The sequence below is a fragment of the Lupinus angustifolius genome, chromosome LG14 (assembly GCF_001865875.1).
Source record: "Lupinus angustifolius cultivar Tanjil chromosome LG14, LupAngTanjil_v1.0, whole genome shotgun sequence".
NCBI classification, from domain to species: domain Eukaryota; kingdom Viridiplantae; phylum Streptophyta; class Magnoliopsida; order Fabales; family Fabaceae; genus Lupinus; species Lupinus angustifolius.
Genome location: NC_032022.1, coordinates 1,268,990 through 1,412,989, shown reverse-complemented (window position 1 = coordinate 1,412,989; position 144,000 = coordinate 1,268,990). Strand labels below are relative to the sequence as shown.

The 144,000-nt window shown below is 31.5% G+C and overlaps 14 protein-coding genes and 2 long non-coding RNA genes across 28 annotated transcripts; 9 read left to right on the top strand and 7 right to left on the bottom strand.

Moving 5' to 3' along the window:
• On the top strand, positions 2,014-7,477 carry LOC109327060 (protein trichome birefringence-like 16). Its single transcript, XM_019560054.1, has 6 exons — positions 2,014-2,209; positions 3,384-3,535; positions 4,140-4,322; positions 4,615-4,794; positions 5,745-5,940; positions 6,442-7,477. Exons 2-6 carry the CDS (start codon positions 3,385-3,387, stop codon positions 7,268-7,270), a joined length of 1,539 nt encoding a protein of 512 aa, XP_019415599.1. The 5' UTR covers positions 2,014-2,209; position 3,384; the 3' UTR covers positions 7,271-7,477.
• On the bottom strand, positions 8,074-13,282 carry LOC109327061 (protein LAZ1 homolog 2). Of its 5 annotated transcripts, none has more exons than XM_019560058.1 (9): positions 12,090-12,620; positions 11,739-11,795; positions 10,993-11,101; positions 10,516-10,588; positions 10,404-10,441; positions 10,235-10,334; positions 9,697-9,946; positions 8,877-9,113; positions 8,074-8,481 (listed from the first exon to the last, which is right to left on the bottom strand). In XM_019560058.1, the coding sequence occupies exons 1-9, from the start codon at positions 12,237-12,239 to the stop codon at positions 8,293-8,295; spliced, it is 1,203 nt and encodes a 400-aa protein (XP_019415603.1). In that variant the 5' UTR covers positions 12,240-12,620; the 3' UTR covers positions 8,074-8,292. The 5 variants fall into 5 exon arrangements, with proteins under 5 accessions (XP_019415603.1, XP_019415604.1, XP_019415601.1 ...); XM_019560059.1 differs by having other exon boundaries at positions 10,235-10,328; XM_019560056.1 differs by adding an exon at positions 13,208-13,282 and having other exon boundaries at positions 8,077-8,481; positions 10,235-10,323; positions 10,404-10,588; positions 12,090-12,307.
• On the top strand, positions 16,441-20,067 carry LOC109326995 (sm-like protein LSM1B). Of its 2 annotated transcripts, XM_019559955.1 has the most exons (6): positions 16,441-16,552; positions 16,702-16,784; positions 17,838-17,906; positions 18,001-18,116; positions 18,208-18,270; positions 19,678-20,067. In XM_019559955.1, the coding sequence occupies exons 2-6, from the start codon at positions 16,715-16,717 to the stop codon at positions 19,753-19,755; spliced, it is 396 nt and encodes a 131-aa protein (XP_019415500.1). In that variant the 5' UTR covers positions 16,441-16,552; positions 16,702-16,714; the 3' UTR covers positions 19,756-20,067. The 2 variants fall into 2 exon arrangements, with proteins under 2 accessions (XP_019415500.1, XP_019415499.1); XM_019559954.1 differs by lacking the exon at positions 16,441-16,552 and having other exon boundaries at positions 16,582-16,784.
• On the top strand, positions 22,438-26,278 carry LOC109326992 (probable polygalacturonase). Of its 2 annotated transcripts, none has more exons than XM_019559951.1 (5): positions 22,438-23,037; positions 23,518-23,608; positions 24,318-24,566; positions 24,651-24,804; positions 25,691-26,278. In XM_019559951.1, the coding sequence occupies exons 1-5, from the start codon at positions 22,630-22,632 to the stop codon at positions 26,214-26,216; spliced, it is 1,428 nt and encodes a 475-aa protein (XP_019415496.1). In that variant the 5' UTR covers positions 22,438-22,629; the 3' UTR covers positions 26,217-26,278. The 2 variants fall into 2 exon arrangements, with proteins under 2 accessions (XP_019415496.1, XP_019415495.1); XM_019559950.1 differs by having other exon boundaries at positions 22,439-23,037; positions 23,518-23,638.
• Positions 27,383-30,752, top strand: LOC109326996. The gene is made up of 4 exons (XR_002105303.1): positions 27,383-27,524; positions 29,187-29,282; positions 29,601-29,661; positions 30,437-30,752. It is a non-coding gene; the product is annotated as an uncharacterized LOC109326996 (long non-coding RNA).
• Positions 29,179-29,594, bottom strand: LOC109326997. Its single transcript, XR_002105304.1, has 2 exons — positions 29,406-29,594; positions 29,179-29,330 (listed from the first exon to the last, which is right to left on the bottom strand). It is a non-coding gene; the product is annotated as an uncharacterized LOC109326997 (long non-coding RNA).
• On the top strand, positions 33,834-36,247 carry LOC109326993 (protein TIFY 10A-like). The gene is made up of 5 exons (XM_019559952.1): positions 33,834-34,029; positions 34,501-34,591; positions 35,113-35,402; positions 35,486-35,543; positions 35,922-36,247. Exons 1-5 carry the CDS (start codon positions 33,864-33,866, stop codon positions 36,028-36,030), a joined length of 714 nt encoding a protein of 237 aa, XP_019415497.1. The 5' UTR covers positions 33,834-33,863; the 3' UTR covers positions 36,031-36,247.
• On the bottom strand, positions 39,048-40,195 carry LOC109326994. The gene is made up of 2 exons (XM_019559953.1): positions 39,559-40,195; positions 39,048-39,295 (listed from the first exon to the last, which is right to left on the bottom strand). The coding sequence occupies exons 1-2, from the start codon at positions 40,113-40,115 to the stop codon at positions 39,148-39,150; spliced, it is 705 nt and encodes a 234-aa protein (XP_019415498.1). The 5' UTR covers positions 40,116-40,195; the 3' UTR covers positions 39,048-39,147.
• On the top strand, positions 57,926-60,693 carry LOC109327135 (20 kDa chaperonin, chloroplastic-like). Of its 2 annotated transcripts, none has more exons than XM_019560182.1 (6): positions 57,926-58,042; positions 58,191-58,381; positions 59,099-59,278; positions 59,400-59,555; positions 59,788-59,865; positions 60,353-60,693. In XM_019560182.1, the coding sequence occupies exons 2-6, from the start codon at positions 58,205-58,207 to the stop codon at positions 60,524-60,526; spliced, it is 765 nt and encodes a 254-aa protein (XP_019415727.1). In that variant the 5' UTR covers positions 57,926-58,042; positions 58,191-58,204; the 3' UTR covers positions 60,527-60,693. The 2 variants fall into 2 exon arrangements, with proteins under 2 accessions (XP_019415727.1, XP_019415728.1); XM_019560183.1 differs by having other exon boundaries at positions 57,931-58,042; positions 58,203-58,381.
• Positions 61,624-72,266, bottom strand: LOC109326855 (auxin response factor 19-like). Its single transcript, XM_019559731.1, has 15 exons — positions 71,987-72,266; positions 71,456-71,841; positions 70,495-70,607; positions 70,311-70,406; positions 69,787-69,843; positions 69,500-69,655; positions 69,317-69,401; positions 68,914-69,004; positions 68,668-68,832; positions 66,633-66,828; positions 66,085-66,223; positions 64,132-65,945; positions 63,375-63,565; positions 62,165-62,361; positions 61,624-62,121 (listed from the first exon to the last, which is right to left on the bottom strand). The coding sequence occupies exons 2-14, from the start codon at positions 71,496-71,498 to the stop codon at positions 62,187-62,189; spliced, it is 3,321 nt and encodes a 1,106-aa protein (XP_019415276.1). The 5' UTR covers positions 71,499-71,841; positions 71,987-72,266; the 3' UTR covers positions 61,624-62,121; positions 62,165-62,186.
• LOC109327077 (DEAD-box ATP-dependent RNA helicase 17) lies at positions 84,750-91,395 on the bottom strand. Of its 2 annotated transcripts, XR_002105315.1 has the most exons (11): positions 91,232-91,395; positions 91,063-91,135; positions 90,418-90,527; positions 89,164-89,307; positions 88,461-88,569; positions 87,981-88,318; positions 87,821-87,894; positions 87,135-87,439; positions 86,395-86,638; positions 85,011-85,374; positions 84,750-84,943 (listed from the first exon to the last, which is right to left on the bottom strand). XR_002105315.1 is itself a non-coding variant. In XM_019560085.1 (10 exons), the coding sequence occupies exons 1-10, from the start codon at positions 91,386-91,388 to the stop codon at positions 85,126-85,128; spliced, it is 1,803 nt and encodes a 600-aa protein (XP_019415630.1). In that variant the 5' UTR covers positions 91,389-91,395; the 3' UTR covers positions 84,750-85,125. The 2 variants fall into 2 exon arrangements, 1 of the variants encoding a protein (XP_019415630.1); XM_019560085.1 differs by having other exon boundaries at positions 84,750-85,374.
• Positions 92,552-96,640, top strand: LOC109326132. 3 transcript variants are annotated; one of them, XM_019558798.1, is made up of 7 exons: positions 92,552-92,887; positions 93,968-94,061; positions 94,152-94,270; positions 94,426-94,509; positions 94,717-94,809; positions 95,014-95,071; positions 96,418-96,640. In XM_019558798.1, the coding sequence occupies exons 1-6, from the start codon at positions 92,594-92,596 to the stop codon at positions 95,068-95,070; spliced, it is 741 nt and encodes a 246-aa protein (XP_019414343.1). In that variant the 5' UTR covers positions 92,552-92,593; the 3' UTR covers position 95,071; positions 96,418-96,640. The 3 variants fall into 3 exon arrangements, with proteins under 3 accessions (XP_019414343.1, XP_019414344.1, XP_019414345.1); XM_019558799.1 differs by lacking the exon at positions 96,418-96,640 and adding an exon at positions 95,148-95,361; XM_019558800.1 differs by lacking the exon at positions 96,418-96,640 and adding an exon at positions 95,139-95,361.
• LOC109326477 lies at positions 98,290-98,953 on the top strand. The gene is made up of 2 exons (XM_019559177.1): positions 98,290-98,500; positions 98,579-98,953. The coding sequence occupies exons 1-2, from the start codon at positions 98,334-98,336 to the stop codon at positions 98,712-98,714; spliced, it is 303 nt and encodes a 100-aa protein (XP_019414722.1). The 5' UTR covers positions 98,290-98,333; the 3' UTR covers positions 98,715-98,953.
• LOC109327212 (respiratory burst oxidase homolog protein E) lies at positions 99,871-109,225 on the bottom strand. Its single transcript, XM_019560285.1, has 14 exons — positions 108,366-109,225; positions 107,214-107,373; positions 106,890-106,938; positions 105,671-105,784; positions 105,161-105,583; positions 104,425-104,808; positions 103,928-104,023; positions 102,810-102,925; positions 102,555-102,722; positions 102,316-102,475; positions 102,041-102,229; positions 101,792-101,920; positions 101,608-101,686; positions 99,871-100,293 (listed from the first exon to the last, which is right to left on the bottom strand). The coding sequence occupies exons 1-14, from the start codon at positions 108,955-108,957 to the stop codon at positions 100,184-100,186; spliced, it is 2,769 nt and encodes a 922-aa protein (XP_019415830.1). The 5' UTR covers positions 108,958-109,225; the 3' UTR covers positions 99,871-100,183.
• Positions 125,584-126,066, bottom strand: LOC109326305 (uncharacterized mitochondrial protein AtMg00810-like). Its single transcript, XM_019559003.1, has one exon. The coding sequence runs from the start codon at positions 126,064-126,066 to the stop codon at positions 125,584-125,586; it is 483 nt and encodes a 160-aa protein (XP_019414548.1).
• LOC109326238 lies at positions 131,809-135,020 on the top strand. Of its 3 annotated transcripts, none has more exons than XM_019558939.1 (3): positions 131,809-132,035; positions 133,396-133,869; positions 134,733-135,020. In XM_019558939.1, the coding sequence occupies exons 2-3, from the start codon at positions 133,398-133,400 to the stop codon at positions 134,759-134,761; spliced, it is 501 nt and encodes a 166-aa protein (XP_019414484.1). In that variant the 5' UTR covers positions 131,809-132,035; positions 133,396-133,397; the 3' UTR covers positions 134,762-135,020. The 3 variants fall into 3 exon arrangements, with proteins under 3 accessions (XP_019414484.1, XP_019414483.1, XP_019414485.1); XM_019558938.1 differs by having other exon boundaries at positions 133,391-133,869; XM_019558940.1 differs by lacking the exon at positions 131,809-132,035 and adding an exon at positions 132,845-132,864 and having other exon boundaries at positions 133,391-133,869.

The following is a 144,000-nucleotide window of genomic DNA, read 5'->3' as shown; positions in this document are numbered from 1 at the left end:
TATATATATATATATATGTGTGTGTGTGTGTGAGAGCTTGAAGCATGTTTGGGGTTATGGAAATTCAAAACCTAATAGGTCATAGATGAGGTTCACTTTGTCAAGTATGGAACTTTGGATTCTAGGTTGAGGATAGAAAAATGAAACATTATTAATAATGTTTATATACCCTATATTAACATTATTACTATTCATTATTATTTATTAATGTTTGTACGTTTCCCGTTGAACACATTTTAAAGGTGATAGAATAATGGAAGATTATGATAATAAATAATATTTGTTGTGATGTCCTCCAAATTAATGTCCATAAAGGAAACCAACTGAGGTTTATGAATAAATATATCATATAGCATTGTATTTAAATTATTTTTTTTGTTTAACCAATGATATCTTATAGTTTTATAGGTATGAAATTAATTCATTTTTGTGTTGTGTGATTGTCCCCGACAAATTTTTCTTACAAAAATCAAACTTTTAACATTTTGGTCTATCTAAAAATCCAATGATGAAGCCTTACACTATTATATAAACATCATGTATTAAGGAATGATTATTGAAGAAACCAGAAGGAAAACATGTATATTTTTTTTATTTGAGTTTAAAATCTATGCACCGACAGTATACAAGTTTTTACACTGTTAATATATCATCCTTATTGATTTGTATTATTTTTTGTGTTTGAGAGTCAATGATAATTAACAAATCAATAGTTGATGATTGCTAAGAGTGTAATAAATCCTCACACTATCGGTGTATACATATTAACTTCTTTTTATTTTGGGTTTAAAATCATGTGTGTACTTTAAATGGATAACTAGTAAAAGACTATTGTGAGGAAAGGTTGTTTGTAAACAACTTAGTTCATTATATAAATACCCAACTTTACTTACTAATGATGATATTAACTTTAATTTAATTTTAGCATGAACTCATTTATATTAATACCCATCACATTACATTGAAGTGATATAATGATACAATGATGATTATTAAATATAATAAGCCTTACAAGTTACAACTTTAAAAATGAGAAGTAAATGAGGAGGTAGATGGTTATAATCTAGGTGGTCGGAGGGGACTTTTTTTTGTTGGTATATTTTTCTAACGAACTAATCATTTTCGGGGTTCGTAACTGCTCCTCCCAATACATGTTGTTTTCAAGAATTGAACCTTCGACTTTGGAGGTTCATTGGAACTTTACACAATTAGACCAACGTCTTATTTTGTTGTGGAATGATATTGATAATTAAGCTTTTTTTTCTTACACTCTCAATATTCCTGTTAATATTTTCTTCTTAAAAAATTAACCTAATCTCTTAAAAGTAACTCTTATTAAAGTATAAGTATTGCTAATTATAGTGCTTAATATTTTAGCCTATAAAAATATTCTACTTCAAGACAGAAATATTAATCATAATTTATAAATTTCCTAATATATAAATTATCTTAATTAATCATAAATCATACCAGCTCCAAATTTGTTTGATACCTTTGGTTGTAATTAGACTAATGTTTTTTTTATGGAATGTGTATCCTTTTAAAACAAAAGTACATAAATATAATTAAGTATCTTTATAAAAAGATATAAATGTAATTAAGTAATTATCATGATACTTAAGTATAATCTTCTCCTTCTCCCATTAATATTGACATGTGTTATATTTAATTATTTTTTTTAAAATATTTCTAAAGTTAAGTAAAACAATACATGTATCATATTTTTACTGGCCAGATGAGATAAGTTATCCCATACTACAAGGATATACTTTATTTTCATGTCCTATATAGGAAGTGTGAAATAGTCGTTATTACAATTAATATAGACTATTAGATCTTATTTAAATGATTAAAATTAAACAAATAAATTGATCAGATAATTAATAACTGACTTTTAATCATAATGATATGATTTAACATCCATATTTATTGTTCTTGTTTTTTATTTTTCATATGAGAGCCTCATTTGATTCTCATGCACCCTCTTTACATAGCTCCTTGAAGCTTCTCCTTCTCCCATTATTTATACAATCAACATTTTCTGCATTTTGTTCTCTCCAAATTTCAATTACCCATTTAAAATTATACTATAAAGTTTTCTTCTTTTTGTAACTGTTCAATAGTTCCAACATTTTTCTCATTTAGCAACCATTCATTTCAGTATATCATTTTTTTTCTTGGAGTTCAAAGTTCCCTTTTTTGGACTCAGGTAAGTTCATGCAGATCCATTGTTATTTTCAATTTTCAATTTTTTTGTGTTGTTATTTTTGGTTGCTTGTGTATATGTACTTAATTTGATCCAAAAAAATGTGGAATTCAACAATGTTTATATACCCTTTTAGTTGTTTAGTAAATAGTGAATCTCTTTGTACTTGGAAAGATTATGTAAGAGCAGAATTGAGATGGTTAATGGTATTTATATATTGTATAATATTGTGCTCCATAGAAATTAATAAAGGGTATGTTTTAGTGAAGAAATCCATTTTTTTCAGCTGAAATTGTTCATTTTCATTGAAGATTTAGTGTAAAAAATGTTGTGGCTGAAGCAAATTTATCTGCACAAGGATGGTTAAGCTGAATAAAAACATACGATTAAGCTTATCTTGTTTTGAACAACAATATTATAATCGTAATATTGTGGTTTTGGTTATCTATGCGACTGCATCTCAACCACAATTACAATTGTAGATGCATCCGTCACATTTTCCTATAATTGTCTACAATTGTAGTAAACGTAAGTATGCAACTAACTACGACCACAACCGCAATTTAAGACTGAAATAAAAAAACCAAGGTTGTTACCGATTCGATTTCTGATTTTGCTTTACTGCTTTGGAGTTGAGTAATTATTAGTTTGTGAGGATCTGTTTTCCTATGTAATGTGAAAGTACTATTTTCAGTTCTCTTTGTGGATATGTTAGTTGAAAGTTTTTGTTTTGTAATTTTACATGGCCAGAACTTTTTAGCAGAGTTTTGGATAGATGAGTAGTCTCTACCACTTTATTTCGAACAAAGACATGTTGTCTCAGGTTCTGACTTGGGCCAATGATAATGAAACAAAAATAGCAATAATAATGAATGTTTAAAATTTTTAATCGACATGATATGTTTTCATTGACTCGGGACAACATAGGAACAAATCTATGTTCCTTTATTTCTTCCAACAACCACAACTGAATTCGATCAAAATCCTGGAAATTTTCACGACTTCAACAATTAACATTGCTCATTATATTCTTATCCATTTCTTGTTAGAACATTGTTTATTCTTATTTGCATAGATTCTCTCAGCCAATTAGAGCTTAATATTCAACACATTTCAAAAGGAAAGAGCTTGCTCCTATTCTTTTCTTTCTTATGTTTGTAAATTTATGTTTATATAGGATGAAGGTTGTGGCTTATGGATTAAAGGGTAAAGAAGTTTCCCTTATTTCCATTTTTCTCTTGTGCATAACTATCATTATATGGTCATGGGAGAAAACACCTGATCTTAGTGTATCAATTACCTCTCAAACACCGATGCAGCTACCTTCAGGTTAACTTTCATTTCTATAAATTTTCTTTGATCAGAACTGATATGATATTATGCCGATAAGCAAATATTGTTTTATTTTCTTCTAAGAAGGCAGAAGCATGCATGTTGTAAAGGTTTCTTAGAAATTTACCAGGTGAAGTCTTCATAGACTGTGGTTGACTGACATAAATTTTTCTACTGTACTCCACATTTTAGCCTCACGGTGCAAAGTTAAGGTTGCTTACCTTATTGCCCGGAGGTCATGAGCTTAAATCCTGGAAACAAATCTCTTTGCTTGTGAGGGTAAGATTGCTTATATCTACCCTCCCCAGACACCACTAGGTAGGCTTATATATTGGTCGACTTTTTTACTCTGCATTTTAGCTTAGAATTCGAGGCCTCCCTAGCTCATTTTGTTCGGAAAGTAGTGAAGCAGGACACAAATATCTAGTTTCCTGATAAGGATAATCCCAATTTTCATCCCAAATATGAGGATGTCCTTTCCGTAGTTATCATTGACATCAAATAATGGAATGTCTTCTTTTTATAACCAAGTTTTGGGAGTTCATATTGGATAGTGAGCTTGTATTTATTCTCAGTAGTTTCTTTTTGGTTGTTTTCACAGAGAATTTATTAAGCAGTTCTATAGTAAGTGTGCTAGCACCAGAACCACCAATACATGTGGATGAAGATGACTCGTCATCGGCAAATAAAAAAACCACAATTGAGCCGGAAGAACTACATTTTAATGTAGCGTCTCAGACAGTTCCTGCCCAAAGTTCTTCTGGAAGGGAAGAAGGCACTACCGGTAATCCTTCATATACAGAACATAATATATTGATTTCTATCCTCTCTTGTTTAAAGGGCTTAGTAGCTTAACATGCCTCATGCACTTTTGGTACCTTATCCTGCATCAAGTGTACATATATGTTGGCCAAGATATATCATTGCCTTTCTCATTTGTTTACTTGCTCATCTGTTCTTTGAAAGTGTTCAGATCACTGTGTTTACCCGTGCATTAACGAAGTTGATTGGGTTAAGCTAAACATTAATCTCATGTTATCTTGGGGCTTGAACTTGGTCTTTCATTACATGTGTAGAAATTCTCTCAAGTGCGTCAGATGAAGAAGCAATAACTGAGGTGAAAAGGAATGAAGACGGGGAGAAAACTTCTATTCGAGAAGAAAATAGACCAGATTTTGCCATTGACTCTCCACAAAGGAGCTCTTTAATCAGTGAAAAAGGCGACGATAGTTGGAATAATGCTACAGAAAATAAAGGTACTAGAGTTTATTTTCTTGTCATGTCATATCATTATGTAATATATTGCAATAATTATCACATTAATTGAATGTTCAACCTGATCCAAGATTCTCTAGAACTCTATTGGGAAGCATAATCTGTCTACAAGGATTTGAAGGGAAATTGATGCACAGAACTTGTTTTTTGATGATGAGCTTCCTTTTAAATAAAATGTCTGAATTTTCTAAGAAACCCATTTTTGAATCATTTCGAAAAGAAAGCTTGCAACCTTTTAGTTGAAAGAAAACTTATGCATGCCTTCATATTGCTTTCTAATAGTAGGCTTACCTTTTAAAGGTTAACTCTGAATTTTCCTAAGAAACTATACTGTAATTGTTTCTAGAGAAGGTTGGAAGTTAGAAAATTTACCATGTCATTTTCCCCTTCCATTTTTTAAGGGATGGCATTGGCTTACTATCCAGGAAGCATACAACCATTATTTTCAGTTGTATAGTCAGCATAGAGATAATATATTTCTATGGACAGATTCGAGATAATGAAATCCTAATACTTCACAAGATAGTCTATTCACCGATAGTTTAAGAGTTTTTTACATTGTCAGCGCATCATTCATCATAATACACATGAACGGTCGATGATGTACTGACCGTGTAAAAACTTTTCACTGGCAGTGCACAAATATTAGACTCAACTTGATTAATTTAATTACAATGGGTTCTTCATATTTGTACCCTAGCTGGTCTCATCATCATACATGAAGGGCCCGCTTGTTTCAAGCTTTGAAGAGTTAGTCCCAAGAATAAAGACTTGGAAGTGAAGCATTTTTTTGAGAGTGGGAATGAAGCATTCTTATGTTTGTTTTAAGTTTAGAAAGAATGTTCCTGGGTATGTTTGTTGGACTGATCAACTATATTTGTAAGTACCACTAAGTAATGACTATATTTCCCTTTGTTGACCCTTTCTCCAGTCTGTAATTATGCAAGAGGAAAGTGGGTTCCGGACAATCATCGCCCTCTGTATTCAGGATTCGGTTGCAAGAAATGGCTCTCAGAAATGTGGGCTTGCCGTTTGACTCAACGAACTGATTTTGCATATGAGAAGTTTAGGTGGCAGCCTAAAGATTGTCAAATGGAGGAATTTGAAAGATCTAAATTTTTAAGAAGGTAATTCACTCGTTAAATTCATGTATTTCAACTGTTGTATAATTGTTTTAGGTTCATTTCAATGATTTGATATTTGAAAGACTGGGACATTGATTTTTTAGTCATAGGGTGCTCATTAATAATATGATTTAAGATAGAGTATTATGGCGTCGTTCGATCCATGTGGCTGACCTCACCTAGTGAGATAAAGACTTGATTATTGTTGTTGTTGTCGTCGTAGGCTGCTCATTTATAAACTTGGAAGAGGTCAATTTTAGTAGGCATCTTTTAGGACTTTAGCACGCTAGTGATGCTATTTTTCCCCAGGCCATATGACTAATCTTTGTTGATGCCTTAGCATTTGTCAATTTCCTCTGATTTAGAGAACAAGTTTCACAAGATTTGACATCATGGATTGGCATGCATATGCTTTCTTTTATATTTAAATTAGCCTAAAATTTTGTACTCGAGAAAAGAAAGCCATAAATGTCTGACAAATGATAATAATCTTGGTGCATTCAGGATGCAGCACAAAACTCTAGCACTTGTTGGAGACTCATTGGGTAGGCAACAGTTCCAGTCTTTGATGTGCATGCTCACTGGTGGCGAGGAGACACATGATGTGAAAGATGTAGGGAAGGAGTATGGATTGGCTCTAGGCAAGGGCGCCCTCCGCCCTAACGGGTGGGCTTACCGGTTTTTAAGCACCAATACTACCATTCTGTACTACTGGTCAGCAAGTCTCTGTGATGTCGAACCTATTGATGGCAACAATCCAGGCACAGATTATGCAATGCACCTTGATCGGCCACCGGTATTCTTGCGTCAATATCTCCACAAGTTAGATGTGCTGGTTCTCAACACAGGTCACCACTGGAATCGAGGAAAGTTCAAGGCTAATAGGTGGGTGATGCATGTTGGAGGTGTGCCAAATACTGATAAGAAGATAGCATCAATGGGTTCAGCCAAGAATCTCACTATTCACAGTGTCGTTAGCTGGGTGAACTCACAGCTTCCAAAATATCCAGGTTTGAAGGTATTCTTTCGAACCATCTCACCAAGACACTTTTTCGGAGGAGAGTGGAACACGGGAGGCAGCTGTGACAACACTACACCGATGTCAGTAGGAAAGGAAATACCGGGGGATGAATCTACGGATCAGGTTGCAGCACATGCAGTGAAAGGAACAAGAATCAAGCTCTTGGACATAACAGCAATTTCTCATCTTAGGGACGAGGGTCATATATCGCGATTCAGCATTTCAGCTAAGCCTGGTGTGCAAGATTGCCTGCACTGGTGTTTGCCAGGTATTCCTGATACATGGAATGAAATACTCTTTGCACAAATCTAGTTTGTGCATGATGTTGAATGAAGATATGTAGTTGGCCTTGTAAAGTTCAATGTTACAACCATTTATTGGCTAAGCAAAGTAAAGGTTAGTCACACTTTCAATGAGGGATACAAGATTTCCCAACAAGAACTTTTGAGCTGAAATATTAGTAAAACAAGGATGATTTTATAGGGAAAATTTTCCATTATACACATTTCTTGGTAATGTTTTCTGCACATTTAATGAGATGGTTGAAGTAAACTGTATAGGACAGATGCATTTATATCAGTGTAAACCAACTTTCTTTTGCATCCATTTTTAGTCATTGATAAATTCTTATTAGTTATGGTGTGATATTGGACCAATGTTTTTATTTGAAAGCATTCATCAACTTCATTGAAGTTTATACTATATTTTTTTAGAGTAATTACCCATTCTAGTCCCTCATGTTTTTTGACCTTACCAGTTTGGTCCTTCAAAAATTGAAAAACCCAAAATGGTTCCAAAAAATTTCAAATGTGAGTCAAATTAATCATTTTTGGGGTCAAATTAGTTCATACCAAGTGTTTTAAAACATGCTAAAAAGAACTAATTTGACCCACATTCGAAATTTTTGTAGATCATTTTGAGTTTTTCAATTTTTGAGAGACCAATCTGGTAAGGTCAAAAAACATAAGAGACTAAAATGAGTGTATATAAGTTTCATTATCATTATCATTAGACTTTAGCCCTTAGATTTAGGTTGTCTTAACATCATTCCTTTGAGATTTATATTGTTAAAGCACATTTATATCCCTTACAATATAAATTTCAATGAACATCAAATATAATTTCTAAAATCAAACCAGTGTTCAAATATAATCAAGTCAAACTTCAAAAATGGTTTTAACTCTATCAGCTGCATTAGCCTTTGTTCAAAATTTTCAATGTAAGTAGCCAACCATTGCCATTTAATCTGTAGAAAATCTTAATTTCTTTTAAAGGCAGTTCTTAGAGTCAAAATCATTCTCATAATTACATCATGCAATTTCATTCCCTTGACATCATGCATTTTCATCCCCTTTAACTGTAACATTTTCTGTGACTTCTTTCTCAACTTTTATATCTGATTCTTCTTCCTCATCATCTGATGAAACCACTGTTTTGTGATGGAAGGTTTGCTGAATTCTTGTCACTCCCTTTTCCACAGGCCCTATGGCTTGATTTATGGTCAGTGCAACATCTTTGACAACCTGTTTTTTTCATTTACATATTAAAATTATAACATTCCGACAATGTAATGTTATGAAAACCGAACCGTACTGACTGGTTCAACTGGAAACCTGGTGAACCGGCCTCCATACTGGTACGGTACAACAATTATGTCAGTCATGCAGTCATACTAGTCAAAATTGGCCAAAACTGATCATACTGACCAGTTTTCAATTGAACTGTACAGATCATTCTGATCAACTTTAATTTAAAATTAATTTTGTAATGAACCTGACTTAATTTTTACCACACACCAATACCTGACCGGTTGAACCACTATAACACCATACCAGTCCGATACTAATATCACTGCAACAATGGATACTATTTGGTCAAGAGTAACACAACCTATGCTATTGTTAAGCAATGAACTTACTCTTTGGCCACCTTCAACAACAATGTCTTGGACACTCTCTTTGACACTTGTTCTTGGAGCCTCAACTTGAGTTGTTGTTTCTTTAACCACAGCTGATTTCTCCTCGCCGTCGCCTTCATCTATCTTCACGTCCGCTTCTATTTTTTCTTCTGTAACTTTCCCATATGCAGAAGCCGGAAGAAAATGATAAGGTTCAGCTGAAAATACATAAACATGAGCAACAGCTGCAATGGCCATCTGCATAAACATGGACATGAGTTAAGTAGTCTTGGATGAAAAGGAAATGAAAATATTCAGTTTGGAATATTTTTTCCTGAAAATAAGAAAGAAATTTGGTTATGATGTTTAACAGAATTCAGTAACACAGCTATCACTGCTATCCACTGAACTTCATTAGAAGGTGGTTCATTTTTTTTTGGTATAAACAAGGGTATCCCCTCACTATATGGGTAAGGAACTAATCCTATTCGGTGTGTGGCTGCCCCCTCCCAACAAGTGTCATTCCCAGGAGTCGAACGTTTGACTTTTTAGTCTATCTGGGATTTCAGTGAATCCTTACACTACTAGACCAACACCTTGTTGGTAAGCGATTCATTTCATACACCTAAAAACTAACAAAATGAAAAGAATCACCCTTGATGTTTCATTCAATCAGATCTAGTTTCGCGAAGTTTGCATGCAAAATATAGAGATAAAGCTATTAGAGTTGAAAGAGGCAGATATACTTTACCACGTTCCTTTATATTTCTGTATTATATCTTATAGAGTAAAAGTGGCTAAGACTAAAGATATCAATACTACAGCATAAAGAGGGAACTACCTCTATACAAATCAAGAAATCCTGCAATCCAGTTTGTAGTTTTCCCTCCTTCGGTAGCACTCCGATTGTATACAATAGTGCAATGCCTACACCTTGCCACCAAGTAGCGAACACGATAGCCTTAAAGCTGATGAACTTTGCAAGTGGCTTTATCGGTTGAAGTCTCTCATGAGTTACATTATAGAACTGAACAAGGCAGTATAATGCCCACATCTGGCTGAAGTTCAAAACTACTGCTATATATGGATACCTGCAAAGTGTGGAGACCATGATTACCATCGGCGTTGACGTTGACCGAAGTTCAACATGCATTAGCCTAAAACTAATCACCAAGTACAATTCATAGAAAAGAAAAATGCATGGTTCAAGGTTGATTTTTTTTCTGTTTTTTATTAATGATTGCAACCTTGTCTTCATTCAGTTTTATGATTTCACGCGTTTGTATGAGAAACAGTGACAACAACAAAAAACAGAAAATGTTTTCTCTAACACAGATTATAAGGTGAACTTTGGTTCTACTTTTGTATGAGAAACATACCCGTAGTACCACTTGAATTCGCCATCACCATAAACACCACATAGTTCCAATATAAGTGCTAAGAATGCACAAACAGTCTTCAGGATCATCTGCACTATATCTGAATGACATTACAGTTGCTTTTATAACTACAATGAGCTCATATTTAAGGAAAACTTCAGCTACTTACATATTGTACTAAACCGAATTTTTCTATTGTGAGAAGATCTTTTCCGAGCATGCACGGATGGCAAAAGAAGTTGCAAAATGAGCTGTGTTGTATGCCATGATTCTCATCTGATCCACCCAACAAGGGTTTTCTATGGCTTTCTTCAGATTCTTCTTCAAGTAGTTCTATAACCCTTCGCTCGCCACCTATAAATTCATCGGAAGAATAGAATTAACTGAGACATTTTTGGAGTTCTGACATTCAGCATCATGTTATGCAGTCTTTCCTAAAACAGTAAGTGGGGTCGTTACATGGATGAAACAACGTCAATAGTGCTCTATCATAAATACTAAGTTAGAGTAAATATGAGCGAAAAACTGCTACAACAAATTGGCGTATATATAATTATTTATTTATATTATCAATTTCACAGCCTTCTGAATTCAGTTGCATATGCAACATGCATTTTTTATTTTTACTTCCCGGATTTCTCTAATGGCTAAAAATTATTCCAGTTTATCCGAGAGGAAGAATAGATATGCAAAATATCAAAGCACCCTTAGCAATGTTCTTACGAGTTGGGATACTGAAGTTGCATCAACTAACTTACCAAGGCAAGAAATCAGATATCTTCCGAAAGAATACAGGGCAAAGGCTTCATAGTAGTTTCTTAAAATGTCACAAGCAAGAGATAGTCTTGGATTCCATAAAGATAAAATCTGTAAGGGCAGGGAGAGAGAAAACAAAAGCTCAGAGTTATTATAGATGTCGCTATCTAACTCGGCAGACGACAGCGTGACTATCCAGATTTCCCCGACATTTAACAAGAACGTGCACCATTGTGTTTTACGATGGAATTTCTATGCAACATATTTGGCTTCTAGATTTACTACCGCCTCCTCTTTGGAGTGAAAAATTCCCATGCTTCATGAAGAATAGTTGCATTATTTTTCAGCTAATGCTCTTTTACACAGAAACCGGTTAGTAAATTTGCCATGCAGGTTTCTCATTAGACTGACTAGTTTTTATGGGACTAATCTGCCATGCCTATATTCTTAGGGGCAAATTTGAGGGGTTATTAAAAAAGAAAAGGAACTCAAAAACAAGCCTATACCTATAGCATCCATAAACCTTCCAAGACTAGATGTTGTTGTTCTCCGATTCACTTAGTGTTCATTTGCGAGTTAAGTTTTGGAGGGAAACGAAAGGCTTCTAAGCCATCTCACAAGTGGATTTCATGGCCTGAAGCCTTCTATTTCTCTTCCTTCCCCTCTAAAACCCAATTCACAAACGAACCGTAACTCAATGGTGCCAAAAGGAAATCAGGAATGTTTTTTCAGAGTATTAGAACCTTACTGATTCAGTCGCGTAAATTGGAACCATAGAAATAACAGCAACAATCCACTTCTGTTCCTGAATACAAATCAGATTCAGATTAGCAGAACTTGTTCCTAAATGCTTATAAAAAAACCATTAAAGTTAAAAGGTTGCAAGTAGAAATATATGAAAGCATAAAGCATGTGTTCATTATGTTTCTTTCTATACTCGGCATGTAACAATGATAATTGAAGGCACTACATTACATATTCTGACATTGAAATACTATAATTGTAATTGTAAGTAAATAAATTTAGAAATATTTAACTGCAATGAATACAATTTTAACTAACAAGATTGTTCAAACAGAAATGAGAAAAAATAACTCACTGCAGGATTGGTATACGATCGAAGATGTCGAAAGATGAGAAAAATGGAGAGCACTAGAGCTATCAGCACACAACACCCACCAATAACGAGAGCGGGTTCGCGAAGATTGTCATACATTCCTTCATAGTTTGAAAAACTATTTGATGCCATTCCTCAATCCTCAAGCATTTTCCTCTCCAGGCACTTCATGCATGCATTTTTGGCAACTTTTCCTATTGCTGTGATTCATGATTACAGCATAAGCATATCAATACTACAATTCGAGGAACATTTCCAATTTCCACTCTATAGAAGATAGACGAGTATTTTTGGTACTACCAAGTGTGTCCCCTAATCCCTTTCGGGATGTGTGACTGTCCCTCCCAACAAGTATCGCTCACAGGAAACGAACCCTGAATGAGTATGAATCAAGCTCTTTAGCAACAACCATTTGAAATACTAGTCAATGTCTCAAAACATGACACTCTATTTCATGACAAAACACCTTATTGAGTATAATAATTGATATTAAGGTAACATTTAGGACAAGGACAAAACATGTTGAAATGTGATGTTCTATTATGTTTTCTTTGATTCTATCCCTTTTGGTCCTGTTCTATTCTATTCTATTTATAAAGTTGAGTAAACATAGAATAGAACTCATGCTTTTTTTCACCATATTCTGAAATCTGAAGCTACTACCAAACACTACCTAAGGTTTCAAAGGCTTTATGTGTGTATGAATTTTCCAACTACTTGTTACATTCTCACAAGAAAAAAATAATCTAAAATCTAAATTAAGAAATCCAAAATCATGCTTTCAAATTTTCAATGTAATAACTGGAATCCAATCTGTGCTATACAAAATACAATCAAATAAATAATCAGTTGCAACATATAGTGTGCATTTGATTTAGTGAGAACTGAGGGATAACACAACAATAATCAAGTCTTTATCCTACTAAGTGGAGTCGACTATATGGATCGAACGACGTCATAGGGATAACACAACACAATATGTAATTGTCTTCAGGAGAGGAAGTCACGATTCAAATCCTGGAAATAAACTCGGGGAGAACCCCAATATAACATAAACATAAAGTACAAGTTATAGAAGTAATATTAACATAGTAAGTAACCTTTTGAGAATGAAAATGTGATATAGAAGAAAAGTTGTGTGTCTCCCCAAACCAAACTCCGAACCTGTTTACAACAAAGTTGCAAGTGTAACAACCTTTGCATGCATCTTCACAACTTTGTGTAACTCATGACACGTTTTGCACTAACTCAAATGTCACATTCCATAAAATGACACGTGTACTTTTATCTTATTTTACCAAGTTTTATATAGTGTTATTGCCTCGTACATCATTCACGTGTCATTTACTCTTCAATATAAATAAATGATGAATAATATAGTCACTATATATAAATCTTTATATTAAAAGTATAAAAATTATGTATTGTTGTTGAGATGAAATTTAATTCAGTTATATTTTTTTACAATGTTGAAACTCTTATACACAATCATTTTGTATTTTTTGCTGGTCAGTGGTGAAATTGCAATAAGGCAAGTTAGATAAAAAATGTGTATCTTTGTTCCTTATATATTCACACTATTATTAATTAATAGTTAATAATGTTAATAAGGAGAATTTGTTGTTTAAAGGCTTAAATTAGTTTTATTTCGATTTAAGATTACTAATAATTTATATTACTTATATGATATTATCTATGGTATAAAATCTATACACTGACAGTGTAAAGATTTGTACATAGTCAATGCATCATACACCATCCATTTGTATTACTTACTTTTATTTAAAAGTCAATAATAATTAGAAATGAATTGTAGATAATATAGTAACTATGTAAAAATCTCATTATTGTCAGTGTATAAATCTTTTACTTATTATCTATTTAAAGTTAAATATATTATTCATAATCATTGTACATTTTGTATCTTCTATTTTTTTAGTTTATACCTGCTCAACAATTATTTTATGTTAATGACATTTTTTTGTAATCTACATATTATTCTTACTTTTCACAACAATAATGGACTTTTTGTGAAATTATCCTTCTCTTTTTAAAATAAGCATTACAAATCTAGTAGCTTAGCATAATGGATAAGTTTTTTTTCTTTCTGAATTTTAGGAATCTAGTTCTGAAGTCATGTTTTTAACCTGAGAAAAGATTATTAGTAGCTTGACTTTTTTTCTTGAATGCCATTGGTAATTTGGAACAAGTAGGTAATGCATGTTGGACATGTGACAGGGGAGTCTCCAACTATTAGGGAGCTCAATTGTTACATGAGTATGGGAAAAGTGAAGAGTCATAAGTAAGATACTATGTCTTGAACCAAAACCTTAAAACATTAGTTTCATGAGTCTTTCATTCTTATAAACTCTTTCACTCCTCTCCATGTATCAAATGTTGAGACTTCACATTTGAACAAACTCAACTATGCAAATAACTTAAATGCTTGAACTACATAGTAGCTTTATAGCCCAATAGTTATGTTATATCCATAATCATGTTTTTGTTGATTGATAAACTTTTTTAAAAAATAAAATCATTTGCATGTGGTGAGAGGTATGATAAAATATTTAGAATCTCTTTACCTTCTTTAACTTCAAATCACATTTTTTCTTATCGGTGCGTAAAGAGAGCTAAAAATACTACAGGTCTATAAATTTTCATTGTCGATACCTTGGTTTAGGATATGCAAATCAAGCCAAGATTTCTCCATTATATTTAAAAGGGCATTCATTTTACACATTTGCATCATCCTATATATGTAAGAGGTTGATGAGGGAGAATCGAACCTAAAGTTTAATATTCAAGACTTGTAGATTGTGCATTACCTTTATTGTTTTCTTCTTCTTTGATGTAAGCCAAACCCTAAATTCCAAATATTTGAGTTACTTCACATCATTAGATTTTAAAGGTTTGAAGGTGAAAACCTCCATTATCGGCAAAAGAAAATACACCTCCTTCTTACAATATTGAATGTGATGTACCTATCGGTAAGGGTGGAAAAATGCCAGGTCAGGTTAGGCTTTGCCTTAAACAGGCCGAGCCTGTATAGCATATAGGAGTCTGGGTCTCGCCTGTTAGCTTGTTTAAAAATTTTTCCAAAGCCTAGGCCTGACCTAGCCTGTTTAAAAGCCTGGTCTGACATGTTAGCCTGTTTAAAGGCCTATTATACAATATTATATTGAAATAGGCGATCATGTCTATATTTAAATAACTAATGTGCATATTTTTAAATAGATTTTTATAATACTAACAATTAAATTATATTTTTGTATACATTTTTATATTAAAATTACATATATAATAACATTACTTATATATTAAAATTATAAAATATGAACATTATTACATAATATAACTAAATAGGCTGGCTGTTAGGCTTAATAGGCCATTTGGATGACCTAAAGTCTGACCTGTTAAACTAAATAGGCTTTTCAAAAAGCCTGATCCTAACCTGTTTACGAAAAAAGTCTAGCCAGACCTAGCATGTTATAGGCCAGGTAATAAACATCCGGTAGGCGGCCTGACCTGTTTCCACCCCTACTTGCTGATAATGTAACATTTTAGCCTTGACATGTGATTCCTCTTAGTTCATAAATTTACTAAGTATGTCACTTTTTAAACTTAAATAACCCTAAAATATTTTATTGTCCCTAAAGGAATTTCCTCTTAATTCATAGACTTATAGTCACATACCCCATTTGTTTCTAATTTTAAAAATGTAAAAGTAACAACAAAACTAAAAACAAACTTAAGAATAAAACCTCTAGATGTTCCAAACCCATTAAACAAATGTTATGATTCAACCAATCATTTATTAATTAAATATATATCAACTATATTATATATTATAATAAACATAGATATTATTATTTGTAACATATAATTACTTAACTATATTATCTAGTTATATTCAACTAATTTTTTTGTATTATCAAATATATCTCTCATCATATAAGTAAGAGAATAATCCATTTTAGATGCATGACTGCCTCCAACAAGTATCAATTATATGGATCAAACTTTTAATCTTTTAGCTTTTCGAAAATCTTCCGAGACCTTACACTAATAAACTCATTATCCGTGATCAACCATTTTAGTTGCGTCTCAAATATGATAGAGTACATAAACAATTTTCTGGTGGAACCTTCTTGTACGCTAGTGATAGCCATGCTATGAATTAAACTCAAAATGTCAAATACATCATGCATTGATCTAGTGATGTAAGATTTCATTGAATTTCAATAGTGATACTTGTTTAGAGGCGAAGACCCGTAGTTACTTACCAAAAAGAAAGTGAAAGATATCTCCCAAAAAAAACTCAAAGGTCAAGGAGAGTTGAAGTTTGTTTTCACACACTCTCTCTTCTTACTCTTATCTCAATATACCAACCTGATAACTTTCACATACTACATCCAATAACCATTCTATCTTTCACCAAAAAGGTTCAACCTAACTCCTTTTAACTCTGAATTGCTCTTTCATTTAACCTCACTTTTTCATAAATTTGCAATTTTTTTGTGTTTCAGATTGTGGGTTTGGGGTATAATTGAATTTGAGTGAGGTTTTAGATCAAAGTTTGTTGCTTTTTCAGGTTTCACTCAAGAATGAATCCAATGTCTTGGGCTACCCCAGATGATGAATTACTCTCTACCTCTCTAGCCACATACCTTGACAGTATAATCTCTCTCTCTCTCTCTCTCTCTCTCTCTCTGCCTTTATTTTATGATATGATACTCTTTTTATTTTTGTGTTTTTTATTTATTTTAAATTCATGATTTTGAAATTTTGATGTTAAAATATCATATGCAAATCTTTTATGATGAGAGCAACTTCACTAACTTGGTCACCAATTTTTTCTTTTAATTTTTTTGGGTAATGCTGTTTCATTCTGGGGTTTGTATGTTATTTTCTTGGATTGTTGCAATATGAATTGTTGGATGAAAAGAAGGGTTGAATAAAGGAAAGTTTTCATCAAAGGGGAAAGTATATTCTTATGTATGCCATAAGAACAAGTGACATAGGAAGGATGACCTTTGCCGCCTACGGCAGTAAAGGTCGTTGGGGTTGGTGGAGATTTGGGTGAAAGCTATCGGTTTAAGTCGTAGTAATGGTTTCTTAATGTACCAAAAATAGAAATGGTGACTTTTCTTTGATGTTTTATAACTCCCCGCGTTTGAAAAGTTGTTCAGTAAGTACTTTTCGCGATCCCTTGATCAATGAAGAACTTTGAGTTTAAAAACTCTCGAGGAACGACTTGCTGAGACTACACTTAAGAAATAAATAAATAAAGACTTTCTGAGAGTATTGCGTTCTCATCATTGGGGAGGCGGTGTTTTAAGGAGGACATCAATTAAGTCTAGTTTAGTGTATGACATTCATTGAGTTGAAGTACTGAACCCGTATAAAACAGTGTTATAAGTTGAAAAGAAAGCAAATGTGAATATTTAGTGGGTCGAAAGTCCTACACAGTGCTATAAATGAATGCATTTGGGGTTAAAGTAACGGGCTTTCACTCTGCTTCTGTCACACAAAAACGTTGGAATTAATTGCCGTCCTGTGTTTCTGTTACAGTTTGCATAACTTTTTCTTGGTTTTTGTTGTTGTTATTTGTTATTATATATTTAATTTTGTCCTCTTCAGTTAAAGTGGAGATTTAATCATTGAACTGAATGACAAGATATGTCAACATAGCAAAGATTTGTTCTTAATAGTTTGTATTGTTCACAGAAAAACTTCTTGTCCTGTTGCGAGATGGTCGAAAACTTCTGGGGTTATTACGCTCTTTTGATCAATTTGGTAACGTATCTATCCTACATGCATTCTCGTTATTATTAATATTACTATTTGTTTCTAATATTAACTAACAATTCGATGTGATGATCACATGCAGCTAACGTAGTTCTTGAAGGTGCATGTGAACGAGTAATTGTTGGTGATCTTTATTGTGATGTACCTTTAGGCCTATATGTAATTCGTGGGGAAAACGTTGTCTTAATTGGAGAGCTGGTATGATATGTTATTCATCATTACGTTTCATGTTATTTGATTACTATATATTGCTTCTCAAAGACGTCTAATCAACTTCACGATGTTTTAGGAATTGGGCAAGGAGGAGCTTCCACCACATATGGCTTGTGTGTCAGAGGCCGAGATAAGAAAGGTAAGCCCATCACCTACTTGATAATCAAACAGCTGGAATTTGTTTATCATGTTTTAGCATAATAATCATATAAGGGCCCATGGATCAATTAGTTCTTGTATGCAAATGCCTATTTGGCATATAAGTACCTCTTGATTCATCTATAGTATTGTTTAGTGATGGTGCATATGAAGCTTTTCAATATTGCGGGGTGGGGTGGGGTGAGGCGGACATGACTAGTTAAACAAAGTAATGTAATTACTGCAGTTTTGGCTCGTTTTCGACTATTGGTCTCTGGCCTTCTCTTTTCCTTTTTTTCCATCGGGAAACTGTCAAGTGAATTGGCTAAGTGGCTATGCAAGTTTCCGGTAGCACTAGGCAGCTTTTAATTTTCTTTCCCTGCCACTTTTTTCTAATCTTTAAAGGGTACATACCAAATCTTCCAAATTTACCAACTCCACCTAGTGAGAGGATCTGGTCGTATTTCGGGTCTATTGATCTACCTATCGCATTAAACAAATATTTTATGCAAACCATTTCTGCATCTTGGTGGGAAGGAAATGGCAAATGACAGAAATTTGCTCCTATACACGGACTTGGCAAAACAAATGCAATCACTGTTTTCACCCCCAAACCAAAATCATAGGTAATGATATGCTTATCTTGGGCAAGTGATGATGCTCTTACCGTAAACAAGAAACCATGTAACAATAAGGAGGGGAACAAGTAAAAATGACCAACAAAATTATTAAAAACCGGAAGGTCTGTAAGATTATTTTTTTGGATTTACATTGTATTGAAATTTGAAACTACGACTTCTGCCCCCACACCGTCCCACCCGTACCCAGGGGCGGAACGAGGCAGTACCAAAAGTGGCAGTCACCTCCTCCTAAAAAACATTTTCTTAATATATTATATGATTTAGAGTAAAAGTTGATTATTGTTGTTTTTGCTTAACGTGTGGTAAACTTTCGTCCCCTCAGCCCATTTTTTGGTTCCAATCCCTGCCCATTCCCAAATGTACCAGGTTTGTTCAATGTTCAGTGTACAGACTGGAACCAATTCCGGTGTTCCGATAAATGGTACTTACAATTTAAAGGTCTTAAGCATCGATAACTTTGTAAATATTATCACTTTTTTCGTCTAAAAATAGAGGTTGGAACTTGAAAGCAATTTGATTTTCTGTTAACAATATCATATATATGACAACAATGTGAGCTTCCATATATGATCGAGAATTCTTGCTCCAACATTTTCATATTTTTCTGGAAACATCAATCAGATTTCTGTTTTTTTGTCAGAGTTTTGATGGCATGTAACCCTGCATGTGAGAAAGGACCCTTTGCTCAAACTCAAACAATATTATGATAATTCATTGTTCTTATATCTCACATTAATTACTTATATTTTATTCGGTTCGCGCTTCAGGCTCAAAGGGCTGACAGAGAATCCAGTGATCTAAAGGGCACCATGAGGAAAAGGATGGAGTTCCTTGATTTTGATTAAAACATGATACCATCTTCATAATCAAACTAGCCCAATCTGCAAATATTAATGCAGCTGTGAGTAATGATTGGATAGAAGGTGGAATAATAAGTGTGGAAGATCCACATTTGTCTCCATGGTACTAGCAACAAGATTGAAAATTGAGTACTTGACACTCAAGAAAAGAAGTTAACTTTTTGGCTTTTTTAGAGTGCAACTGTGTCACGCCCTTCTGTTTGTGCTGATGCATGTTGGTGCATGTTATTGAACTCTTGAACTTCTAGTTTGGTTTTAGAAAATGTGATATAGTGAAGATAATTTTATTTGGTTGTTCATTCTCTTCAACAATACCTTTTTCAGAATATTGTTTTTGTTTTTCAGTTTTTGCTCTCTGCAACAGAGTGAACCATGAATTACACCACCATTACTCCTTAATGAGACCTTAACCAAATCACAAACATACTTCAAAGGTGTGTTATTGTATTTAGCTTAGGACAGAAAGATAAGGAAGCCATTCCCTCCTAGACTGAACTTTCATACCCTTAACTATCATGTGCTGTGCTGCAATTCTTACCATGGAAGAAAGATCCGATGTTCCAAATTCTGTTCCGTACCAATGAAAATATTCCATGTTAATTAAAAAATTAAACGTTCATTTTTGCTTTAACGTCATTGATGTGGGACATGGTTTGCTTTAAATTAAATGTTCATTACTTGTTAATATGCAATAAATTTAAAGGTTAAAATTATGAAGTGCACTATGTAGGGGTGAGCAGGATCTGATTCTACCTACTCACCCGGTATGGCCGATCATGATTGTGTCCGAATAGGGTTGGACCTCATCGAGTCTAGGGTCAGTTCAAGTTAAAAAAATTAGACCCGATCAATATTTAGGGTCGAGTAGGGACCAATCATGATTCGGTCTGATTTATCTTATGGCCAATCATTCATCATGTTTGTATATGTCTCTATTTTTTAGTTGAAAGTATTATTGATTTTCTATTTTTATTTGAAAGTATTAGTTGAAAGTATTATTGATTTTCTATTTTTTATCATGTATATATGATTAATAATATACATATATATCATTTTATTTACCAAATTATATATTCATAATAGTAAATAATATTGAGAAAACTTTATTTGAAATGAATATGCATTATATTTAATTAGGTCTAGGTTCAGGTTAGCTTCGAGTCCAGGGCTAGGTCCAAATTCAAAAAATGACTCGGCAAACATTTAGGGTCGGGTAAGGGATAAATCTTAATCCGTTCCAACTCGACCGATGCTCACCCTAGCACTATGGACCCAAGTACTTCACTTATTTTGGTGTATTTGGCTTAGTGTATTTTATATTCGAAATAATCTACCATCAAAAGGTTTCTTTGAGACAACCTTAGAGGAAAAAAGATTATAATTTCCTTATAAAATAATCAAAACCAACAATGATGTAGATTATTTAATGATAATATACTTATAATTAATTACTTTATAAACAAGTTCACGTAGGGAAATTGTAAGAGGAAACGTGGGAAAATCCTTGGGATAGAAACTTTTCACCACTAAAATTTATATCCTTGCAAATTTGAGTCCAAAAATGTTCTTAATTATTCACATGAAATGTTTTTAATAAATGTATGTTTATTTTTCATAGTAGTGTTGGTGAACTAATATTTGTATCATGATGTAGAGGCTAAAAAAATATTGGTATATGTTGCTTATATTTATAAATGGTTTTGTTGATAAGTTTAGAATTATTAGTGGATCAATATTAATGTATTGGTTGAGATTTCATAGTAACCTTAGACTTTTGAGATAAATTAATATGTATGTTTTGATAGAACTCATAATAGTTCACCAAATCCATAATCCATATAGTGGGAGATGATATAATTAATACTTTATAACATAGCAATAATATAACAGAAACGTAGAAATATATAATAGTTAGGATCAATAATAATAATAATATTAGGATAATGCATATTTTTGTAAATATTATTCATTGATTAATTATTATAATTTATTACTTAGCCTCTGATATTGAAATCTCAACAACCTGTGCCCACTTATAACATAAATTCATGTTTGTATAATAACTTTATTTTGTAACTTTATGTTTTAGTTATTGAACTACCAAAAAATTTAAAGAAGGAAGTTTATTATCGAATTTTTATATTTTTAAACGGGAAATAACCCTTTTGATTTATAAATAAATAAAAGTGTTTAGCACACAGAAAGAGTGCAGTGCTACCAGCTGGTGGTTAGAATTGATTTTATATGAAAGTGATACAAAGCCTCATTCAACAAATAGTGTAATATCTATGTACGATCGGTGTAAAGATTTATATACAGTCATTATATTATCCATTATTCTTTAAATCATTCTTTCGCGATTTAAACTGAAATTGCTTACCCTGAAACAAACAAAGTTGCGAAATTTTCGAAATGTTTGGATGAATTATCAGTCTCACTACATGAAATTGAGAGTTTATAATGTTCAAGAAAACAAAATGTTGACAAAATAATACATAGTCAAAACAAATGGTAAAAAAAAAATGATACCTAATAACCATTTTTTAATATAAAGTCTTCAATTATAACTCTACCAACTATTTTATACAAACTTTTATATATATAGTTCACCAAACAATATGAATCAACAAGATACATGAACATGTGTTCATATATCATTATCAACTTCTAAATGTTCTTATTTTTAGTTCTAGTTTCAACTTCAATATCTCTAAGTACTTCCCTTTGAATCCACTCCATTCTTTATTTTCCAAACCAATTTGCCTCACCCACCAAAAGTTACAACCTTTCAAACAAATCCACTTAAAGGGTACTTGTTGTTTTTGTTCTTGTTCTTGTTGTTGTTGAGGATTTTGAGAAATGGTAGAATACACAACAATACATAAAAAAGTGCATGATTTGAAGCATTTGTTTCCATCATCATTTACACTCTTTACTTTTCTATGGATTGCTGTGTTTGCTTCAGTTTTCTTATGGCAAAGAAATGCAATTGGTGGGTACTTTGTGGTAATGGATGGTAATCCTATAAGGACATTACCCTTGCTAAGGCCAGTGGATTTTAATTTAATAGATTTTGGAGGGGTTGGTGATGGTGTTACTATAAACACAATGGCTTTTGAAAAAGCTGTTTTTGAAATATCAAAGTTAAGAGAGAAAGGTGGTGGCCAGCTTAATGTGCCATCTGGTTTTTGGCTTACAGCACCCTTTAATCTTACTAGTCATATGACTCTTTTTCTGGCTCAAGATGCTGTTATACTTGGAATTCAGGTCAGTTTTCACTTTTTCTGGCTCAAGAAAACTGATATTAACTTTTCACAGAAAACATAATTCCTATATAAATAGTATAATGAGTCACATAAGTGCTCCAACATAGTAGGTGAAATATTCCCAACAACCATATTAACTTTTTACTGCCTAATGAATACAAACATAACAGATTCTGAGTCATATTAGTCAATACCAACCCGTACACAAATATTTTCGTCGGCCTATAAAATGTTAGGACCGACACTACACAAATCATGTTACTATGTTTCTTAATATCTTTGTTCTTATAACTTTTGTATCTATAATTCTATCATTCTCACTGGGAAATCATTTGGTTGCATTACATTGATATAAATGTGATGTATGCTATCTCTCTTTTACTCTTTCTTATCTAAAACTTTGATTTACATTATGTTTGTTAATTATCTTTAAAAAAAATATTATTACATATTAATTGTTATTTTATGTGATGAATATTAGGATGAAAAGTATTGGCCATTGATGCCTCCATTACCTTCATATGGGTATGGGAGAGAGCACCTAGGACCTAGATATAGCAGTTTGATTCATGGTCAAAATCTTAGAGATGTTGTCATAACAGGTGAATATTTATAATTTATTTATTTTTCATTAGATTATATCAAATAGCATGCAAGATGAAAACAAGTATTTGATATCCCAAAACATGTTACGGACTATTTCACGCATCAATGAAAACATATTATGTTAATTAAAAAATTAAAGTGTTAGAGATGTTTGAAATATGTTATTATATGAAATTTTACATTGCTTAATATTAAAATAGACTAGAGTATCAATGTTATATATTGGACTCAACTCCCTTGCTATTATCTGCACCAGATATAAGCAAGCACCAAACTGAAACATATACACTCTATGAGCACTTGTACCCATGAGTGTAATAGAGCTTATAATCTTTATTTTTTAATAATATCTTGGTAGCCGCTCAACGCTCGATATATGCACAATTGGCTGAACTATGTTACCAAATTCTCTTGTTTATTCTCTTCTACTTATACTATACACTTTATTTGATTGCTTGTGGTCAACGATCGCTTCCACTGCGCCGACAATTAACATTCATTGTTTTTATTATTTTTAGTTCAATATCATTAATACAAGATATGTTTCGAGACATGTTTGAAACAACAAAATATTGTGAAGTCATTGGTAGTGGAATTTTACTTTTGTTTTTCTTTTGTTTGTGATTGCTTAATTTCTAAGTATCTCTTACACACTCAATTTTTGATAAATGATAGGACATAATGGTAGCATAAATGGACAAGGACAAATGTGGTGGACTAAATATCTTCATAAGGTTCTAAATCACACAAGGGGCCCACTTGTTCAGCTTATGTGGTCTAGTAACATTATAATCTCTAATATTACTTTGCTTGATTCACCTTTTTGGACACTTCATCCCTATGATTGCAAAAATGTTACAATAAAAAATGTTACCATATTGGCTCCTATATATAAAGCTCCAAATACTGATGGCATAGATCCTGGTAAGTATATTTATATTATGCAAAGTACTATAGTTTATTTCATATCTTAATATGAAATAATCAACTAGATTGATCTATGAACAGATTCATGTGAAGATATGTTGATAGAGGATTGTTACATAAGTGTGGGGGATGATGCTATTGCAATAAAAAGTGGTTGGGATCAGTATGGAATTGCTTATGGAAAGCCTTCCAGAAACATAGTAATCCGAAACCTTGTTGTTCGATCTAATGTCAGGTCAGTCCATAACTCAAAATACTTAGGCCTACAGCATTTGCCTGGATGTAGGAGTGAGCATGAGTCGGGTTGGGACGGGTTAAGGTTTGTCCTTACCCAACCCTAAATGTTGACTGAGTCATTTTTGAACCTAGACCAGGCCCTAGAACCGAAGTTAACCTGATTATAAATATCGATCGGGTCAGCCTTTAAACCCGACCCTAGAACCAATTAAATATAATACATGCTCATTTTAGATAAAGTCTTCTCAGTATTATTTATTATTATGAATATGTAATTTGACATATAAAATAATAAGAATAAAATATTTCCTGGTATGAAGAAATATTTTATTCTCTAAAATAACTTATGTATATATATTTTTAATATGTATGTATGATGAAAAAATTAGAGAATCAATGATACTTTCGACCAAAAAGTGTGATCACGGTATACACATTTGAATAAAGACATATACAACCAAGATGAGTCACTAACCATAGGTCGGGTCGGGTCATGCTTAGTCCCTCCCGGACCCTAAAATTTAAATGGGTCTAATTTTTGAACTCGAAATGTAGACCCGACCAGCCCTATTCGAACCCGAACATGGTTGGGCCATATCAAATGAACGGGTAGAGTTAGGTCTTACTCACCCCTACAATATGGTTGCTGCTTAGCGACCAAGATGCTACAAGTTTAATGCTAATTAGTACTGGTTAAGAGGCCACAAGTTCATTAGTATCTCATCTATGTTTTAACATGGCAAATGCTAATAAGTACTCTAAAGTAATAAACAAGTTTTATCAAAGGTTGCTATATTTAATAAAACTTTCATTTGATAATAATTAGCAATACCCTTGTAACAATTGAACTTTGATAACAAAAATTTCTGTGTGAAATGCAACAGTGCTGGCATCTCAATTGGTAGTGAAATGTCTGGTGGAGTATCCAATATCACAATAGAAAACATTCTTGTATGGAACTCAAGGCGTGCTATAAGGATCAAAACCGCTCCGGGAAGAGGTGGATATGTATCCCAAATAACATACAAGAATCTAACTTTCAACAATGTTCGAGTCGGAATTGTTATAAAAACTGATTACAATCAACACCCTGATACTAAATATGACTCGAATGCGCTTCCCATACTTAAAGACATAAGTTTCACCAATATTCGCGGAAAAGGAGTTAAAGTAGCAGTAAGAATTCAAGGTAGTAAAGAGATTCCAATTAGAAATGTAACATTTAATGATATGTTAGTTGGGATAACAAAAAAGAAGAAGCATATATTTCAATGTGCATTTGTTGAAGGTAGGGTAATAGGTACAATATTTCCTGCTCCTTGTGGTAACTTTGATCAGTACAATGAGCAAGGGAAGTTGATTAAGCATTCAAGTTTTTACAATGTAACAGATATAGATTATGAAATTTGAGGTTTTCATGTTTTGTGCACTCCAACTTTATGTTGCAATAATCATGTCTCATTTTTTATGTTTTTTTGGTACTACCAACGATATTCCCTTATAGTAAATGTTGTTTACCCTTTGATCTTTTGGTGTTTATGGAATCTAGTAGGATCTTATATTACTCGATCAACGGCTTGTTCGTTCTTATTTTTATGTCTGTATATGTGAAAAGGGTAATCGTTATTTAATATGGTCTTTGTGGAAATGAATGGAGAAGAGTTTAGGAAGATAATAAGATATTTTATAAGTTTATTATCATATAAACTTTTCTCATAAATTGAGACAAATTATTTTCCTATTTTATTATTCTTCCAAACACACTCTCCAAATACTGAATAATATGATTTAACATACCTAGATTAAATTTTATCTAACTAGTAACTTGGCTCATTAATAAGGCGTAATTTTAAATCTTTTGCAGTATGTGATAACATTTTAAACTGTTAGAAGCATATTTATTTACTTTTTCTTTGAAAAATGAAGTTGATCATAATTATAGTCATCTAATAACCGAAAGTTTCTTATTCATAATGTCAATGATAATACTATTTGATTATACCAAAAAAAAAATTGTATTTTATGTACATAATCTTTTTGCTAGACTCAGAAGAGTGTAATATATATAATGTTAGTTTAAAGATTTATATATAATCAGTATATCATCTATCATTTATTTGTATTAATTTTATTAAAGATTTAACAATAATTAAAAAATAGTGATATATATTTGACTAATATTATATAAAACTCTTATATACATATGTTTTTTTTTCTAATTCAAATAGACATGACCTAATTGGAATATAAAGCACCTCTTCATATAGATGAGATGTGGTATTATACAGTAAAAAATCAAACTTTTAATATATAAAAAGTTAACAATAATACTAAAATCACTGTTTTCTTTGTTTATGTAACTGAAATTATTATTTTTATGAGCAACAAAATCAATATTAGATATACTAAAAGAGAAAATTATATATACACTAATATTATAAGAGTTTTGTATATTATCATTGTATTATTCACAATTCTCTAATTAAATAAAAGTAATATAAATGAACGGTGATAATATAGTGACCATGTATGAATCTTTACGCCCTATTTTTAACTCATACTAAAAATAATTTCTTATAGACAAAATATGGAAAATGTTCCTTTAAACACTTGTTTTGGACAATGTTATAGACATCCATTATTAACTTTGCAAAAATAGCGCAATCCCAAACACAACACACTGTAAAGTTCGTGTCTTGATCCATAATCCGAAAATTGGTACCTTTCTCTCTCTCTCTCTCTCTCTCTCCCTTTTATGATTCATTATTGCTTGAAATGTGGGATGTTTGATTTGTGTTTCTTCTTCTCTTGTGCTTAATTTTGAATATGATTTTCATTTGTTCTAATTTATGCATAGGTTCTTCATTATTTGATTTGAATTTTTTTGCTTTATGGGTTGAAATAGTCTCTGACTATTAGGGTGCTTTTGGGTCAGATCAAAATCTGAAAAAAAAAGTTTTTTTTTGAGAAAAATATAACATGTTTGGATTATGGGTAAAAAAATGGATAAGACTTTATGGGTGTTATGCTTTCCCTTAATTTTTAGGTAAAGTTCACCACATACCCTTGATTTCAAAGTTTCTGCTTAACTAGGTGCTTCCATTTCATGCTTGAGTCTCTTGTTTTGATGTGCCATTTTTATGAATTTGATACATTTTTTAGCATAGACTTTGGGAGGATTTACATCTTTGTTTGCTTTTCTTGTATGTTTGTGTTCTTAGTTTTCTGTTTGTTAACTGTTGAATGCAATTTGTTTTGCTATGGAATTTTGAGCTTGGTTACTTTACTAGGTGTTTGATTGATAACTTTGTAACAATGGGTTTGTTTTGTTTTAGCCATGCTTGGGGTGGTTCTGCATCAATTTTGTTGTGTTTTGTGTGATTTGGTAATTGTAGAATTTCTTCTAGTTTACGGTTTACCTTTGCTTTGGGATATTGTATATAGATGTAAAAAAAGTATATTTTCATCGGAGAAACTTGGCTAATTGCTAAAAAAAGCCGGCGTAGTAAACGTGGCTCCCATCTAGTTGAGTCTGGAGATGGTAGATGTATGCAGTTTTACATTGCTAGCAGAGAGGTTGGTTCTAGGATTTAAATGTGACCAAAATGCAGCATGCTCACCAAAACACTTGCATAATTGCTATTGAGAAATAATCTTTGACAAAGTTCTGCTAATCGGATACAAAACCATTTCTGATCACAACAACTGGAACTTAACTCTCGTCTACTGAGATGGAAAGGAAATCACTTTGTGTTCGGTTCAAAGGAGGGGAAGGAATGGGAAGGATTTCAACAAAAGGAAAGGAAGAGAAGGGAAAATAATTTTCCGAATGTTTGGTTAGAGAGGGAAGAGGAGGGAAAGTTTAAAAGTTCTTTAGTAATTTCCCGCCCCTCCAAAAATTCTCACTTTTAGGGGAAGCAAAAAGGAGATAGGAACCAACAAGACGTTGGTCTAGTCGTATAAGGCTCTGCTAGATTCCCAGAAAGACCAAAAGGAACGACACTTGTTGGGAGGGACAGTCATGCACTCCGAAAGGGATTAGTTCCTTACCTAAGAGTTGAAAGGTTACCCTTGGTAGTACAAAAAATAAAGGAGATGGGAGGGATTTTGGCTCCATTATTTTCCTTTCCATCCCCTCTATATTTCTGAACCAATGAAGGGAATGGAGGTTTCATTTTTACAATTCCATTAGTAGTGCACTACTTGAGCATAAACATGAAATCGGGAATGCGTGCAAATATTTAAAGATTATGTCTTTCTATTCTATAGTCTGATGGATACTACTTGAAAGAAGTTTTTTTGTTGGTGGTGCAATTTGAGCTGTTCAATGGTTAAAGCATATATATGTTGATTCTGACAAAAGAAATTTATTTTTTTCAGCTATGGGAGAAATGAATTGGGTTCAGCGCAAAATCTACCTTTACAATGTTACTTTTGGGCTTTATATGTTAGATTCGTGGGAGCGATATTTCTTCAGTATCCTTTATGTTACTGAGTTATTCTCTTTTACATGGTTCTTAACCCCTTCGTACATTCCTTTACAATTTCCCCAAAAAGAAAACTTTCGACCATTTGTAGATATTTATCGGGGAATCAGACATATCAGATGCTAGAAAGTTACTTGTCATATATACTTCTTAGGTAGTCTAACAATAGTGGTTTAGGTGTCTTTTGCAGGTAAGACAAATAAAACCATGTCAGAGATTTTTGACAAAAATGTTGAGGAATTTCTTCGATTTGTACTATATCATGTCTATGGTAATACTGCTTCTTTGAGTTCCTAAACTTTTACAGATACTTTGGTGATTGTATTGATATGGTTCGTACTACGATACTTTGCCGAGTTCTTCAAGAGGTAGTGCAATTTATCCCTCCCTCCCTTCTCATCCATCTTTTTAATTAATGCCATAAATGGTACTTCTCAACCTTGCATATAGTTTCCTGAATTCTGATGATGGATGTAGTTATTAAGTCTATGCTAACTTCGATTTCAATTTCTTCACCTATACCTTCATCAACATATTAATTTAAAACTCATAACTTTATATTGACCTTACAATGCCTATATGTAGATTTTGAAAAAAGTCATGATTATATAGTATTTGACATCTTTACAAACTTCTGCGATGATACGACAATTGATCGAAAACTCAAAACGTAAGACTTTTCCGTCAATTATTTCCTTCACTACATAACCACAGCAACATACAATCCTAGTGGCAATTATATTCTTGGCATCTAACTTAGTTACCATTGCCAATTACTACATGATCTTGGCTTTGAATGTAAATCTTTTGTAGTACATCACCATACTATTCTTAGCGCCCGATATATCTTATCTTACGATTTAACTCTTGTTTCCAATTGTGATTCTTTCAATAATCTTTTGCTGAGTTTACATAGATTGTTTCCAGTAAACCACAGTCCTAGTACTTAGCATCCTTTCGCGAGTTTCTTCGGCTTCGTGTCGGAGCATGTTCTAAAATTGGATTCGACCTGCATGGAAATAGGACCTTCTTCCTTTTATAATTTGTTACCCTGCAATTTCAAGAGATTATCTGTTCATACTGCAACTAAAATTACTTTATGAGTTTGACCCTTTCCAATTTTGAAACTGCATATGTTTTTAGTGCCAGGTATGTATGGTGAGAAGCAGAATCATTCTCACAAGAAGACTCCAATGTGGATCATTGGATTTAAATTAGCTTGTGAATTTGGTAAAGCTGGTTTGGAATATCTTGTACAAGTTTCATTTTCCGGATTTGAATCTTCGATCTCATGATTACTAAACAACAACTTTATTGTAGTAGGATGTTCATCCTCTAATTTGGTTAAAATGTATTATAATAAGAAGTAGAGGGAGCATAACCTTATAAGCTAGGGCTTGTTTCATTTTACATTTATATGTTAACTTAACAATTAATGTTCTAAAATGTTCTAATTCAATCAACCAGTTTATTAATGTATACCAACAAGGTGTTAATCTAATAGTGTAAGGTCTTGTTAGATTCTTAGAATAACCAAAAAGTTAAATGTTCGATTCTTGAGAGTAATACTTGTTGGGAAGAGCAAACACTTCAAAATAAATTAGTTTCTTACGCAATAGGGTGAAGGGATATCCTTGTACTACAAAAAAAAAAAGGACTAATATCAAAGCAATTCTTTTTATATACTTAAATTTATTTTTAATTGAATAATATAATATTCATGTACTGAAAACGTAAAAGTTTATATACATAGACAATATATTATTCACCCTTTATTTATATTAATTTTATTCAGATTCGACGATGATTAAATATAAATGATGGATGATACAATAATAATGTAAAAAACTTTTATATTATTAGTGTATATATTTTTTTCTTGTTAATTGAATTGATTGTTAATATAAAATGTTGGTCATAATAGGAAAGAAATAAAGAAGGTCATAACCTAACATGTGCAAAATGTCAACAAAGGATAATAAACATGTGATGAGTAATAACCTTTGACTTGGCATAATTTTCATGCCAACCAAACTTGACTAACTCCAACTTTCTCCATTATTTTTTTATCCAAAGTTTAGACTCTGCAGTCTGCACATCATCAAATATTATAATCATGTACGAACTAAAATAAATAAAAACATGTAATTTCCCAAGGCTTAAAAAATAAGTTAAACTCATTAAATAACAATATTCTTATCGCTTTTTTCTTCTATACTTTGTTCTACACTTTATGTTTCTTTATGTCTTTCTCTTCTTTTATAATAATTCCCATGTCCTTGTTTCTTCTATTATTTTCCTCCATAAGGTAGACAGGTTGGTGTATTCAGAGCTCGGGTATATATCTGCTGTTTCAAAACAATATATCATTTCATGTGTTACATGATTGGTTAGAAAAATAATTAATTATTAAAATTTTAATTTAAACACATTTTTCAACTAATTATAATTACTGACAGATAAAGTAACACATTTGGGACGGACGTGTACTCGCTTAGAGCCCACTATTTATTTGTGTTGAGTTGTGGGCAAATACAACTCATGATAATTTTTGTATACTACAAAAAATAAAAATAAAAAAGCTATCATATTTGCTTATATAATAATAATAATAATAATAATAATAATAATAATAATAATAATAATAATAATAATAATAATAATAATAATAATAATAATAATAATAATAATAATAATAATAATAATAATAATAATAATAATAATAATAATAATAATAATAATAATAATAATAATAATAATAATAATAATAATAATAATAATAATAATAATAATAATAATAATAGTAAAAAAGGGTAACAAAGAATCTCTAGAAGTTGTACTGCTCTTAGGATGAAAACTGCTTCTATAATAAAATATAAGAATATAATTTATATATGATAGTATAAGAATTATTTTACACAATTAATGTATTATTCAATTTATTTTGATAATGCAAAATATTAAATTGTTTAGTATTAGATTAATCAATTTGTTGTTGCTATTTATATAGAAGTCACATCAAAACTTAGTCTTGTTCCACATGGCTCAACCAGAACTTATGTAAGTCAAATTAAAATTGTTTAATAAGATTAGTCGATAAACTAAGTTATAAATATAAATGACGTCTAAAATATATATAAATAAAAGATATTAATAATTCAAGATATATAGTAGGTGCCATAAAACAATACTAAGTATGAAAATAATAAAACATGAAAAATAATGATTAGAAATAAAATACTATAATTTTGAAAACTTATAAAGGTAGAAAAGGGGAAATTTGTGCAACACCTAGCTTATGAGTTTGTATAAGCAAGCAACTAATTCAAATAAGATTTTTTTTAATCAAAACCCCATAAAATAGCTCGCTTTCAGTCAAATAAATTATTTATTATCATGATCAAAATTATTGGATTCATTATATAATTTTTTCCTAATCTAGACTTAAGTTACTTTTTGTTTTTGAAATAATCGTTTAGGTTACTTTAATGATATGGATTCGTAAAAATAAAACTGTTTTATAGATATTTTTATTTCATAGTCAATTATATCAAAGTTGTGAATATTGATTGAGAATTGCAGGAGTATAATATGTTGGTGCCATCAAAATAAAATTATAAGAAGTAGAGGAAAATAAAAATAAGTTAGAAGATAATTTAATAGATTTAATATTGTATACTGACAGTATAACTACTTTTTATACTGTCAACACATCAACCACCATCATATATTAATCATCATTTAGTGTCAAATAAAAGTAATATAAATCGACAATAAATATGTAATTGCGATAATAATCGGTTGGCACATTAACGACACTCACAAACGCAGGCTTCAATATGAATAAAAAAAGAAAATACATTCTTTACAATAGTAGATGATGACAGTATAATTTTTTTTTACCCTATTAATATATATATCTTTTTCTCATTAATAAAGCCAAGTCAAGTATGAAATTTGAGCGAACAAAAAGCATGACAGAAAATTAAAGTAAGAATAATCAGAACTAACCATGCAACAACATTAATAAACATAGTAAAAGACAGCATTAAGAAAAGAAAACAAAAGTGAAGTACAACTTACACACCCACCCCAACTTTAAAAACACCCATATACTCCTCGTGCTTCAATTAATCAATTTCACCCACTTCCACACATAGAGAGAGTTTAATATTATATTAAACATTAACAATCAAATATATTATTCATCACATATTAATTAACATATCATCAATAATGCACATTTATATATCTTATTTAGTATGGTTTGGACTAGACCGAACAATTCAGCCTATCAAGTATCAACCGAGTCAGTCCACTTTAAAATGTAGTAATATATATTTAATTATATAAAATATATGATATCTTCTAATTTGATTAGACGGTTAAACCAGTTAGAACTCGGAAATTTTGAAATTTGATTTGTGGGTATGTTAACATTCATTTTATTCATCCCTATATATACATAGGATACTCTAAAGCCTAGGAAACAAAGATCATCATTACAATAGTTGTAACTCCTTCTTTCATATAGCTACAAAAGCATCATAATCAAAACGTGCTCTTTCATATGTCTACCTCATCGGAATACTCAGATTTTTCCGGCCAAAAACCGGTGAGGTTGCCGGAGAAAACAAGTTTCTCTCAGACTTGTAGTTTATTGAGTCAATACATAAAGGAAAAGGGTAGTTTTGGAGATCTTAATCTTGGGATGACATGCAACATAGAACCAATTGGTATGAATTGTTAAATTATACATTTTTTTTAAATTTATTATTTTTCCTTTGAAAGTTTTTTATCCTAGAATTTACCAATTTTCATTTTTTTTAATTTAATATTTTTCCTAGATAGGGGAAATTGGAAATATTGATGGGTATTTATTCCTTACCTCTTGGTTTGTTTGAAATAAATTATAGTAATGAAAAGCATTTTATGGGTTTTTCAATTATAGGCTTGGACCTATAAAGTTTCACCTTTTCAATTTCATTAATTGTTCAGTTTCTAAGATCTAACATATGGCTTCAATTTTGAGATAGAGAAAGTTCAATTCAGTATGTTAATATGAATTTTGGAAGTTCAATTTTTTTCTCCTTATCAAGCTGAGAAATTTGATTCCTTAATTTGAAAATTGATTTAAGCTTTAAGATATTTTTGGTGCTTTCTCTTTCAAGATTATGTTGTTGTTCCTGAATCTTAAAGTTTTTCAGGGTCACCTGAGACATCTTGTCAATCTGCAACAACCATGAACTTGTTTCCTACCAATGAAAATAACATGCCACCAAAGAACCTTACACCTAGGTGAGTTGTTTTGCTTCTTTAATTTGTTGTCAAGTTAATTAAGAATTTGGAAGTTTTTCACACTTAGTGTTTTAAATTGTGGTTGCATTCGTGATTGCTGACACGGTTGCAGTTAATACGATTGCGGTCATTGTGGCCGCTGCAATACGGATTGCAGCTGTTGTAGTGTGAATTATTGTGATTAAAATATATTTTTGAATTCGATGCGGAGTGATGCGGTCCAATACAGTTACGTTCTGACCATATCATTATGATTCAGTGTCGTACTCAATTGCGGTGTAATACGGTTATGGTGGTCAATGTAACCATAATATTGCTGTTGCATTACATGATGCTGTTTCACACCAATTTGATGCTGAAGAAAATTGATTTGCGATGAATACTATTCAACAACTTGTAGTATTTACTGAATCCTGATTCAGTTTCAAAGAAGTGAAAAAAAAACTGCAACTTCTTTTATGGCTAGATCAAAACAATTACCTTGAGACTAATTTGTGATCATTTATTCATATGATTTTCAGTGCAATTAAGCCTATGAACAAGGGATCTAAGGCTGCACAATTAACAATCTTCTATGCTGGACAAGTTATTATATTTGATGATGTTTCGGCTGATAAAGCCAATGAGCTCATGTCCTTTGTCAGCAAAGGAATATCCGAAACCCAGAGCCAGCCATCATTTCCTCATAATTTGATCAGAACTTCGGCTGATTCGGTTACTCCGGTTGTTCCTAATGTGACTACCATCCCTGGTTCTGGCATCGACTCGATTCAAGAACGCTCTCAACCATCATCCAGACCTGTTGTTTGTGGTAATTTCTGTTGATAACTAATATCCGAAATCTGTATATTATGAATCATTATTTTTCTGATGACAAAATTTCTTTCTATACAGATTTACCAATTGCTCGGAAAGCTTCACTTCATCGGTTCCTGGCGAAGAGAAAGGATAGGTAAGACACACTCAACCAAATATAGAAAATTTTGAAAGATGAAATATTCTTTGGTGTTCATGTTTGTGTATATGTTTATGATCTTAAGAGGTGTAAGCCTAAAATCAAATAAATGGATTCAAATGTTAGGTCCTTCTTGTTTCTCTTGTTCCCTTTTCCATAACAAAGTCTTCTTTTTTAGTCTTTGATTGAAATAAACCTTATGTAAAATATTTATAGATCTGGTTTCCATTGTTGTATGTTCGGAAATGCGAAATTGATTCAGACATCAGTGCAAATTGATTCATGTAACCGACTTCACCTAATGGGATACATGTTTGATTGTTGTTGTTGGCGAGTTGATTAATATTGTTATTATCTTATGATGTGTTTTTACAGAATTGCTGCCAAAGCACCATATCAAATAACAAGTCACATGGAAGCTGCTAATAAGGGGGTTGAATCCATGTCTTGGCTTGGCTTAGGTGCTAAATCACCTCAAATCTGAGAGAAGCTACAACAACCATACCTTAATATTACTAGGTTACATCAGTTGGTTGAACGATACCATAATGTTCGAGATATATGCCTTATATGTCATCTTAGAGCATTTTTTGTGACATGCTCATGATTAAGATCTTTTATGGGCTTCTGAGCTGTTCTTTCTAGTTGTCATTCTAAGTTTTAGCTAGGCTCTATTGGGGTGCACATGTCCTCTCTCAAAATAAATATCATTCCATGTGCCATGAACTTAAGATTGATTAAAAAATATATATTTAAATTAAAATTTAATTACTAAATATTTTTCTAACTAACTATTGCTTATAGTATATGAAGTGACATATATTATAAGATAGATGTGCTCGTTATCATATATCTAACTATTGGTTAGTCTGAATAGCTGCTTCTCTAATTATTGTTATATTGATGAGTTGATATTTCACTATTAAATTTTCAAAAAACAAATTTATTTATAAAAATATATTTTAATTAAAAGAGAATTAATAACAAAAGAGATTACATTAATCATGAACCGACTTTCCAATTCATAATATAACAAAGACTCTACTAATTATTATAATTATTTCTCAACATGAAATATAAAATAAGATATAACATGAGTTATAACTTTACTTAAATTCTTAAATTAATTTATTATTAAAAAAAATTAAAGTTAAAAGGGAAGAGACAATATTGATATTCTTGATGTGTTAGGACTAATATGGTTATTGGTTGAGTATAGGATTTTTGGCTAAATCTAAACTTATTATGATCCTCTCCTCTATATATGTCTAGGTTCTGATGTAGAGGAAGAGAAAATGGTGCTCCATTTTTAGTTTATTTTCCATTTTTCATGAATGATGTATTGATTTGATGAGAATGTAAAAAGAAATCTAAGACTACTTTCTAATTGGAGGGCCCTTTATTTATTCTTTTTATGTAATGTAATATATTCAAATAGAAATAAAAGATACTATATTTAACTAAAGTAAAAATATACTATATTTAACTAAATTAAAGATATACTATATTTAACTAAAGTAAAGATATATTGTATTTAACTGCTTAATAAATCTGATTTGACTTTTTATTTTTTTATGAATAGTTGAATGAAATAAAAGATGATTATCCTAAGAATATTCCATTGGCTTTCATTATTTATTTATTATAAATTCGAAATTAATTATAAAATAAAAAATGGACTTCATTTATTTAAAAATATAACTTCGAAAAAATAAATTTTTAAATAAAAATGTCACTTCATTAATTATTTTTTATAGAAAAAAACCTATCCTTATTCTTATTTGTTTTTTTATTTCTAATTTTTGTTGTTGAAGAAAATGACATAGGTTTCTTGAAACCTATCCCTTTTATTATTTATTTATTTAATTTTCAAAAATATATATATATTTATTTTTATAAAAATCGTTTTGATAGTACAAAAAGGATTTTGACTTTTTATAGGCCAGATAAAAATAAATATTGAATAACTTAATGTTGGGTTGAAAGATAAATTCCAAATTTGATACACTTTTTACTCCACTTTCACTCCCCTCAATTCCTCTAACGAGTGTGGAATGATATATTTATTTCATAGATTTAGTTTAAAAACTATTTAGTTAATAAAAAGTTGTGCCATCATGCATTTGTTTAAGGTACTACTTGTGTGCATGGATTGCTACACTTGTACTATTTTAGTACAATTGGTATATTATTAATAAATTTCTTTCTTTTGCCAATAAAAATGATAAGAACTTATTTTTCATATACAATACTTGAATCAAAATGTTACCTAAAGAACCACTAATTATTTTGATAAATTTTGTTGCCACTTATTTTTTTATAACACATAATACATGTAAGACTAAAAAGTTATTTAAGGTTGAAAAGCCATGATAGACTAACATGTTTAGTAAAACTAATTAAGTTAAAAAATGTTAGAAATTATGTGAAAGAATTTGTAAATCTATGCATTATAAGACATAAATAACTTTAAGGAGATCTCAGAATCCATTTTAATTCCCATTGATTAACTTTTAAAAGGTGTTTGGACTAGCTTATATTTAACATATTTAAACTTATATAATCTTATAAACACTTATATACATGTTTTTGGAAAACTTATAATAGGTAACTTATATTTTTAATAAGCTATTTTTGTCTCATTTCCGTAATCTAATTACCTTCTTCATTATTGTTTTGTTATTTTCTCTCTTAACTTTTTTCCAGCTATTTCCAGAACAACATCAATCCAAATTCTTTAATTGATGATGTAAAAAAGTGTAACAAGACAGCACCCTTTTACAAAGGCTATATTATTTCCTTATCAATAATTAGCAAAAGTTTTCTATATTCTATGAGTATTTTTAATTATTTTCTAAATATGTAAAAAGTAAAAGAAAGTATTCCAAAAGAAAAGTGAATATCATAAATTAATAATTTGTATACCTGATTTAAATACACATTTTTTGGTAAGCAAATATATGCTTTAAATAAAAAAGTACCAAGGTACAAGAATACACTTTATAGTATATATTAAAAGAGAAAATATCTAGAAGCATATACATAATACATATACATATTTTAAATTCACAAATCATGATTTGTGTTGTAGGTGTAAAGTAATTTTATTGCTACATTTTTAATCACATTTCATGATATATTAAACAAATTCTAACTTTATATTTTCATAATATATATTCTAATTTTCAATTTTAAATTCATGATACACACAGTAGATTTAAATTTTTAATAATTCTTAAATTTTCCAATTTTTAGGAATCATAATAAGTGCTTCTGCAGTATTGGTGATATATCCAAACACTAAACTTGTATAAGTGCTTTTTAAAATGTACACCAAAACACAAATAGCTTATATTTAACTCAAGCTGTTACAAATATGCTCTCATTTGATAAGCACTTATACCACATGCACTTGATTAAACTCTCTACCCAAATACAACCATAATCTCATTCTATGCTTAAAATGCTTAAGAAATAAGAACTGAGTTTTCGGAAAAAAAATTTATAGTACTCAAGCACTAAAATATGAGTCTATCAATTTTCCTATCAAAATTTGTTCTCTAGCTTATAATTTTTCATTACAAGATACAGAAATTAAATTCTAAAAGGCAACAATTCCAGTTGAAAACATTTGGTCCTTTGTGTATGGTGAATTTGACAAGTTCATAGACATTGAAGAATCTGATCCACACACATCCATCATTATCTCCCTTGAACGACACTCCATGCTACAAAATGCTTTCTCTCCTCTATATACCCATAAAAAAGAAGAACAAAAAATCATGAATCCGGGTCCAATAACAAAATCGATCTTTATCTGTTATTCATATATTAAAAATTATTAACCGTAAATATTATATTATATAAATGAATCGTAGTATTGGGAATGATGTATTGACAATATAATTTATTTTATACAACCAATACATGTTAATAAAACTCAAAAAATTTGACCAAGTAAAGGTTAAATTTTGAGGAAGAAGGATTTTGGGTTGGTTTATTTGGATAGTACCTGTACATGTATATGTCCTTGCCATGGAGTTTCTTTCTACAAAGGTGACATGAGCTGAGAAAATCTGAGGTAGGAAATGATGGTTCAGGTTCAACTATAATTGTTGTTGGTAGGGTTCTTGTGAAAACACCAACGTTGTTATGTCTCACAATTCCACCTTCACCACCATTATCATAGTAAACCCTAGTTATGGTTTTGTTAGCAACATGTTTTGTCACATACGTGTAATCTTCGGAGCTTCCAACATCAATTTCATTCACACCCTTTTGATGAAAACCATGTTGGTTTTTTATGTTATGAACTGGAATTGGTCTAGATCGGTTCGATTTTGTGGTACAAACCGCGTGTTTGGGCAAAACTTCATGTCCAATTTCACTCGATTTTTCATCAAGAGCCACCACAATTCCTAGACCAACACCACCAAGGTCATAGCTCTTTAGACCCTTTGACGATTGCATCTTCAAGTTTATGTCAAAGGGGGTTCTTGAGCTTCCTATGGTGGCCCATGCGGCGGCACGACTGCCGAAGACTAATATTTGCGACAACTTTCCGATCATTGGCTTGGTTCTCTTACCTATTTTGACTTGAATTTTGTGCTAGGGTTATGCATTATGCGTTATGAATTATGAAATATGGATGTAGAGAATATAGGTATTTGTGACAAAGAATTATGTGGGGTGGTCCTTTATAAAACAAGGTAGAAAAGCTATGATAAGGGTTAAAAATATTATTTGTTGGAGTAGTTGGATTAAGCCCGTGGTTTTGTTTGGAATTGTGGGTGATGATTACTAGAGAAATTACCAAAAATAAGTATTTAATTGATTTAGTAAATAATCAAATATATGGTTTTGTTTAGTCATTAGTGATTTAATTATTGTAGCGTTGAACGGAGGCCTATGTGGTGATTATTTTAAAATTAACATTATGTTATGGTTATTTTTAGGACAAAAATGTGCATGGAGACACATCTATGTAGATTATAGTCAATAAAATTGTAACAGCACATTAAAAATTTATTTTTTATTAAAATTTAGTCCTAAATAATAACATTAAAAAAAATAAATGCATTTTTTTCCAAATATAACATGTTGGATATGTCTCTATACAATACTTTTCTCCATTTTCAGCATGCTAATTTCTTGAAAATGTCATTTAAATGATTGTGAGGTCACCATACCATATTAAAAATTTATACCTAAATTATATTGACAATCTCTACGATTTAGTAAAATATACAAATCATTTTTGTGCACTTATATAAATTATCTATAATTTATATATATATATATATATATATATATATATATATATAATAAATCAGTTATTCCTATAAGAGGTGGATGTAATCTTTTAAATAAAAATGGATTATGATTATAATTGAACTAAACTCCAACAAATGTCAATATAATTTACTCTTAATCAATTAATTATACATTAGCTAGCATAACTTAATACTTTGTAATTTCAAAATATATTTGGTTATGAATATATTGCTCTTTGTTGTACTTAAACAAATCAATACCTTCTTAGAGTTATTGCTACATTTTATAGTGAACCAAACACTATGCCAGAATTCACATTTAACAATGATTTTTAACACAAGGCTGTTAAATATAATACAGAAGATAATTAACAGTGTTTTTTTAAACAAGTGTTGTTAAATGTGATAGGTGGATATAACTTTAACATCACTTTCTTCAATAAGTGTTGTTGTATGTTTGCCTAAGATATCTAAAGCACTTTTTTAAGCAAGCTCTCTTGATTTGAATCTATTTAACAATGTTTTATTAAATAAGTGCGGTTAAATGTGACATATCAACAACACTTTTTCTTAAAATAGTGGAGTGATTAGTTGAGTGTTGTTAAATGCTTCTAGTGGGACATGATCTTAACATTAATAGAGGAAAACCTCATCTCCACTATGAACCATTGTGGAATCACCCTGGACGGCTTAATGGCTAAGCCTCTTACGGTCAGACGATCTCGCTATGTGGGAAAAACATAACCTTTCGGGCCTCGCCCTTAACAATGAAATTGTTAGCACTTATTACTTTGGTTATGATGAATTTCTTGTATAAACTCTCAAGAATCTAATATGATTGTTCTTTCTTACGAAACTTACATCTTTGGGGTCCATTATCCCAAATGAAGGAGTTTTATAGGTTTTATTGAAGAAGAATGAATTTGAGAAACTAGAACTTGAAGAAAAATGAAACCTTGGTAGAAAGATTATTGTTGGACTCTCTCCCAAGTGAGAGTTGGCGCTCAAACGATAAAAAATATCCAATCTTCTTGGAGACCTCTCGCACAAGCGAGAGCTGTCGCTCAAGCGACACAAGTAAGCAAAAATTATTGGAGACTTCTCGCCCAAGCGAGAGTTGGCGCTCAATCGAGGGCTCTGATAATCGTTTATATCTAAACGTTAATCGATTATCTCAGTTACAAGATAAAATCATTGGGACCTCTCGCTCAAGTGAGAGCATGGCGCTCAAGCGACAAAAACAAGTAAAAAATTATTGTAACCTCTCGCCCAAGCGAGAGCATGGCGCTCAAGCAACGAAAACAAGTCAAAAATTACTAGGACATCATCACCCAAGAGAGAGTTGTCGCTCAAGCGGCAAAACCACGCCCAACTTTCTAGAGACTTCTCGCCCAAGCGAGAGCTGGTGCTCAAGCGAGGGCTCTGATAATCGATTATACCTAAACGTTAATTGATTATCACCGTTACAGATATTCGAGTAATGTTCATCCATGGATAACCATAATATTATTCTACACATAGACATAATTTAAACAATATGGCTTAAGAAACCACACGTACTTAATCCAAACAAACAGACAATTGATTAAGTACAATATTTCTTAATACTAAAACAACTCCAAACTTTTGAAGTAGTTTAGGAGGTACGAATGTCATATTTTGACACCACTATGTCACAATATATTTTCTCTTACCTTAGTTTGTTGAGTGAGTGGTTCCCTTTAAGTGTGAACGTGTAGGTGGCCCAACTTTGGAAGCTTCAAAAGTAAAGATCATCATCTTAAAGTAAGATTATTAAATTAAACTTACCATTTTAAAGTACGCCAATAAAAATCAACATTTTAATTAAGACTTTTTAAGTCATACTTATCACTTTTAAAGTAAGCTAACTTAGCCAATGTCAACACTTTTAAATCAAGATCTCTTAAGCTAAACTTACCACTTTAAAGTAAGCTAACTCAAGTGGATTCAATAAAAACCTATGGTCATCTCAACACATTTCATTCTATAGTAACCACAAGGGTTGATAGTGTTGATCACCTAACCAAGAACAATATATCAAAAGTTAACATTTTAAATCAAGATTGTTTAAGTTAAACTCACCAGTTTAAAGTAAGCTTATCTTAACAATGTCTGCGCTATAACTAGTCTACCATCCAAGACTTCATAACACTTTAAGTTATAAAGACAAGATTTTTATAAGTCATCTGTTATCTCAAATCATTACTTGAACTTCGAAATCAAAGGATAATATTTACTAAGTAAATCCTTAACACATAATACTTTAAAACAACACTCTTTCAACAATAACTCATCATTTTCCTCAATATGGTTCACAACTTCACTAATGTGCCCAAGGGGTATCATCCAACAACATTTCATTCTATATAATCACATGGCTTTTTAGTGTTGATAACACAACCATTAAGAACACTAGCAACACTACTTTAACACTTTCAAATACACTTAAACTCATAAACATTTTGGATTTCAAAAATAGAAAATAAACTTTTCCTAGACACATATAGACCACCATTTTTAGGCCAAATGGCAAGAAAAAAGTTTTGGTTTTTCAAAAACACATTAAAAGTTCCTTTGATGTACAAATCATCACATTTAAACACCTTCAAACACCAACATTAAATTTTCTAGCGTTAAAATAGAAAAATAAAATATTCTAAACTTGTCCAAGGCTATGGTTTTTCAAGCCAAAAACAAGTGGAGAAATCCAAACTTTACATGGTTTAAAAACTCCCTAAAGGTTTCGTTGATGTACAAATCACCACCTTTAAATACCTTCAAACACCATCATTATATTTTCTAGCATTAAATAGAAAAACAAACTATTTTACACTTGTTCAAGGCTATGGTTTTTAAGCCAAAAACAAGTGGAAAAATTCAAGCTTTACATGGTTTAACAACAAAATACTTGGATCTAACACATTAGAAAGAAAACAGGTTCATGAACAACATAAAAAAAATGATAATTATCTATGAACACCGAATTTTGTCCGGGCTAAAAGACATTTTCAAAAATAACAAATAAAAAAATTAATATTTTTGGCTACTTTCTAATAAAAATGGTATTCTTAAGTAAATAGGTAAAATTAAATTTGAATTTCAAAAATTGTGTCATAATCATATTTTTAATGGTGAATTAAACATAATTTTATTTTATCGTAACTCTCTCTACTCCATTAATTTGGAGATCCTCTCCATTTTAACACATGTGTAAATTCAAAGGCTATAAATAGGAGATTGGTCACATGGAAAAAGGGGGCAATTCATCATATACTCTCATCATCTACAATAACCAAAATAATTCATCATATATTCCAAGAATCCTCAACAATTCTCTCAATCAAAATTTTTATGTTTCAATCATTTTCTTCCTTCTCTAAACATTATCTTTCACACATAATCATCCAACAAAAACCTAAGAGATCCACAATCTCAAAAATATCTCATACACAATGAATTCATATCATCCACAACAACCTCAAAATCTCTCATTCACAACAACATCAAAATCTTCTATACACAATAACAAAAAAAATCATTCAATAAAGTTTCATTCAAACGCTCAACATCTAAAAGTACTCATACCAACCACAATAATCCAAAAATATTCCACACAACAAATAAAAGAGAACACCAGCAAAAAACCATAAAAATACATAATCTCCAACACTTTCAAAGCTTCTTTGTTTTCTATCTCGCTCAAACAGTTTTGATTGCAAACATGTTTTGAAATTTGGTTTCAACATAGAAGACATTATGTCAACATAATTTGTTGAAATCCAAGTTGACATCGACCCTTAGAGTCACTACGGGTACACAATTTCACCCCTTCAATTTTGCTTCTATCTATTTACGTCTTTCCATTAATAATTATTGTAACAATAATTTTAATGCATTCACCGTAAAAATAAATAAAGTATGCGGTTGGATTATTTGTTAATTTATTTCGAAATTTCATTTTTCTTATAATTACATAAAAATAAAAATTGTTTAATACAAGACTGTGTGAAATATGTTAATCCTAATTTTAAGGTATGTTGTGGTGTTGGATGTAAGAGCTACACTTCACTTTTTTAAAATTAATAGGATTAATTATATTTCTACATTCAAAAAAGATTTTTTTTAAATAAAAAAAATTGGGAATTTGCTAATCAAGTTTTAATATGAGATGCGGTATCGGACGTAAGGGCTATGCTTCACTCATATGTTTTTTTCAAGAATAATTTGAACGTTAATTATTTAAAGAAATAAAATCAACCTAACAAACAAATTTTTTCTACCCAAAGAACTACGTAGTCTTGATTCCCATCAAGGGGATACATAGGCCCAAGATTACTCTTGTCAGACATAATAATAAAATAAAGTTTTTTTATAAAAATATAATAATAACACAATTAATAATCATTGCAATATAGTAGGATACCGTTCAAACAAATAACTGGGATGCTAATACCTTCTCTAGCGTGCAATCGACTCTCGAACCTGTATATCAAAGTCCAAGGCTCAATGTGATTGGGCTAAAATATTTTTCTACATTTTTTACTTGAAAAAATGTAGTGGCGACTCTAATAAAGTCGTGCAACCGAAAGTTGGGGCGCAACACCTAGCGACTCTTGACGACCTCAAATTTGTGCCTTCGAGAACCCTGTGCTTGACGACCTCGAAGTCGACCTTTCCAAGCTTCATGCTTGACCTTTTAAAAATTGAGGGGCCCATGCTTGACGACCTCAAAGTCAACCTTTTCAGGCCCCGTGCCTGACCTTTTAAAATTTGAGGGTCCTGTGCTTGACGACCTCAAATTTGTGCCTTCGAGGATCCCGTGCTTAACGACCTCGAAGTCAACCTTTCCAGGCTCAGTGCCTGACCTTTTAAAATTTGAGAGCCTCGTGCTTGACGACCTCAAATTTGTGTCTTCGAGGACCCCATGCTTGACGACCTCAAATTGCACCTTATAGGACCTCGTGCTTGACGACCTCTAAGTCAGCTTTTACAGGCTCTGTGCCTGACCTTTTAAAATTTGAGGGTCTCGTGTTTAACGACCTCAAATTGTGCCTTAGAGGACCCCGTGCTTGACGACCTCTAAGTCAGCTTTTACAGGCTCTGTGCGTGACCTTTTAAAATTTGAGGGGCCCGTGCTTGACGACCTCAAATTGTGCCTTAGAGGACCTCCGTGCTTGGCGACCTCTAAGTCAGCTTTTACAAGCTCCGTGTCTGACCTTTTAAATTTGAGGGTTCATGCTTGACGACTTCAAATTGCGCCTTAGAGGACCCCGTACTTGACGACCTCTAAGTCAACTTTTACAGGCTTCGTTTTTGACCTTTTAAAATTTGAGGGCTCCGTGCTTGATGACCTCTAAGTCAGCTTTTACAAGCTCCATGTCTGACCTTTTAAAATTTGAGAGCCTCGTGTTTGACGACCTCAAATTGCGCCTTAGAGGACCCCGTGTTTGACGATATCAAATTGTGCCTTAGAGGACCCCGTGCTTGACGACCTCAAATTGTGCCTTAGAGGACCCCATGCTTGACAACCTCGAAGTCAATATTTCCAGACTCCATGCTTAGCATTTTATGGAAAAATATAATTATATATATATATATAAACAAATAAATTTCGTTTTGAGGGCTCAATACATGACGACCACAAATAATGTTTTGGTCGTACCCCACCCCTTACTCCACTCGCAGAAAGGTCTTTTGTGTCTCAACAAAATCAACGTTCATTTCTTTACTAGTTACTTATTGCGATAACACTCAAACTTTGGTTTGTGTGCTATCCAATAAGCATCAAGTAAAGAGGGACAATTGTGAATACTTATTTTTGTCCGGCCCAAAATACATTTTCCAATGAATGTAATATTTGTGTAGATTTCTTAAATAAAAGGCTTTGTGAACTTAATGGCCCAATATAGATAGGAGTATCACAATTTAAATGGGCTTGGAGAAATTTCTTAATCCGTGGTGAAATGGGTATTTTCTATTGAAAAGTTAACACTTCGGTAAGTGTCTCAAAACAAATATATGAAAATTCATGGCTTCCAAAAATTGCAAATTTGAAATTGGCTAGTGACAAAGAGTATTGAAATTGGATTAATGGAGCATAACAATTAACATTAAAGGAGTGGTAAAACAAATTTTGAATATGAAATTTTTTGTATTAACTCTCACCCCTTAATTTTCTCTAGTGACCCAATGAGGAGTTTTTCTTTCATATAAGGCACGTGTGTTTTTGTGAAAAAGGCAAATTTCAAACCTATAGTATCTGTATTTGAATTAATGGCATTTTATATCAAATAGTGTTGCAATCTAGGACATCTTTTTGCTGTGGCACGTATCAGGAGGCGTTAAAATCATATGGTGCATCTGAATCAAGGAAATCAAACATTGCCCCTTAACTTCCTCCAATGCCTTAAAGGGAAGGATTTCCTCTTTTGCAATAAAAGGTACCATGTTCATACATAGACAGGGGGAGAAAAAGGAACTTTCATACAGTTAAAAAGCAACTAAGAGAGAGAACTAATGCAATAAAACGAGGGATAAGAGGTACGAATACCAGTAAGTTAAAGGCATATTCCAACTGAGTGAAAAAGTAAATACTATCAGTACTGATACATATAAAAAACAAAAAAAAACATCCAAAAAGGGATTAGGGGAATCTTCAGATCTCAGTCGGTTGCATAACATTGGTGGGTAATATCCTTGAAATTCTCATACAATATCATTCCAATTGTTGAAAAAGATTCAATAAAATTACATCCATAAGCATGTTTTGCTATTTATAACCTAGATACTCATATCATAAACAACATTTGCGCTCAGTAATCATAGGCATGCTAAAACAAAAATAGAAGACGTATTCATAAACATCTATCCCATATGTCCATAAGTATTCTTTTCTATCCTCTAAAAAACAAAGACATCTAACTATATTAACCAACAACGTGTTTTTATAAAATTAGTGAATGAACCAAAAACAATACTTTGCAAGTTTGCTATTCATATATTTAACAAATAATAGAAAACAACAATCTTAACCTGAGGCAAAGTGATAACAAATTTCTTGGGAGCATAAGAATTATAAGAAAAGTTGATTCTCAATTACTAGGTTATTGTAATTTTAGAGAATTGTTATGAAATAGAAATATAAACAAATTAATAATAAACAAAATCAAAAGTATACAAAATAAAAATAAAATAAATGATAGAATTGATATATACACTTAATAATATACAAAATAAAAATTATTCCTCCTCTTAGGCATTGTTATTATAAATAAGTTAATCTCTTGCAAAAATAAAATCTAGAAAAATCATATTTGTTTAAAACAGTGTAAAAATATTTAAATAACTTTTAACAAAGTAAGAGATTAAGAATGCAATGATAATTATACACACCTAATTTTGTATGATTGAAAAATAGAAAGTTGTAGGTAAAAATGGTAATTTTGTGATTTATAAAGTCAAATAAACATTTTTACCTATTTATGGGTAGTATTATAATTTTTATGATTTTATAAAGGTACTAGTCAATTTTTATCCAAAAATGACATTCTAATAATTTTTGTGGTTCTATAGAGTTGATGAATTATTCTTACCTTACGATAGAATTATAAGCACTATTGGTGACTTTTAAAATTATTAAAATATTTTTAATAAAAAAACCAAGATTTATTAACTATTCAAATATCTCGAAATCAATTTTATCCCTTTTGATTATTAGATTTTGCAATTAATAATTATAAAACTTTTGGTTATGTATGATTTTGTTTTAATTAATTCACCACTTTCAAAAATTATATAATGAGACATAATATACTAGTAGTATAAATAGCATGATAAGAAATCAGAAAAAACACAAAGAGGAATTGAAAATCTCACATGCCTCAACAATAGCATCTACAAAAAACTTACAAGTGTATCAAACCAGGTTTGCAATATTCCTTATGCTTTTTATTTGAATTTTTTACTCTAGTTGATTTTGGTAATATTGTGTATCTATTGTTCCTTGTATATGCTATAGGCTCTATTAGTGTTGATTTTACTCTATTGTAATCTTTCCCTCCCCCTTGAGTTCTGCATTTTTAAAATGGTGTTGATTTATTTGTTTTTTATATTTAGTTGTTTATTTACTTATCAGCTTTTCTTATATGATTTCAATATCTTTGTTTTTTAGTAAATAGTATTATATATTTTTTCCATAGTAGAATATTAAAAATGAATAAATAATGATAACTAAATAACAATGATGAAATAAAAATAATTTTCTTTAAAACATTTATAAAAATAATGGTGAGCACCTAATTTTGCACGAATCATAAAAAATAAGAAAAACATAAATAAAATGAAAAGTGAATGAGGTTGATTATTGAATTTTGATTTGTGAAGAAGGTAACAAGTATATGAAAATATGATAATATGAATAACAAGTGCTTTTGATGCTAGATATATTGTCATTTATTAGCATTAAATCGCTTTAAAATCAAAATTTTATTTTGATATGATTTAAAACTATATCAAAATAATAATACACGAAAATAAATATGGTATGATAATTATTTTATTTTAAAATAGAATCAAAAAGTTAATGGCTTTTAAGAAATAAAATCAAACATTATTTGATTAGCTTTAATGGATTCACTCTTTTTCTATACAACTCTTTTTTTTTTTTTTTGTACAAATGGATTCACTTGTAAATAGGGATGCAAAGCACAGAGAAAAGACAAACAACAAAAATGCACCAAAAAATCTACTTTTTTACCTACACAACCATGAGACCATATATATTGTTTTATTTTTTGTACCATTTCATATACTATTATTTTTAATTAGTCGAAAAAAATTATTTAAATTATTAAATGCAATTATTAAACATTCTTCTGGTTGACAAATGAAGTAACACAAAAGAGTGAGACAACAGATATATACCTCATAACCATCGACATTAACTGAATTCTCCCTTGAAACCTATGCACCAATCCAAATGAGATAGAATAATAGTCATGGATATCTAAGATCACATTGGTCTATAGATTCTTGACCGTTGACTGTCTCACAATCTCATTTTTAATTAGTGCTTAAGTTTCTGTTTCTATGTCAATCCATGTTTTTCACTATAGTGCATTAGTGCTATAGTCCATATTATATCCTCATTTATCTGTGATGTCATTTTCTTCAATTCATTTTTATTCTATCTTATGTCTAACACTCCTTTTCACCTTTTGTTAAATTATTTTATTCATTTAACTATTCTAGATTTATTTATGATTCATTTGATAATATTTATTTTATTTTACTAAAAATAATAAGATGAACAATAAACATATTAGAATTACCAAAAATGTTTTTTAATAATAAGTAAATGCTTAGAATAATGTTTGAAATATATAATCTCTCTATTCTATTACCAATAGTTATATAAAAATCTATTAAAATAAATTATAATAGAGATGAAGGAAATATCATGATTTCATATCTTTTCTTTGAATCATCTTTGAAACATTGTAATGCATCACTCATATTGGTTAATTTTTAATTAAAAATAAACTAATAAATAATAAAAAATTGACATGATAATTAATAATAACCAAACAGATTAGCAACTATAAATCTTTGAAATAATAACCACCATAACAATAAAAATAAAAATATTTTCTTTAATGATAAATAATGAGTGCCAAATAAAATATTTTCCTAATTAATTGAAGAATACATATGACTCTTCCTCATTTCCTAACATAAGTATTATTTTTATTTTTAAAGTTAATTAATAGAAAAAATATTCGGCACACACTATTTATTACTAAATAAAATATTTTATCCTAATATTTCAAATATTTTTATACCTATAACTTTTTATTATTAATTATTGTTATGTTAACAAAAATATTTATAATTTCATATTTAATTAAATTTTAACAAACAAGACTGTCATATTATGACAATTCAAAAATGATCGAGGAAATCAGGTGAAATCACGATCTTTCCTCCATCTTTATTATTATTTATTTATATATATATATATATTATTTTAATTATTAGTTTAAATATTTATTTACTATTAACAAAATAATGTATGTAATTTTATTGTTGATTTTATTATTATTAAACAAATAAAATAAATAAAGTATTATTAAATGAATGAAAATCAAATCTGGAGTAATAATCAAATGAAAGGTGAAAATAAGTATTACATATAAGATTGAATATTGAAAGGAAGAGAATGACATTGCACACAAATGAGCATAAGATATAGATTGTAGAAGTGTATGAAAAGTCAAGGATTTGGCACATATTAGAAGACATAAGCATTGATGGAACATAAAATTGGTGATATAGTTAAGAGAGACACAGTAGAATTAGACGAACCATTATGAGCATAGACATCGATCAAAATGTTCATATTGATGAATATGTTCTTTATAGATAGTAGACATTTGCCAATACCTCATGGATTTTCAATTTTTATGTATTTTATAATAACTAATATATAAAAATAAGTATTATTTGGGTAATATATATATATATATTAGTTCAATTACTAAAATTTATTATAAAATACAAAAAATGCAATGCTAAAATAATAATAATAAAATATAAAATATTTAATTAAAATATATACGCGGTACCTATGATGCGGTATTATAATTCTCATTCTCATCCAAAAGTTATTTTTGCTAGTATAGGTTGTGGGTCTTTGACGGGCATCCACTAAGTCAAATATTTTTGTCATCCCTAATTTTTTTTTGGTACTTTTAATATATTTTTATTGTACATCTTTTCCTTGTGTTGCATCCCTAATCACAGGTGAAACTGTGAAACCATTAAAGCTCATCAAATTATATTTGAAATCATTAAAGCCATTAATTTTATGATTTAATTGCAAAATCAAATAACAACAATTCCATATTTACTTTTCGTCAACGTTATTCTGATTTAGTATTATATCATACGAAATAAGATTTTTTATTTTAAAATGATATATTACTAATAAATGACAATATATCTATCCTTAAAAACACTAATTATTCATATTGTCATATTTTCCTCCTAAAAAATTTATTCAGTTGCAAATCAAAATTTAATTATCATCCTCCGTGAAGATTTCTCTTAAGAAGTGTTATGGCAAAAGAAATGTCACATTAACCCTTATCACATGTCCATGTATTATGTGAGTTGGAGCCGTGTGTTATAATTGAAGTTTTACCATCTTATCCTAATAATTATTACTTTCCTCTATTTTAAATATTAAAGTATTTTCATAAATTTATTACTAAGAAATTAAAGTAAATGATGATTATGTTTGGTGAAAGTTTGTCTTTATATAATAATAACGTTAGTAAATTAGCTTCAGATTTGCCAGATAATTAATGACCTACAACTATTAAATATATATATTATTATTTATTAATATAAATATAAAATATTTCTTTTTAAAGTATTTAATGAAATTACATCATATTATTAAATAAGTAATTGATTTTTATCTTAAAGAGGTAGTTTAGTTCGTATTGATGTTGTTTTTCGACCGGAAGACAGCAAGCTAATTTTCGAGACTTTGGATTATTGGACATATACTTTGTGAAATGGTTCATGCATATTTGTTACTTGGTGCAACAAGATTGAGTTGGTAAGAATAAAAAATTATTGTCATAATATGGACTAATGAGGTATAGGGATCATATTGGAATTGAGATCCAAAAGAAACTTGTCCATTTATTACTTGGACCATATTCACGATTTATTTACTTACAAGAAAAAATAAAAAATTGGAAGGTGTAAATTCTTCAATTGTGGCATCTATGAGATTTTTTATAATTTGGATATGTTATTTTGGAAGTAAATCTTTGCATGCTAGACAAGAAGATTGCAAGTTCAAAATTATGTCTTCGTAAGACATGTATTTTTTTATTATTAAATTGAAGTAGTTAATGGTGAAGTTACCATTATCCTTTTTTTGTGGTGACGAATCTTGGGATATGACGCATGATAATCTAAATTCAAATAGCAAAATTGTACTCCCCAAAGAAAAAGAAGTTGAAGTACATTGATTGAATGATGTCATTATGTTTTTGTCATAAATCATTTATGCCAACAAAACATTGATCTCTAAATATTTCTAATAGTTTTGCATATAGTTTTTCTTGTTCTTCATCTGCACTAGAAATTGGACTAACATATACTTGATATACTCTCCTTATTGTGGCTTCTAATGATCTTCCTTACACATGTTGAAACCACCTAAGACATAATTTCACCATGTTTTCAACAATAAGAGGTTACCACAACTTTTTCCCTCATACATTTATTCTCAATCACAAATTGTTTAGTACGCTCATTCATCCAATATATTTCAATTGATTATTATCTTTGATCGTGGAACTAACTAGGGTTGAGTTTTGTTTTGAATTAGGGATGATAATGAGTACTAGAACACGCATGTATTATTCACAACGAGTTTGAGTTTGTATTTTTGGATGCAAGTGTAATCGAGATCGAAGATTTTGAAATTCAGTATTAAATGAGTTTGGCTAATGAGATACTCAGGCCCGTAACTACTTATACTCGTAATTCCTAAATTTCATAATAATATAACTATAATATCATGTAAATCATAAATGTGATGTTATGTTGTTAATCCATAATTATAAAATCATGTTAATCCATAAATGTGATTTTATGTTATTAAGTATTGATGTTATGTTATTAATTTATAATTGTGATGTGATGTTATATTGATTAAATAATTATTGCTAAATAAATTTTCTATCATAATTGTGATGTTATATTGTTTAGTAATGATCTTGTGTTATTAATTTATGACTCTGAGGTAATGTTATGTTTATTAAACAATTCTTACTAAATAGATTTTCGTAGCAATGTTGAAATAGTTACTTTATTTTTTATGTTTGTTTCACTAAGAGGAATGATGTATAATGGACAATTTAACTTGTGTTTTATAATTTACTATTTTTTCTTTGATTAACAATTTAAAATAACATATAAAATTATAGGAATAAACATATAATTAAATAAGTTGTTCTCAATTATTTTTAATATTTTTTAAATTTTTATACAATCATTTGCTAAGTACCTAAAGACTCACATGAGTATGTGGTGAGTTTGAGTTCGAGAAGAAATAAACGGGAGTGGGTCACTGTTAACTACTTGAAACCATCCAAACTCATTATCTTCTCGAATTAGAATCATATTTTCAAAACCTCTGGTTGGACTAGTATATATAATATAGATTTGAGTGGAACACTTGGCTCATTAATTTAAAGTTATTTGTAACTTAAGTAAAACCCATTTCTCATTTATTGTAGTAGCCAAACTTTGACTTACATACAAATAACTTATGCTAGTTGTCTTCATCGGCCATTAACCTAACTGAATTTGAAGAGAAGTGTGTAATAATGCATCTAAAATATCTTGACTAATGACATATACAATAATATTGATGTACAATTAAAATCGTATATGTACCAATAATGTATTGGTCTAGTAGTATAAGTTCATATTTGATTTCCAGAACGACCAAAAGGTCAAGGATTTGATTTCTGGGAGCGACATTTATTGAAAGGGGTAGCCACACCCCGAAAGTGATTAGTTCCTTACCAAAAGGTGAAGGGATACCCTTGGTAGTACACAAATTAAAAATATTTCTAAATTCAATTTAACTTTCCTATTATTTGTGTAGTACCTTGAGGACCAAAAAATAAAACAAAATGAAATGATTTGAGTCAACTAGTTGTGTTGTTTAGTTTATTCTATTCCTCATTTTTCAAACACAACTGAATCTCACCGTACTTTATCTAATTACCACAATTAAAATCACCAGTGATATAAAAATCGTACCGTACTGGTCGATTCGACCGGAAAATCAGTGAACTGGACTCCTAACCGGTACTGTACGAATGTTGAACCGGCTAAGTATCAAAATCGGTCAAAACTGGTGAACCGGCCAAAATTTGACTAAACCGACCGGTTTATACACATATTTTTTTTTAAAATACTTCAAAACCCATTACATGGTGACCCCTCTTTCTAACGTTTCTTCAATACTTCAAGCACATGCTTCCAAAATATACGTAGATTACACATTTTGGTTCATAACATTGGTGTAATCTCAGTGACATTTGTATAATCTTGAAGTAAACAATCTGAATGTAGGATTTGGTGCAAAAATTGAACCTCGATATGAGACAACTTTGACTCATCAGTGTTAAATGTTAAAAGTCCAATTTTTTTGTTTTGTAGGGTGAATTATGAACTTGTGTCATTTATTTATATTTTGTGTTTGTTAAGTGATGCTTTTGGATTAATATATGTTTTGTAATTTAGACTTTGAATTTGTTAAAGACTTAAAGTTTTTTGTTTATGTGAATTTTGAGTAGATTATGAATATGGATTATAAATTTAAGTATCTACCTATTTGAGTTTTTTTTGTTATAGGTTTATATATAAATATAAGCAGATATGTTCGGTTTAACCGGCATGCGATTTAATTGTTGAACCACCAGTTGAATCACTGTACCACTATATTAGTACCTTGACCGATTTGATAACTGATACGGTTTTAACAACACTAAAAATCACAATTGAATCACCTATACTTACCTGAATGAATATTAAATTATACATTGAATTAATCAAAAGAGTTTATGTACCTAGCTTTCAAATAAAAAAACTCTTTTATATTCTTATTTTCCATTACCATAATTTTGAAGAAAAGTCTAAATATAAATTACCATGTCACCTCAAAGATTTACTTTAAAAGTACTCATCATACCACTCAGGTTTGAAATATTAAACACATTGTTAAGGGGAAGGTTGATGTAATTATATTCACCCCATCAGATACTCAATATTGTGAATGTCTTATATAAGTGTAAAAATTATGAAAAGTGTTCCATTTTAGTCAATCAGGTATCTCATGTTGGTCGAATTGAGTTATTCCCTAACCGACCATACTGAGCATTCCATCAGTAGCATTTTAAGTCTACCATCATGCCCGACTGCCGAGCATCCTACTAGATTATAAGCAACTGTTCAATCCGAGTCAACTGGGCATCCCATGTTGGCTAAGTTGTGTTATTCCATGGCCGACCATGCTGCTCCACTCGTCCGATCATGTTGCTCCACTCGGCCGACCATGCTACTCCACTCGTCCGATCATGTTGCTCCACCTAGCCGACCAAGCATCTCATGTTGGTCGAGTTGTGTTTTTCCCTAGCCGACCAAGAATCCCATGTTAGTTTGGTTACGTTATTCTCTGGCTGACCATGTTGCTCCACCTGGCCGACCAAGCATTCCATGTTGGCCGAGCTACCTTATTCCATGGCCGACCAAGAACCGGGTATAGTCGGACAAAGAGCTTAACCACATGCCTTACAATTGCCGATGTCCCTAATAACCAACGAATGGCAAGTGCTTTTCCTTGTGTGGATCCTATTTCAATGGGAACTTGATGAGTCGATCCGCCTACATGTCTTGCTTTTACTACTATTCGGAAGTTACTCCACGTATTGCTTGACGTAAAACAGATAGTGGATTTGTTTATGTCTTTTGTTGAACCTTTTTCATAGCTCGATAGATAATTTGATAAGCCAATGATTTTTTTCTGTGTTTCAGAATACGATTAACCAACATGTTAACTAATTGATTATGAAACATGGGATCGGATTTTGCGGTTTTTTCTTCTACAGTACCTCGCCGTGACATGAGCTTGAAAGTGGGAATCCGTTTTTTTATAACTTATAAGGGCTAAAATCATTTATTTTGGATTTTTGGCTCGATATTGTAGGGTGGATCTTGAAATATATGAAAGATCACATGGTGGACAACTTTTGGGACCACTACCCTGACATCCCACCTGCCACACCGCCTGCAAGTCTCACCTAATCTCCTACCACACGACAAGGACAGGCTGCAATACGACTACCAAACCTGCCATAAGTTATAAGTCAACTATGCATAGAGTACATACCTACCAAATCTGTTTGACACATGAAAATCATCCCTCGATAGGCTAGGATGGTCGACCATGCCAACAGTACCCTCCAAAATCACATCATTCATCTCATCCACTATAAGGGATTCACCCGAGCATGAAGTATCATTATTCCATTATCACTTAACTCATCACACTTTTGTTCTATTAATCACTTATCATTATTACTCTCTATTCTCATTTATTGTTTTCGAGCATTACCTCTCTATTCTCATTTATTGTTTTCGAGCATTACCTCTCTAGTCTTATATTGACTTGATCGTCGAAAAACATTTTCAGGTACCTCCACAGGCGGATCCAAGTCAACCTCAACCCAAATACGAGAAGAATCCTTGCCATGAACATCAGAAGAACTCTTGTCTGCACTTCCAGTCCGACCAACCAATAAACCATAAAAGAACAATAAGTTTATAAATTCCATTAAATTTGAGGGATGTTAGTATATTGGGAATGATTTATTTTAGAGTATATTACATTTACATATTTCAGTTTTTATGAAATTATACAAATCACACATCTTTTTTTGTATCTACACAAATCACCACTTTTATATTCATGCCTTACACTAACTACACTTGTAAGATAAATAAGTATGATATTTTAAACAAAAAGGGTGATGAATATACTTAACTTAAGCAAAATATAATATATTGTAGAGACAAATCCAAATAATATAAGAGTCAACATCTCTTTATTATTTTTTGATTCATTACAAAATACATCAATAATTGTAAGAAAAGGTTGTTTAAATCACTTTTATACTATAATATAATAATATAATGAACCAAAAATAATAAAAAGGTACTGACTCGTATACTATTGTACTTATTTCCACAATATATCATATTTTTTGTTTAACTTAATTATATTTATCATATTTTCTTATTTAAGAGATTATACTTATCTTTCTTGCATAAATAGTCAATATAATATATATAAATCAGAGGGTTTATGTAGTTTTAAAAAAAGTGATTTTATGTAATTTCAGTAAAAGTCGATTCATTTCTTTATGTTATTAGTATAAATCATTTGATGTGAACAATTTATATTTGGTGAAATACTAGGTAGTTCTAGAAGGGTCTCTAATCAGATAAAACTCCAATTTTTTGGCTAGGGTTATTATCTTCTTCCTTTAACACACACTACTTCCTCTAATTCTCTCACCTCACACAAACCCCTCAATTTCTACGACTAAGGTAATGCCCCTTCTCTTCTAAATTAACAAACTTTGATTCAAATAACATCAATTTTCATTACCAAAGAGGTTTTTTCAATAAAAAAATCACTTTTTTTCCCTAAAATTTAGTTTGGGTGATTTGATTATTTGTTTCAATTTTTGGGCAGTGTGATTTTCAGCAATGGCAACTACTCAACTCACAACATCATCAATTTCCGTGAGGAACATGGTATCATTTGAAGGGCTTCGATTTTCGCAGGTTCAGTTTCCATGTGTGGGACATGTCAGAATTGGAACTTTAACACAAAGATCTTTCAGGGGTATTGTTGTCAAAGCCAGCACTGTTGTTGCCCCAAAAGTATGATTTTTTTTTTTCAATTTTTTTTCATTATTGGTGCTATACAATTCTCCATAGAAGGACATGTTGTACTTGCTTTAAATATTAGTCTTTAATTTATAATAGAGTCTTGTTAATTGTTATCCCTATTCTTAAGGGCACTCTTTAAAGAATTAAAGTTGTAAAATTTCTATTGTGAAGTTGTTATTTAATATATTGAACAGTTAAAAGTTGTAGTTTTTAGTATAAGTTTTCCATCTTTTGATTACATCTCCAATCTTTGGTTAGAGTTTGCCAATGGTTAAAGTTGGCCTTTCAAATGTTTTGGACATGAATTGTAAATTAATCATAGTTTTGAAGGTGAAGGAACTTGATTGTTGTCTGAAATCTTTAGAGGGTTAAATTGATGATGGAAAACTAGTTTAGAGCATGTAGTCTTAAGTTTTAATTAATATTTATTCGTTACGCTTTGTCTCGAATAACAACAGAACTTTAGAATCTGGTTATATGTTTCAGGGAAGGAGAATATTGCTCATGAAAGCATGTATATTACCTTTTAATTTGGGACAATTTCGTAATATTTTTAATAAGAAATTTTTTTACATGTCATATACTGTTGTTAATTCCTCGTGCCTTCTGTAATTGAATTATCGAACAATGCTTCTGCCTTTATATCATGACATTTGTTTTTGAAAAATCCAATGTTACATGTACCTGAGTTGTAGTTTTACCGTGCAGTATACCGCTATTAAGCCTCTTGGTGACAGAGTTCTGCTAAAAATTAAGGAAGCGGAAGAGAAGACACAGGGCGGGATTTTGCTTCCCTCAACCGCTCAAACTAAGCCTCAAGGCGGTGAGGTTGTTGCTGTTGGAGAAGGAAAAACATTTGGAAAGAACAAAGTGGACATTAGTGTGAAGGTATTGTTATTGTGCTAGGAAATCATAAATTTCATTAATCTAGATTTTTTTATTACTTTTTTAATAATGAAGAAGGAGTGTTGTCCGAATTTTAACTCGGTGATGCATTTTCTTGGTACAGTCGGGGGAGCAAGTTGTCTATTCAAAGTATGCAGGTACTGAGGTGGAGTTCAATGGTACAAAGCATCTTATATTGAAGGATGATGACATTGTCGGTATCCTTGATACTGAAGATGTCAAGGATCTTAAACCCTTGAATGATAGAGTCTTGATAAAGGTATGCTGACATGTCTTCAGAGCTTTTCTTATTTTAAGTCTTCGATAACGCATCGTTTTGTTCAATCATATCTGTAAACTCAAGGTGGATTTAGGTTCTTTCCATGTCATAATTTGTGATAACCTTATTTTTCATACATTAGAAACATTTAAAGACACTATACTCTGTGATACCCTTAGATGCTTGTGATAATTAATATGGTATCTATTGATCCATTAAATTCTGACCGCAGCTTGCCGAAGCTGAGGAAAAGACCGCCGGTGGTTTGTTGCTTACAGAGGCAACCAAGGAGAAACCTTCTGTTGGCACAGTAAGTTTTCTAGTGTAGTGTTTGATTTGTTATTAAAAATGGACAGTATTGACTTAAAGAAACTTTCTTGGAAAGTCAGATTGTAATATGCCCAGGCACAACTTAGGACCTGTTTGCGAGTTGGATTTTAGAGGGAAATTGAAAGCTTCAGAGTCATCTCATAAGTGTATTTCATGGCCTTGAAGTCTTCATTTTCCCTTCTTTCCCATTCAAAACCCAACTCGCAAATAGACTCTTAGGAAAAAGTTTCTCTAAAGTAAATTTGATTCTAAGGGTGTACCTATCTTTAGATCATTTAATGAGTTGAAGTCTCTATACACTTTGTCAAACCAAAGTTGTATCTGCCTTTATTTCTTCACATTAGAGGAATAATATCCCACATTTAAGTGACATTTGCCACTGTCCAATTTCATTTTTCAAGATTGATACTTTGTTGTGAATCAACAATGCTTTGGCTGAACATTTTGTACTATTTTGTATGCTACAGATTATAGCAGTTGGTCCAGGGCCTTTGGATGAAGAAGGTAAGAGAACACCTATATCTGTTACTCCAGGGAACACTGTATTGTACTCTAAATATGCTGGGAATGATTTCAAGGGCAAAGATGGCTCTGACTACATTGCTTTGAGAGCCTCAGATATCATAGCTATCCTCTCTTAGGAACAACTTGTTTGTGTTTTTTTAGCAAAGTTTTTTGTTTCATTTTGAGGGAAAAAATGGTATTGTTTTTCATTGTAATGACAATTGAGATATAGTTTATTGGAATTTCTGTTTCTTGGACAGTTTGCATTGTCTTTGATATAACCATAGTGTTTGAATTTATTATGTCCAATTTTAGTTTAACAAATGTGTGGTGTGGCTACGCTAGATCCCCAAGATGATCAAAAGGGTAAGAGTTCGATTTCTGGGAGCGGCAACCATGCACCCCAAAAGATATTAGTTTCTTACTCAAAAGGTGAAGTGATATCCTTGATAGTACAAAAAAATGCATTTTCTTTCATCGCCTGTGATCTTGTTGTTTGGCATGAGGTAAATGTTATGAGAAATAAAAGACTCTAAAATAAATAATAGAGGAAGGGATAATCATGAACCTCGAAAAAAATTAATTTCTTACTAAAAAATGTGAGAGGATACCCTTGGTAGTACAAAAATGACAGGATGAAGGTTTCTAAGGCTATTTAGCATAGTGCAATTCTATGTCTAGCTATGCTTATGACACTTAGCTAAAGACATGTGACTTTATAGGTTTGACAATAGGACTTTATATACTGCAGAGCCTTACAAAATTGTGAATAGATAACTAACAAAAAGATTGGGCTTAATTTTTAGAAAGTCAAAGTGTAATTTTCTTTGGCAAAAAATTGGAAGTTTAGATAAGTGTATACAAGACATTGATGGAACTCATGTTTCTAGTGTAGTACCTCTGCAATTGTTCATTTGAAAAATATATATATTATTAAGATAAAAGGAGAAATTTGAGATCAAATCAACTCTCACAAGTAGACTATATAAAGCAAGAACAAATTCTATTATAATCAATTATTGATTACACCTATATTAAATTACAGATATAAATTGTGGTATTGTAAGAGTAAATAAAAACTTGTCCTCTACAAGCCACAAGTGTACATAATAAGTAATAACCAAGGTACACAAACAAATATCTAGAAAGAAATTACAATACTTTAAGACCCCCTAGATTTAGAAGCAACATTTGAAGCACTTATACTATCAAAAATGCAAAAAGGTACAAAAGTAAAAAATAATCTTTATATGTAAGAAGGATCATATTATACACCCCCTAACCTATCATTTGAATCTTGATCATCAACAACTTAGTCCTTCAAAAGATTTTTTATCACCAACTAAATTCCTGAAACATCAAATCGGCACCACATTACATTTGTTCTTGAGACTAATGTGACATACATCTGGAATGTCATGTTAGTCTCAGAGATTTAGCTGACATAAAAAAAAAAATCTCTGAGAGACGATGTTGGTGACCATCAAATCTTTAGACACAAATGACGTTTTACTCGAAAACAAAACAAAATCCTAACCAATCAACCAGAAGAATAGCAGATTCAAATATCATTAAATAGTAAATGAATCTACCCTAAGTATTTAAACTTCTCACTCACCATAAAAAACAGTGTGTTCAATGAGAAGCACCAACTACATCTTTTGCAATGAGTATATCTCCTTTGCATTTGTAATCATAGAGAAGGAACAACATAGATATCTTAAGGGTCAAGTTAGTTCTCCATCTCTTAAAATATACAAGTTGACAGCTCCAAGAATGTGAATATATTTGTCATCTTTATCTATTATATGAGCCTGCTGAGTTATCATCATACCATGCATTGCCACTTTCTGTTCCACTACAAGCTTGATTGGAGATTGGAACATGACCTCCTAAATCACCATCCAAGCTCATTTGTTGCACCTCTGCAGATGACAATATCTTTATGCTCTGGACACAGCTTACAAATTCTCTGCAAGGAATTGTAAGTTCAGGTTAATAAAACTAACCACCTTGTTACTTGTGTGGATAAGGCCTATGTTATAAAGTATATAACTTCGATCATAGGGATCAATTTCTAGTAGCATTTGAATTATAAGCACCCTCAAGTACACTTAGGGTGGGAATAGGCCAGAGGGAGGCTAATGACCTAGCCTCCTTTTGGCCTACACATGCCTTAACTATTTAGCAAACACGTCAGACTTAGGCTTCTTAAAAGTCCCATTGAACTACGTAACAATCACACAGGCCTAACTTAATCGACCTACTTATTTAATATTTATTTTATAATCATAACTTTGTAATATGTACATATTTACTTTATGGCTTTCATTGATTTGGAGAAGACATATGATAATGTGTAGAGAGGTATTGTGAGAAGCTCTAGAAAAAAAGAGTCCAAATTGCCTATATTTAAGTAATCAATGATACATATGATAAAGTAAAGACCAGTGTAAGAACACAAGATGAGGTGCGATGGAATGATGAAGTGCTTGAGGTGTCGTATTTAACAGAAATGTGTCACTCAAGCTTAAGAGAATATTTCATCGCACAACTACAAGACCTGCAATGTCATATGAGACTGAATGTTGAGCGATAAGATATCAACAAAAGAATAAACTCAATGTAGCAAAGATGAATATATTATGTTTGATGAGTGGACAAACTAGACAAGATATGATTAAGAATAAATGCATTATGTACAAAGTTGAGGTAGTTCCTATTGCAACAAAGATGGTAGAATCGCGCCTTAGATGGTTTGAACTATGTGGAGGAGACCGTTAGAAACCCGAGCAAGGAAAGTAGATCAAATAGAGGTTAGGCCAACTTGTAAAGGTAGAACGACCAACAAAAGTCATAGAGAAAATGATTAGGAATAACTTAGACTCAGGCTAAGACTTTATAAACCACGCCATCCAATATTTAGGCACCCCTAGCCTAACCCAACCTATAGCCACTCATAAGTAGAAAGAATTAAGTACTTACTCCCAAGGGTCATCACCAACAAGAAGAATGTCGTTTTCATTATCCACATATACTAGTTTCCACTCGGTCCTTTGAGGATCTTCAAGCTGCCCTTCAATCCCAAACATGCTAGCTAAATCATACCGGAGTTCATCGTAACCTCTGTAACGGGTGACATCGATACATCTTCCAACAGATCCAACTTTTTGAACCTACAAAATATGCAAGTATTGAACATTTGAGAAGGTTAAAGGTCTAAGCATTTAAGAATAGTTTCCATATGACACTGCATCAATGACATTTCTTTACTACCAGATAGTCTCAAAAGTTAATACCAGTTAAGAAGTACTACATAAAGAAGCTCAAGGAATAAGTTATTCATGATTTAGCTAAGTTTACACTTACAATTCAAAATAATTTTAAACAAGCATATTCAAATTTTATGGTTGGGCCTCATTTTGTACAGCGTCTGAGTTTTAATGAGCAGCTCTCCAGTAAAACAAAATGTACATGGAAATGGTTGAGATGGACTGAAAATCCTTACACAAAATCATATCCAGTATTGAGCTAGAAGCATGACATCATTCTATGAATATCATGCTAAAAGTAATAAAATCTTAAGCTTACTGGAAATTGCATGACATCATTCTATTGATCCGAATGGGTTGACATGTTACGCTGTATTTATCCAAATTGCTTTAAACCTTTAGTCACCAAATGTATGCAGTAAGTATACTCAATTTAGACAATTGTGTAAATTTGCTAAATAATGACAAACCTTAGTATATGTTCGCATTCGTTGAGTCTGGTTAGCCCACAAGCCATTATTCATAATGCCAGCATCATTGATGGCCATATCATTTGAGCTAGCAGGCTTACAAGGCATGTTCCGAACCCCAAATGACTGAGGACTGATATCAGCAGTGGATAGCTCAGTTTCAATGCCTCTTGGAGCACTACCATAATTAGACATCAAGTTTTGAAGATCTTTTTGTGAGTCATAACCCCTTGAGAGCAAGGTATCAGGTGTTAATCCATCGAGGTTTGATGAAAACGGTAGATTGCTTCTAGGGTGTGATTGGACATCCCCGTCCATGCAGAAGTTAGGAAGTTGGAAGTTCTGGTGGATGTTAACCGGGTCAATACTGTAAGATGTTCCAGAAGAAGCTTCCAGGTGATCCGTGATTGTCCCTTTATATTTTAGCTGGTCAGGTCCTTTCATACCGGATAATTCATGTTTAATTTGCATGTCAGACTTACTGTGAAGCTCCTGCATCAGATTACTTGTGGGCTCAACCACTGAAGTTCCCCCTAATGTGGATGGTACTTGATGATTTCTCTTCAAAAAGTTAGGAGATATTTGGCAGTTATTATCAGATGGTGAAGTTGAGCATGAGAGGGCATCTACATCTGTAAGACTGGGGGGACATATAGTAGTAGTAAGTGATTTATGTGTATACAGGGATTGGTTCGCAGGAGGCTGTTGTAATTGCATCAGAGATGAAGAGAAGTTGTTGTTGGTGTTGAGAAGTTTCTCTGTTGAGAATGCATTGTTGCCAAGTTGTTGAGACCAATGCGGTGATAGAGGGTGTTGTGGTAACTGCTGATTTTGTTGGTGTAGAAACTGAGACTGCAAAAGTGCGCTAGGCGTCGTGGAATGAAGTTGCTGCTGCTGTTGTTGCTGTAATTTCTGTAGCAACTGTAGTTGTTGCTCTGACGGGCTTTGCTGTGACATTTGAGTCACTTGTGGTTGCTGTGATGCTCTCTGTGACATGCTTTGTTGCAATAACTGCAATGAAGATTGTTGCATCTGTGCCTGCTGCTGCCTCTGTAAGAGATTAGCTTGCTGGCCTATCTGATGCTGAAACTGTGAGTCTTGTGGTAAAAATGTCACTAGCGATGTGTTCTTACTGACCGGTTGGGTGCTTTGTTGGGGTGGGACACTGCCTGACAATAATTGCTGTTGCTGAAGCTGAGAATAGGGTACTTGTTGCTGTATACACTGATTTGGAATTTGGTTAGAAGTAACTACCTCATTATTCATAATGGTTTGTTGAGAGAACTGTTGCTGTTGTTGTGGCGGCCGATCTCTCTGTTGAGGCAGTTCGGGCTGTTGTTGCTGTGTTAGGTTTTGTGGCTCAGGAAGCTGTTGGTGCCTCTGCTGCTGTTGCTGATGCTGCTGCTGCTGCTGGAGCTGGTTCATTGGTGTTTGCAACATCAACTGCATCTTCTGCTGCTGTTCCTGCTGCTGAGGCCATGATGTTGGGGACTGTTGCAATTGGTTGACTTGGTTTGGTAGGTTAAGTTTATTAAATTGAAGACTTGGTGGTGAAGTCATCACGGGGGCTTGAAAGTTCAATAACTTCGATGGATCATCAGTGTTAAGGTTACCGTGCAGCGTATCAGATGAAAGCATGGATGAAGGGAAAAATCCTGATTGAGGAGGAGAGAACTGATTATTCTGCTGCATGCTCATCCATTGCACTAAGCTCAAACCAGGGAATAATGAGCTTGAGGCATCCTTCATGCCAAGGTCATCACCGAGCCAGGGCATCACCCTCTTGAAAGCATTTTCTACATCAGTCTCATCTTCTGCAAAATCAATAACAAAGTAAGGATCATGTTACCACCTATCTATAAATATTTCTGTTATGCGGCGAATTAGAGATAATCAATGGAAGGCGTAAGTAAGTTTCTGAATGAAATTCGAACTAATTAGATGGGTTCCTACCTGGCATTCCTGGTTGCTTGGGGAACTTGAGCCGAAAAAATGGAGGTGGACAAATGTAGAAAGGAGTCACTACTGGTTCAATACCCCAAATTGAAACTCTGCCTGGGCGCTCACCAGATGTTGATTCATCCCATCCAACCTGTCAAATGTTAAAAAATCGACTGTCTCAATAACTAGGACAAAATTTCAGTATTGACTACCGTAAAACACACGGTACTACTTGGTGGGTAGGCCAGAAACTGATTACCACTCATGAAATTATAGAACATTTAACCATAATGCATTTCATGTTATAACTTCTAAGTTCTTTTTTTCTTTATTTACATAAGTTGAGGAGAAGACTAAAATAAATGTTAGAATCTCTACAAACACCAAGGGATAAAACAATTTATTCAATTATTCAGAAGTCGATAGATAGAAATAATAAGTGCCAGGAAAATATCCATGCTCCAATTTCATAAACAGGAAAGAGTGAAATTATTTTTTTCTATTTTATTCATATAGTTATCTAAACAGTGCATCTCTTTCTTCAAAAGACATAATAATACCTGAAGATTGCGCCATTGTGAATTCTTCCATCTAGCAGGATCCAAGTCACTGATTCCAGTGATTGTGCCCATATATCTGCGTACTCCGGAATCCTCAGTCTCAAACATCATTCTAAATCTCATTCCAAGAGAAACTTGAGTGTACAAGGCCTTATTATACTTGGCCAACGGAATTACAAATTCAGAGGGGCTGGCCCTGTTAAATCGACAGATATCTATAAGAGGCTGTTACAAATATACAATGGACGCCGTTCCATGCTATCATACGAAATAGTACCTTGGATTGTAAAATATAGTAAACGGACTGTTATTTGAAGCTGCATGAGCTGCAGCAGCAAGAACGCCAATATGCATGCTGTCGCTGGATATTACCGATGAAGATAGTGCTGGCTGCTGTCTATTTGCATGCTTTATACCTAAAAGAAGCTGTTGTTTTTCATCTCTAAAAATAACAAAATATTTGTCTCAGCAACAGGGTGAGAATTATTCCTGAAATTTCCAATAAAAATGGTATATTCGTTACCTGATAAAAAGAACAGAATCTCCGGCAAACAATCTCTTTGTGCTAACAAAGACACTCCAACCGGTAGTTAATAGATGCCTCTTTGGTTGTCCTGTAGTCAATGTTCTAGCAATTTTAGCATTCAACTACATATAATACACAACTTCTATATTCATGATTTGGACAAACAATTTATAATGTGATTCCAAAGTCAAGGAGTATTTTTTATTTTTTGTAAATTGATTGTCTAGGAAAAAAATTCAAATATGTTTATCCCAACCAAAATGAGCTTGCATCAAACAACATAGTATACACCTTTGTGGTTTACATAACAACGAATCTTAATTTTGAATCACTAAAGCGTGTACCATATCGATCAATACAAAGGATGGAGACAACTAGGGATATATAGAAGTGGCTGTACCGCGATAAATATGTCTAAATGTCCATGTGTTGTCATGCAAATCTTTGGCAACAATTTCCTGAGCTGGAGGTTGCAATGAAAAGTCCTGCCAAAAACTCTTGGTCAGCACAGACATGGAAAATCGAAATGGATCACATAAAACTCTTCCAAATCTTTGAAAAAATGAAAATGTTGGATACACACCAGAGGTGGGAATATTTTCTCAGCTGCTCTACGAGGCACTGAAAATCCACCATGAGTACTTGTGTCACTTGCGGTAAGAGTTTTGCAAAAGAACTCAGTAGGTTGTTGGTTTTGTTTGAGGCCCGTGTCTGATGCTAGCATTGCTTCCTTGTCATACTGCAGAATAGGTACATAAACCAATCATTAACATCGATCATTGGCTCGGGTGAATATTAAAGAAATGCAGGAAAGAAATCCGAGGTGCAAGATAAATATCAACAAAATCTGAGATTGAATAGCTGACCTACTTTATTTACAGGTTGAAGGGTCATTTGTGCATAGACTTCATCTGTTTCAAGATCAGCCTGATCCAAAACCGAAAAGAATGTTAATATTTGTTCTAAATGTATACATTTTCCACATACCATCATATCACTTGCTTCCAGCTATTCACCCAGGTCGGTCTATACCAACAATCTGGGTGAGGTGAACGATTGACATGCGCCAATAAAAGAAAATGAGACGGAAAAACATTGACAGCAAAGTATTTCATTATCCGAGATTAAGCTTAAGACAACTGATATAATTGGTATAAAGATATATGTCATCCAGAAATGTCAACCTTTTTACCAAAACACATTCCTAGAAAACTAGTTTATCCGTATGACAAGACATGATCCAAAGATGTCAACTATAAGTTGAGGAATTAGCATGTGCTTAGGACAAAAATCTCAGATGGAACATGTATTATTAGAAAAATTAACAAAAAACATTTCTTCACAAGTTTTAATTATTCCTGAACAGCCATGTTACACAAGGAAAGTGCACCTACATGCAACGGAATTACAAATTCAGAGGGGCTGGCCCTGTTAAATCGACAGATATCTATAAGAGGCTGTTACAAATATACAATGGACGCCGTTCCATGCTATCATACGAAATAGTACCTTGGATTGTAAAATATAGTAAACGGACTGTTATTTGAAGCTGCATGAGCTGCAGCAGCAAGAACGCCAATATGCATGCTGTCGCTGGATATTACCGATGAAGATAGTGCTGGCTGCTGTCTATTTGCATGCTTTATACCTAAAAGAAGCTGTTGTTTTTCATCTCTAAAAATAACAAAATATTTGTCTCAGCAACAGGGTGAGAATTATTCCTGAAATTTCCAATAAAAATGGTATATTCGTTACCTGATAAAAAGAACAGAATCTCCGGCAAACAATCTCTTTGTGCTAACAAAGACACTCCAACCGGTAGTTAATAGATGCCTCTTTGGTTGTCCTGTAGTCAATGTTCTAGCAATTTTAGCATTCAACTACATATAATACACAACTTCTATATTCATGATTTGGACAAACAATTTATAATGTGATTCCAAAGTCAAGGAGTATTTTTTATTTTTTGTAAATTGATTGTCTAGGAAAAAAATTCAAATATGTTTATCCCAACCAAAATGAGCTTGCATCAAACAACATAGTATACACCTTTGTGGTTTACATAACAACGAATCTTAATTTTGAATCACTAAAGCGTGTACCATATCGATCAATACAAAGGATGGAGACAACTAGGGATATATAGAAGTGGCTGTACCGCGATAAATATGTCTAAATGTCCATGTGTTGTCATGCAAATCTTTGGCAACAATTTCCTGAGCTGGAGGTTGCAATGAAAAGTCCTGCCAAAAACTCTTGGTCAGCACAGACATGGAAAATCGAAATGGATCACATAAAACTCTTCCAAATCTTTGAAAAAATGAAAATGTTGGATACACACCAGAGGTGGGAATATTTTCTCAGCTGCTCTACGAGGCACTGAAAATCCACCATGAGTACTTGTGTCACTTGCGGTAAGAGTTTTGCAAAAGAACTCAGTAGGTTGTTGGTTTTGTTTGAGGCCCGTGTCTGATGCTAGCATTGCTTCCTTGTCATACTGCAGAATAGGTACATAAACCAATCATTAACATCGATCATTGGCTCGGGTGAATATTAAAGAAATGCAGGAAAGAAATCCGAGGTGCAAGATAAATATCAACAAAATCTGAGATTGAATAGCTGACCTACTTTATTTACAGGTTGAAGGGTCATTTGTGCATAGACTTCATCTGTTTCAAGATCAGCCTGATCCAAAACCGAAAAGAATGTTAATATTTGTTCTAAATGTATACATTTTCCACATACCATCATATCACTTGCTTCCAGCTATTCACCCAGGTCGGTCTATACCAACAATCTGGGTGAGGTGAACGATTGACATGCGCCAATAAAAGAAAATGAGACGGAAAAACATTGACAGCAAAGTATTTCATTATCCGAGATTAAGCTTAAGACAACTGATATAATTGGTATAAAGATATATGTCATCCAGAAATGTCAACCTTTTTACCAAAACACATTCCTAGAAAACTAGTTTATCCGTATGACAAGACATGATCCAAAGATGTCAACTATAAGTTGAGGAATTAGCATGTGCTTAGGACAAAAATCTCAGATGGAACATGTATTATTAGAAAAATTAACAAAAAACATTTCTTCACAAGTTTTAATTATTCCTGAACAGCCATGTTACACAAGGAAAGTGCACCTACATGCAAGGCAACACTGTGAAGCATGCAAATCAACTTGGACGGAAGATTCGGGTAACTTGGTATGAAGTCTGCCTCCTTTTGCATGGATGCTGCAACCTGAAAGTTATAATGGTCGAAAGAAATTTGATCAGAAACCGAAATAAAGAAATATCAAGATCTTAGATTCACGGCATAAGAAACATACTTGTTCACTGTGCCCTTGCGGGAAGTAAACCACAAGACTCCCAGCCGGAGGTAAAGAAACCAATGGTCCAGCACAAGCATGCCATAACTCTGAATTGATGGTCTTCCTTTCCCCTGTTATCAGCACAGACATAAATGTACATTGTTGAATCGAAGGATAGACAAATTAAACAGTAAATCTCAACTCTTCAATATTATCAACGCTTTTTTATGATCAATGTTCGAAACAAAGAAGGAAAAAACTTAAATTGTAGAAAACATGTTTCCTAAAAGGACAACAACTATAACATGCCTTAAGAGCTCAAAGAAACACAACTTCATATATGGCATAGGCATATTAATTTCAGATTAAAACCCCTTTATTTTTTAAAATCAAGGCCATGCCTATCAGAATCTCTTACATGAGATTATCATGCAAACATGTGCATTATTATCCATCTTGTACCTGATTTTCCCTCTCAACCAAAAAAAAGAAAGACGAAAAGTAGAACGAACACTGAAACTTCTGAAGCAACAACTGACCTTTTTTTAACAATTATTCCATACTCGCGAAAACCGAACAAAAATAATCTGGTTTCCCACAATTTTATAGATCAGTTATGTTTATGTTACACAAATATGAGACCGAAAAATGCAATAAATTAAAGAGGAAGTAACAAGTCAAGGAGGTTTTATGAAATTTATTTAGTCCAAGGAAAAGACAAAAATCTTAAGAAAAGGGCCATAAAAACTCATGAAAATTAACCACATGAACAGCATCTACAAAAACTTCAGATGAATACCCACTTCATCATGTCATAATGCTATGAAAATATTAAATTAATGAAACAAAATAAAACTACCATTTTCCTTGAAAGCAATCATGCTTAGAGTCAACTCAATAGGGTTAGTGTTTGATGAAACATGAAAATACTAGAAAAGAGAACACAATGAAGTTGCAAGTGAACCTTGAAAAAACTCACCTTCCCCTGAATTTGTCAAGTAACCATTGGTAGGAACCTTCATTATAACCTTTTGTTTTCTAGTAACAAGATTACACCTTGTTCTTAAGTCTTCTACCACAGTAACACAATTCTAACTTCAACACATCTTTCAACAATATCAACAGCACTTCCCCAAACACAAACAGAAAATGAAGAACCCCCTTTGGTTTCTCCAACAATATAGAGCAGAATCAACAAAAAAAGTTCACCCTTTTCCCCAAAAATGCAATCAATTGCAAGCTTCAACACCACAACAACACAGAGCCTCTACTTTTAGAGCTTAACATCCAAAAACTCAAGCTCAAATGTCAATGATGGGATTCCTCTAATGCAATAAATAAATCCCAAAAACCAGAACTTTGCAGCTGAAACATTGACATAAACATAGAAAACAAGTTAAGTTCATAGTGTCCAAGAAACCAAAATCTATGGTTCAAAACCATTTCAACAAAAACAAAACAAAACCCACTTTAAAACTCAACATAACAAAGAGAATAATCAATCAATTACCTTTCAAGGCATCATATATTGATTAGTAGCAAACACAAAAAACAGAAACCAAAACAGGAAAAGTCAGAAAATGGGGTTTGTGAGGATTAAGGTAGCAGAAAGAGGGTGATGTCTCCGGGACCAAAGTGGAGAAAACTAACTTGTTGCCGTTGAATCAGAGGAGCATAAACAAAAGCAACAAAGCTTAATTTTTTTTTCCTGTTTTCTTTATGCGTGAAGTGTGAACAAACCGATATCAAATATAAACTTTAGCCATCACTATTACATCATCCCTCATACCATTCGATTGTTGATAACGATACTGGTTGGGATAGTTCTTTGTCAACATAATGCGGGGTACACTTAGTTGCCCCACTGTATAGTGTATTTTTTTGTTGGTAGTATACACTATACAGTGGTATGGTCATAATATTGTGATCCGCCTCATTACGTCGTAATTGCATTTTGATATGGGATCACATTAATATTAATGCGATCATATTAGGTCGCAACGCAACTACTGGTCATATCAAATTCAAAAATATATTTTTAATCACAAAACAATTCATACCACTATACATAGCAACGACCGTATTGGCTATTATAACCACAATTTAAAATCGTATATATTAAAAGATTTTATACTTTTGCTTAATTACATGACATTGTGTTAGAGTATATTCCTCAATGTCTTATTCTCATGTTCCACTCAATATTGCAAGGGGAAGAAATTATATTTATTTTTATTTATAAATGTGTTTGACTTAATAATATAGACCCTCTTATATTCTTAAATTCATTTTCATTTTCATTTGAGATGGTTTAAATCTTTCAGGAATATTAGTTTAACTTTTAAAATAAAAATATCAAGTGTAACTAACTCAAATATCAAAATAGTAAAGATCACACTCTCTAATATTTTTTCCTATTTTTTGTGTGTGGCAATTTAAGAATAATAATGATGGATGTTCTTCAAAAGGTCAATACCCTAAACTTGTGGGAACTACATGCATTTATGCAACAATAAATTTTAACTAAATTCAAACATTGGCATGGTTGCATTAATGGTTAAAGATTAATATTATATTTATATACTCTTATTATAAAGATTTATACATAGTCAATATATCATTCACAATTCATTTGTATTATTTATTTTTAGTTAAAATCAATAATAGTTAAATATAAATGGTAGATGATACAACAACAATGTAAAAAACTCTTACATTATTAGAGTATACATTTTTCTCTCTTAATTGTTTCCTATTAGAATAACTCAAACCCACTGTAGATATTTATATGGGAAAAGTATATAAAATCATCCTAAACTTTATCTCTGAGCAAATATAAATTATTTTTTCTTCCTAATCAGAAATCAGGATATTAGTTGGGTCATGACATTCTTCATTATTTTTTTTATGGGTTTTCTTATTTAGGGATTCATCATGGATGCTAGGGACCCACAAAACTTGAAAAAGCTTCTTTCTTTTTTCATATTGAAAAAGGCTACTTGTGGCACATGATATCAATGATTCTTTACATCCAAATGCATCTAATCTTTGAATATCATATACCATGGAGATACTTGTAATATTAACAATAAGAATTTTGTTGATGAATGTTTAAGGTTCTTAACATTTGGATTGAGTAATTAAGTCCATTAATACTTATTTTTCAAGATAATGTTTCATTTTTCAATACCTTAATCAATGGTATTAGAGTATTGTTTCACATTCACTAACAATAAATATTGAAACATTAGTATTATTTATAGTTAACAATTATTTTCAAATTCAGTAAAACTAGTATAATTAAGAGTCTTTATACTAAATATTTAGTGTAGATGCATTTGAATGAAGTCAAAGTCAAAACATTTAATTAAGTTAAAATAAATGTATATAGGATGATTTACACGTATAATATTATATAATATCAAAAATTCGAATTATATGAACAATATTTGTTACAAGAAATATAATAATGACACATCTTTTTTTTCTTTTTCATGATTGCTCCTTTATTCCAAAAAAATAAGTTCCACTTTTCTTTATATCATAAATAAAACAAACCGAAAAAACAAAAGGTTCCACCTTTCTTGATATAATTAATTATTAGTATTTGATTCTTGACTTATAAAAAAGCATATAAAAAGAAAAGGAGAGAAGAATTATACACGCTAGGACCCATTAGCCTCAAAAGTAGGAGATTTTCACATGTCAAAGGGTTGGTTCCTATAAGAGAGAGATGATTATACCTTAATTAAACTAAAGCCTTAACAATTAAAAGTTATACTAAAAAATTATAGTATGTGGAACTTTCCTTTACTCGTAAAAGCAGGGTATACCAACAAGACATTGATCTAGTGTTGTAAAGTCCGTTAGAACTTCAGGATGACCAAAATATCAATAGTTTAATTCCTGAAAGTGATATTTGTTGGGAAGATAGTCACATACCCTAAAAGAGATTAGTTCTTTACGATAAAATAATAGAATATGAATACAAAAAGATGTGACGGAGGGACATAAGGAATTCGCTTCATTTCAAATCTTCATAAACTCATTTTCAAAAATTAAACTAGTAATAATTATATTTTCCACTAATCTTGAACTTGATTGATTAAATGAAAATTCAAGTCTACTAACTTGTTTGAAATTCATTTCTTCACCCCTAGTTCTTTTTACATATATAGAAATTATTTCATTAATTAAAATAAGAAAAATGATACATTATGTTAAAATACTTAGTCTAATGAAACATCATCTCATGCATACTCCATTAAAATTTACATGGAAAGTAGAGGGGGTACTTCATCAACAAAATTTGTATCAACAAAATTTGAGGAATCAAAACAAATTGAAATAATAAAATAAAAACAATGACCCATCATATATTAAAAGAATTTAATTGTGTATTTTTTACTATATATTTTGAACAAAAGATATTTCATACAAATTGTGAGAACATAATATACATTTTTCCAGGGCTTTGAATCCAAAGAAATTTATCATTCACAATATTATCAATACAATATATTATTTTATAATTTATTTATTTTCTTCCATAACTAAACCCAAATTTTTCAATAGAGAAAAAATTATTCGTATATATAAAAATATATTGTGTGTACTCCTTAATTATGGGCATGCACACACCTAAAGGGTCAGCCTCATCATGTGCAAAGATCCATCACCAATCTACTTTGCCTTTTGCATTGTTATATTGTTCTCATTTTAAGGGTTAATGCCAACTAGTATAAATAGTTTAAATAATTTTTAGATAAATAAATATTTTAAACAAATAATAATATAATTTTTCAATCATCACTTAATGCTCATGGACACTATAAGAAGGACTATGGGTCGAGTGAAGTATGATGACTCAACTAGATCCTCAAATATCATATGACTAAATGTTAATGTTCGATTCTTATGAACGATAGTTGATAGGAGGAACAATTATACATTTTCAAATAGATTAATTTTTACCCATAAAATAAAGTGATATCCTGACCTCGATTTTAAAACTCATGGACACCAATCTCAATTTGCAATTTTTTTTATTTTTGGTTTCACTATATATATAGCAAAAACACATAAAATGAAATCACAATTGGACACATGGAATATATATCATCATGAATTAGCTATAAAAGTAAGAGAGAAATAGTAAAAGATGCACTTGTTGAAAACCCTAACAAACAAGTTTACAAAACATGACACAACTAAATGCACAACCACATGATCTAGCAACCAAATTGGGCAAAGGCTACGTCTTGGACTCTAATTTGCCATTTTCAGGAACAAATTTTTGCTTGTTTAGTCAGCTTAATTAAAAAGAAAAAATTAAACAAAAGCATTACAATCTGTCTTTCATTTCCTCTTCCACTCGACATGGCATTGGAATGATTCATGCATGTTAGGAATATATGCACATGGATGTGCCCATAGTGCCCACATACCATTATCAATTGTTACGTTACATCATTTGCTATAAGGACAATGGTTAAACAAATTAACATAAGTGCAAAGTCAATGTTAGGAAACTTCAAATATTAATCTTATTCTATTAAATACATTATTTCTCAATATGGGTTGTATTTTTGGGTTCATTAACTATTGCTTTTTAGCAAAACCTAATTTATTAAAGTGGTTGAGTTGGATATAGTAGTTAGTTCTTTAAGCATATATTGATGTGTCCTTTTAAAATCTTAATTAATGGAATATAAATACTCTCCATTCCTAGAGAAAGAAATATTATTTTTACACTAGTTTTAAGGATAAAAATATCATTGTAAGTATAAATAGAATGATATAATTATCATTTCATTTTACTTTTTGTCTTCTATTATATAATTATTTCCTCTTTATTACTGGAGATGAGTCTGACTCGAATTAAGGAAAGGGTATTGTCATTGATTAAGGTAATCATGAGATGATTCCCCAACTAAACGAACTTTGGTGTCTTCAAGGTATTTTATAACGGATTGAGATCACATGTCCCAAACAGTGTCCCATTTCATGTACCAAGTCAACCAGATTGCTACTTTTTGTCATGTTTTGTTTTTAAAAACATTATTTTATTCACATGTCAACATGTGATTGACTCGAGATAAGAAATGGACATAGTTGGGAACAAGTGATCCCAATCCATTTTGTAACACATGTGAAATTGTTTGCATGAGATGTTAGAATTTGTGTAGAGAAAGACATGACATGCATATCTCTTTCATGGATCCACTAACAAAGCAAACCGTTGAACATGGACAATTATTATTGCATGGTTTGAAAGTTGGAACTATTAGTCTTAAATATATCCAATTGGTGATATGTTAGGAATTAAATAAAATTATTCCAACTTATTCAAAATTAATAATTTAAGCCTGCTTGAGATCATAGTATTCAGGGCCCAATAATAATTTAGTATTAATTCATTGAAATTTTCTTATATCCCAAAGTTTATATCACTTCATTTAATCGAGGTAGCGAAACTGACACATTGCCGAGAGCAATAACTACAATGGTCTAACTTATTTTATAGTATATATAGTTATATACATATGGTTGTGTGACATTTTATTTGCATATAAAATATAAATTAATCATACACTTCCCATTTCCCATTCCATATTTATAAATATCGAAGATGGGAAATTTTAGTTTATATCAACTTTTCAATATTATTTTTTTAAAACTCACTTTTTTCGGGTAAGCAACATCCAACCTTACCATACTTGTTTACTCAATTAAGCCCGATTATGATTGGACCCTAATAGAATTGAGTCTAAGGTTTAGTTCATGTTCAAAAATTAGACTCGGTCAATATCTAGGGTTGGGTTCAGGTTAAAAAAAAACACGCAAAGTGAATTGCAATAAAAATAGCAGTGAGTAAAATCTTGAATTTATGTTTTGAACTTTTGAACCTTTTCAATGTCCCCGATATATTTTATTTTATAAAATTTGGATGTACCAATTGGATAACAACAACCCTATTATTAATACACTATTACATTTATTTAAACACGATCACTTTTTTATCCATTTAAAAGCAAACAAAATAGCAATTGCTGAATTGATTCCTAATTTATGGCCATGTGAAGAGTCACCTTAAAGGAAACCTTAACTCTATAGTAAGTAAACATGTATCTTTTACGGAAGATGCGAGTTTTTATTTCTTTATTTATTTTTAATGATTTCATTTTAATTAAAAAGATAAATGTATTATAACATATTATTTTTTCTTTTATTTTTTGATGCAGTTACTTATCTATTACCGGAAAGGATCGTTACTCAGAACATAGCTAATCGAACTTGACAATGCTAATTTTGACTAACCAATATCATATAAAAAAAATTGTGACAAATTGTATATCTTTAAATACCCCAAAATTGTACAATGAACTTGGAATTAAAATTCATCCATGTAGCCCTCACAAGCAAACAAAGATGAGATTCATGGCACAAATAAGTGTTGGAGGGAACCTTCCCTATACCAAGTGTCCCTAATTGTTTATATATAAAAAGCCTTAGTAGACAGTAATAATGTAATATGTCTAAACTCTTCTATTTGTGTCTCCTGCATTAGAAACACACCACACGCATCTCTTCTTTCAAATTCTGAACACAAAACTTGTTTCATCTAGAAAAGGAAGAGGTTAAAAAATAAAGAAAGAAATCATTTTTTTTACTTGTAAAAAAAAATATTCTTTAGTATGGAGTGCTAGGATCCCAACAAGGTGTGACTTGAATGCTGTCTGAGTATGGTTTAGGAGTGTATCGGTGGGTACGTAAAAAGATATTTCGACGCTCAAGTCATTATATAAAGATATACATGTGTGGAGAGAATAGAATGCAAAAATATAAGATAGTAAAATATGTTAACTTCTTGATCTACGGTCTCTTGCTATTTATAGAGTAGATGATTATGAAATATTCTTTGGTAGATATTGTTGGCATGGCTACACATTTTGTTATGTCGGGCCTGTCCCAAACAAGTATGGATTATTTTATTTGTGTCAGGCATATTTATACTCTAGATGGTACAGTGCTTTATCTAGGATGGTTATCTTGTATCCTGTCACATCTATCGTAACTATATTCTAGGCTTGTTCTCACTGCATGGTAGGGGACAATGAACGGTGCAAATAGTGTGACCAGCCCTATGACAGATGTATTTATTGTGCAGGCGGCGTGACATTTCTTTTCAGACGGTGTGATAGTCCTATAGCAGAAGTGTGTGATCTTGTATGTTGTTGATGAGACTCTATCCTATTAGTGTTGTCCTTTATCTAGCTAGACCAATTATCTAAACATGATTAATAATCGTACAAGTTGGACCTTCTTTGTCCAGTGTTTATCTGTGACCTCAATAAATGTGGACGAACATGACATGTCCTGAAATCAGCATGAAACAAAGGAGATAAGTTAAAATCGAAAATTGATTATTTGTTAATAATATTTATATATGTAAATAAGAACAGAGTTTATTTTCCTTATTCACATCACATGGGGCTGTGAATGATTGGTGAGTTCTTAATATCTAATTATGGAATATACTTGGATATAGAATTATTACAAGCCGTTCTTGCAATACATGATATAATTTTTATTCCTTTGGACTACAATCTGTTCTATTATTGTAATCAATAATATAAAATACATGTTGGAACCATGAACTAAGAAGTATTGTTCTTTCTAACCATTAAAAAGAGTTATCTTCAATTCAAGTCTATAAGAATATAATTAAATTAAGAATAAAGACATCTTCTAAAAATTTTGTGTAAGCTAATTTCGTTCTTCAAAAAGTTAAAAATTGAAAACCCAAAATATCAAATTAGATTTTTTTAGCATTTTTTATGACATGACCATTTTTACTCAGAGTTATAATATCTAATTATTAGTCTATATTTTTACTTTTTCAGAGATCAAAATAATGCATATAGATATTTATATAGATCACATGAAATAGTTTGATTCTATTTTCCAACGAATGTACCCATTGAACCTAAATCACATGCAACTCTAGCTAGGTAGTCATAGTTGTTTTAAATAAGGATCGATCCATGTGATAGTCTCATTTCATATAGTCCCTTATTATTAAATATGTAAATTAAATAATTTTTATTTTTATTTTCTTAGTTACAGATACCAAAATTAAGAGAAGAATTTAATATTCAGAAATAGCTATATATATCCCATTTGTGGTACATGGAAAGATTACATTGTGATTTCAAAGAAACATGAAAAAAAAACAATTTTTTACATACCATGTAAAGCAATTGCAATATTGTCACCCCCAAAACTATGTTATGATAAGTGATAACAACTACATTCATCGCAACAATTACTCATTAAGTGGAATCGACTAATAACAATTATATTCATTTATCTCTTCATATTAATAGATAATTTATTTTAATTTTGAAATCCTTAACATGTGATGTATAGGACACATTAAAAACTCATATATAGGACAAAAACTTTAAATAAAACATTGGATTTTGTAATAAAAGGAGAAAACATTTCCCTTAGAAATAATTAATGGTATAGGAATATTTCTTCACTTATATACTTATTTTGGGTTAGACAGTGCAGTTTGCACTTTAGTAACTAAAATTCTAATATATGTTTATTAATTGAGATTTAATAATCTCAATAGATTATCATATATTCAATTAGTTAGATTAGTGGACTTTAGAGGAGTCACATCCATTGATGTAAAGCAATTGTATCTTTCATGAGAAGCAATTCACATAATATGTATTATTTATGATTTTGTTATATATTCTACTCTACAGATCGAATTTATTAAGCCAAAAAATATAATATCATATGAAAAAATGTTGTGTTTCATTAAAAACAAACTTCAATAATACCATGTGATGTGTATTCCCTTTCATTGTTTTTAAAACCATATTCTCCTCATTAATTGCTTCATGTTCAAATGTTTGCATAAAGTCTTTGATATTAGAAGAAAATCAATGGCCAATACCAAAGTGATAATGAAATATGCTTATCCATTGATGCATCATGTATATTAGTATTGCCTTTGAGTCCATTGATAATGATAACACCTCTTGTCTCCTAAAGGGTCATGTAATGAGCTTTATGCCATTCATTTCCAAAGGTAATTGTTTATCTCATTAGGTGGGATTGATTACATAGATCGAATTATGTCATGATGCTCAATGATTTATGTATTTATTTAGTATTATAGTGTCTAGGAATGAGCATGGACCGAGTTGGACTAGGTAAGGCTTGTCGGTTACCCAACTGTAAATGTTGGTCGAATTATTTATTTTAAACACTAACAACCCTAGGCTTGAAGGCTAACCCGACCCCAAATATCAACCGAACCAGCTTTTGAACTCAAAACTAGACTCAATTAAATATAAAGCAAAACTCTTTTAAATAAAGTCTTCTCAGTATTACTTAATATTATGGATATGTAATTTGATATATGAAATGATATGTATATAAATATTATGTTAGTCATTTACATATATGTATATATGATAAAAAAAATAGAGAATCAATGATACTTTTGCCAAAGAGATGTCATTTCTTTGTATGCAATTAAATATGCACATACAAATATGACTAAATGAGTGACTATAAGATGTTTCGGACAATCATGTTTGTCCCTTATCGACCCTAAATATTTATCAAATCTAATTTTTGAACCCAAACTCAAGCCAAACTGTGTGAATGGATAGGGTTGGGTGCTACCCACCCTAATAATGTCCGATAAATGGCACCTAAGTATATTGTTAATTAGAATTTGTGTTTTCATGCTAATTATGTGTTTTATTTATATCATTGGACCTTTTAAAAGGAAAACATCCTAATAGATCATTAGCAATTATGAGAAACGCCATGAGTTATTAGCTATCTTGGAAATTTAGCTAAAGGAAAAACCACTAAAAGATAGCAAAGTGTATTCTGAATCAATGATTTTGTACCAAATAAGTGGAACTAAAGGATATACATAATTTGTGCTTATAATGATGGTTATTGTAATGAGTTTAAAATATATGCACTGACAGTGTAATGTTTTACACTGTCAATACATCATTTATTGTTGATTTATATTACTTTTATTTGAGAATCAATGGTAATTAACAAATCAATGATGGATAATTTACTGACAGTGTAAAACACTTAAATCCTATTCAAATTCCTTAAAGTGACTAATCAATGATTACTTGTGCATGCCAAATTGGTAATGATTAAAAAAATTAAGATCAGGAGTAACTCTTGTCACTTGGAACATTGGTAAACAAAATTTTCATTTTTTATTTGGTTCTCTTATATTATTTTATAATTTAGTACAACATTTCATGAAATGAAATAAGAACAATATTTATTTTTCTCTATAATGATAAACATCATTTTTATTCTTATCTGAGTCTCACAACATCTACTTTTTTCACACAACATCTACTCTCTCCTCACTTTCCTTGGCTAAAAATAACTAAGAATTATTCTTATTTAAGAATAAAAATGAAGAAATAAGAACAACAAGTGGAGAACAAAATAAAAATGTTCTGATTCCATTAAGAACGAGATTAAGAACAACCATCGTGTTGCTTAGTTTTAATAACTATACATATTTCGTTACAAAATAAAAAACAAAAAAGAGTACATGTTTGGTAAAAAAATTAGGTTGGACTCAGGTGAGTCAGTGTCTAAATAATTTTATTATATAAATAAATGAAAAGAAGGTTAAATAGCAAGGAAATAAACTACAAGATAACAGAATAATAAGTTAATAAAAACAACAAATGAGTTTAATATGTATTGTTGAGTATCAGTTTAAAGTCCATCAATATATAATTCATCATTTATTTATATTTAAGAGTCAATAATGATAGAATTGTTAATTTATTTTGAAAAAAATATGAAATAATAAAAAGAAATCTCACGTTAGATTGAAAAAACACTTAAAGAATATTTATAAATAAGAATGATGATTTTTAGGAAATGGTTGAGTAGGAACATATGTTTTTTTGGTGGGAAAGTCATTCCCCACATGATCACATGTGTGCAGCCGTTGGCCGACACAACATTCGACTCGTGTTCGAATTCAGACTTATAAATCTTTTTAAAGAAAATGCATTTTTTTAGTAAAAAAAATAGATCATGTCAGCATGTTCTCACACACCATAATGTGTCTGACACCTATTTTAAACGTTAGCCAAACGTCATACACATGTTTCGAACATTGAGCAAACGCCAACACATGCTCCACTTGCACTTCTTTCAGTCGTTCATTTTTTGCATCAGATGCGATCTGGTCCATTGCCTTTCTGACTGTTTGGGTTGTCAGACCCTATAAATAAAGCCTTTAAGCTCTTGGCGAAATGCACTAGTTGAGACCCATTTTCTCAACATCTTTCTCTCTATCTATTAATGTAGAAATACTTTCGACGATTTTCTCCCTCTTTCTTTTCATATCACTTTAGAGTGATAATAGCCATAGTTGTGAGTGTAATTATAGTTGGTTTCCATAGTACAATGTATGTCCGATATAGTGATTTAAGTTGTTTTGTCTTGTGAACATCATGATTGATAGTTCGCTTGTATAATTTTGACAATACCATAAAATGTCTTAAAAAGAGTAACTTAGTCCGTGACCCGGTCAATAATTCTTTAATTGTTGTTTCTTCCATTATTTGTATAATAATTAAATGGTGGACAAAAATTATATTAAATATTAATTCCTAAACCTATTTTGTAGAGGAAAATCACATTGAGTGTGAATGAGCACAAAGTGGGCCATGATAACGAGACTACAGTTATTACTTCGAGTTTTCTCCAGATTAGGACGCATCATAAATAAATATTTGATTCTTATAAATCTATGAAATATATTTATAATTTATTTAAACTTAAATATTTTTTACAATAATTTATTTGTTGTATCAGGGCTAGTGCCATAGTTGCTCTGATGTAATTATTGTTTAATTAAGTGTAGGATATATTGTGATACCTAAATAAGAATAAATGATTCATTGATTTAATAAAAAATAATTAATAATTGATATTCTTAATTTATGTAAATGGTAATAAATTATAAAATAATATAAGAAACTTCATTCCCTTGCTCTTAATTAATATATTTTGGTATCAACAAGACGTTGATATAGTGTTGTAAGGTCTTGCTGATCCCCAAATAGACTAAAAGATCAATGTTTTCTAAAAGCGACATTTGTTGGGATGTACTACCAAATATCCTTAAAAGAATTAATTTTTTACCTATAAGATGGAATACTCGTCGTTATAAAAATATTGATATCTTCATGTTATATTTTATTATTAAATATGAGGTGCCAACAGCCAAGTTGTGTCCAAACTATAAAATGCAATGAATTATTTTTCAAGAAATGTGACATGAATGTGTTAATCATTGGCCCTACAAAACAACAAGGCCATGTGGTGTGGAGAGACAACAACTTAGGTTGAGCTAAATACATAAGTCCTACAATGTCAATAGATTATGTTTTGAAGGACAGCTACAATAACATTGTTGCTTAGTTTCACAACCTTGTGTTTCTTGTTCTAATCCTTCTTCCTTAGGGTTTAAGGAATGATAGACATGCATCAATCTTGTTACCTAGCATGGATGTGCATGAATCAAGAAGCATAGCATAATTGGAAACTTTTTTTATAGGTAGAACAATTTATTAAGCCTAGTGAACACTAAACCCACTTTCCAAGAAGGGTTCAGAAGCATCCACCTCAATCATTTGCTTAAGAATAAGAAGAAATCAAAGAATGCAAAAAAGGACATGCAAAAAAAAATCCTAGTTGGAACCCTTTGGCCCACGATACAAAACTCGCACTTAGTAGAATCTAGAGGTAGTATATTCGTATATGTACGCAATCTTACCTTTACAAACAGAGTTTTGTTTATAAAATTTGAACTCATAAACTCAAGTCTGGACAAAGTAAAGTTCCAAACCAGATGAGCTGATTTGGAAGTAATAAAAAAAGAGCACTTCAACAAAAAAAGGAAGGGAGATTTTAAATTACATAAAAAAAGGTTAAAATTTAGCTTCATATTTACTAAATCTCATTCATGGTCATCACATTACTGATTTAAAAATGCAAAAGATTTAAGTAAAATGATTTGAAGGAATCCAATTAACCAAATCCCATAAAACAGAGATTCTAAAATACCCTTTCTCAACATTTGTTAAGAAATAATGAATGTTTGATACTCACCCCAGATATTATATCTATCAGTATTCTATAGAAACTCCACTAGAGAAAATAGAACAATGCCATAAATAATCTTAAATTCCCTATTCCTTATCAAAGTATCAGAATTAATCTCAACTTATCATGCAACACTCAGTAAAAGTTGAATTATATATGAATATCATAGATCACAAATTACTAGTTAAATTAGTATACAGATGCTTAATGGTGTGCTAGTAAGTGGAACAACTTCCACAATGTGAAGGCCTTGATGCCACAACAATACTTCACCTCACATATTACTCAGTATCTGCTTTGTCCAGTGAATGGTTTAGTTGAGGGCACACTGATATGGATTCTGGTCTCAAGATCCATCATTCATACTCCTCATTTTGTCATCATCATTTTCTTCAGCAAACTTAAATCGTTGGTTATCTTCATCATCCATCATCATGGTCCGAATTATGTCGAGTTTGAATATTTTACCTTTTTTGGAAGTCCGCTTTTCTTGTCAAATCTCTTTCTCTTCTTAGTTTGCTTTTGGAATGACTGTCCAACTAAGGAGGGTTGTTGCTTCAATGCAAAGCTTTTTGCTACATGCCCTAAATGAAGCTTCTTGATCATAAATATTCTTTTCAGGTCACCGCGATGGGCAGTGTATGCACGGACCCAAGAGCAAAATGCCTTCTTGGCAAGTTCATCAATCTTAGGCTGAAAAGGCAACAACAATTAGTTTATGATACACAGAAGCAACTCAGAAACCATACAGAATCATATATGGAAAACATAATGGCAAGTGAAATCAGGAGGAATAAACCAGAGCCGCAAGAAGTGTAGAACAAAAATATTCATATGCAGAATGGTCATACTCATACTTTCTTTGATTGAGTGCATGTTTGAGTGATATATTACGAATAATAATTATATCATAATAGAGAATCATCATTGATAAGGTTACATGCATCTAACCTCCCAGACCTCACTAAGTAGGAGTCTCATGCATTGGACCACCCTTTTTAGAAAATCATCATTCCTTTCTCACTTCTCATGATCCTCTATCTAATAACTTAGTATGTGTTTTGACAAGCCAAAAGTCCAACCCCACATTTAGAGGCTGCAAATTTGATTTCATCCTCAATTAACATGTTTGGAAAAGGAAATAGTTGGGATGTGGGAAATGAGATTTTGGTCTCAAGCAATGGTAAAGTATAAGTAAAAATAGTTGCTTTTATGTTAGAGTAGAAATGTTTACGGCCAAATTTTTCACGTTTCAAACAAAGGTATCCAAACATAAATCACCCATTACAAACCTCCTTTTGACCAAAATGAAGTTTTCAGCATCACGTTAATCCGACAAAGCCCCAACAAATCTCCCCACCCTCCACAATTGGGGAAGAAAGAATTTATTTTAAATCATGTGGAAGTAACTCAAATTCACTCTACTTCAACTTCAAATCTAAAATAAGGGAAGCCCCCTCCCCTTACCACCCTCTCAAGTCCTATTGCTCGAAGGATGCATAAATCCTATATGAAATGCTTTATTATTTTCAAAAATACAAATCAAAGGCATATCCCGTGATATTAATTCCGAAATAGATGACATGATTTTTAGCTCAAAATAGATTAAAATGTTAAAATTCAATTTTCTAAATGATCATCGAATTAGGTAAGGATAAGCTACAGTCAATACACATAAGTGGAGAAATCAATGAGAACAGCAATAACGATCACCTTGGACATGATGAAGGACTCAAGAGCCTTTTGGAGACCGAGGACCCAGGGATGTGCATCTATGAAATCAGACCTCTTTAGGTTCTTTAGTCCATGCAGGGGGAAACTATCCAGCACTTTGAGGAGAGGATACTCGGTTAGTGAGACACCATGTTTCTCCAAGTCCTGTAAATAATCTATTTCAATTGGTTGTAGAAATAAGAATGACTCTCCTCTTTCACCCAGTCGAGCAGTTCTACCAACTCTGCATTATGAATACATGATGGATCAGAAATAAGAGCTGGGAAGATGCTTCTGAATCCACTAGATGAGAGATTCTTATTGAAACAAGCTCTAGTTACTCATGGTTGTTAAAAGCAAACTTAGAAACATATGGAAAACTTAGGCTTCTAGAAATCAAAATGCATTCAATTTTATCAAACAATTATGTAGGCAAAAAGTATGTGAAAAGCTGATTTATAAATGTATAACCTAATAAGCACAAATATTGACACGAGCACTTGACACGACTCAGACAAAGACACAGGAGCACCAAATTCTAAAAATTATAGGATATGGACACACAATTCCGAACACAAATTAAAGTTTTCACGCCTTAGCCCATTAGGTGGGTCGACTAACTAGATGGGGTAAAGCCAGGGTCAGCAATTCAACAAACTAATCACTGGAAAATTTATTCCAATCTTCAGGCTGACATTTGTGTCGAGGGATGTAAAAACAAACATAACACGGGCAGATACCTGTGCACGTATTCAGTAGCTTCTCCGGGAGAATCATATTGTATAATACATCGAACCTTCGGAAAATCCAGGCCTCTAGCAGAAACATCAGTGGACAAAAGTAGAGCAGATTTCTCAGTTTTAAAGGCCTGAAATGCCGTTCTCCGGTCTATTTGTTCCATATTACCATGCAACCGGAAAGTTTTGCATCCAATAAACATCTGCTTCGTCCCTCCTTCGGTTTGTGGATAGGATGAAAATTGGAATTCACTTAACAGTGAATAGTGAAAGTCTACTGCATCACATGTTGAAAAGAATAACACAACCTGTGGAATTAATAGGTGAAATGTGACTCATAAGGCATCACATTTTAATAAGCAAGGGGAAAGATAGTTATAGATTCATTCATGCTGAATATAAGTTCCAGTCCTGTAACCAAGATAATTCGGAGTGTCTTTTGGTAAGAAAGTCTTCTTAATGGCACATATATACGAGATCTTTTTAGTCTTTGACTAAACATTTCTGACAAAATTACACTAGAAACTCACATGACTCATTTACAGGTCATGTCATTCTACACCTATTGACAATACTTCTACCAATAAAACAATAAGAGCACGTAGGGTGCAAAATCTACTAATTCGAAACCAAATAAGAAATAAATTAAATGAATGTCTAAGGGGATGAAGATTTAAGTGAAGCCTTACCTTTTGTGAAGGTTCTTTATCAAAAAGATGCTTTAAAAGTGAAAGTAGTACAGGAAGGCGAGAACCACAAGGCACTGCATAGTAATCCATTCAGGGAATTCAGATTTTAAAAATGTTACATTAGAAAGCTCACTGAAAGAAACTTCTAATTATCTCAAACCTTTCATGTATCTCTGAATCAACTGTGTGGGGACGTTATAATCTCCAATTGTTGGTATTTTAATGGAAATCTTGCCTTCATTGTCATCATCAGATCCTGAAGTATCCAGGCTTTCAATTGTCGAGATTGGTTCTCCTCTTTTATCATCGAGACCAATCATCACTGGATTCTCTAAACTAATTTTAGCAAGGTGGTTCACTTTCTCATTTAAGGTGGCAGATAAAAGCAAGTTCTGTCTTTGAATTTTAGAGTGGCTTGGAACTGCATTCTCTGCTTTCGTTGAACCTAAAAGATCTAATATTTCCTGTATATCTTTTCCAAATCCTAATTCCAAAATTCTGTAAGAAAAAGGAACATATATCAAACTATTTCATCCATGAGAAATATATAACAAAGAAACTAATACATTCAGAAAGCAGTGCCACATTCACCATGACAGCATATGATAATTTCTATTGCAGCAATAAATGAAAACCATACCGATCAGCTTCATCAAAAATTATCCAACGCAAATTTGTGTACACGAACGAAGTTGTATTCTTCAAATGATCCAAAAGGCGCCCAGGAGTTGCTATGAGAACTGAAATGCCTAAAAATAGGAACAACAAAGGCTATAAATTTGATCAAGATTTATAAAAGTCATACTTTGAGCTTCAGACATGAGAAACTGAGAAAGCACAACTAAACATTTTCTGTCAATATGACATAGCTTTTCTGGGATATATAAATTTTCTTTTTAACATTAATAAAGTTACTATAGCACTTATCTATATTCTTTTATACTCCCTTTAGCCCTTTTTATAGGACCCCATTAAGAGATTGATTTTGGCCCTTCCCTTCCAGATTTTTATGTACATGAATTATATTTATTGCCATTACACCATTATTTAATTATGTATAATTAATAAAAATGTATTCGAAATAGAGAACGAGTGGTGCGTGATTATGAAGGGTACTTTTGAAAGTATATACCTAATTTTAGGCACATTAAATTAAATTAACCATATTAACTTTCCTCATTGATTCTCGTGAAACAACCCAAAAGGGTCCTATAAAAAGTACTGGAGGGAGTAATTCTTTTCGATCATTTTGTTAATTGGAATTTTGAGCAACTTACTAAAAAGGGAACTTTAAAGATGAAGAGAAAAGAGGGGTGCTGGTGGTGCACAAACATGATTTATACCTTTGCGGAGCCTGGCTTTTTCCTTTGATCTATTTTCACCACCCATAAGGTATCCCGGAACAATCCAATGAAACCGGTGCAATAACTTCAGAAGAATTTCATAAACCTGCAAACATAGCTCACGCGTCGGTACAAGAACCAACGCTGTTGCCAACGAATCAATCCATGATTAATATGGGATGAAGTTGCCATAACAAAAACAAAAATCATATTTCTTGACACTATAACAGGGTGTAATTAATACATTACAACATGTATCATCTTTAATCTTTGAACTATTGTTTCTTCTAAACAAGTAACATGAAGTCAGTCACTTTGAAAGCAAATTTGGTGAACCTTGACATTCAACAACCAAACCTTTTCCCACTACGTGAGATTGGCTACATGGAACAAACAACACCATAATGTCCTAATGTGATAAAATATATCGACAACAACAATCAAGCCTTGTTGTTGTTACACAGTTACAGTCATAAATTACATCAGGACATTATGAATTTGTTTTTCCATGTAGTCAATCCCACCTAATGAGAAAATGTTTGGTTGTTGTTGACTTGCTATTGATGTTTTTGACAAACCACTTAAAGTAAATCCTTTTTAATGGTTTCACCTAGAGTGTTGTGATTCGTACCAATTTAATTTTAGATATATGCACTTAGCCTTTCATGTTCCAAGGTTGCATCATACATTTACTTATGAGATGGGGTATTATTAATCTCCTTCTAAACATAAATTCAATCCTAGGTTGTATATAAATAGCAAATCAGTCACCAACACAATTTCACATAAAACCTTTGCCTAATTCTCTCTAGTCTTTCAAGTTAAAGTTTTTCTTGGTCTCTCTGCCTTTAAATAGTGGGCTACCTTACGTCTGAACTACATTCTTTTATTAGGGCTACAATAGGTGTTTTACCTCAATTTAATCTCTAATGTGTTCATTCTTAATCCTATCATGTCTAGTATGTTAACTCATTCATTGCAATATTACCATCTCTCCTACATTGAGTTTATTCTCCACATGGATCAAGCGTCAAGAACATAAGTAGCAAAATAATTGGTTACGGAAAGTTTTACTTTTATAATCTCATCACTACATACTTGTAATATAACATGATGGATAGTAATTACCATATTAATAATATATGTCATGTGTTCAAAGTTACATAAATGAAAAGATGAGTTTGCAAATACTGAGATTACAAATAGAACTAACTAGCAAGTGTATAAAATTAAAAAAAAGAAAAAAGCACGCACCAAATGTTCCATCAGAACGCTGGATTCGTTTCTCATAACTCTGCAAGTGATGAATAATCGGAGCCAAATACACAACAGTCTTCCCAGTACCAGTGGCAGCATTAACCAATCTAAAATTTATCATTAAAGAACACAAAATCAGTCAAGCCATTTCCAACATGTTTGTCGGCTTCATTAATCAATTATCAAACCACATCATAATGTACTCCTAACCATAGTTATCAATATCGGCCAATTCAACCGGACCCTATTTACCAGCATGACAATTATACCGGATATGTAATTAAAGCAGTCAAACTCGGAAAATATCAGTCAAACTATATTGTAGTGTCAAAACCGGTGTGCCTATGACAAAATTCATATTTCAAAACAACACATAAAGGATTCAAAACTTGAACCTCGTTTGTAACATGATCATTCCTACATTACATGTTGCAAATAATAATATTTATATTAAAAAAAATAGTATATTTAAAAAGTAATGATTAAACCAACAAATGTACCATTATATCAGTCATCTGACCGGTTTGATAATTGGCACGATATTAATAAGGCTGGTCCTACCGAGATAAATATCATAATATTCTATCATAAATCATAGCCGAAAAAAAACTAAAAAAATAAAAGTGAAAGAAAAAAGAATACGCATGACGTCCTGAAAGAATAACAGGAATTGCTTGAGCTTGCACTAACGTTGGAGCTTCAAATCCCATTCTTTCTGTTAAACAAAGAAAATGTTTCAATTAAACTAAAACAATAAGGGACTAACGAGCAAATAATAAGAAGTTAGAGGAGTTGAAAAAAATTGAAATACCGTGGAGTTGGTGACATAAAGTAGGGTGAAGACCAAGGCTAGAGAAAGAGGAAGAAGAAAAAACATCATTATTGTTATTTATTATTTGACCCTTCTTCTTCTCGTTATTTTTTGTTTCGGCTATTTCTTTATTGGGTTTATCACTCTTCTTCTGCATCTTTTGTTTTTTTTCTCACTGAAGAAGAAGAACTGAAGAAGGGTTTAACGTTTCTATTTATTTTGATGTGTTTTTGTGACCCGAATCCAAGCCCAAATGTTAGGCCCATTAGACTTAGACCGGTTATCACTATGAAGACCGAACTAGTGAGAACTAATATGGGCTTAATTGAGGTGTTAAAAATAATTCAACTTTTTTTTTTTTGGTATTATTAATGGTATTTTTTTTTTACTTTTTTTAATTAAAGAATTATTCCATTTTGGGGTTGTGACTGCTCCTCCCAATAAGTAGTATCTTACACTGTTAGATTAACATCTTCTTTTGTAAAAGTAATAATAGTAATAATAATTTAAGTTGATTCTTCACAAAATTAATTTTGAAAGTAGTTTTTAAAATTGATTATTTAAGTTAGCTCGTTTCTTAAATTAATTATTTAAACTAACCAATTTTGGAATTCCAATATCCAATTGGATTACAAATTTTCTAACTAATTTTAAGAATTTCTTTTCAAATAGTATTCAAATTTTATGATTTGGTATATTCTTTGTGTAATATCACACATTTCTAATGAGAAAATTGGAAATAATTGATTTCAACCATTTGTATTTATACATTACAAGATATTTCATGGCTCTACAAAACTTACCCAACCAATTTCTTCATAATGTATATCCAAATTGTTGAAGTCTATAACTTCCCTCTTTTCTTAATATAAATTTGTGCTAAGTATTATTTTAATAATATGATAAAATGTACAAATGAAAAACAATTCATATAAGAGCGTTAGTATAAACATTTAGAGAGAAGTTAAAATACAATTTGAATTATTTTTTGAAGAATCAATAATAATTAAAAATAAATAGTAAATGATGATTAATAGTGTATAAAATATTTATACTATTTGTGCATATATTTCTCTATTCATATAAACATACACAACAAAAATAGTTATATTCCTAACATTATTTTTGTAAAAAACTAATCTCTCATGAGATTCATATTGTCCTCATTTGCCAACAAATATCATTCAATTTGATATTGGATTCAGTAATGCCTTATAACACTGGACTAATGTCTTAATTGATAGTTTTATATTCATAAATGAATAAGAGATAACTTGTCTTATTAAATCTACTATATCTTTGACATTCTTTTTAACATTAATGCCAACCTAATGTAAAAACAGGTATGATCCATACCCAAAAATGGGAACAATAGAAGAAGAGGTAGTGGAAATTGATAGCTTACAAAAGCAATTGTTGCAGAAAACTGAAGATGAAGAAGAAGAACCGGTGTTATATACGGCGTCGTTTCAAGAAACGGAAGAGAATTTCATAAAGTATCACACAGTGCAATGGGTTCTATACTCAATGTTGTTGATTTTAGCATGGGGCATTGGATTCATCATGTTACTCTATATCCCAATTAGAAGATTCATACTTAGGAAAGATATTAGGTCTAGAACCCTATATCTTACTCATCATGCTATTGTTTACAAGGTAATAACATTATCACCCTTTTTTTTTCAAATTATTTATTTTAATTATTTGTATTCAGTTATTTAATTTTGTAACTTGGGTATATTATGTTTGTAACATAAAGTTTCAATTTTTATTTGATTAGATAGCAAATTTCATCTTCTAGGAAATTTTGGCCCTCAAAACTTAATCCTAACAACCTCAAATGGTGTCAGGGTGAAATTAGTTTTTTGAGTGAGTACCATTATCATCACCCATGAGACAAAATGTACCCCCAATTTAGTCCCTGATGAAAAAATCTGAACTTGGTCGATTTAGTGTACGATAATCTCAAATGTCGGTCAAATTAGTCTATTTCATGGCCAAATTTAAGGACATATTAGTCCCTGTATTGTCGATTGCGATTCTTGGGGAGTTACTTGGTAATTGGGATTCTTCATTTCTTAAGTACCAAATTGGGGAGGCACATTTTTCCCTCGGGGATGACATTGGGTATTTACTATTAATTATTTTCACGGGATGATTTGCGGACATTTGTGGTTGTGGTGGTTTGCGGCATTTGATGCAATTGCGGACATTTTGTGGGAAAATGTGGTCGACTTGGATTTGGTTCTGGTAATTGCATCCAAAATGTAATAGCGGAGATTGGCAAAACCGCTGGTCCCAATTGTAATTGTCGACTGAAATTTAGAACATGGTAGTCCTGTTAGGGATCAGGAACTACTTAGACTGACATTTGAGATTATTAGAGATCAAGTTGAGAGTTTTCATTCCTCAGCATAAAGTTTTCTTGGAGATGAAATTGAATATTTATTTATTTTATTTTTATTTTGGGGAGGGGTGTTGGACTGCTAAGTTAGATGAGGATGCTCTCGTGCTATTTCAGGACTTACCGTTATTTGTTTAGAGTTCGTTAGTTATCTTTTTTTGTGTTTTTCATCTTTCCTAACACGACTTGTCAAGTTCGTTGGTAACATGAGAGGATCCTGATGCATGGGTGGTTGGTTTCAGCTTTCTACTTAATCATGTGTGAATGCAAATGTTTGTATATAAGTATGCCATGACATTTTACTAAGACTTGTATATGTATGTCTAGCTTAGGTGACCAGGCCAGTACCGTTTCCGTGTTTTGGGGTACTGCACAAAGAGAAGCATGTTTTATTGCATTCTGTGGCAGATGTCGTGGTTGAACAAGGTGCAATTTATGTAGTTTTCTTCTGTGTTTCCCTAAGTTTTCGGCCTTTTTTGTATTTAGTTTCAATTACTCGATTATATCTAATCGCAGGATATTTGCAATCACGCTTTGGTGTCTCTTCTCTTAGAATTGAAAATGTTGGTGTAAGAAGGTCAACCAGTGATGATGTTAAAATCCAGGGCATTGCAAATCCAAATGCATTCAGGAAGGTATTCCGTAGTGTTGGACAACCCTACCAACCCACACCTATCCCCCAAAAAAAGTCCATCCGATAGAAAACTTGATCTCCTTTTTATCTGTCACTTTAAGTTGATAACATAAGGTTATATGGAACTGTCTTTTGCATCCCTTCAATTCTTTTCAGGCCGTTATGATGCGCCTATCTAATATGAGAAATGAGATATATTCAAGACAGGTCTCTCAAGTAGAAGATGTTCCACCTCTGATGGTAGGTCCTTACTTCTAAAACCTATGTGCTAGGAATAAATTAGTGATATTTTTCACTACGGTTTTTGTTGTCTTTTTTGCTTCCGGGTGACCAATTATATGTCATTATGCAGAAAACTCTAAGATATCGATTATAACTCTCTTTGTTCATGTTGGCTACTTATTATCTCCATCCTCTTTCCTCATCAATGTGTTCTGTCACTTGCAGATGTCTCCTTCAAAGTCATTGAGACATGATTCCACTCCTTCCGGAGAGCTGCTACTACTGCAGAAACTAGAGGAAGTTGGAAGCTCGGTCAAGGTAGAAAGTGAACATAGCATATAGTATTATATTTTGCCAATAATTAACAACATTAACTTAAGGATGAGAAGAACCTGAAAGGTTGAGTGCCCTTAACAAAAGCAATTAACAAATAGGAGGAGCAAATGAAAAAGATTTAGTTGTGTATTTCTGGAGTAGGTTATGTTCTTTTGGCTAAGCACTAGGGTTTGATATTTACTGCAGAGGCTACAGACTTTATTTGAGGAGCAACAATCTCAAACAACAGAATCCATAGATTGAGGTTAGTGAATTTGTTGTAAATAAATCTTCTATATAACTATTTTGTTGGTAATTTTAGACACTTCCGGGTATTACAGGTGCTGATAGAGTGATAGCTTATTGAAAGATTGGTATTGGAAAATAATCACAATATACCAGTATAATATTTATCAAGCTCAACATGGGTTTTTCTGCAGCGTTTTAAGTGGCTTTCTTATAAAAGCACAGCTTCGTGTTTCTCATGAATACGCTCCTGAGAAATTTAATGAAGCTGTGCTTCAGTTTATCTGTTATTTCTTTGGCCTTTGATTCTGTCTTGGATGTGCATAAACATTTGGTTTTACTGCGTTCAAGGACTTGTTTGATTTAATGTACAATATTAAAAAGACTCATGTGCCTAGAGAAAACATGAACTACAATTATAAATTAATGTTAAAATATTAAAAAGGGACCCTAATGAAGCCAGTAGCGTACTTATGGTGTCTTGACGTCCCCCTCTGAAGCCAGTAGCCATTTTTGAATCTGAATGACACAAAGGGGACCCGAATCTCTCTACTCCAGGAAATCTGTAACCCCATCCGAATAGCTATGAGTTCAGCATGCATATTTGTCGATGTGCCAATATAACCAGCGAACCCTTCCCAGCGCAGCCTGGATTCCCGATGGCCCTCCCATCAACGTTAAGCTCATAACAACCATCTGGCAGAGGTAACCACTTGACCAATCTAGGCTCCTTGCACTGACTTACAGTATTGCTATAGACCCTGTCGATATCTCTTACGCATTCCTTGCACTCCTGTCTATAGACTCCCGAGTTACGTCAATAATGATCAAAGATAAGCCACAACCCTTCATTCATGACCTTATCTCTATCACCCTTATACTCAAACTTTACCATGTAAAAACCATTTTCAACATCCATTAACTTGAAGTCGCCTGAAAGATGCCATAAAGCCTCGAGTCTTTACACCATAGTTCTGTAACCAATTCTCTCCCCAAGCTATTTGATTACAAGGTCATCTTGACAAGGGTTGCTCAGATCCCTGATTAAACTTTCATCATTCAGAACTCTAGGAATGAGTCTGTTGCCATCAACCTGCACTATACAAACCAACCCATTTGCTAAGAAATCCTCATCCTCTCTCACAAGGACATGAACTCTATGGTAAAAAAAATTGTCCCGGAATGAAACCTGTTCAATTGATACTATCGGAGTATCCGCCGCCAGTATCAGGTGGCAGACATTATTGCCATTGCCGGCAATAGAGAAAGCAAAACCCTCACTGTGCTCCATATCAGTGCTCAAGTTTTTTATTGTAATTTTGATAACTATGCTAATATGGGTTTGGATATATATATATGATGCAGGAAGTGGAAAAAGGCAATGTCAAAGCAAGTTTCAATGTTTTAGTTTGTATCTTGTAGCATTCAAGTTTGCCATGGATTTCTACTATTTAAGAGAAGGATGTAATTGTAAATCTTGATTGTTATTATGCTTGAATGTCTCTACCTTGTTGATAATCCTTCTCGAATTTCTAAAATGTATGAATACATGTCTTGTTGTTATTCTTACTAAGCATGGTCACACTTGCAAATGCAGGGAGAAAATAAAAGGATTTTCCAATTCAAAACAACCATATTCTCTTACAAACATACAGTTATGTAATTTGGATTCATATGAGCTAACACTTGTTGGAAGGGTTAATCATGCAACTCGAAATGCATTAGTTCTTTACAAAAAAAGTTCTGTATTTTGGATGAACAATTTGTCACCAGGAAGCCAGAAAGTGACAATGCTATTGGATAGGTTCGTTATTTTTTTGGTACTACCAAATGTATATCTTCAACTTATGGATAAGAAACTAATCTTTTTTAGAGTGCGTGACTGCCCCTTTTAGTTATGATATCAATCAATTATATATAATAAAAGACAGTTATAATATAAAGACAATTACCATTGTGTTAAGACAATTTACTACCATGTAGAAATTGCTCATGTCCCACTCTAAAAAAAAATTAAAAAAATTCTGATTAAAAAAAATCACTATCTCAGTGATGTATATTCTTTCACTATCATTTTCTCTGGTTACTTGCTCTCGTGATGTGGCTTTACTTGGAGTCTAGCTTCTTTTGCTTTGTGAGACTAGTATTCTCTCTTTTTTATGAGAAATTTGTTTGGGTTCTCTAGAAATGTAAAGATTTTGGGGAGATTTACTCAGTTTTGTTTCACCAAATAATTATCAGAGTAGTGTAACTTTTTTTTGTTAATTACTAAAGTGGTGTATTTTTATGAAAATCGACTACCACATAGCTGTTTTAGTTTTTCTTTTTCTCTTGGTCTCACTAAAATTGGCAACCCTGGTGGAGTTTTTTTTTAATATTTTCCTTCACAAATCGTCATTGAAGAATAAGGGTGGAAACAGGCCAGACCAGGCTTTGCCTTAAACAGGCCCAACCTATATAGCACATAGGAGCCTGGGCCTGGCCTGTTAGCCTGTTTAAAAAAAAATTCAAAGCCTAGGCCTGGCATGTTTAAAAGTCTGGCCTGTTAGCCTGTTTAAAGGCCTATTATACTATATGCTTATGAAATAGGCTACCATGCCTACATTTTAATGGGCTTATAGGCTTATTTTTAGTTAGGCCCATCTAATTATAATAATTAAATTATATTTTTATATACATTTTTATATTAATATTACACATATATAATAATATTGCTTATATTAAAATAGTATAATTTCAACATTCTTATATAATATAGCTAAATAGGCCGGTCTGTTAGACTTTATAGGCCTTTTAGGTGGCCTAAAGTCTGGCCTGTTAAGCAAAATAGGCTTTTTAGAAAGTCAGAGCCTGACCTGTTCGTGAAAAAAGCCTGGCCTGACCTAGCCTGTTATAGGCCAGGTAATAGGCCTCTGATAGGTGGTCTGGCCTGTTTCTACCCTTATTGAAGAAGGAGTTTCCCCTTGTTATTTTAATATATATGTGTAAATTGGCATTGGTGTTGGAGTTTTAGCTTTTTATTTTTTCCGTGCCCTAGCAGAATCGGCAATGTTTGTGGAGTTTTACTAAAATGACTTTTACTTTTTATTTTATTTTTATTCTTGTACCACTATAAATTTTACGAAATGTTAAAGAAAAGTTTTAAAAAACTCCAAGGTTCAAAATTTCCCTCAAAAGAAAAAAACAATTTTGGGCTTAAGTCCATTAATGTAAGAAAAAAAAATAACAATATTTGACCATCGTAGCAACAAAAAACATCAGAAGTTGAGAAAATTGCAGCAATGGACACTGTTCGGAAAGCGGTTAATAAGGTTTCAGTTCCAACTTCCAACAAATCTTCTTCTTCTTTGGATCTTAATGGCGGCGCTGAACAAAGCATTGGAATCTCTGCTGCATTAGCTTCTCCTAATTTACCTTCCTCCATTGTTTTAGCTACTAGACCTTCTAGGTATATCACTCTTCTCTTCTTCTTTTTTCTTTTGATTATTCAATTTTCTTATGTTTTTCAACTTATTTTATGTTGCAGCAATGTATTATCTTACTGGGCATGTTCAAAACTTTGTGCAATTTTCTTTATTGGTGGAGTAGCTTTTGGTTACACACTCAGAGGACGTGTTAGACGTTGGGCTTCCAATATTCTCAAGCGTCTCAGAGATAATTGATGTTACATATTTGTTGATGTTCTAATTATAGGTACTGATTTGGTATGAGATTTGTTTGATAAATTGTTTTAGGGAAAATATTTGACCTATTAGTATAGACAGTGATTGTGTTTAAGGTTTAGTTCATTGTAAAAAATGATCAAAGTTTGACAGGTTTTTGATTCAAAGTGTAATCTTCCCCTATGCAGAAAACTTTCACAAGTTGAGTTGCAATACACGTTTTCGAAGTTTCTGCTTTTTATCTTGGTAGACTAATTTTTCCTTTAGGAGTGGTAATAGGTCAGGTTGTTGAATAGGGGCATATGGCGTAGCCAATTTAAGGTCTCGTCGAGCCTATTTGACAAACAGGTCAGGCTAAGGCTTTCTAAAGAGCCTATATAATCAATATGGTCGGAGTCAGACTTCAATAAATTCTTTTAAGCCTATTAGGCTGGCCAATTTAATATACATCTCTTGTTAAAAAATAAAGGAGAAAGTTGCAAGTGGACAAGAAATCCTTGCAAACACAAATAGAAACTACTCAAAAGGGGTATGCAACAAAGTATGCCAATCTCTCTGCATATCTATCTATTAAAGATAATTTTTTTTCTTGAAGCCCTTTCACATTGTTCATAGTATTATTTTGTAATAAGATAGTTTGTCGTGTGTGGATGAATGGTTTTTTATATTTTTGTGTTGTTATTAGATGATTGGGTATGTTAAATTTATGATGTTATTTATATTTTATTATAGTTTTCAGTTAATTTGAACATGAATGTCTATTAGCCTATTTAAAGGTGAAGGCTTATCTGTCTGTTTACAATTAAAGGCCTACTTGACCAATTTTCATGTGAAGACCTGTAAATATTGGCATATTTACAGGCAAATGCCTATTGGTCTATTTACACATGAATGGTAGGCCTTTAGATAGTCTCACTGGCTAGGTCAGGCTTTGACGTAGGCCAGGTTATGCCTTAAAAGTTGGCCAGTATCAGGTTTATAGTTCTGGCCTGGCCTTGAGTTTGGAACACAGGCCAAACGAGTTTGTGTTACGGCTTAGCTTGACCCGTTCTTTTCCCACCCATATGACAGGTTATAGTACTCTTGAGTCTATCCTTTTTCATTTATTGGCCAAACGCTTCTTGTTTATTGACGTAGATCTCAAGTAGTTTGCCAATAACTTTATAAGATTATGAATAGTACATTCATCTTTACCAGAGTAGAATGTTAGCAAGAATCTTGTGTTTGCGCTACGCATGTCTACTTGCCGAATGAAGTTTTGCATTGTGTAAAACATGCTTGAATGGTGTTTGCCTGACAATGAAATCTCTGTATATTTTCCTCTGTTTATTAAATAGTAGGCCTTCAAATACTACAATTACATGTTGCTTCCCTACTACCATGACCTAAGCATTTATTAATTTCCCTTTTGAATTGTTTAATTGGTAATTACAGAAGAATAAACAAAAGTTTAAATATCATTTCCTATTTTAGAAATACTCCTTGTGAAAATCAAAGCGTGTAGTTGTCTTGTGGCTTTGCTCAAGTGATAGCTTCTTTAGCTCCTTTGCCAAAACTGGCATCCCACAATAGAACACCCCTGCAAGTTCCATGCATCATTTGCTTGTTAAAACTTAAACAATACTATAGAAGGTCGGTCCAATGCACGAGGTTCCCACCTAGTAGAGTCTAAGGAGGGATGTGCTCAGCCTTCTCGCAAGCGATGGGGCTGTTTCTAGGATTTGAACCCATGACCTGTAGCTCACAAGGCAAACAACCTTACTGTTGCGCCAATGCTCATCCTATTTTTAAAACTTAGACAATACTATGACGTAATCAAAATGGGTTGAGGTATACGGTTGCAGTTGGAACTACTTGTCTCCCTCTGAATCCCCTCTTAAACTGACTTATCCCTCATCAGTTCCGTACCTCTCTGCATGTGCTTTCTATGTAAAGAGGGCTGGTTTGTGACAAGCCTTTACTGTTTTTGATCTCAACTACTATTACCTTTTTATTGAAATTCACTAAAAGAGGATTTGTGGTAGCATTTTTAATTTAGAAAAGAACCCTCCTTCAGTGATCTCCCATTTCACAATTGAGCAATAGCTCTATTCTCACAAAATACATTTTTAAATGCTTTCCTTCTACCCTTTCCCTCTATTTATCTAACTGACCCCCTCTAATTAGTTAACTGCCCGAACTTTTCCTAACTATGGGCCTTCCTTTTATTCTTCCAAGCATATATTGCATTCTTTTATTCTCTAAAGCAAATACCTTTTATTCTTCTGTCATAAAACACCTTTTCTTGATTGGAAATAAAGATAGAGGAGTTTGTTGAAATGCGTTTTCAAGTTTATTATTGAAAAACAGGCGATGAAAAGATAACACTGCATATATAATTACTGGATTTCTCTCACGGTTCGTTGGAAGTCCTAGACCCATACTTGTAAAGCAGGTTGTTTAGATCAGCGACTACTTTTTTTGGGCACAGATCAGGACCTACTTTATTTCTACCCCATTGCCTATTTTCGTTGTTTTTTCTTTCATGAAAAAATTAGCCTGTCCTATTTTAAGTATACTTTTAGCCTTGTCTAGCACAGCACAGAGGACTTCGGTTGAACCTCAGGTGAAGCATTGCATAGGTTAAGCTATTTAGCGGTTATTTGTTTTCCAAATATATTATTTTGATAGAAAAAGAAATAGAAGTAGATGAGAATGAGGATAATCACAAAAAGAGGATAAGAAATCCTCACAGAAGAAAAAGAAAACTATGATACTACACATAATGGTCATGCATCAAACCATATGCCAGTCTTTCTGTGATATCTGTTGTCCAAATATTGCAGGAGGAAAAATGAAAAAATCTGAATCTCATTTTCGAGGAATAGTTGAGCATTTATAGCAAGTAACTTACCTACTGTAGAACAGGGATGTTTGGAAGCTAACTTGGTGAAAACTTCATTCCAATTAGGCCTAGCAAAGTGTGTCCTTACCTGCAACAGACAAACAACAAATTATGTCATGCTCAAGTGTGATATCACTGTGAACTGAAACAGATAGTTCTATATCTTCATAACTTAAGGTACTGAAGATCTTACTCGAGTGCCTGATAGGATGTCAACGCCATGTTTGGCATGGTTTAGTGCTTGGATCATTTTGATTAAGGTCGACCTTGCATCCCCCTCCTCGTAAACACTTGTAAGATGGTTGTGAAGTTCAATTTGACCCTGAGTCATGGTAAACAACAACAGCAAGGATAGTCATAAACTGTGTCGTAATAATAGATTTTTCTTTTTTGTATCAATGATGGTATATTAGATTAACTTTAAAAACATCATATCTAATACTTTGTGGTCCATTTCTGCAACTTCATCCATTACTCCTTTAAACCATTCAAAAGATTCAGGTTCCCTGGTAACCCAGTAGAAATAAGCATTCGTAGTCCTCTGTGATCTCTTATTTCTTTCTGGTGTCAAATTTGAAGATGTAAAACTACTCAAGCTCCCATCTGATCTGCTTGTTTCTATGTTTGACTCCTGCATATGACCTTATGAAAAATTCATATTTGAATGTGGAAATGAAATCAATATTATGTAAAGGCAAGCCAGAGTATGAATAATACCGCATGTTCATCACTTGTTCTTGTGTGGTTGAGAAGATCTCTGAGAATGCTAATGAATGGTGTTGCTCCGATTCCTAATCCGATGAGTAGTAGTACATCATAATTCTGGTAATCTTGTGCAGGAGCTCCATAAGGGCCATCGACAAGCAGTCTCGGCTGTCTGTATATTATAATTCTACTGAGTAATTTATCATAGCATAATTTGCATGCATGAAAAACATATATCTGGTATATTTTACCCTCTTTTATCCATTTCCACTACATCAAGTGTTGCTGAACCATTAGCTGAAGGTAAATTGTTATCTTTGGTAAAATGCAGCTTAAGGGCTTGTGTCCAGTCTCCGACTGTGCGAATATGAACGCTCAGGTACTCATCTCCTGGTGCTGAGGTAATGGAGAATGGGTGCCTAAAAAGGAGACACTTATTTGAACCTTCTCATACCATAAAACTTAGGATCATTTGATAATATACCTGAGTCTAGAGTGCCACTCACCACTCAAAAGGAGAGATTTTTGGGCACTGTAAAAATATGTACTGTCCACTCTTGTATTTGAATCCATTTGGCTTGGGCATGATCAAGCTAAAGACATTCCCTGGTAGCACTGAAACCTGCTAGATCAAAGTTAGAAAACTTACATGGAAAAATGTATTTCTCTTGTTATGTTATTATCCTCATGCATGTCTCAGTTTTTTAACAGAGAAGAAGATAGGTTAAGGGAAGGGATGAAGGGAATGTAAAGAAGGGAGTTTTTCTTCCATCATTTGGAAGATAAGCATTAAGCAGTACAAATGAGAGAAATTTCATTCCTTTTGCTTTGGGATTTAATTTGAATAAATCACATTCCTCTGATGAGCTGTCTAAAATAAAGGCTTTGAATCATTCTATTTTTCTCTTGCTCATCCGTTCTTCCAATTTAAACACAGCATAAATTCTCAAACAAATCAATTTAGCTTGGGCAGGAAATGGTGCAGACAAAATGCCAGTTACTCTACTCTTTGTTGGGACTTCTATCCCTGCATCTAGCTATTGGCTTACCTTCAACTTCATCTACTTTTTGTTTCTACCTGTCCTTTCACACTAACCCAACTTATCTATGACAATGTTCTACTATATTATATTTTTCTATGAAATAAAAACTAAGATTATGATTAACTGATAAGTACTCTAAATAGATAATTTGGATTTTGTCCCGAAGTTGCAATCATGAATCCAATGGCTTCTATTTTTTGAGTTATCATGGTTTTTTGCTTTGTTGGGAACTGATGGTTGGTATTGCAAAATAACATCAACTAAGTCTTAATCTTACTAGGTCGGTTGACTATATAAATGAAACGTCACTACAATACTCTATCATAAATAAATTATGCACATTGCTAAAATTTTGAGCTCCAAATTTTCCCTAAATCATTTCGCCAATGGATAATGGCTGACATTGCATGCAGTTATTTTCCTAAAATCCAAATCCTATAATTTCTTAGTATCATTTCTACTTCTCAATTCAGCTATTCTCATTATCTTAGGTATATTCCTGTTCTTATTTTGTTATATCACTAAACTCTACTTTTACCACTAAAAGTTGCGAGATTAAAATGAAGATTTGCTTTTATTACCTTCAGAACTTTTACTGAATAATGTTCTGATCTACAAGTTCGAAGAGCACGTTCTCCTACATACAGCAACAGTGGAATAGAGATATACATCCACGTCTGAAATTAAGAGGAAAAAATTGCTTTCAGCTTTCTTCAATTAGTGTAATTGTCTATTTGCGAGTTTGTTTTTGAATGAGAAGGAAATACTTGAGAGTCATTTCATACATCTATTTCATGTAATATAGATCAGTTATCTCAAAATTGTGTCCTAAACATGTCCAATCTAATAAAATTTGACACCTATTAAAAATTTGAGTAATGAGAAACATAATTAAAATGACTTATTATTTTTTATTAGGTGTGAAAATTTTATTTGTATTTCAGACTCTCAACTCATTTTCTTTTCTCTTTTACCCTTCAAAACTAACTCACAAAGATACCATAAGGCAAGATTCACTTTTCTCTAAGGCAATATTCACTTCTCTCATGCTTATGTAAATGGCAGTTAAAATTCTTACAGTTTTCTGATACCAGTGATGTGTTAAATTCAAGGAAGATCCATGAATAAGCAGCAGAACATAGACAAGACCCAGAAGATGATGTGAATACCAGAATGCATTAAAGCCTGTGAGTCTGTTGAAGGGTTGGGAAAGTCTTACTGCATTTTTCCTGAAGTAGTGACTTGCTAATGTAAAAGAGATAGCCATCAATGAAACCATTGTGATTCCAGTTACTCCTTCTATACCAGCCAAAAGTGATTTATATGTAGGTTTTTTGTTATTGAATTCTGAAGATATAAGTGAAAACATTTCTGGAGATGAGTTTATGAGAAGTGGAAAGTCACATGCAAGATGAGTGCATGCATGAACAGCAACTCCAACCAATATGGCAACTGCAATCATCTGTAAAAAGGACAGGGTCAGAATGAATTTTTTAAGATATTCCACTTAATGCAACTATAATATTGCTCTAATGTATCAGACTATATCAAACCACATCATGGTTACATTAAACCGTATTAGATTCAATTATATTAAAAAAATAATCACAATCACATAGTTACATTAGATCGCATTTGGATGATGGCAATACCTGTGATCACATTCCTAATAAAAGCCTACATGAAATGGTAATGGGAGAATTTGCACTATCCAATGTATAATTCTAATAATGGATGCAATCCATCTTTTTATCACTACTAACCTCTAGCTTAAACTTTAGAAACATCATATTCAAGGTTGGCACCCCTCTTACCTTGTGGAAATTAATATTGTCATCAAAGGGAACAAATTTCCTGGCTCTTGTGGAACGAAGCCATGTCAATGTGTTTCCACAAACTGGTAAAAGGATGAGAGCCATGTTGAGCTTCAAAGTCTCTGCAGCACCTTTGGCTATTGGTAAACAATAACTCATGACTTGGAAAGTTGATTTTTTTCTATATTGGTAAAATTTCCATGCAAAAAGACAAGCAATGGTTAACAACCACAATATCAAAATCCATCCCCTCCTCCAATATTGTGATGCAAGAGATTGGAGTTTCTTGTTCAATCTTTGCATCACATTTTTGGTCTTCAACTCAGTTAGATTTTGACTCCAGCTTATACTTGTGGTGCTGTGTTGTCTGCTATAGTTCATGTAGCAATCCCTTTGTAGTAACAACATTTCTAACTGCCACAACTGAACAAAGGGCAAATAACTATTCAATCATAATCTTAAGTAATTGATTATTCTTATTTGTATCCTCTCTCTATTAACCTTTCTTACCTCGATATAACCCAGGTTTTCTGGATCCAATTCTTCCATTATTAACGCAGCATATCCTTCGGCTTGCTCTTTTAGTTTCGAGAGCTTGTTTGCAGAAGCACTCAGCATTATGAGCTGTGGAATAAAATTTAAAACAGAACATTGATCATAGTATTATACAATTATTTTGAGGTTCATGTCAGCAATAGGAAATAGCATAATTTGGCAACGGTCTTTTGTTCGTTTTTCTGATGAGTATGGTGTGACTGATTTTATTTTTAAATATTTTCAATGTAATGATAATAATATGTGTTTGTATATTTTTTTTTTTGTGTAACAAAAAGTATTATGTCATGAGTAAGTTTAGAGATGCTGAGTGTTATTCTAAAAAAGTATTACTACTAGGAATAAAACCTTTAATCTATTAATCTACATGATATTTAGAGTGGGGCCTTACATCATAAACATTTTTTTCAATATTTTAATGTTTAAGGTTATATATTAATTTTAGTGTATTACGAAAATGATGTTTAAGTTTTTAAGTCACCTATTAGCTAATAAGTGAAGCACAACTACCAATGAGCGAGGATTTACTAAATTGATGCCCAAAAAATCTATTACTAAACTAGTTAATTCGTCCATTTATATGTGAAAATTTATTTTTGTGCATGCATAAGATCAATAATATTTAAAGTTAATTTAAAAAGCATATATGTATATAAGAAGACAAGTATTCATAACAATTGAAACCTAGCATATGATGATGTACAGCAAAAAGTAGAGTAAAAGTACACCACTTTGTATGCCTTACTAGTTAATTAATATTATATTTGAGTCATTATAAAATATTAAATTTTATTTGAAATTTAAGTATTAAATAAATTAAAAATAAACATTTTATTTTTCAATATTAGAGTATTTGTATTTAATATTTTAAAGGATGCACCTTGACCCAACTCTAAGCTTGAAAAAGGCTTTGAGGAGGGCTTGCTTCATTTGACGATATAAGGGGGAGTTCATTTACTTGTTATCCTGAAAATATTTTTTTGCAAAAATAAGGGGAGTTTATTTACTTCTTATCATTAATTATTATGGCTAATGTTAAGAAAACTATTAAATAATTAGTTATGAATTATAAAATCTGGTAGACAAATAATACTATCACCCTTTACTAAATGCTAGTAGAAACTTGTGCTTTCTCCCTTATTTTTTTTGTTTGGAATTTATAAACGCAAATTACCTCCTGTATTTCCTCCCTAGTAATTCTTCCATCATCATTACTGTCTGCCCTGAAATAAAAAGACAATCCATTTATTTTTAATGTGAAAAAACAAATTCATTTCTTTTCTCCTATTTATCTTCCCGTATTAAAATAAGGGAATAAAGATGTGTTGTCCAAAATTCTATCATTCACTAGCGAAAAATATTATATTAATTAAATTTTTTAAATATTTATTATTGTTGATGTTTTTGTTTCATTATCAATGAACAAATACGAAAATTTGGGATAAGATTTGAGACAACACGATTATATTTAAGATAAGAGTGACTAAGGATGACTTACATGTCAAAGAAAATCTGAAGCCGAGCATCAAAGCTCTGATCAGAAATTTGCAACCAGAATTGATGCAACTCTTCTTTGGTTATTTTGCTCACTTTCCTTTCTTTCCTTCTAGCCAATGCATCAAATATACCCAATGCAAATTCCTTCGAATTCTCCATCCCTTTAATTAACCAATTCAACACAAACATAATTATCTAATGTGTCCAAACATATTATTATTTCTTAAAAAGAAATTTTATTTTCTTCAAACCTACTAGATAAACTAATATATTCAGTGGTGAATTTAAAGTGTGCATGTAACTGATTCTCTTCTAAATGCAGTAGAACAAAAGTGATGAGGTTTCTCCCATGACATATGCATTATCTATCATCTCAACTAAGGAATGGGATTGCTTACTTCATGATCCACCCAACCTTTGTGCATGTATTAAAATTAAAGTCATATTTCGTTATCTAGAAACACGTTATATATTAGAACTTACTTTTAATTTAATTCAATTTTTACAATACATTCTTATTGTATTTACCTTCCTAGTTCAAAACCTTGATGTTTTGAATAATTACAGATATATGTGATCGATGCAGTCATAATTATAATTGCAATATAATTTTGGTGATTCTCATAATCTTAATATATCGGTAGTGGTTGTGGATATAAATTTGAACTTTGGATACATGATATATTGTTAAATCTGGATCTATTATTGAATGTTAAATCATGATGTTGAGGATTTGATTACCATCAAAATAATTTAAAACCTTCATACATGGATAATTACTTGATTTAATAAACTTATTTAGTATTGCATGCATATAAGAATCCTTCAAAATTAAACTCATACAATTCATGATTAGTGCTTGAATTCCCCATACTCGTTACATGTTATTTTGATTTGTTTACTCATTCAATTGAAATGAAATGAGTGAAAAGTGTGACTGACATAAATTATTTTCAGATTTTCATAAGCTACTTTCTTACAATCTAATGAAGGGGAAGAATTTTCTATTCTCAATTATATTTAGAATTAATAAAAATATGATATATCAATTAAAAATTTATTATTTTTTCTATTTTAATATTATTATCCGAGACACAATTCAAGATACAATTTGAGAAAACAGATTCTTGTACCGGAAACCGACTTAACATACCTATGCATTCACCAAAATCTTCTCTAGCGAGGAAACCTTCTTTTCCGAGCAACCTGAACCTCTCTTCCACCTTCTTCCACATCTCCTCCGTCGCTTCTTCCTTCTCACTGATGAATCTCAATCCTTTCAGAGCTCTCTGCGCTCTCGATTTCGTTCGTTCAAGCTTCCATATCATTCTCCGAGCATTCCGCGCTGTCACCACCGGATCCTCCACCGTGGCTACACTCTCCGACGAAGCTGAGCTCCGCAACGACATCGATCTCAGCCACGGCAACTTCATCCGAATCCTCGACGCAATCGAGTGGCTCCTCGAAAAGGAACCACCGACACTGCCTCCTCCGCTGTCAACTTCATCTCCGGCAACATGATTCGACGACGGAGAAGGTGAACCATTACCGGTGGATTGAGCAACGTTGCAATGCACGACAGCGTTATCTTCGAGCTCTAACGTGATCTCAACTAACTCCTGGTGGTGATTGCTTCGTAGATCGTTGAGGAATTTCGGCAACATTGCACCATAGGACGAGTATCCCTGTGTTTTCGGCGAGTTCAATTCCCCGGTTCCGCCTCTCCCAACAGGTATCGCTTTCATCGGATTCAGTTATTACTTTCTTTCTTTTTTTAGAGAGAGAAAGAAAGTTTGTGTTTAAGAGTCATAACTTAGAACATGAAGAAGAAGTAAGAGTAAGTTAGAGAGAGAAGTTATTGGTTCACACGTTTGGGCGCGAAGCTGTGAATAAAATGAATAAAAAGAAAAAGAAAACACAATGATGGGTTGGAAAACAAGACAAACACCTCTCAACGAATTTAAGCACACGAATTCAACGCCAATGTGGCCTCATGCTTCAAGATAGAGTAGTAGTTGGAACCTTTATATTCTATTTTACTCCAAAATTTGAATATATTGCTTACCTTAATAGTCTAGTTGTACTTCTCATTATATTTATTTATGGAAGGGGTACTTCTTTGTGCATTTTGTATGGTTAGTACAAATTGGAAATCACATGTGTTATAGGTAAATTAATTATTAATAATTAAAATTTCACTTTGGGATGAATATTATATTCATTTGCGTAGGAGGATTTTAGATTGATTTTACAGAACGATATATGATTTTAAATGATATTGTTCATTCTTAGTGTGAGGATCGGTCATATGCCAAATATCAATAATATGAGTTGTGTTTAGTATAGGTTGGTGCGGTTAAAGGTCGTGTCTAGCTAGTTGAAGAGTTATGTTCAACGCATAAGTTAGTATGCAAACACTATTTAAAGACTTTCAACTCGAACCATTAGACACACACTTGATACATTTGGCTTGTAAGATTGATTTTCCTAAGTTTTAGAGAGTTTAACTCATTTAGATCATGGAAACTAAATGTAAGTACTATAAAAGTTAACTTATGTTCACTTGTGAGTGGTTCTACCACCACATGAGTCTTGTGTTATCCCTATCTTTTTACATTGTGTGGACATGAGTATCTAAGTACTTCCTTGTTGGGATTGAATGTATCACAAACTGGACGTATACAAACTGATTCATCTATATTACATCATGAAGTTTTGATTATCATTGAGATCTTGTATGTGCTTAATACTTGCTTTAAGTTTAATAATCTTATTGCATTATTATTGAATAAAATGCTTAGTCTTGTACTTGCATAATTCTGGACTTGTATAACTCTATAATTGATACATTTTCTAGACAGACAGTTGTATTATTTGTCATCTCATACATTTTACTTTATTAGTATATAAACATATAACTAGTCTTATAATTTTATAACTCTCAAACTTGTCGGCATAGACTTCTAGACATACAGATGTGCTTGACGATTCATATAACTTAATTTTGTTAATCTAGACTACTAGACATAAAAATATTAGTATAGACCAAGACATTAACGACTATTATAATTTAGGTGTTCATTTAACTCAACTTTGCATGCATGAACTAGTAGACATTAATACATGTTATTCAAGTCATATATCTTAATCTTATGAGTAAAATTATTAGACATAGAGTTTTGTTACATAAATTGTTCAATTGACTAAGACATTATTAACCTTTAATAATTTTGAAGTCATTACATACAATAACCATTACTAAATGAATTTACTTTAAGAATCAAGTCTGTACAGATAATAAATGTAAGGTTCATTCTCATATCTCTTTCATGTTATTTTACAACTTTGATTTTTGTGTTGCCAGCAGCTAGTCTAACAACCCACTGAGTATTCACTTAAAACATCAATTTTTAATTGAAAGGATATAATCTACCAAGCCATTGTGGATTCAATAACCACTTTCTTTATATTTGTTTGCGATACCTTTTAATTCCTTGTAATCCGTTTTGCCAATTAGTAGTAACTGTATCTCCTAACAAATGTCATTATGAGGAACCGAATCAATAATTTTTTGATCATTTTGAATCTAGCATAATCTTAAATCACTAAGCTAACGCTTTCTCGATAGTAGAAGGTAAAGGATACTAAAGCGACCTTAGAATTGGATTTACAAAAACTAAGTTAACTTGAGCAATATTCATGCACAGAAGAAGATACATATACTACAAATTAAAATCCTTCCCACTTGCAAAACAATTTTGCCACCTTAGGCACCACAGGAATTAATTCATCATTTTAGTTCTCAAAAAAATATTTTTTAGAGATTACTTTGCTTTTAACTTTTATTTTCCCCCTAATGCGAGACTCATCAAAAGTCTTATAGGGGAAGGTGAGATATAAATAGATCATATCTTCATATTACTTTAATACTTAATTATTAAATTTTAAATTTAAATATATATTTTTCAATCAATCAAAAAGTAAAATAACTTACCTTTTCGAACTCTCTAAATATAGAAAGGATGAGAAAAACACAAAAATATTATGGAGTTTTAGAATAGATGCCTTAAATTTTAAATTTTATTTTGAATCTATTTTTATTTCAGACATTCAATCTTCTTACAACAATTCAAAATCACAAAAATCAATAGTATAAAGTGATTTAATCATTGCTCATTTTTTGATGGGATTTGAATTGATTTTATAACTTCAAAAAGAGTATCTAACTTTAGTAAATTTGACACTAAAGTCCTTCTAATTATTTATTCCGGCAAAGTTAAAGGATACTATCATACAAGTCTGTTTTGGACCTGCTAAGTCCCAAGTTTTCAACTTAGATACACTTGCACCTTTGATTTTGATGTAGAATCTACTAAATAAATGCATGATTTTAAGTTTTTTTAATAAAAAATTATTATTATTCTCCTCATATTTCAATACTAAAGTAATGGAGATAAGCTCAACTCATCAAAAATTACTCTTTTCAAGGAATATGAACTCTTGCATTATATCGAATGAGATTGAATATTATCCTCTTAGTGATAGAAAGTGAAATATTATAATCTTACTTTATGAGTCAGACTTCTCTCCATTACTAAGGGAAAAATTATGTCTTTAAGTGTATTTTTAAGGGTAAAATTATAATATCAGTGTAAATCAAAAGATACAAATTAAATGTCATTATTATTTAATTTTTCTATATATTTCCACATAGCTGTCATCTCAATAATGGAGAGGAGTCGACTCCCTACTTTAGGAGATATTTTTTAGACGAGGTCTCGTGGTTGTTTCACTCTCAATTTGAGAAAATGGTTACAATTTTTAGTGTCATCCTTCTATTATTCTCCATTTCATTTATCAAAAGCACCCATTTTGTTTTACATAAAGGAAGAAAATTAGTTCTCAAATTTCCCAAAAAGAATCTACAAAATAAATGCATGCTTGTAAAATTGAAAATGCTGTTGCAAATCGCACTGTTAAACTTTGGCAACAACTTCCAGTTTTATATGAAAAACAACTCATATTTTGTTTTATAAATTTAAAAGAGTGAATACTCGATTTTACACTTGAACTTGACTCTATTTTATTCTTGATTTTTTTTTGCTGAGCCCAATTTAATCTAAACAAGTCGTAAAATAATTCTTTAACTTTTTGTCCATAGAACAATTTCATTCCCAAAAATAAAATCACAGTATGTCACCAAAAAAGAAATGCCCAATTAAGAGATGAGAATTATTAGTAGCACAAAGATGGTGGTCACAAAGAAAATAGAAAATATAAAATAGAGTTCAGAAATTAATTTTCTAGGTTTAAGTATATTATTTCTTATGTAAATGGCTTCAAGGATTGATTTGAAAACTTGCCGACTAAATTCCATGCAATTTACAAGTTTCACTGATCAATCAACTTAACCCCACATAGAATTGATTTATCAACCCTAACATATAGTGAATATATCTCTTTTTGTCTCATAATATGTATCACTTATTATATGTCATGAGCTGTGATCGGTCAGAAAAATATTTAATAATTAAACTTTTAATTTAAATATATTTTTTCAACCAATCAAAACTCATGACACATGAAGTGATTCAATCTGTGAGACAAGAAATGAACTCTTTAATATGAGTGTGTGAAAGGAGTTGGAACAACTTTAACTTAACTTAAACTCACCAAAGTGGTTCCAGAGGATCATTTGCATGGATTCAAACTAAACCTGAGCATGATTCAACAAATTTCCAAAACGAAATTAGGTTAACTCGATATATTTTCATAATGAATGAATCGCAACCTAATATATATTAAATCATATAATTAAAGAAGTAGGTATAGAAAATAAAGTATATTTTACCATATAAATATTCTAAAACAAATAAAAACATGTTGAAAAGGCTATTGATTTAAGTGAAGAAGCTTTATTACTTATAGCTAGTTTAAAGAAAAATAGTGTGATACTTATGTACCATCAATGAAAATAGTTATATACCATTAATATATTATTTATCATCATTTATATTACTTATGTTTAAAAATTAATGATAATCATGGTCGGCCCTGAGCATATGCTACAGGTTTGACTTTGACCGCTCATGGTCCACAATGATAGTAGATCCATTTAAAAATAATATTTTTTTATTGAATATTTTTTGTTTTTGTTTTATTTTATTAATATGTTAATTTTTATAAATTATATAATGATTTTAGTATATTTTATAGTTCTACTCTAAGTTCACTCGATGAACATGATAATAGAGATAAAATCGATAACACTTTTAGATTAAAAGAAATTTGAAATTTATAATTCAATACTTTGTACAATAAGTTTTAGATAGTTTTAAAAAAAGATTGCGGATAAAACTCTAACCTATAAGTATGAGATCTTATAACAACAATTTCTCGAATCCCCACCAAAAACTCTATAATTGTTTTTAATAAAATTAGGACCCACGTTTTTTTACCCGCAAAGGGCTTACTTTCTATAGTGTACACTCATGCAAGCATTGTAGAATGCTAGCATTTAACAACTTGAACGAATGATATTAAATGTCTACTTTCTATAGCATTTATGAAGTATCATTGAATCTAACCTTACATATATTATGCTCATTTAGTCAATGTCCGAAAATGCCATGTTGTTTTATAATTCTAATATATTATTTAGTATGCATTACTAGATATGTTAGGAACTTATGCCGCTGATATTCTATCATGTTTTTATTATACCCGTATCTTTTCCTGTGCTTAATCCTATTCTAAGATAATGGTTGTATGTGGAGAAAGGAGGGAGGAGATGAAAAGAAATAAGTACTAGCAAATAATAAAAAGATATCATATTAATTGATATTTTTATAGAGGTTATTTGTTAATTAATTATTTCGAAGTAAAGGTTATTATTATGGTACTTTCTTCATTCCAAATGTTTTGATGTATGATTATGTTTATAGTTTATGAAGTCATTAAATGATTTAAAATTTTGATGTAATTTCATTAAAATAACTTCACTTAATCTATCTTGTAAAAATGTAAATGGAGAAACTAGAGATGAAAAATAAATAATAATATAACTTTTTTGGTACTACTATGAGTATCTCTCATTCTATAGATAATGAATTAATTATTTTCGAAGTATATATAATTACTTCTTAGAATAAGTGTCGTTCTAAAAAATGAATCTTTGACATTTTAATCTTTATGGGGATTCAGTGAAACTTTATATCACCAGACCAACTCCTTGTTGGTAAATAAAAATATAACTTAAAAATAAAGTATAAATCAGTAATGAATTTTTAAAATTTTAAAAAGTTAGTTGAATTTCTAAAAGATTAAAAATATGGAACAAATGATGTAGTTGATTAATTAGCCAAATATAGTTGTAATGGTCGTGCCTCCCACTTCCGAACTCTCCTATGATCATATTAAAATCTGTCTTTCACATCAAAAATTGTCGCCTCTAACTAGTTAACTATTATACCCTTAATTGATTGCTTTGAATGCCCAAATCTTTGGTGCTTTGATTTGCTTTAATTTTAAATTTGAAGATAGATTGTAAAGCACAAAACACACGCAAACACACTTCTTCTCCATGTATATTTCCAAATCACCAACTCATTATTAAAGAAAAAAAATGCACTTCTAAACACTTTTTCATAAAAAGCTTTGAGAAGTTAATTTTTTTTTAATTTCAAGCTCAAAATATTATAAAGGGCACATGGACTGTGAACCTGATTACAAAATACATAAAATTTTAATACAAGAAGAAGGAATGATGTACCATTATGCAAAAGAAATAGAAGTTACACAAACTAGATTAGACAGGGATAAGCATATTTAACCTGAATCAAATCCATGATGTGAATATAACTAGAATTTCCCCTAAAAATGGCTTAATTCCTCATTATCCAAACGAATTATATAACAACAAACCATAACATTATCTAAATAGATTTCCCCTTATGAGAAATACATAAACTATCATGTCTTTGAACAAATTAATAATAGTAGACAAGCTCCAAACATTGGCCATAAAAGGGCAAGAGATAAAAATATGATCCAAAATTTCATCATTCAAAAAATATAAACTGCAAGTTATATCATCTTTTTCTTATCGGCAAAAGATAAAATATTTATTAAATAAATAAAATAAGTACAGAAGCTTCAAAAGAAGAAAAACAAGAAAGAAAAAAACAATAAGCCATTACAAAACACTATTGAGACAAGAAATGGGGTTAAAGACCCAGCCCAAGAAAGTAATTAAATCATTGCCCATCTCCCATTGATCCAAAGCCAAGAGTTAACATGAGCATAATCGAAAATTTTCTAGAGGGAGGGTTGAACATAATTGAAGATAAAATCATTCCTAGAAAGCTAAATAGTAGTTAATCAAATGATACTCCAATGATTCAAATAACGTCTATGCAATATTATGCCCATGTGAGTAGTGGGATGTTGAGGATGGGCTATGCTGATGTTCAATCAATTATAAAGAAGCTGTCAAATAGAGTAGGTGAAGTTGCATGAAGAGAAAATATGTTGGGTTGTTTCTGCATGCTTGCAAAAGGGACATAAGAGACCCCCTAAAATAGTCTACACACAAAGTTTTTGACTTTTAAGGGAGCTTTGAATTTCCAAATCATACGAAGGTGGTCGATATAGTGAGCAGCTGACTGATGATGATGCTGAAAGAGAAGGTCATAACCTGATCTGACCGAATACTGCTTAGATTTGTCATGGTGCCACTCCCAAGAATCAGGAATATTTTACCAAATCGCAATATTTTGAATTACCTACAGGTTATATTATCCGCTCTCAAGATGTTTATCTTGACAAGCTCTAACTTAACATCAATTCTGTCTCTAAGAACTTTTCAGTTAAAGCAACAGATATTAGAAGACACACAATTAATTCAACTCAAGTTAAGAATGTTACCCCAGTTAGATGAAACAAGATTGAGTTGAGTTGGATAAGCAGATTTGACCATATAACAACCAGATTTGTGAAGATTCCACTTCCATTTGTCAGCAACTCCACTAATGTAAGAATGATGCTGAATAAGATTATGTCATCTAGGTTTTAGAAAGTAAAAAAAAAGTTGTTTTATCCTATGAGAAAGAGAAAGTGTAAGAGAGTGAATTTTGACACAACGATAAAATTGTTTCTTAATGATCAAGAGATCACAAGTTGAAATCATGGAAATAATCTTTCCATTTGCGTGATAAAGTTATAAGAGTCTCATGCATTGAACTATCTTTTTTTTTAAAAAGGGAAAAATGCATAATACCCGTATAAACTTTATGCATTTTGCAAGTAGTTATCTTAACTATTTTTCATCCCAATTATCCTTAAACTTTATCATTTGCTGAAATTGATATTTGCATAAAGATATTGTTAAATTGCTAATAACCAAGCAATGAAACAACTATTGTTAGACTCACAATAGTAATTATGTGACGGTGCATGTTAGCCAACATTGATGACATGAAAATGCAATCATCAAATATGAACTGATTGATAAGAAGAAAATAAGTAAATTTCAGAGTTAAATGGGGTTTATGCAATAATATTGATATGTATAAAAAATTAAAATAATAATGATCTATAAGTCGATGTTAAAACAAAAGGTATGAGTTATACTTTTTTATTGATATTAATTTAACATTATCTTTACGTGTGAATTAATTTCACCAATATTTAAAGTTTAAGGGGTAATTAGGAAGAAAAATTAGTTCATAATATCTACTTTCAAATGACATAAAATTTATGATATTTTTATATATTTTTCTAGAAGTGCAAGAAAAGATACAATAACTCAATTAATACCACATGCTACAATCTGGGTTTTCACTTTTCATGTTATAAATATGCCTAACTACAGGGTCAACAAATGTGATTATAATATAGTATATGTTCTTCATTACATGAAAGATATACAAATAAAAAGAGTAATAAAAATATATATTCATAAATGTGGAAGACTATGAAAAAATATACAACTAAATTAAGAACTAGGAAGGTAATGAATAACAAATAAGAACAAAAATAATAATATGTAGAAATTTTGGATGATAAAGATTTGTCAAACTCAAATAATCAGTTAAAACAATTTATTATATATACAAAAGTCGTAACACACAATAAAATAATTACTACATAAATAATAATTGACAATACAATCATTAACTATAATTAAATTCAAATGAAATGAAGCTACCTAAATCATAGATATGATAATGTTTTGTCAATATAAATATCATCTAATATGCCTCCTAAAAGTAAAGCTTAGTAACTTTAAGCTTGTTACAAATAATTTATTTAAAAATGAAAATAACTAAATAATTAGATTAGCTCCATAATAAAATCATTGAAAGGGGTTGCAAACTACAAAATCAATAGATATAATTAACATCAGAATGATCATTGATGTAAAAAATAACTGCTATGATCAACCTCATAATGATCGTTAATAGGAAAAGAAGTCATTACTAACCTAACTTTTTAATGGTGCATGGATCTGGAATCTCAAATGGAGAAGGAACATGTTCCTTTGGGAACAAGAGAAACTAACTTGTCTCTTAAAAATCCTTGAAGACACAAGACTTGTACACGATTCTAGTGATCGGTGTGTTTGGATTCATGAGAATGGTGAACAGTACTCGGTACGTATTACATATAAGGTGCTTTAAAAGGAGGATCCTAATTGTGATAATGACTTCTTTAGAAGATTGTGGGCATGTAATGTCCTATAAAAAAAAATGAGGTGTTTAGCTTGTAGAATAGTCGTGGATGCATGGTGTGCCATCAAAAGTGAATTTAGTTCGTCGAAATGTCTTAGGAGCTCAAGAGGAATCTCAATGTGTGTTTTGAAGCATTATGGGGGAATCAACAAATCACTTGTTTTTCTCGTGCTCAAAATCCTATGGCATATGGCAAAATCTTTACTGCATGTTTGGTCTTAACTCAATCTTTCCTAATGATGTTATAAGCAATTTATCTTTGTATGCTGGAATGTTATCGATGGAGAACAAGTACAAATGTCTCTCTGGTCCGTAACTATTTGGACTATATGGTTTGTTAGGAATAGAATCATTTTCGAGAACTCTCGCTTTCATATTGATGAGGTAATGGATTTAATTTATCTACATTCTTGGAATCTTCTCACTGCTCGTTTTCCTAGTTTTCAATTTTCATTTGTGAAGTGGGCGTTGAACCTTTTAATTGTCTCTTTGGTTGTAATACTTAATAATATATATGAATAAGAGTATCACTTGTTCTTCTAATCTTTTATTTCTTTTATAATGAATTTTATTGCTAATAAAAAGAAACTTGTCAATGGGAGAAAATGCATCATATATACATAATTAAAGGAAGAAAACAAGTTGTTGTATTGAAGCATGTTGATACTTGTTTATTTGGATAATTGTTGTATGTAATACGAAATTGTAAGGTTGATAAAAATGACTGAATACTAATGAGATGCCGCAGCAAAGGGAGATGATTAATCGAAGCTCCTAATTTCTACAGGTATTGGAATAGTGTCCTCACATATCACGGATAATGAAATTATTCTAATTTTATATAGAAATTTATATAAAGATTTATTAAAGTCAAATATAAGTAACTCAAAACAATTTACTATATCAACAAAAGTTGTTACAATAATAATATAATAATAACTTAAATAATAACTAACAAACTATATACAAACCGTAGATAATTTCAAATAAAATAAAAAAAACTAAATTTTAGATAAATTAATAAATACTATATCAATCTAAATATCATCTAACATAACAAATATGAATAAGTAGAAAATATCATTTATAATTAAAATATAGAGTATCTAATGCAACACGACAACCACATAATAGACTACATATGATGCAATAATCCACAAAGTCGTTTCTCTAGAATGAAGTAGCTAGAATATTATGCCCAATACAATCACCTTCTCCAACTACCTATGCATAGAGAAACATAAACAAAGACTTGAAAAATAGAATCACAATGTACAAATAGGAGCATTAATTTATTTCAAAGCAACAAAAAAGGACCAATGGTTATCACATTACACTAGAAACATCAATTGCTTGAAAAATTAAGTGGCTGAGGATTCATGTTTTTTCTCTAAAATCGTTGCTTAGTTCATAGGCAATTAGAAGGAATTATATGAACCACATGCATGAGCTTGCTATTTTCTTGATTAAGAAGTTTATAGGCTAAAAATAGAGTGATGAATTGATGCATGCTTAGATTTTCAAGTACACTCTATACTTCATTAGATGTTACGTAGTTCTCAAAGAGAATCATGTTCCACAAGATGATTCTACCCAATGAATGTGTCATCATATAATTTGTATACTTCAACAAACATTTTTGTCATTTACTTGTTGATTTGTTGGTTCCACCTAAATGCCGAAGTGCTTCTTAAGAAAGAACCCATTCTTATTTTTTGTGTGTCGAAGTACATTTTTAGTGCCTTGTGGGAGTACAACTAGGTCTTAGTTGAGAAGTACATTCCCTAATCTTATTTAATTTTGGTTTTTGGGTGGTGAATATTTTAGCATTTCTCACTTATTTTTCACGCACTAAAAAAACATATTTAGAAACTATTAAATGAAAATTACCTGTAATTTTGTTTGATAGAATTGATATTTGTCAAAATGCATGATCAATAAGCGACTATGATCAGGTTTGCAACTGTTGTATAAGTATTTTTTTTTATTATCCTACAACTAAAATTCATCATCCAGTAAGACAAAAATTAATATACGGTGTATTAATGAAATAAAAGTATATCAATTTACCTAAGGGTGATACATGCTAGGCTAAGCTTTGCATTAGAGAGAAACTTATATAATATATAAGAGTCTATGTCCGATATATTTAAAAAATATTTTAGAGTATAAGCCTGACCTGTTTAAAAATCTGACATAATTTGTTAGTATATTTAAATACATGTTATATTATAAAATCTTGAAATAAGTCAGGATGTCAACATTATTTAAGTAGATTAATAAACCTACTTTAAATAGACTCATCTACTCCTAACAATTAAATTACTTTTTATATTAAAGTTACATGAGAGTAGTATATACTTATATTAAAATAATATAATATGAATATTATTATATAATTAATTAAATAGATTGGTCTATTAGGTTCAATATGCCTTTTAGATGACCTAAAACATAGCTTATTAAACTAAATATGCTTTTTTAAAAGCTTCAATATGACCTATTATTTTCGTAAAAAGTCTCGTCTAACTCTTATAGAATATGTCATATACTCCTGATAGACAGTCTAACTTCTTTCCACCCCTAAGTTTACCCAAACCATTAACATGTTAATTACCATAAAATAACACATTTACATTAACAATACATGATTATATACAAATATCATGTATTTAATGAATTAAAAATATATAAGTTTATTCAAAACAAGTATGAGTTTACACAAACCATCAAATTATGTATCCAAAAAACTTCAAATTAGTATGCTATGTAATACTTGTATTTATTTATTAATATAAATGTTCAATGTTAATATGATTAACATGCTTTCCTTAAAAATATAAAATAATATACTGTATTTATTTTCAATGGTTTCAAAAATTTACTGGTTGATTCATTAACAACAATAAATTATTTAAAGTTTAAATATAATAATATTTTAAAGAGACATTTTAACTTCCAGGATAATTATGTTAAGATAGAATATCTTAAGATTGCACTAATAATCTTCAACATGATTTATAGATAATTGGTTTTCTTACATATAATTCATGTCATATATATATATATATATATATAAACTTTATTGATCGAAGAAAAACTCACTTAGGTGATTCTAAACGTTAGAAGAATTGGTATCCAGCATCTATTTGGAGAACATCTTTGGTTTGCAAAAAATAAAATAAAAAATTATAAGATAGTATATATATCTTAAGGTTTCTATTAACAAGGTTTAATACACTCGATTTCCTTGTAATTAAGTATAATGTTCATTTTATTGATCTCTATACCCTTTTTTTGGTAAGCAAAGAGAAATATATTATGAAAGCATAAGGGGTGCTAACCCAATACAAAAAAACAGAAACTACAAGGAAAAAAGAATACAAGACCAAGGGTCCACACACTAATTTGCAAAAACCAGACTATTTAGTCATACTACGGCAGAGAACCAACCCCAAAATCTAATCCGAATTAAATTCATAATCTGAATATAACCAACCCCCTCCCAAAAATATAATCGTTTCGCATCAGCCATATGGACCATAAGCAGGAAAACCAAAGCATCAACCAAAAGTGACTAGCTTTGGATTTTTTACGCAAACTCAAATGAAGCTTAAAGAAGTCAATACAATTATCAGGCATAACCATGAGGCAACCTAACCATTAATAGAAGCCTTTCCAAACATTCACAACAAACACACAAGAAATCAGTAGAAGATCGATAGTCTCTATATCCTGATTACAGAAAACACATACTAGATCAGAGTCAAGCTGAATAATTTGCTGCTTAAGAAGTTTCACTTTTGTTGCAATTTTCCCCTGAGCACCTTCCAGAAAAAGCAGCAAATATTAGAAGGCACACACTTCAACCACACCTTCCTAAACAACAATCCCAACTCAGATTGAGAAGCATTCAACTAGACTAAGTATGCAGACTTCACCTCATACACCCGTGACGAAGATAAGCTCCACTTCCAAATATCCTTTAAACCCAAAACACAATTAAAGAGATTAATCAGATCCATCAAATTCTTTTCTAAACTAATCTCCCAAACAAACAATCTTTTCCTTCACCCCACTTTCCAAACCCAAGAACCGCTTAATCACTCCCCCGACTCTGACACGAGAGTTGTTTTATCAGCAGCCACTAAGAAAAGTCTCGGAAAATAATCCTTCAGAGAACTCTAACCAACCCACACATTTAATCTCTATACATAAAAAAGATTAATTTGTAATTAAACTAAGAAACACATTTGATTTACCTAAAAAAATATCTTAAGATATTTTAGTGATGAGATATGGCAATTGTGCTAATTTATTGTTAACAAATATTTTGAAAAGATATTTGGAGGGTAAATATCTTAATATCGAATATGTTAGGCAAATTATGTTAAGTTTAATACAAAGAGTTTTTTTATATATTTTTGACACGGTGATGGTACATCATTGGTTTCAAATTATATTTCAAGTATAATTTATGAAATCAAATGATTAACATAAAATAAAATAACTTTCAGAGTATTATTTGATTGAATAATTCACCCAACTTCATTAAAGAAATCCTCCACTTTAATGTGAATTTTTTTCATGAAAGAGAAAATGAGATAATAAATCTATTCCTTCACTTAGATTTTAAAATAGCAATCTCAAATTCAATTGAGCATGTTTCCCTATCTCCCCTATCTCCCACAGAATGACAATCATACAATTCCACGTCATTGTCCGTGTAGTGTCACATGGTAATTTTTTATAAATACATTAGGAGGATGTGTTTGGGTAAAAATTTTAATTAATTACTTATTAAACAACTTTTTAATAAGCTAAAATTAGCCTATACAAGATTCTTTCATACAAGTAAATTAGAAAGAGCTTCTAAAAATAATCTCTCTACAAGTTTTTCCAAACTCCCTTAAACCGAAAGGATGGTGAGACTTAAAATTGTATGAAAATGAACTTAGCTTTAATTGGACTTAAGTTTGTAATAACGTAAACGTTGCCCTAAAATATACCATCATCGTGTCAAAATCAAGAATCCTTCTTCACATGCAGATGGGTATTCTTATTAATCATTCTCAGTCTAATCCAATAACACTTCAACAATGTTGTTGAGTTAGTGTTGGTAATTGTGATATACGTAGTAGTCTCTTTACCCTTAATTAACCCTAAATTTTTCACGTGCTTTTTTATAGAAAATAAAGCTATGCTTATGCCCCCTTCTCTTTCTTCTTTCTTTAAACAATATGTTGGTTTGAATCTTATGTATAAAGAAGTAACAAAACACCATTGAGAAAGTCGAGCTCACTATATTTTTCGTTCGTTTAGAACTTTCGTGATTGAGAAAGTTTGACCTAGTTGTATTCTCGACTCGTCTAGAACTTTTTCGTTTGAGAAGGTACTAGACTTAAAACTATTTTTTAGTTTTGATTCAAAACTTGATCGTAAAAGGAAAAATCAAATGATAAGTTGAATTCAGATGTTACAAAAATAAAAAGTTGGTAAAGTCAATAATATGAGTGAAAACAAGATAAAATTCAATTGGAATGGTAGCTTTTAGAAATCAAAGCGATTTTAAATTTTAATTACGTTCATTTTATAGATATATGGAGCCCAAATATTTGTTAGGGCGACATGTCTTTCATCCATTAACCTTGATATTTAATATTTAATTAATTATATAATTGGGAACATGTTATTTCTTGTAAAATGTACAATTATCATGTATCTCTTTTATTGGTAATGAATTGTTTTGAGTAATTAGTTAGCAATAATTATTGTCTACGAAAATAAATCGTGCATGAAGCAAACGCTTTCTATAAATATATATTAGTTGAAAACGATGGTTATATCCAAAGTCAAGTTGAATTGGTTGAGTTTTAAGACGAAGCCTTTATATCTTCAAGGTTACTTCTTTAGCTTCCTAATTATTTGCCTATATAAGACAATTTGAACACAAGAAGAAAAAGACCTATTAACAAATTTTACTAGTGTAGAATTGGCAATATTTTTAACCAAGTAGAAAGTTTCATACACTTATCCGAATAATTTTAAACTTTAAAGTTATGATCTACAATTCATAAGGCAAGTAACCTTACGGTGTGTTAAGGCTCACTCTAAACCATAATTTGTGTGCATCCTATTACTAATAATAATCTTGATTAACTACAAAACTAGGCAAATAAAGATTGGTCATTAGTGAAGAATGTTATGGTTGATACCACTCTCTATAGAGAAGGACTCATCTCTAGTATTTGAGAGAAAAATTGTTGTTTTACACTTTCTTATAATAGTAAAAATCTAGATAATAAACGCATCCTAATGCTATTTTCTTATTACTTTTGTTATATTATCCTCTCTAGTTTCTTCACCTCACTCTGTCCTATCTTGTTATTGATGAATATAATGGTGCAATTTTCAAACAATACAATCATCTATATCATTTACTAAACAATATTAAATGAAAATAAGGTTATAATTTTATAATATTTTTAAAAAATAATGAGTGAAATTTTCTTGAAAATAACTTGTAATAAAATTAAAAGTACGTGTCTTGTTGGACACTTCATTTTAATGATTTCATTCACATCTCTCATTCTATCACCATTTTCATTTTCTTCAATTTATTTCCTCTTCATCTCTCTCCATTCATCTTTCAAACTTTTACCATAACAAAAAACCACTCTTTAATTTTTAACTCCCTCTATTGTGACTTGTCTCTCACTCTTTCACCATAAAAAAATAAGCCACCCTTTTATTCTCTTCCCTTCTACAACCATAGCAACTTTTTCATTTGTTACAACCCTTTTGCTCTTTATCTCCATTTTTTCACCACCAACTCACTATCTCATTGGGCAATAGATTTTTTGATTTCGATCTAAGATGCATGTTCAATCAAATTTGCAATTGAGGGTGTGATGCATTTTTGGATTTCAATAATAGTTTCATGTCCAATTCCCTTTTTCATATTGCACGTTGTTGGAAGAAAAAGAAAGAAAAAATGATTTTAATTGATTAAGGTAAAGTGGTAATCGATTATAGAAAGAGATGAAATTGGAAATTTTTCTTGCATTGTTATTTCATGTACAGTGCCTTTTAACTAACTGAAATAACTGTTAGTTTAATCGATTATACAAACTATTAACCAATTAACAAAACTAGCTATATGAATTACATTTTACTCAACACTCTCCCTTAATTCATACTAGCTAAACTTATCACATCAAGTTGCCTTCTTTGCATTTGAAAATCATCTCTTATAAATGGTTTGGCGAGTATGTTAGCTTGTTGTTCTTGAGTTTTGCAAAAAAATCTAGCTTCAAGTTGTTCTTCTCCACTTGATCTCTCAAGAAATGGTACTTGGTTTCTATATGCTTGATTCTACCATGAGAACTGGATTCTTTGCTAAATTGATGGTTGATTTGTTGTCCACAAACAACAAGATTGTTTCATCCATTTGAATTCCCAACTTCACGAGCAATGCTTGCAGCCATAATGCTTGTTGTCCTCCCAAGTAAGCTGCAATATATTTTGCTTCACATGTGATTGAGCAACAACCTTTTGATTCTTAGAGCTCCAACTCACAACTACATTACCAAGCTTGAATAGGTATTCATTTGTGTTCTTTCTGTCATCCTTATCATCACACTAATCAGCATATGTATAGCCATAGATTGTGCTGAGTTCTCTGCCTTTGTTGGCAGGGAACATAACACCATAGTTCATACTTATCTTGAGATATCTGAGTATCCTCTTTACTACTTGCATATGTGAATGCTTATGATGTTCCATGTGTCTACTAACGAATCCAACACCATAAGCCAAGTCATGTCTTGAGTTGCAAATGTATCTTAAAGATCCTATCATTTTCCTATAAAGAGTTAAGTCAATTGACTGATCTTCAGGGTTTTTCTTGCATAGAGTGTGACTAGTTTCAACAAATGTTGAGGTTGGGTTGCACTCAAGCATGTTGAACCTCTCAAGTACATCAACAATGTAATTCCTTTGATGCATTAATGTCCTTTCATCAGTCATGGCAAACTCAATCCCTAAAAAATATGAGAGAGTTCCTAAATTTGACATTTCAAACTCAAGTTTCAGCTTTGATTTGGCAATGTTGTAAGCTCCCATGTGCCATTTTTCTTAATTGATCTAATTTCCTCCTCCATTGCTTCACTCTAACAACTCTCTTTTATTGCTTGATCAAATGAGATTAGCTCCATATCAAGTAACAGAGCCATGTGTATAAGATATCCATCATGAGTGATTGTTGAATATTTAAACACTTCATAATCATTAAACTTTGTTGACATGTGTCTTTGTCTTTGTGGTCTCTCAACAACATTTGCATTGTCTTCTCTGACAATCTGGACTTCTGGTGTACTTTGTGTGTTGTCAATATTCATCTTGATTGACTTATTTGAAGCTGCATTGTGTGAGTTCCAATCCCAAGACTGAGGTTCATTGAATTTAAGATCTCTACTATATGAGATGGTGCTTGTCTCAGGATTAAACACTTTATAGGCTCATGTTAAGTGATATCCTAGAAAGATTAGTTTTTCTCCTTTGTCATCCAACTTCTTTCTCTTGATATACGCTATGTGTTTGTAACAGGCTGAGCCAAAAACTCTGAAATTCTTCATACTTGGCTTGAGCTCTGACCAAGTTTCTTTAGATGTCACATTCCTCAACCTCTTCGTAGGGCATATATTCATTATGTATGTTGCAGCAGCCATAAACTCTCCCCATAATCTTTTTGGTAGCTGCTTTGTTTTTAGCATACTCATTGCTATGTTTAGAAATGCTTCTATTGAATCTTTCTGTTGTTCCATTGTGTTGAGGAGTATATGGTGCAATTATCTCATGTATTATGCCTTCCTTATCTCAGAAGTCATGGAACTCACGAGATACATACTCTCCACCACCATCACTCCTTAACAATTTCAGCTTGTTGCCATACTGCTTTTCAACAAGTGCCTTAAAACTCTTCAACTTGCTAAAGACTTCACTCTTTTTATTTATCAAATATATTCATAGAGTCATTATGAAGTCATCTTTGATGTCACAAAGTAGGTGTTCCCTCCAAATGACTGAACTTTCAAAGGTCCAGATATATCTATATACACAACTTCAAGTGGTCCAGTGGATTTGGTTGGTATTTGAGAACTGAATGAGTTTATGGTTTGCTTGCTTGTGAGACACTCTTCACGCAATTCAGTTGGTGTTTTGATGTTAGGTAGTCCAGTCACCATTTCATCCTTGCTCAACAATTCCAAGCTCCTGAAGTTGAGATGATCAAGTCTTTGACGCCAAATTCATTTATCATCAACAATGGATTCCAAACACTTGTGATCACCAAGTTAAATACGAATCTTGAAGGTTCTGTTTTGAGAAAGTAGAGCCTTCAATATCTGTACTCCTTTTTTGTTGAACAACTTTAACATTCTATCTTCCAATCTCATGTTGTATCTTTTTCCAAGCAATTAGCCTACGCTCAATAGATTGCTCTTCATTCTTGGCACATACAACACATTAGAGATGTAGGAGGTTGATCCATCCTTCTTCTTGATCATTACTTTCCCAACGCCTTCTGCAGTGATGACACTATCATCTACAAACTTAATCTTTGTCTAAATAGAATTATCTAAGTTCACAACCCACTCCATATGCCATGTCATGTGATTAGAACACCTTGTGTCAAGGTACCAATTGTTTGAACTCAGATCATATTGGGTTGTCACCAATAATATAGCCTCATCTGAATCAGTAGCCTCTTGATAAGAGTGTTCTCTTTTGGCTAATAGCAACACCTCTTCTTCTGAGTCCTCATCCTTGGCTAGTTTGGCCTCTCCTTCTTTAACATGAGTGACCTTTTCTCTTTGCATTATGAAGCAAAATGACCCAAATTCCTACAATTGAAGCATTGGATTCTACTCTTATCCTTTTTCTCCATTTTATTCCATTGATTGCTCCTTTTATTGACTTTGTTGATCTCAATGTCATAACTTTGATTAGTGGAGTTAATCCTTTGAGACCCTAGCCCATGTGATCTTGAATTTTCAGGTTCAACTTTCTTGTCACCATGTCACTTTCCTTTATCCCTTTTGAATCTGTCGTTGCATGCAAAACTTTTCTTTCTAAACTGAGCACTTAAGGCCTGCTGAGATTGCCTATCAAATTGTCTATGAATCTTTTTTCATGTGCTTCTAAGGAACCTTGCAACTCCTCAATCTTGAAGTTTTCAAGGTCTTTTGACTCCTCTATAGCCACTACTATATGATCAAACTTAGGGGTGAGGGTTCTGAGTATCTTCTCCACCACTACTTGTTCAGACAGTTTTTCCCTACACCCTAAGTTGGTGAGACTACGAATCCTTGTGAGATAATATGCAATTCCCTCTTGTTCTTCCATCTGCAACATCTCATATGCCTTTTAAGTGTTTGAAGTATCACATTCTTCACTTTTACTCCACCTAAGTAACTCTTCTCCAAGATTTCTCATGCTTCCTTGGAGTAAAAAGCTGCTGAGATCTTCTCAAAATTTGCAGGATCCACACACTGATCGATCATAAAGATTGCATTGCAATCCCTCTTCTTGGCTTCCCTATACTCCACAGAATTCTCCTATGTTGATTGCAGCCCGGAATTGTACCACATTAAAACATTCTTGAAATCCAAATATTGCTTTCATTTGGTTACTCCAATGATCATAGTGTTTCCCATCAAGAATTGGAAGATTCATTGCAAACTCATGTGAGGTAGCCATTTCCCTTTTGCAACTTCACTTTCACCCCTTTTGTCCTGGATTTTTTTATCCTAACTATGAGTTTCACCACTTGAAGCTTCTTGCTCCTTAGCTTGGCACGACCACATATCCCTGATCACTTTTGGCTCTAAATACCATTGTTGGAAGAAAAAGAAAGAAATAATGATTTTAATCGATTAAGGTAAAGTGGTAATCGATTATCGAGAGATGAAAGAGAGGAAATTGGAAAATTTTCTTGTGTTATTATTTCATATACACTACTTTTAACTAACTGAAATAACTATCAGTTTAATCGATTATACAAATTATTAATCGATTAACGAAACTAGCTAAATGAATTACACTTTACTCAACACACGTAGATTCTTTTTGTCGAATAGTTTTTAAATTGTGAAAAAATAATTTTGACTCCACATAAATGACTGTATGGTCTCCACATCTATTATTCTACTCTTTTGTATCGCTTCATATGCTAGGAAATATGATTGGTTAAAATAATATTTAATAATTATATTTTTAACTTCAATATTTTTTTTCAACCAATTAAATATGATAATACATAGAGTAATACAAAAAGTGGGACAACGGATGTAGACCCATGTATCTCATGGTTTCATGAAGAGTACAAAATCATGTAATTTTAAAAATAAAAAAATGTTTGAGTGCGTTGATTTTTAATATTTATTTGGAAAAGATTTCAATTTTGTAAGTGAATTTTGAAAATAGATTTTTTGAATGAAAAACATATCCACTATGATACATATTCCTAGTAGCATAAATAAAACTTACATTATAATTCTTACAGAATCAATAAACATTGAAGAAAGTATAGAATTATACGATCAACATTGATGATTGCATAGAGAAAAGTAGTATTCTTAATAACACAACTTTCACAATAATGAAATCAAAATTTATATTTATAACAAAAAAACATGAGTACTAAATCAACATTTTGAAGTTTACGGGACTAAATATTTACGAGTTGTCCATCGAAATAGTCAAATATGATATTATATTAGAATGATTAGACCTAACTCAATTAAAAAAAGTAGCTTCAATAGTGAAGGTTATCTTAATCTTATAAGCTTTGACTTAATCATATACTCGGCCATATATTAGATTTATCTTTAAAATGTGTATAACTTTAGAGAAAATACATTCTTTATTTTTGCACCCATTAATGCATAAAATCTCATCATGATGAAGTATGAATGAAATTTTACACACCCCACAATTAAATAAACACACCCCACTTTTAATTTTTACCCAATTTACCCTTACCCACTTAAAACACCTCACTCCTTTCTAACCCCATTCACTCATTCATTCAACACATTATCTATTCATTAATCTCCATTTTGTCACACCCCTCTCCTTTCATCATTCACAAACTTCACTTCCTCAATCTCATTCTCAGTCTCACTTCTGCTTCAACACAAGGTACAAGTTTTGATATTGGAAGTTTCAGGTTTCCTTCCAAATGCAATGGGTCATTTTTATTCTACAATCAATTGCCTAATGCAAATTTTTACACTTTGAATTTGTATTTTTTTTTGCATTCTCATGACTCAATTGCTGCAAATGATTAAGAGAGTGCAAAAAAATCACACTTATGACCCTCTTGTAGTAGTTAGGTTTATCTTGAAACTTAATTTGTACAATTGAATCATGGGAATGTAAAAATTATATAGCGATACAACATTTATTATCTTACTGGTTAGTTCAACTAGAAAATTAGTGAATTAATCTCTATACTGATATAGTATGACAATTATATCAAACATATAATTAAGCCAGTCAAATATGTTAATACTGAAAAATATCGATTAAAACCGGTCAAATGGTATCATAGCGTACCTGTTAAAACCGGTTTATTAATAAAAAACATTAATATTTTTTAAAATAATACAATAAATATTCAAATCTTCAACTCAATAGTTTTTGTAACATATTTAATCATTAAAAATTCAATATGGTAAAGAAAGAAGGCTGTAACTAAGTTATGAGAATGAAAGAAAATTATACCCTTGTGACAGTAAATTCACTAATATTTCACTTCTGCAATGGCCCAATAGCTGAGATACAAACCCATTATATGAATGATATCACATAATGGATACGAAAACTTGTAGAATGAAAAGCCCTAATAAAGGTTTAGAGTCAGTTTGGGAGTTCGATTTCAAAGAGGAATGAAAAAAAAACTGAATGTTTGAGATTCATCTCACAAATATATCTTATGGCTCTAAAGCCTTCCATTTTCTTTCATTCCCCTCCCAAATTCAACTCTCAAACTAACTCTAAGTGATAATGGTCCCACACCCTAGATTGGTTCAGTTAATTTAGAAGTAGTATTCAATTTCTATACATTTGTTCAAACAAAACTTGAATGGTCAAGGTGGGGAGTTCAACTCCTAAACAATCATGTGTTGACGCTCTTAAGTTATGTATTTATCCATTGCTCTTAACTGAATTACACTATTATTTTTCTCAATTTTCAAATATATATATAATACTAAAATCACAATTTTAGTCTTACTCTTACATGTCCTTTGAAAGTTCACACATATATTATTTCTAATGATTAAACAAATGGTAAATAAGAAAAATACTATCACATAAAATGTAAAATATATTCTACAATTATCATCAAAATTTTCATATTAATACCTTTTAAAAATGAAAAATAGAGTATGTGGTATTACTATCACATATTGCATTTGTTTTTTATATTTAAGTATTATATTATATCCAAATATAAAATTGTCATATCATATTTTTTTTATCTACCTTTCTCTCTGAATATAATTTTGATCCGAAAGAAATTGTTCTTATCATTATCTCTATGACCTTCTTGTCTTTTCCCATGAAATGACCACAACCAAACATGTCATAACAATACTAATCCAATCAAGCATTTTTTATTTATTTTGTCTTTGCTTTGCCTAGTGTATTGTTAATTTGTTATCTTGGATAATTTACTAGCTTTTTTTTCTTTCTACTTTGTTCAATATTAATTTTCGTTTTTCAACTAAGTTTTATTTTATAAATATTACTTTAAATTTAAAATAAAAATGCCAAAAAAGACACAACTTTTATATAAACCATTGCTTTATTGATTGGATGAAAATAAAGCCCCGAGAGCTACGCTTTAGGGAATGCTATGAGAAACAAAAATAAAACAAACACAACAACAAATTTGTTCTTTTGATTTGATTTAGACAAAGGCATAAAGAACAACATTATTTATTCCTAACCTCTTTTCTCTATCACTTCCGAAGCTCTATGGCTTTTTTTCTTAGGGTTCATAGCTAGTGGTTTCTCTTCTATAAAAGGTACCCCATTTTATTGTTCATTGTTACGATTGGAGTATAAATCAATGGTGTCATCATTTTGGGGACTTAATCATTGTTATTTAGTGTTAAATTCATAATCTTAATGTTTTGGCATGCTTTGTGATCTATATGTTGCATGCGAATATAGATTAAAATGTGCTAAAACTTTTCTTATATTTTAGGATCAATGAGGATCTTGAATTGGGATTAAGAAATTAAATTTGATATTTATTAAATTATGTTATTGCCAATGGTGATGAGATTGTTTTTATCAACTCAACTATGTTGGATGGTTCTAATTCATGATTGACGAGAAATGATGAAAAGCTTAATTTCTAAAGTCAGAAAAACTGAGATTGGTATATATATACATGTATATGTATATGTATATATATATATGTGTATATGTATATCTATATATATATATATATATGTATATGTATATCTATATATATATATGTATATATATATATATATGTATATTTGTATATATATATATAAATAAATAAAGAGGAATCTATTTATGCCAAAATTCGATTATACTAGTTATACTCAGTCTCATCATTTATTTTTTAAATACAATGGACTAAAGGGTAAGTGAAAGAGGTGATGAGAAATAAGGCTTATATAGTCATTTGTCTTTATTTTTTCATTAATTTTGGATTGAGACTATCGATGAATATTTTGATTTTCTTTATTTGATTGTTCTTCATCATTCAGTTTTGTATATTGCGTTTGTTTCATACATAAAATGATTAAAATCTCTAGTTGATTTTTCAGACGAACTTTTCAGGTGACAAGGATGCATGTAGGATAGATGGATGTGAAAGTCATAAAAGAGATTTTATAATTTTTAATTGGATTTCATTAAACAAATTTCTTTATGTCTATCTCTAGTGCACAAGACCTTGTTATATGAAAAATCAAATGAGAAAACTTACCATGAAACATTTTGTTGGGTATATTAAATGTGAGTTAGTGTAGTGAAGAAATTATAGATTTTGTAAAAGTAGATAAGTTAAAGAACATATAAGTATATATACTTAATGCCCTAAAATTTTGGGTCAATATTTGTTGTGAAATTTATTTGTACACTTCTTTCACTAAGTTCAGTAAAGAATATAGGATGAAAATCTCTTATTGTTTGAACTCATAGTAGCGTAGCCAAAAATCGAGGCGCAACAACTTCTAAAGAAAGTCGAGTAGCCAAAAATCGGGGCATGACAACTCCTAAAGAAAGTCGCATAGCCGAAAATCGGGACGTGACACTCGTGAATCTTTACATACATTTTTCTGTCCATAATTGGTTTCACTAAAATTAATCTTTGCATACTTTTTTTTTGTTGTTGTAAAAGTTTAGCAATGGATGAGGGTGGAGGCTCCAAATTAAGTGGAATAAGGCAAATTGTTCGATTAAAGGAAATACTTCAAAAATGGCAAAATGTAACCTTAGGTCCAAAAACTTATGATTCAAAAAGAACTTGTCCTGATCCAAGAAGAACTAGTTCTGAACCAAATTCTGGTGCAACATCTTGTGGCATATCACCATTAATTAACAAAAGGATAACAAGTGTTATAGGTTGTGACTCAGATGAAGAGGGTTGCCAAAGTCCTGAACCACCACCTGATGTACCAAAAGGTTACTTAGCAGTTTATGTTGGGCCAGAGCTTCGGAGGTTCATTATTCCTACAACATATCTTAGCCATTTTCTATTCAAAGTGTTGCTTGAAAAGGCTGAAGATGAATATGGGTTTGACCAAAGTGGTGGCCTCACTATCCCATGTGAGATTGAGACTTTCAAATACCTCCTCAAGTGCATAGAGACCAATCCATGTAATAATCTCATTTTACTCACTTTTATGGCTTCCAAATTACAAATGTATGATATCAGTGTTTTAAATTGTGGTTGTGGTCACGATTGTAGTTGCGGTTATTGTGATTGTGATCATTTTGGTTGTTGTAATGCAGATTGTGACTGTTGCGGTGTGAATTATTTTGTGAGTAAAAAAATATTTTTGAACTTGATGTTGTTTGATGTGGTGGTATGGTGGCATTGCGGCATGATGCAATCCGATTCGGTTACGTTGTGACCCAATGCGGCCGCATTATTGTGATTTGGTGTCACACCGTAATTACGGTGTGATGTGGTTGCGGCGATCACCACAACCACAATATTACGACAGTATCACATGATGTAGTCCACAATTTAAATCACTGAATGATATCATCCGGTGATCATCCACTACGCGACTATGTTTTATGTAAATTTAAGTTGGATTTCAAAACCCCACACTTATTATAGAAAATTAAAGGAGAAGAAAATGATACTCAATGCCTCTTCTCTCTTTTATTTTTCTATAATGGAAAGTGTAGACATATAAACATACCTTTTAATTATTTCAGTTTACTTATATGTTTTTATTTTTATATAAAAGTTAAAACTAGTTTAATTTTGTTTCTTTAAGCACTCATGACATTTAATTTATTATCAAAACCCTTCTTTTTTTTGTTATAGTTATTATATCTCATGGATTACTACATGCTTGTGTATCCTTCTAAACTAAATGTTTTTTAGCTTTGCAATTTATGCTTCTATTATTTTTAAATTTTCATCACATAGAAAACAAGAGAAATAGAAATTTTTTCTTTGTTCTTTTCATGTTTTACTAACCTTGAAATTCTTGGTGAAATTGCAGCTGGAAAATCAGAAACTTTGGAAGAGTGAGTACCTTCAAATGTAAAATTTGTTCTCCTTGCTTCTATATTTTTGTGTTGATTTTGTATGTGAAGAATGATAGGATATACTAGTTAGAAATATTCATAGGTAGAAAGGTTATTATACCTTTGTTCATTCTCCATCTTGGTATAAAACCTGAATTTGACGTTCCCATGAATTATGTACTTTTCTAACTAAACTATTTTAGCTTATTCATTATGTAACAACTTTGAATTTTTAATGAGCCATTATCATATGGTGTGAAAATGAATACTAAATATTCTGTTTGGCTGTACTTATATAAACATGTCTCTATATAAGTTTCACCATTGGTAAAGAGCTTGTCATAAAATATGGTTAATATAACTTTCTATATATCCATATTAACTACATGAAATTGTTGACATTTTATGTGTTATTAATTTCAATTACAATAATATTTACATTACCTTTCACCTAACTTTTTTTTTTACTTAAAATGAGAAGGTGGAAATAATAGCATCAAAATTAAAAGCTTAGGAGTATTTGGGATAGAAGTTTCTTTATTTAAATAATAATATCAAATATAATTTTTATAATTTAATAATTAGCTAAAGAACATTTTGTTGTAAGAAACGATTGCTAAGTGTCAATAAATAGAAAAAGTAATGTTCTCGTTTAATTCATGATAACATTATGTAGGTACATTTCCTCTTCATTTTGTATGCAATATACATATATATTTTTTTTCACTTAGTAAATTAAATGTTATGTTTCTCTCTTATACTTAATTTATTGTGTGTTATGTCTAATATTGGTAACCAGGGTTGCTCTGCCCGTATCCATGTAATGTTCGCATAAAATAGAGTGTACATGAGCATATCCATTTTTAAATAAGATATGAAATATCATGTCCTGTTCGTCTTAAGCATCGGCAGAATAGGCTCGTGGGCCGCCTTATATGAAATTAAAAAATATATATATACAAAAATATATTTATTAGATTGACTACATATCTGTTACAGTAAGAAGATAATTCATCTTTGATACTGTGCTATTACATTAACTCTAGAAGAACACGGTTAAAATAAATATAAGTAGATTGAATTTGCCCACAATCAAGAAATTAATGGGTTTTGAAAATGAATAGTTTCGTGAAGCTTCTGGAAGCATTTGTTAACTAACACCAATACAAGGAAGTGTATTTTGAAGTGTATGTATTTTTGTAACATTAGGTTGATAAAGTTGATTAAAGATGTAAGACCCTTTGTGAAAACTGATCACACCACATTGACTTGACCTTATTTCTTTCAAAGAGTGAGTTTTTGTAAACTCATCTCTATAATATAGTGCATTAGTGCATATGAAATGATTTTTTTGATAAGGGAGCCATGTTAAACTATTTGCTACTTTGCATTAGTACATCATGAATTGCATTTGTTTGATGACAAATATGTGCAGAAAATTGATTAGTTTGGAGTACAAAGAATGTTGTGGATATGTATTATTTTTGTAGTGGGACATCCTCAGTTCTTGAGAGTAAACATAGTCCACTACAACTTTATATACCAGCATCATCTCACTACAAAGTATGTGTTGCCTTTGTTGGTACTTTCTACACAGCTCATGCTACCTTATCCCTAATAAGTGTACGTGATTTAACTAGTGAATATGCTATGCCAATAGAAAAATGACACTTCAAAATTATAAAAATAAAAAGTATTACTTTTACACTTTTTAATAAAATTTTATTAATTTGGGATAGGGAGATACTATTATTTTAGGAAATAAGATCTCTATTCTGAGTTGTGACCACGACCCGCCTTGGGCAGGTGCTGCATGTGTGACCGCACAGGACCCACGATGATAACGGGCCCATTGTTTTTAAAATAATTTAATTGAATATCTTTTTTCCTGTTTAGTTTTGTTAATATCTTTATTTTTATAAATCATATAATAATCTTAATATATTTTATAGTTTTACAAGTTCATTTAATAAACATGATAATAGAGACAAGATGTTTAAAACTTGTAAAAAAATATATATGTATTGACAGTTTATGAGATTAATACATTATCATTGTGTCATCTACCATTTATGTTTAAGTATCATTGACTCTTCAAAAAAGAAGTAATTCAAATGAATAGTAGATGATATAGTGATTGTGTATAAATGTTTATATTAATATTTACACTCTTAAAACTTTAAGACTCTTTGAAGTTTAAAATTTATAAATCATACTTTGTACAATCTTTAGTGTTAAGTTTTAGGTAGTCTCTAAAAAATTAATTTTGTTGGCAAAGTATGATTTAACTCAACCTTATTATTATGGGTCAATCACTTTTTATGTACTATTAAGGCTGACAATAATGAACCGAACTAACTCGGTATTCGTTCGAAACTCGATTAGTTATTTAACTTGACAATAATGAACCAAATTAACTCGATATTCATTTGAAACTCGACTAGTTATTCAGCTTGACAAACTTGATTCATGAACCAAATGAGTCGAACTTGAGTTGGAAATTGAGCTCGCTAAATAAACGAGTCGAACTTGATATGAATACAGTTCGACTCATTAGGTTCATGAGATGATTATATATATATATATATAATTGTTTATGTTATTGTTATTATACCATGTTTCGTCTATTTATTTTATTTTATTATATATAAACAATGTTATATTTATACATATAACATTGTATAGTATTTTTTAAAAATAAATTGATTACGTGAGTTATCTAAATGAACCAATTCGAGCTAAACCGAATAGTTCATGAACTTTAATCGAGCCGAACTTGAACTAAAGAAATAACTCAATTCAAGTTTCGAGTTGAGTAAATCTTTATCAAGCTAAATCAAGTTAAACTTTAGTTCAACCCGGTTTAGCTTATTTCCAACATTATGTACCGGTCATATCAAGTTCTATTTTACAGTTAAAAAATGAGGCCCTTTGGAGCAAAGTTGATGTTCTTTTGTTATAATCAAACACTAAAAGTATGAATATAATAAATAAATAGCTTCTAAAATTGAAGTATTAACTGCAACACATGCTTCTGGGGTTAAAAGTTTTGGTGTATTCTCATTCACATTTCTACTTAGACATCACGATCATTTATCTAAACTTAAGCTTATTCACACAGCCTATGGTCATAATATGGCATCCTTTGTTGAAGAATGAAGATCAACTACTTAGGTTGCTTACAATTAATTTTAAATTCGTTCATGCTAATTATGAACTTAATATTACTTCAATTCTCAACATAAATTTCGGGGAAGGAACATTGACTTGACCTTATTTCTTTCAAAGAGTGAGTTTTTGTAAACTCATCTCTATAATATAGTGCATTAGTGCATATGAAATGATTTTTTTGATAAGGGAGCCATGTTAAACTATTTGCTACTTTGCATTAGTACATCATGAATTGCATTTGTTTGATGACAAATATGTGCAGAAAATTGATTAGTTTGGAGTACAAAGAATGTTGTGGATATGTATTATTTTTGTAGTGGGACATCCTCAGTTCTTGAGAGTAAACATAGTCCACTACAACTTTATATACCAGCATCATCTCACTACAAAGTATGTGTTGCCTTTGTTGGTACTTTCTACACAGCTCATGCTACCTTATCCCTAATAAGTGTACGTGATTTAACTAGTGAATATGCTATGCCAATAGAAAAATGACACTTCAAAATTATAAAAATAAAAAGTATTACTTTTACACTTTTTAATAAAATTTTATTAATTTGGGATAGGGAGATACTATTATTTTAGGAAATAAGATCTCTATTCTGAGTTGTGACCACGACCCGCCTTGGGCAGGTGCTGCATGTGTGACCGCACAGGACCCACGATGATAACGGGCCCATTGTTTTTAAAATAATTTAATTGAATATCTTTTTTCCTGTTTAGTTTTGTTAATATCTTTATTTTTATAAATCATATAATAATCTTAATATATTTTATAGTTTTACAAGTTCATTTAATAAACATGATAATAGAGACAAGATGTTTAAAACTTGTAAAAAAATATATATGTATTGACAGTTTATGAGATTAATACATTATCATTGTGTCATCTACCATTTATGTTTAAGTATCATTGACTCTTCAAAAAAGAAGTAATTCAAATGAATAGTAGATGATATAGTGATTGTGTATAAATGTTTATATTAATATTTACACTCTTAAAACTTTAAGACTCTTTGAAGTTTAAAATTTATAAATCATACTTTGTACAATCTTTAGTGTTAAGTTTTAGGTAGTCTCTAAAAAATTAATTTTGTTGGCAAAGTATGATTTAACTCAACCTTATTATTATGGGTCAATCACTTTTTATGTACTATTAAGGCTGACAATAATGAACCGAACTAACTCGGTATTCGTTCGAAACTCGATTAGTTATTTAACTTGACAATAATGAACCAAATTAACTCGATATTCATTTGAAACTCGACTAGTTATTCAGCTTGACAAACTTGATTCATGAACCAAATGAGTCGAACTTGAGTTGGAAATTGAGCTCGCTAAATAAACGAGTCGAACTTGATATGAATACAGTTCGACTCATTAGGTTCATGAGATGATTATATATATATATATATAATTGTTTATGTTATTGTTATTATACCATGTTTCGTCTATTTATTTTATTTTATTATATATAAACAATGTTATATTTATACATATAACATTGTATAGTATTTTTTAAAAATAAATTGATTACGTGAGTTATCTAAATGAACCAATTCGAGCTAAACCGAATAGTTCATGAACTTTAATCGAGCCGAACTTGAACTAAAGAAATAACTCAATTCAAGTTTCGAGTTGAGTAAATCTTTATCAAGCTAAATCAAGTTAAACTTTAGTTCAACCCGGTTTAGCTTATTTCCAACATTATGTACCGGTCATATCAAGTTCTATTTTACAGTTAAAAAATGAGGCCCTTTGGAGCAAAGTTGATGTTCTTTTGTTATAATCAAACACTAAAAGTATGAATATAATAAATAAATAGCTTCTAAAATTGAAGTATTAACTGCAACACATGCTTCTGGGGTTAAAAGTTTTGGTGTATTCTCATTCACATTTCTACTTAGACATCACGATCATTTATCTAAACTTAAGCTTATTCACACAGCCTATGGTCATAATATGGCATCCTTTGTTGAAGAATGAAGATCAACTACTTAGGTTGCTTACAATTAATTTTAAATTCGTTCATGCTAATTATGAACTTAATATTACTTCAATTCTCAACATAAATTTCGGGGAAGGAAAAAAACACGCATTCAAAGTTACAAAGACTAATATTTTGTTTGGTTTATAGGAGAAAATAGGATGAGAGAAGACAAAAAGAATATGGGTTTTGGGTGCAAAGCATGCTGATAATTTATTTTTGATGAATGTTTTGGTTCCCTCTATACTATGTTAAAAATGGAAAGCAGATGCCGAATGCATATTGGAGGTGTTTTGGTAAAATTATTATCCTTTCTTTGCATAATTTATGCTTATTTTTTATGTATGATAAAAGAACATATATTAATAATAATTATTATTTATTTACGCATAACATAAGTGAAGAAACCCTTAAACTAGCATTGACTTTGCAAATGACATCGTTTCAATTAGTTGAGAAAATTTTCAATGTGGAATTGTCACGTATGGCATGTGTGCAATTAACGTGTCACATTAGCGATTCTGCCTACATTAATAGATGGGTGATGACGGAAGTACTAATATGACTCTCTATTTCAAAAATTGATGACTAAAATGATAATTTAAATTTATTAGGGACTAATTGGTACCTATGAAAAACTTGAGGGACCCAAATGGATAATTACTAAAGAGTGAATATCTAATATGATCCTTATAGATTTTAGTTGTACCACTTTGATCCCCGAAAATGAAAATCTAAATTAGTACTCAAAAATCGGAGTTTTGAGTCGAAATAGTCCATATCAGATCATAAAAGATGCTAAAAATAGATTAATTTGACGTACACCTAATTTTTATAAGGACTACTTTGGTTTTTATTTTATTTTTCATAGATCATATTAGTACACGAAATTTTTTTAAGTGACCAGATTAGTTTTCACCCTATTATATTATTTTACTTTGATTGTATAAAAGGAGTTTGTAAGGTTATTATTTCTAAATGGGCTGACAAGAGTGTAAGTCCATTAAAGAAAGTAGGCCTATAACTTTAAGTTTTTTTTATAAGAAAACATTGAAACTCAAAAATTAATACGCAAATCACAAGCAAGTTTGTATGGGCTTCGATTTGTTCAATAAGAAATATAAAGTGGCCTTTTCTGTTACTAATTTGAGTGGAAATTTTCTAAAACCTAAATTAAATAAATATATACACTACTTTGTATTTATTTAAAGGGCTCTTTATATATATATATATGGTTTCCTTCCTTTTCATGGGAAGAGACATAGGTTAGAAGTCTCACATAGAATATGTTAGGGAAATGTTTTTTTTCAATCATCTTATATAAGTCTTATTTCCATGAATATGGTGAAACAATATGAAACACTGATTAGAGAATATATCCTAATGAAATATTAGAAATATGTTATGTATAAAATAACCTAATGAAATACTTGAGAGATTCAATATTCATTTGTAGTTATGTAAGATTGAATCTTATTTATTAGAGAGAGATATATATTATAATTACACTTTTTAAGGTGAGAAATTTTTTGCACTAAGTCTCATCGATTTTTACTTCTAAAGTCTGGAGGTTTTTCATATTATAATTTTGGTGTTATTCTTCTCTTATATTTGATTTGCATGTTTATTGTGTTGGAACACAAAACCGAAAACAGAGAAGAGAAGAAGTTGGCTTTGAGAGAAAGAAAGAATGATAGTGAAAAACCAGAAAGAAAATGTGCAGAAACAGAATGTTAGAATTAGAGAAAAGTGTATGCAAGAAAAGGGAATTCAATCTTCTTCATTATTGATCAAGTTACACGAGTTGCCATTTATAGTAAGCTAGTGACTAACTAACTTAACAGAATTTTGAATTATTACTATTTTTAACATCCCCCCTTAATTCGAAATTCTTCAGCAATAACAACAAAGAATAGCAATGAAATTCAATCTAATTCAGCAACTCTTGCACTTGATTCAATCAATCTCAGCAACTTGCACACCAATTCTCCTTCTTAACTCCTTAAACCTCTCTATCTTGAGGGGTTTAGTCATGATATCAGCCAATTGTAGCTCACTTTTATAGTGGGAGAGCTTCAATTTACCCTCTGCAACTTGTTGTCTAAGGTAATGGTACCTTGTCTCAATGTGTTTGCTTCTTCCATGTGAGACTGGATTCCTAGCCAAATCAATTGCTGACTTATTGTCTATCAGCAAGTCCACCTTGTCTTCAATGTCAATGTTCAACTCCATCAGCAAAGCAGAGAGCCATATTGCTTGACAAGCAGTGGCACAAGCAGCAATGTATTCTGCTTCACAAGTTGATAGAGCCACAACCTTCTGCTTTTGAGAGCACCATGATACTGGAGCACCTGCTACCATGAATATGTATCCCATGGTGCTTTTTCTGTCCATCAAGTCTCCACACCAATCTGAGTCAGAGTAGGCCAAGAGTTTTGAGCTAATCTTATCACTTTGGTGAGGGAAATTGATGCCAAAATTCAGAGTTCCTTTCAGGTATCTCAAGATTCTCTTTGCTGCCAGCATATGAGAATGCCTTGGATCACTCATAAATCTGCTAATTAGACCAACACTATAGCAAATCTCTGGTCTTGTATGGCAGATGTACCTCAGGCTGCCAACCATTTGTCTGAAGAGTGATGCATTTGCAGCTTCTTCATGTTCACCCTTGTCCAGTTTGAGGTTTGTTTCAGTTGGTGTTTCTGTAGAATTACAGTTGAGCATGTTGAACTTTGTAAGAATCTCAAGGATGTACTTCTTCTTTTGATGCATGAATAAGCCATGTTTTGTGTGCTGGAATTCCAAGCCAAGAAAGTATGCTAGTCTTCCCAACTCAGTCATTTCAAATTCACTCTTGAGACTTATTTTCAATTCATCAATTCCCTGTTGATTGCTTCATGTGATCAACAAATCATCAACATACAAACATATGAACAGTGTATCACAGTTCTGGTTTAGTGATTTGATGTAGACTCCATACTCTACTTCACACTTCTGAAAGCCATAGCTAGATAAGAATCTATCAATTCTCTTGTTCCATGCCCTTGGGGCTTGCCTTAAGCCATAGAGTGCTTTGTTTAGTTTAAGCACCTTATTCTCATTTCCTTTGCTGATGAAGCCTGGAGGTTGAGACACATAGACTAATTCCTCCAAAGGACCATTTAAGAATGCAGATTTAACATCCAATTGCCAAAGACTCCATTTGTTCCAACTAGCTATTGCAAGGATGAGTCTTATGGTTTCCAATCTTGCCACTGGTGCAAACACCTCTGAGAAGTCTATCCCTTCCTTTTGCATAAAACCTTTGGCAACTAGCCTTGCTTTGTGTTTGGCTATGGTGCCATCTGGTTTTAGTTTCACCTTGAAGATCCATTTAACTGTTATTGGCTTCTTCTTAGGTGGTAATTCTGCCAATTCCCAAGTGTCATTCTTCTCAATGGACTTCATTTCTTCAAGCATGGCTGCTCTCCATGTGCTGGATTCCTTGCCCTTGTTGTTCTGGTGTTTGCTTGCTGTGTGTGTGCAAGAGTGTCTCTTCTCAATTCAGGTGTCTCTTCATCATTCTCCCATTCTATGTGTAGTCTTGTCAAAGAATCAGAGTTTTTGCCTAATTCTTTGATTGTTCTTGCTTCATCAAACTGAACATCCCTGCTGAACACTACTTGCTTAGTTTCAGGACTATACAATTTGTAGGATCCTGTGTTGTTGTAGCCAAGGAAAACCATTGCTTCACCTTTATCATCTAGCTTTGTTCTCCTCTGATCTGGTATGTGTCTGTAGCAGATTGAGCCAAATATCTTCATATGTCTCACAGTTGGTTTAGTTCCTGACCATGCTTCCTCAGGGACCATATTTTCAAGCCTTTTGGTAGGACATCTGTTGAGTATGTATGCTGCTGTTGAGGCTGCTTCTCCCCAGAATTCATTTGAGAGTTCTTTGCTTCTCAACATGCTTCTGACCATATTCATTATGGTTCTATTCCTTCTCTCTGCAATCCCATTGTGTTGAGGTGTGTAAGGGGCTGTAACCTCATGCATAATGCCTTGTTCACTGCAGAATTTGTTGAATTCTCCTGAGTTGAACTC

What these genes read in the sequence shown, in the direction of transcription:
- LOC109326994 (XM_019559953.1), bottom strand. Translation starts at nt 40,115, where the DNA reads ATGATCGGAAAGTTGTCGCAAATATTAGTCTTCGGCAGTCGTGCCGCC. An exon ending in AAGGACATATACATGTACAG is followed by an intron (nt 39,296 to 39,558) that starts GTACTATCCAAA and finishes ATGGGTATATAG; the next exon opens with AGGAGAGAAAGCATTTTGTA.
- LOC109327135 (XM_019560182.1), top strand. Translation starts at nt 58,205, where the DNA reads ATGGCAACTACTCAACTCACAACATCATCAATTTCCGTGAGGAACATG. An exon ending in AAGTGGACATTAGTGTGAAG is followed by an intron (nt 59,279 to 59,399) that starts GTATTGTTATTG and finishes TTCTTGGTACAG; the next exon opens with TCGGGGGAGCAAGTTGTCTA. An exon ending in ATGATAGAGTCTTGATAAAG is followed by an intron (nt 59,556 to 59,787) that starts GTATGCTGACAT and finishes TTCTGACCGCAG; the next exon opens with CTTGCCGAAGCTGAGGAAAA.
- LOC109326855 (XM_019559731.1), bottom strand. Translation starts at nt 71,498, where the DNA reads ATGAAGGTTCCTACCAATGGTTACTTGACAAATTCAGGGGAAG. An exon ending in CGCAAGGGCACAGTGAACAA is followed by an intron (nt 70,407 to 70,494) that starts GTATGTTTCTTA and finishes TATAACTTTCAG; the next exon opens with GTTGCAGCATCCATGCAAAA. An exon ending in ACTATATTTTACAATCCAAG is followed by an intron (nt 66,829 to 68,667) that starts GTACTATTTCGT and finishes TCGATTTAACAG; the next exon opens with GGCCAGCCCCTCTGAATTTG.
- LOC109326995 (XM_019559955.1), top strand. Translation starts at nt 16,715, where the DNA reads ATGAATCCAATGTCTTGGGCTACCCCAGATGATGAATTACTCTCTACC. An exon ending in TCTAGCCACATACCTTGACA is followed by an intron (nt 16,785 to 17,837) that starts GTATAATCTCTC and finishes TATTGTTCACAG; the next exon opens with AAAAACTTCTTGTCCTGTTG. An exon ending in ACGCTCTTTTGATCAATTTG is followed by an intron (nt 17,907 to 18,000) that starts GTAACGTATCTA and finishes GATCACATGCAG; the next exon opens with CTAACGTAGTTCTTGAAGGT.
- LOC109327077 (XM_019560085.1), bottom strand. Translation starts at nt 91,388, where the DNA reads ATGCAGAAGAAGAGTGATAAACCCAATAAAGAAATAGCCGAAACAAAA. An exon ending in GCGTTCTGATGGAACATTTG is followed by an intron (nt 89,308 to 90,417) that starts GTGCGTGCTTTT and finishes CGTTGGCAACAG; the next exon opens with CGTTGGTTCTTGTACCGACG. An exon ending in AGTCCTTCATCATGTCCAAG is followed by an intron (nt 85,375 to 86,394) that starts GTGATCGTTATT and finishes TTGCCTTTTCAG; the next exon opens with CCTAAGATTGATGAACTTGC.
- LOC109327061 (XM_019560056.1), bottom strand. Translation starts at nt 12,239, where the DNA reads ATGGCATCAAATAGTTTTTCAAACTATGAAGGAATGTATGACAATCTT. An exon ending in AATTCGGTTTAGTACAATAT is followed by an intron (nt 10,324 to 10,403) that starts GTAAGTAGCTGA and finishes GATATAGTGCAG; the next exon opens with ATGATCCTGAAGACTGTTTG. An exon ending in ATTTCTTGATTTGTATAGAG is followed by an intron (nt 9,114 to 9,696) that starts GTAGTTCCCTCT and finishes ATGTTTATGCAG; the next exon opens with ATGGCCATTGCAGCTGTTGC.
- LOC109326238 (XM_019558939.1), top strand. Translation starts at nt 133,398, where the DNA reads ATGGATGAGGGTGGAGGCTCCAAATTAAGTGGAATAAGGCAAATTGTT. An exon ending in GTGCATAGAGACCAATCCAT is followed by an intron (nt 133,870 to 134,732) that starts GTAATAATCTCA and finishes GTGAAATTGCAG; the next exon opens with CTGGAAAATCAGAAACTTTG.
- LOC109326477 (XM_019559177.1), top strand. Translation starts at nt 98,334, where the DNA reads ATGGACACTGTTCGGAAAGCGGTTAATAAGGTTTCAGTTCCAACTTCC. An exon ending in TTAGCTACTAGACCTTCTAG is followed by an intron (nt 98,501 to 98,578) that starts GTATATCACTCT and finishes TTTATGTTGCAG; the next exon opens with CAATGTATTATCTTACTGGG.
- LOC109326305 (XM_019559003.1), bottom strand. Translation starts at nt 126,066, where the DNA reads ATGGGAGCTTACAACATTGCCAAATCAAAGCTGAAACTTGAGTTTGAA.
- LOC109326992 (XM_019559950.1), top strand. Translation starts at nt 22,630, where the DNA reads ATGGTAGAATACACAACAATACATAAAAAAGTGCATGATTTGAAGCAT. An exon ending in TACTGATGGCATAGATCCTG is followed by an intron (nt 24,567 to 24,650) that starts GTAAGTATATTT and finishes ATCTATGAACAG; the next exon opens with ATTCATGTGAAGATATGTTG. An exon ending in GTTGTTCGATCTAATGTCAG is followed by an intron (nt 24,805 to 25,690) that starts GTCAGTCCATAA and finishes GAAATGCAACAG; the next exon opens with TGCTGGCATCTCAATTGGTA.
- LOC109327212 (XM_019560285.1), bottom strand. Translation starts at nt 108,957, where the DNA reads ATGAAAGCGATACCTGTTGGGAGAGGCGGAACCGGGGAATTGAACTCG. An exon ending in TTGCAGAAATGGACCACAAA is followed by an intron (nt 101,921 to 102,040) that starts GTATTAGATATG and finishes ACCATGACTCAG; the next exon opens with GGTCAAATTGAACTTCACAA. An exon ending in ACATCCCTGTTCTACAGTAG is followed by an intron (nt 100,294 to 101,607) that starts GTAAGTTACTTG and finishes TGGAACTTGCAG; the next exon opens with GGGTGTTCTATTGTGGGATG.
- LOC109327060 (XM_019560054.1), top strand. Translation starts at nt 3,385, where the DNA reads ATGAAGGTTGTGGCTTATGGATTAAAGGGTAAAGAAGTTTCCCTTATT. An exon ending in ACCGATGCAGCTACCTTCAG is followed by an intron (nt 3,536 to 4,139) that starts GTTAACTTTCAT and finishes TTGTTTTCACAG; the next exon opens with AGAATTTATTAAGCAGTTCT. An exon ending in TAATGCTACAGAAAATAAAG is followed by an intron (nt 4,795 to 5,744) that starts GTACTAGAGTTT and finishes CCCTTTCTCCAG; the next exon opens with TCTGTAATTATGCAAGAGGA.
- LOC109326993 (XM_019559952.1), top strand. Translation starts at nt 33,864, where the DNA reads ATGTCTACCTCATCGGAATACTCAGATTTTTCCGGCCAAAAACCGGTG. An exon ending in ATCCAGACCTGTTGTTTGTG is followed by an intron (nt 35,403 to 35,485) that starts GTAATTTCTGTT and finishes CTTTCTATACAG; the next exon opens with ATTTACCAATTGCTCGGAAA. An exon ending in CTGGCGAAGAGAAAGGATAG is followed by an intron (nt 35,544 to 35,921) that starts GTAAGACACACT and finishes GTGTTTTTACAG; the next exon opens with AATTGCTGCCAAAGCACCAT.
- LOC109326132 (XM_019558798.1), top strand. Translation starts at nt 92,594, where the DNA reads ATGGGAACAATAGAAGAAGAGGTAGTGGAAATTGATAGCTTACAAAAG. An exon ending in AGATGTCGTGGTTGAACAAG is followed by an intron (nt 94,062 to 94,151) that starts GTGCAATTTATG and finishes ATCTAATCGCAG; the next exon opens with GATATTTGCAATCACGCTTT. An exon ending in AAGTTGGAAGCTCGGTCAAG is followed by an intron (nt 94,810 to 95,013) that starts GTAGAAAGTGAA and finishes TATTTACTGCAG; the next exon opens with AGGCTACAGACTTTATTTGA.